This window comes from Aotus nancymaae, unplaced genomic scaffold (assembly GCF_030222135.1).
Source record: "Aotus nancymaae isolate 86718 unplaced genomic scaffold, 86718_ANA_hifiasm-v0.15.2.pri h1tg000076l, whole genome shotgun sequence".
NCBI classification, from domain to species: Eukaryota; Metazoa; Chordata; class Mammalia; order Primates; family Aotidae; genus Aotus; species Aotus nancymaae.
Window position 1 is genome coordinate 23,821,671 of NW_026988491.1, and position 122,619 is coordinate 23,944,289.

Genomic DNA, 122,619 nt, shown 5'->3' on the forward strand with positions numbered 1-122,619 from the left:
CACTTTGGTGAAGGTCAGTAATTTGATTAGCCAATTCTTGATCAATCTGGGACTGGGAATTCCAGAGAGTAGTGGAATTCTTTTGCCAATGTTCAACAAAGTGAGCTGTTTGAATGGAGTTGTGTATGGCCACACCAGCAGTCACAGCTGAGGCCGTGACAGCAATCAGTCCAGTGACCGCTGCTATCAAGGTAAAAATAAAGCGACGGGCGGATGTAAAATGTCCTTGAGGATTTGAGTTACAATGTGCATAGAGCGAGAGGACTCCCATGGACGATGTAATACAACAGGAATCCAAACTCCCTCCCTAGCCCTGACCAGCAATACATTAGCGTTAACAGAAAAGGTAACATCTAGACAAGAAAACAATTTGCAGTTGTTACAGTTAATAGAGTTGGTGACAAAGGAAACAGAAAAGTTACCAACCAGTAACATATAAGGGGGCTTAACACAACCGCGAATGGGTATTATGTCTTTGGGAGCAAAGTGTAGACGGGGCAGAGTGGCACCAGAGCTGCGACCGTAAGAGTCCATGGAAACATTCCAAAAGTGGAGTCCACTGAGAGCAGCAGCCAGCTTCCACAGCTCAGGATGTTCCGGTCCGACAAGAGGGCGAATCATCTTTGGACGCAGAGCAACGATGCCAGCGTGAGGCCATCTGTAGCGGAATGGTGAGGTCCACAGGCGAGGAAAGTGACACAGAACTTGATGCAGTCCTGAGCGTGTCATGTCCTCCGTGAAGACGTGAGGATATTTCGGACAGTGTGGGTGTCATCCCATGCAATTATGCCAATAAAAACCTTTGGGAGCCCAGTCAACAATGACAGCATTATCAAGGGGGCCCAGTATGATCCCAAGAGGTGCATTGCAGTGGTCCCAGTGAACACTCAGAATATGGAGCGGGCCTTCCGTAGGATGTTGGGAGCAAGCAGGTAGCCCTTTTGTTTTGTTATGACGGATAACCAGAGGCGATGACCGGAGTGGGACTGATAGGTGAAGAGAAAATGACATAAATAAATAGTGCGTCTGGAAAGAAGCGTGACTGACCTCAGGTACAACCCACATCCATGCCTAGGGACCAATAGGGAGACAGCCGGGGGTGGGCCCAAGGCAAAGAGGAGGAAATTTAGATCCAATAGAGGCGTTGTAAGGGGTGCCCTCAGCTGGGCGCGGTGGCTCACGCCTATAATCCCAGCACTTTGGGAGGCCGAGGTGGATGGATCACGAGGTCAAGAGATCGAGACCATCCTGGTCAACACGGAGGTCAAGAGATCGAGACCATCCTGGTCAACATGGTGAAACCCCGTCTCTACTAAAAATACAAAAAATTAGCTGGGCATGGTGGCACACGCCTGTAGTCCCAGCTACTCGGGAGGCTGAGGCAGGAGAATTGCCTGAACCCAGGAGGCGGAGGTTGCGGTGAGCCAAGATCGCGCCATTGCACTCCAGCCTGGGTAACAAGAGCAAAACTCCATCTCAAAAAAAAAAAAAATAAGGGGTGCCTTCTTCGTTCTGATGAACAGGTAGGCAGTTGTCATTAGGGACAGGCAGGAAAGCACTACTGTTAGTGTAGATTTCTATGAAAGAGTCCATCAAAGAAACAGAGTGTACCAGGGGAGGGAAAGGTACAAATGCCCAGTAGGAGAAATTATCAGTCGGGAGATACAGAAGCAGTGGAACCCATCAGAGTGAAAAGGATAATAAGAGCAGCAGCGAGAGTGTGGCTGGGAGTGAGTGGAATAGTGCACCGTTCTGTAATATGACAAGCCATATTCACAAGTTGATCAATTTGGGTGAAAGCGGGTAGAGGCGAATGAAGCGGGCTTTCATTGGCAGGACGACGAGGAGGAGTGGGAGGAGGGGGAGGAAGGGGAGGAAAGTGTGGTGGTGGCGAGAGGCAGCATGGCGGCCAGAAGAGTTATGATTAGGGAGATGGACGATACGATCATTGAGAAGTTGGTCCATCGGATTTGAGGCTCGCCTGTGATTTCTGCGAGAGCGGTGGTGGGAGCTCATGTTGTTCCTCAGGGATAAGCTTAAGATGCCGTGATGGAATCCAAACAGGATCAGGAGCGTTATCTGTGGAAATACAAGCAAATCCTCTGCCCACGGTTGTAAGAGTACCTGACGTCCATTTTGCAGTACATGAGTCTCCACCACACTTGTCTCGCTTTATGGGGGTTATGCTGAATGGCTGTAAAATGTTGTTCCGCAGTTGTGTAGGGTTGAGACCTGCTAAGGTTAAGAAAGTTTAGAGTAAACAATGCTAGATACAATCTGGCCTGGGGAGTAAAACAATCACGGTCATCTGGTGTTTGTTTATTTAACTGTTCCTTGAGAGTCCTGTTAGCCCTTTCTACCAGGGCCTGTCCTTGTGAATTACAAGGAATGCCGGCGGCGTGTTGAATATTCCATTCCTCTAGAAAATGTTGAAATGACTTACTAGTATATCCTGGTCCGTTATCAGTTTTTTGTTTTGCAGGTATGCCCATCACAGCGAAGCATGAGACCATATGCCTTTTAATCTGGGCTGCTCATTCCCCTGTTTGGCAGGTAGCCCATATGAAATGGGAAAATGTGTCTACAGAGACATGAACAAAAGAAACTTTTCCAAAGGCAGGATAGTGGGTCACATCCATTTGCCATAAGGCATTGGGAGTGAGACCTCTGGGGTTGGTACCAGCTGGTTGTGAGGGAAGGGAGACAACTTGGCAGGAGGGACAATGGCGGACGATCCCCTTTGCCTGTTTCCACGTAATAGCGTAACGGTCCTTAAGACCTGAAGCATTAACATGAGTTAATTCATGAAAGTTGTGGGCTTCCTGTAGAGCAGTTGCTACAAGGGTGTCTGCTCGGGAATTAGCTGTGGTTAACAGGCCAGGCAAAGAGGTGTGGGCTCTAATGTGCGTAATATGAAAGGGGGAGGTCCTAGACCGTACAACTGTTTGTAAGCGTAGGAATAGTGAATGAAGGGAATCATCGGACAGAAATTTGACAAAGGCAGTTTCTATGTTACGGGTAACATGAATCGTGTAAGCAGAATCTGAAACAATGTTTAAAGGGCCTGGAAAATCTTCCACGGCTGCAATGACAGCAATTAGTTCCGCTCGCTGAACCGAAACAGCTGAGGTGTGAGAGACCCTTTCCTTGGGGCCAGCGTATGCAGCCTTGCCGTTAGAGGAAGCATCAGTAAAAACAGTCACCGCTCCCTCCAGGGGGGCTTTCTGGTGACTTTTGGCAATATCCAAGAAGTTAGGCGAAGAAATTGAAAAAGTTTAACGTTGGGGTAATGGTTGTCAATGCCACCGGGAATCCTGCCAGATTAACCTGCCAGGAGGTGGAGTGAACAAAAGCCTGGTGAACTTGTTCTTGTGAGAGGGGGACGACCAACCTGTGTGCTTCTAAGCCTGTCAGACATAACAGCCTATTACGAGCTAGCCCTATTAGGTAGAAAGTTGATCCAAATATACTGATAGTGTTCATGTAGCGGCATAAGGCAGAAAGCACCATTCAATAAGGCTGTCATTTTGTGTATCACCCCCGTAGTGGAATGAGGGGTAGCAAAAATCAAAATAGTGAAAGGCAAAGAAGGTTGGATCCTAAACACCTGAGCCTCTCAGATTCTTTGTTCTACAAAACGTAGTTCTTGTTCAGCTTCTGGAGAGAGGCTGCATTTGCTGTGGAGGTCAGGATCTCCTCTCAGGGTGGAGAAAACGTTAGAAAGAGCATAGGTAGGAATCCCTAATACTGGACAAATCCAATTTATATCTCCGAGGAGTTTTTGGAAGTCATTCAGAGTTTTTAACCTATCTCTCCGCAGTTCCACCAGCTGTGGCTTAATTGTGTGCTCCTCAAGCCGCATTCCTAAATACTGATAAGGAGTGGACAGCTGGATCTCTTCTGTGGAGATAGTCAGGCCAGCTGCTGTAATGAGCTCTCTGAGCATAGAGAATACTGAAACAAGACTCTCATGTGTAGGAGCCGCACACAGAATATCATCCATATAGTGGATCAAACAGCGTTGGGGAAACTGAGTTCTAACTGGGGCAGCAGTTTTCCCACATAGAACTGACAAATTGTGGGGCTGTTAATCATGCCTTGTGGCAAGACCTTCTTCCATTGGAATCTCGTAGCTGGGGCAACATTGTTTATGGAGGGCACCGTGAAAGCAAATTTATGACAGTCTTTGGAGGCCAAGGGGATGTCAAAGAAGCAATGCTTTAAGTCGATGATGAGCAAAGCCCAGGAGTCTGGTATCACAGAAGGGGAAGGGAGACCAGGCTGTGGTGTGCCCATGGGCTGAATGACCCTGTTGACCGCTCTAAGGTCAGTAAGTATCCGCCACTTCCCTGACTTTTTCTGTATTAGAAAAACAGGAGAATTCCAAGGGGAAAAAGAAGGTTCAATGTATCCTAGTGTTAGCTGTTTCTGTACTAAGGAGTGAAGAGCTTCCAGTTTTGAAGGAGATAAAGGCCACTGATTCACCCATACAGGGGATTCTGACAGCCAAGTAAGAGCCATGGGCCCTGGAAGCATTTCAGTGGCCACTCCTATAAAGGGTAACTGAGACCCCGAGTATTATGCTTTGGAGTGGGAACCAGGGGTTCCCTCATTCCCTGTTCCTGCTTGCCTAAGCCTCGACCTGGAAGATAGCCCATACGTGCCATGATATTGGAGCTTTGTTGGCTATAGGCAGTGTCAGGAAAGGAAAGACAAGCACCCCATTGTTGCAGCAGGTCACGTCCCCAAAGATTGACAGGAATGAGGGTAATTAAGGGGGGTATGGCAGCCGTCTGTCCCTCTGGGCCGACACATTGTAGGATTAGAGGACTTTGATACACTTCAGATGCCTGGCCTACACCCACCAGGGCAGTCGCAGTCTTTTCTTTAGGCCAGCTTCGGGGCCGTTGAGAACAGAGACATCTGCACCCGTGTCCACCATCCCTTGAAATTGTTTGCCCTGAATATGGATAGTGCACATGGGGGGTAGTCAGTAATAATACTAGCCCAGTAGGCAGCTTTACTCTGGGAATTATTGCTATCAGAACCATTTGTGCAAGAAACTGAGGACTGTGTGAAAGACAGATAAGGTAGCAGCAGTAATTGAGCAACACGATGTCCTGCAGCTGCAGACCAAGGAATAGATGCAGAGAGAAGAATGTAAATTTCACCCATATAATTAGAGTCCCCTCTATCAGTGTGTACCTGAACACCTTGTAAAATGACATCTGAGTGGCCGAGAATAAGTCCCATGGTGCCAGCTGTGGGGCGGGGGAGGGGCATGAATACCTGTAGGGACAGGCTGGGGGCTTTCCCCAGGCAATAGGGAGATATCCCTAGTGGAACGTGGTACTACTGCTGGCAATCCTGTGGGGGAGGGGGCAAGCATTGTAAGACAGTACAGAGGGCTTTTGTGGGACTGTTGCAGAGGGGCCGGGAACGGGGCGGGCTGTACCGGGGATCCCGAGATCCGAGGAGGCTGATGCAGAGAAGTTCCTTGAGGGGTCAGTGGTCCCCTCTGGGGGCCCTGAAAGGGCAGGGTTGTCCCATTTACAGGGGCCTGGGACTGGCCCCGTCTCCCATTTCCCTGCAAGGAGGGAAGACACCAGCCATCCCGGTCATGATAAGAGTGACAATGAGCTGCCCAATGGTATCCCTTTCTGCAACGGGGACAGATAGAAGCAGGCGCAGAGATTGGAGGAATTACAGAAGGAGTTTTAGAGGGATTTTGTAGTTTTCAGGTATTGCATGCATTAGAGCGATATGGACACACTTTACAGAAGTATCCAGGCTGTCCACAATTGTAGCAACAATGTGGACTTTTTTGTGGCTTCTGGATGCCAGCCATAGCTTGAGCCATGACCATAGCCGTGTGAGTAGTGCTGCCAACACTTTCACAGGCCTTGATACAGGCTGAAAGAACATCACTGCCAGGAGTGAGACTAGCTTTTACCGGGCAGATAGCCGCCTGGCAGTCAGTATTAGCCTGTTCATATGCCATGATTTCAACTATAACCTTTCGGCTGTTTGGGTCTGGAATGGCTTTCTCTGCTGCGTCTTGAAGATAGGCCAGGAAGTCAGGATAAGATTCATGCGAGCCTTGTCGGATGGCTGTAAAGGAAAGAATTCCTGTGCCGTCGTCCTGGATCTTATCCCAAGCAGCATTGACAGAGGTGTTCAATAGCCAGATCAGGTAAACTAGACCGAATGGCCAGGGGGGCCCACCGTCCCTCTCCCAGCAACTGGTCCGCTGTAACGGGAATAGGTGGGTTAGCGGCAGCATTGAGGCGGACTCTTAGTAACAGCTTCCCTCCACCATGCAAGGAATTGTAACTATTGGGCACGAGAGGGTGCCGACTGCATGAGTGCTTCCCAGTCATAAGGAATGAGTCTCTGCCCTTCTGCGATAGGCTTTATGGAAGCACGAACAAAAGGAGAATTTGTGTCATACTGTTTTACAGAGTCCTTAAAATCCTTGAGAAAAGGAAGCCTGAAACTTTGTCAATTAACTGAATGAACAAATAGTCGATTAGGGTTAAGAGGGTCAGGTCTAGTAATGGCCGCAACAGCTGGCGGCTACCGCTAGGGAACGACCTGTTGCCCTGCCCTCGGAGGCTGACGTGCGGCCTGGGGCTGCGACAGCTGCTGTGGCGGCTCTGCTTCATCTGTGGCTGCTGCACCAACATTAGGAGCTGGAGCTTGTTGTAACGGCGCTGCAGCGGGAGCCGGGGGATTAGCCTGATTATTAGCCATTGGCAATACCTGAGTCCCCTGAATAGCGGGGTGTACTATGACCGGGAATTGCCAAGTTTGTCCTGAGCCCAAGGAAGCTTGGGGCTTCATAGTTAAATTTTGGGTAAGAACTCTTGATCCTGTGTTAGAGGAGAGGTTGCCCACGATTAAAGGAGCCATGTTACTAACACCTGATACCATAGGAGAATTCCCCACTGTAGAAGGAGAAATACCTCCTGTATTCCCAGTCCCAGATGAGTTTACCTGGGCCATATGGGTAATGACGGGGTACAGGCTGTTGAATTATTCCCCACTATTGTGTTTCCCATGCATTTTGCGACTGTGTGGGTGCCTCGTTTCATGCCATTAGTATGAAGAGGACAGTTATGAGGGCTTTTTGAGGTGCATAGTTCCACACCGGCAGGTTGAAAAGAAGAGAATTCACGGAGGCGCTTAGTTCCACGCCGATAGGTTGAAAAATAGAGTTGTTCACGGCGGGGCCCATTTCCACGCCAGCAGATTGAAGAGTTCTTGGGGGCGCCTCTTTCTGCGCCGGTAGATTGAGAATTTATGGGGGCACATAGTTCCACACTGGTAGATTGAAAGATAGAGTTCATGGGGGCGCCTCTTTCCACGCCGGTAAATGAGCGGAAGGCAGGACAGGGTGGTGAGAAAGCATATAGTCACACCTTACTCCTTGGGAGAAGGCTTGAAGTGTTTTACAGTCTGAGGAAGCAGCAGGAGGGGGAGCAGCCCATTCAGGAGGGTGATGAAGTTGAGTGATCAAATCAGAAAAGGGAGGAGGTGGCTGGCTAATAGTGTCAGTAATAGTAGAATCAGGAGAAGGCGGCTGAGAAGCGGTTTGAGGTGGTGGTAATTCAGCTGAAAGGCAGCTTAAAACCTTCTCAACTTCTTCTGGAGAGAGGAAAGGAGAGTTGTCAAGGCCTGAGTCCTCAGCCTGCAACGTTTCAAGCATAGTGTGAATTGTGGCCCAGGTTGCAATGGCCGAGGGGGCCATCTCATTACCAATTTCATCCCAGTCCTGCAAGTCAAGCTTGTCTGAGGAGACTGAAACACCCCCCTGCCTTAATAGGGTTCTAATAAAGGAAATAAAGGAGTCATACTTAGAGTTTGTTTGTCCAATTTTAACCCTGAGATTACTGTGAGCGTTACAAAAAGTCAGTCCAACTTTTCTTACCAAATGCCCAGGAATCCAGCACTGACTTCTCCGCAGTAGTAGCTCTGACAGCTACGCTAAGCACAGCAATACGGAATCCACAAGTTGGGCAACAGATGTAGGGCTGAGGGCCCACAGGGTCGTGGGGTAAGCCTTATGCTGTGCTGAGGCGCAGGATCCGAGAAATAAAGAGACAGGACACAGAAGTACAAAGAAAACGCAGCTGGGCTGAGGGGGCCACACCACCTATAAGCGGAGTCAGGCAAGGCCCCGAATGTCCAGAAGCGTGAGTATTTATTGTGTATAGGTTAAGGGGCAGGGCAGTGAGTAAAATCATCTTTAAGGATAGTGATAGGGTCGTGAGCAATAAAACATGGGATCCACCCCCATTAGGTCACCTAGGCTAGGAGGTGAACAGTGAGCAGCAAAGGGCCCATTCCCAGGAAGGCAAGGGCCGTGTGCAGTAAGGGGTCCACCCCCATTAGGTCACCGAGGCTTGAAGGTGGGCCATGTGCAGTGAAGAGGGTGCAGTGTGCAATATTTCTATCTATGGGCAAACTACTTCTAAGAAGATTTATAGGAGGATGCTTTAAGTCACACAGCAGTGACAGAGCTGTCAAGGTTACCACCACCTTCTGGCAGCTTCCAATGAGTTCTATAGGAAGATGCTTTTCAAACAGCACAGTAGCAAGAGCTGATAAAGTTCACAGTCATTAAGGTGGATTGCCGGTCTGAGGGCAGCCTTCCACAAGAACTGGAGCAAGGTCCTACAACTCCTTTATCAGGAGGAGTGGCTCTTGCCCCAAGCCTGCCATACAGCAGGTATCTTTACAATACTGAATGCTGCCGCCTGGGCCATGGATTCTTGTCCTGGTATAACTGTTTTCCCTTAAATCATGCTCTGCACTGTGTCTGCTCTAGGCATTCCTCAGATTATAAGCTGCTTATTCCTTAATTCATGCTCTGTACTGTGTCCATTCTAGGCATTCCTCCAATTATGAACTAAGATATAATTATAGGTATATATACAGGGAAATATTCTTTAGGCACTCATACTATCAACTATTATATGATTATATATAGAGGATTATATAAAGGGATTCTTCAAGCCCTATTTCTATAAACTAATACATGATTATGTAAAAGATTATATAAAAGGAAATAGCTGAGTAGTAACACTATAAAGTGAGATATTCCTCAAGCCCTAACTGTGCCAGGGTTCTGCTTAGCTCTCATTCCTCGGTGCCTATATGGGGGGTTACCCACAAGCAGCTTATAATTGGAGGAATGCTTAAAGCAGACACAGTGCAGAGCATGATTTAAGGGAAAACAGTTATAAGAGGACAAGAATCCATGGCCTGGGCAGCAGCGTTCAGTATCGTAAAGATACCCACTGTATGGCAGGCTTGGGGCAAGAGCCACTCCTCCTGATAAAGGAGTTGTAGGACCTTGCTCCAGTTCTTGTGGAAGGCTGCCCTCAGACCAGCAATCCACCTTAGTGACTGTAAACTTTATCAGCTCTTGTTACTGTGCTGCTTAAAAAACATCTTCCCATAGAACCCATTAAAAGCTGCCAGAAGGTGACGGTAACCTTGACAGCTCTGTCACTGCTGTGTGACTTAAAGCATCCCCCCATAAATCTTCTTAGAAGTAGTTTGCCCATAGATAGAAGTATTGCACACTGCACCCTCTTCACGGCGCACAGCCCACCTTCAAGCCTCGGTGACCTAATGAGGGTAGACCCCTTACTGCACACGACCCTTGCCTTCATGGGAATGGGCCCCTTGCTGCTCACTGTCCAACTCCTGGCCTAGGTGACCTAATGGGAGTGGACTCCATGTTTTATTGCTCATTACCCTATCACAATCCTTAAAGATGATTTCACTCACTGCCCTGCCCCGTAACCTATACACAATAAATACTCACACTTCTGGACATTCAGGGCCTCCTCTAACTCCGCTTATAGGTGGTGTGGCCCCCCAAGCCCAGCTGTGTTTTCTTTGTACTTCTGTGTCCTGTCTCTTTATTTCTCGGATCCTGCGCCTCAGCACAGCACAAGGCTCACCCCACGACCCTGTGGGGCCTCAGCCCTACACTTTGCAGCTTTTTCTTTTTTCTATTCTGACTGTGTATTTTCAAACAGCCTGTCTTTGAGCTCTGATCCTTTCCTCTGCTAGTTCCATTCTGCTGTTGAGAGCTTCTGTTTTACAGTTCAGCAGATGTTTTTCTCAGTTCCAATATTTCTGTTTGATTTGTTAATTTCAGTATCTTTGTTAAAAATCTTTGATAAGTTTCTGAATTGATTTTCTGTGTTATCTTGGAGATCACTGAGTTTCCCTACGTCCACTATTTTGGATTCTTGATCAGAGAGCTCACATGTTGCCATCTTATTAGGGACAGTCACAATAGAAAAAAGGTTCCTTGCTTTGTCCATTTGAGCAGTTCACAGTTCCCTGTTTGCTTGTTTCTTTTGAAAGTACATCTATATCTTTGCATTGAAGGATTAATTATCTAGTCTTCTCTGTCTGGCTTGTTTTGGTTTTTACTGAACATGTTTGCTTGGAGATTCTTTGCAATGTACCTGTGGAATTTTTTTCTGCTAGGTTGCTGCTTCCTTCTTTGGCACTAGATGGCACCATAAGCCCAGGTTTTCCTCAGCTCCAACAAAGGGATCAGCCTGCTTGCCCTGTCAAATGGGGGAGGTCCCACAGGGGAAATCCTGGCAGTGTGGGAAGAGTGGCAGGGGGTCCATGCCCAGGGAACCTATGGACCGTACCTCCTACCATGTAGCACTACTGAACAGCCACTCTGATATGGTGCCTCCTTTCATTGTATGACAGGACAGTTTTTAGGGCTAGAGAACCGCCTCTTCCCCGTGTCTCTGGCTGGTCGCAGGGATATTTCTCCTTTAAGCATTCGGAATGCTTCCCTTGGGTTGAAGCAGAACAAGTCTCCTGCCAGGGAGCCAAGATACTAGGGAAGCTGGTAGTCCACCGTGAGCTCACGTTTTCCAGTGCAGAAGCCGTGAGCGAGGGAAACTTCCCCACGCTGGGTGTTGAGTAAACTGGGAGACATCATGGAAACAATTCCAGTTATCTGCTAGCTCAGCATTTATTCACTTCTCTGAAGCCCTGGGAACAATCTCATCCTCATATGTGAGTTCTGGAATGCTGCTAGAGGTCATCTTGGTGCTGAGTATTTGGTTTTGATTTTCCGTGGCAGAGAGTGATGCCAGCTTGCTTCTGTGCTGCCATCGTGGAACTGGCCATCTTCTCCATGTTTTTTTCATTTGCTTTTAATTCTGGGTGACAACAACTGAACTTCATAAACCATCCTGCTCCACATGTGGGTCAAATTCGCCACAGACTGATCCTCCAAGGTTGGGGGTTGACCAACCCGCCCTGGGCTCTGCTCCCCATCCCCTGATCTGGCTGTCCCGTGAGGGTGGCATGGGAGGCAGATTGCTGAGCCCCAGAACCCGGCTATCCTTACCTGTAAACAGGATGGGGTGGGGAGTCAGAGGAGGCCCTGGAGAGTCTCGGTGCTTCAGGTGGGAGTCCCCACAGCTGGGCTGATGTTGAAACTCTCGGCCGAGGAACCAGCAAGAGATGTGTTTCATTTGCAACAGGAGAAACACTGTCATGAGATAAGGCAGGGCCGCATTAAGAGTCGGTGAGCAGGACACTGTACGTGAATCATAATTTCATGAAATCTCCGTACAGGAGGAGTCCTAGCTCAGCAGAGCCGCTGTCAGCCTGGTCATGGGCCAAGCTCACGAGCAGGCTCCTTCCCGGAAGTCTGGGCTTCTGAGTACGTCGCTGAGTCTGGCTGCCCCAGCCTCAGGGCTCCCAGAAGTCCCCACTCACAGGGGAGTACACACCCCATGTTCCTTGGAGTGGAGACTTTGAGAGAGTGGGGGGTGGACACACTGTCACTTTGGACACTGATTATACCGAAATATGCATAGAATTTGGCTGTAATCTGCTTTCCATGAGAAAAATGTGATTTCTGTAAACTAGCAGAGGCCTTCTCTCTTGCTTATCGTGTGGGGGTCATTTTGGGGATCCTCAGCCTTTGCACATTGCTCCCAGCCCCTGCTCCCCGGCATCAACAGGCCCTCGAAGCTCAGCGAGATGGAACAGCTGTGCCGCCAGGGCCTGGCCTTCCGCCCAGCCGAGCCTTACTGCCCTGAAGTGAGCCCAGCAGAGAGAATAGACGGCAGCCTCCAGCTCCGGCCAGACGCTGCCTGACCCGCTCCCATCTCCAGGTGGACAGGAAGAGACTCTGAGTCCCTCTCTGGACTATCCCTCAAGAGGGGAGCATGGGGGGGCAGGGGTGAGGAGGCCCCTGAGGGTGATGGTTATAGCCCCCCAACCTCCCTTCCTCTAGACGCTCACAGGACTCAGTGCCACAGGCAGCCTGGGGGTGAGAGCTCAGCCATCAGGTGGGGCCCCCCACCCCTCGCTCCTCCCCACAATTTCTTCAGTGCAGTGGGCGCCCAGAGGACAGGGCCTGTGAGGTCAGGGGTCACCGTCCACAAGACCGCAGGGCTGGACCTAGCCTCCATGGGGAAGGGGAGGTTGCTGGTGCTCAGAGGAGGCTCAGAGACAGCACCAGCCAGGTGTGGGGACAGGTGGGGGGTCATGGACGAGGCTGAGGGACCCCCACGCTGAGAGGGCCTCAGGGGAGGGTCCATCTGCTGGAGGGGGCTGCAGGGCCTCCCACCCACCCCCTGTGGTCGCAGTCCAAGCACAACCTGGGTGCTCAGAGCCTGGGCCAAAGGATTTGGAGCCCGTGGAGTCCCGAGGGGTGGAGCCAACGGTGCACATGTGGGCTGGGCCTCCTCAGGGTCCCATTGAGGGTCCTCGCTCCACACCTGCTGCTGTCCCGGTTCCCATAACCCCCACAGCTGCCCACCCTGAGGCACTCCTCCGGGGCTGAAAGGGCCCAGGGTCCTAGCGAGGTGGGGAGGCCCCCGCCAGTTCCCCAAGTCTGTGCCGGGGAGTCTGTGGGGTGTGGGCGGTGTGGGCATCTCCCCACAGCCGGCTCAGTACCGGCGACATTGGGCCAGTGCTCACGAGGTGGGCGACGTTGGGCAGATGCTCAGTACCGGCGACATTGGGCAGATGCTCACGAGGTGGGCGCCAGCCCCCTGGGTTCAGGGAGATGTCTCAGGTTCTGGCTTTGGTGGAAAAGGCAGGGACCTCTTGCTCCCTCCTCTTCCTGAGAAGCCAAGACACACCAACTCCCCGGACCTACAGGCCCACCCTCCCCACGCTCAAGCCGAGCACACCGCCTTGGAGGACGGGGACCCGGAAAGGGCGCGCCACGGGAGAAAGAACCCTGGAGAGCGCACAACCGGACGGCGGGCAAGGCAAGGATCTGCGTCTGAGCTGCGAGGAACCCGAGCCCCGCCACGGAGCCGAGGAAGGGCCGCCCAGCGCGGTGAGTGCCGTCTACACAGCACGCTTCCTCTTTTCTCGTTAGCCCCGCGGAACCAGCCTCTGGTTCTGCACCTCGCGCTCTGGGCGCAGCGCCCGGCTTTGGCGAGTGCTCCCCCGGGACGGCCCAGCCTCTGCCCCGCGAAGCCCCGAGTGTCCAACTCAAGGCCCGGGCCCCGCGGCAGCGCTAGAGCGGGGCGCGAACGCCAGTCCTCCGAGCAGGAGCTCATCGCAGTTTTGGAGAAAGCAAGCGGACCCCACGCCCTCGTTCCTGGGCCTTTGGGCAGTCCCGCCGGCTCCTCGGCCCCTCCCGCCTCCCCGCCCCCACCCCAACAGCCGCCTCCCCGGGGACCTCCCCCCAGGCTGCGCTTTCAGCCCAAACACAGGGAGGTCTTCCAGGAGCCCGCCCAGTCCCCAAGGCAGCCCAGAGACCCCCACTCCCACCTGTACCTGCCAAGCCCTCAGAGAGGGCGCCTGGACACTCCCCGCACAGGAGGACCCCCCACAGGAGGAGCCCGCACGGGAGGAGCCCCGCTTCAGCACCCCTGTAAGCCGCGGCAACCTAGAAAACTCGTTTGAGATGCTCTGAGCAGCCCAGAAAGTGTGTGGAAGGCAGGCACAGCTCACCCCTCTGTACGACCAGGGATGGCGGGGGAGGGACCTGCCAACCCCGTGAAAGCAGAGGACGCCGCTCCAAGCCAGGTACGCCCAGCAGGTGCCGGTCTTATTTCTCACTTTTATGTTTACAGTATCTTACTTTGCATTTCATGTCTAATAATATGCAGCTGGCCAGGTACAAGGTCTCAAGCCTGTAATACCAGCACTTTGGGAGGTCAAGACAGGTGGATCACTTGAGGTCAGGAGTTCAGGACCAGCCTGGGCAACATAGCAAAACCCCATCTTTACTAAAAACACAAAAATTAGCTGGGCGTGGAAGCATGCACCTGCAGTCCCAGCTACTCCTGAGGTGAGGAAGGAGAACCACTTGAACCTGGGAGGCAGAGGTTGCAGTGAGCTATCACGCCATTGCACTCCAGCCTGGGCAACAGAGCAAGACTCTGTATCAAAATAAAAAAAAAAAAAAATGCAGCTGAGCATAATTATGCGCTCAACCCCAGGCAGGACCCCCTCAGCCCTCTGTCCCCTACAGCTCCAGGCACCCCCCAGCCTCTCCCCTGAACAAGACATGATGCCCAGAGGGTGAAAATCCCCCACAGGTGGTTAACCCAGAAACAAAAATCTCAAAGCTTCGGCATCTCCCTCTGCTCAGACCCACTTACAGCAGATTCCTGTCATCAACAGCACCATCAGGCTGTGGGTGAGAAAGAGAAGGGGAGCAAACTGCACCCACCCTTAGCCAGGCTTCTCGGCACCCCACTGCTCAGGAAACCCCGAGTGCCCCACAGCCTGGACCCTTCTGTGCGGTGAGTGGGTGATCCTGGGGGCCACCAGCTGCTGGTGGTGGGAGGGGCCTGCCAGGCAGGGCTGGCTGCGGGAGGGGAGCCACAGCAGATGGGAAGCGCCTGCTGAACACAGGACAAACTAGCAAAGGGAGACTATTTCCAAGTTTCTGTGGAGACCTTACAGTGTAGGCTTGACATTTTTATGTAACAACTAAAGTTTTAGAATAAAAATATGATCAGGTAAAGAAATAAATAATGCCATCCCATGACAACTTTTAAGATAAAGGCATGTCCCTGCCCCTCGCAACCAGCACCCCCACCCGTCCTTGGGGGCTCACCCAGACATCTAGTGCTACAGAAATAAAATGGCCACACTGTCCAAATCTTAACTTTATTTTTAATATAAAAAATGCAAATTTGGAAACCCACCCTACTTTCCCCCTAACATAATGCTTTACCTCTTAAAAATAAAAATAAAGTACTAATTCTATATACATCACATGTACCATACAAAAATGTATCCAAAGTTTCTATTGCTACCAAAGTGTTCTAAATTAAAACAAGTTACAGAAAGCCCCTCATTGTAAACAAAAGATTACAAGTTATAAAATCAAAGTACACAGGCCAGAGTCATTTATACAACCCAATGCAGTCTGCTCCCAAGCCAAGTTGAATTTTTATATGCCTGTATAAAAATGCATATCAATATACCTTTGCAAATGTATTTTTCATTATAAAGCAAATGAATACACTTTCTACAATAAATAATCCGCTGGGAGGCACACCTGCGGGGTTTGAGGTGGGCAGGATGAAGGGAGTGGGGATGCGCCCACGGGAGGTCGCAGGGATGGGAGCAGGGACACGCCCGCCGGCGGTCACGGGCAGCGGAGTGTTTTTGGTGATCTGCAAGTGATGTACACAGCATAACTTTATTCTCCCCTCTTTCCACAAAGTACCATTCAAAATAATGTCATTTTCTTTCTTAAAATACACATTTGTCATTGTAAATTTACATCCTGTCTTATTAAATAAGTGGTACTCTGTGTAAAGAGCATGATTTACAAAATTATTAAACATTCAAAAGTCTTTAAGAAAAAGCTACATATCAAAGAAAGTGACGCCAGCAGCACGGCCTAGGGACGTGCGACAGACGCACTGCGCTGCCCGGACGCGCCCACCCCACCCAGACGGAGATGGGTTCCTAGAAAACTTGGAAATAAAACCTCCCCCCTCCCTGGGGAAAAAGAATTAAAGAACTATGACTAAAAATCAGAATAAGTTAAGTTTTGAACAATATACAAATATGTACAGCTTATCAACACTATGGACAAGGAAGACCGCGCTGGGGGCGGGCCGTCAGTCAATGTCACTGAGGTCGCTGGTCGGCTCCCCGTGGACGCGGCTCAGGTGGTTCATGGCACGGTCAAATGCAATGCGCACGGCCTTCCGGATGCTGGAGTTCCTCCCTTCCATCATCTTCAACTTGTCTATAGTTTCGTCAATACCAAGGGGAACCATTTTGGACTTAGGAAGCCACTGCCTTTTTAAAAAGAAAAACGTGGGAAAAAGTCATTGCTTGCACGTGGTACTGCAGCACGCTCCATGTGATCATCTAACAAATTCACTGCCCTCTGATACAAAGGGGCCCTGCTCAGCACCCTCAAGACAGCTGGGCCCCATGCAGGGATAGGCCCGGGGCCAGGGGTGCACTCTCCCCCTCCCCTCCCCGGCTTGGGAACGTGGGGAGCTAAGGCATAAAAACCGTCACCTCCTCCATCTCCAAAACGTTTCCCAGTGCCTGCTGAGTGACAAGACACACACACACCAAGCCCAGAGCCAGGGTGGGCCCGGAGCAGGGGCCAATAGTAGGGAAGACCCCAATAAAGGGGCCTCAGATGGACAAGGCGCAGGCCTCGCTCAGAGCCTGACAAGGAGCAGTGGCCACATGCCTAAGAGGCAGAGGTGGGCGCAAGGAAGAGAAAGACGGTAGGGGGTGCCCGTGCTGCCAGTCCTGCTCTAGGCACCACAGGCAGGTGGCCCCAAGCCCCTGCGCCACGTCCCAAGAGCAGCCGGCTCCAGGGGGAAACAGGAGGCACCTGCACAGGGCATAGCCGAGGCCACAGCTCCTCCCAGAGGCCCGGGCTGCCAGTGTGTCCTACAGAAAGGGGTCTTGGGGTCTGAACTCTGGCACATCACGGTCTGAGGCACTCGGGGGAAAAAGCCCAGGGCACAGGGGGAGCCTCCTGTGATGGGATGGACATCGTCTGAGCAGACCTGGGTGACGCCAGGACGGAAGGCTCTAAGCACAGGGCCAGAGGCCAGGCCTGGACAGGGGCAAGTCTGCAGCACAGGGGCCTGGGAGCCCAGCGGAGGGACCCCCAGCACTACAGCGGACACGGGTAAAGAATGCGGAGAGCCGGGGCCAGCAGGGCTCAGGTGAGAGGGAGAGGAAGCCATCGGAGCAGAGACAGACGCTGTACTCACAGCCTGTCCCACAGTCCCAGCAGGGTTGCTGGGCAGTGCCCTTCACCAGGCCCACAGCAGAGCACCCACCTCTGACTTTGTGCCAGGGCCCAGCAGACAAACAGGCTGCTTGCCACAGGGACACTCAAGCCACCCAGCAGCCGTGTGGCTGCAGCTCCTCCACACTCCCCACGGCCCCAGCTGCCCGCAAAGTCCAAGGCCTCTTGACTCACCAACTTCTCTTATTATCAAAAAAGAGAACGAGGAACAGCCTCTCGTCGGACTTGGTCTGCATATGCTCCCCGATCTTCAGCACATCCAGGGGTGGGGCCGGGATGGTGACGCCATTGTGGTGGCCGGGCACTCGCGGCATCTTGGGGTCAATGATCTGCACGGGAAGGACCCGCTGTGATCGCCATGAGGCTCACACCCACAGACGACCACCCCCGCCCCCCAGCTGTGTGAGCCTCCTCGGGACACACAGGTGCTAGGGCCCTGGGAGCCACACTCACCAGCGCCGGGTAGGAGGGGTAGCCACTGCACTTGGCCCACACCACCTTCAGGGGCTCCAGCACCGAGGCGGCAGCGTCAGTGGAGATCCACATGCTGTTCTGACCGACTTCTGTAGAGAAAGGTGCCGGGTCAGGACAGGGGGCGCACCCCACCCCCACCCACAAGGCGGGGTCTCCCGGCAGAGTGCAGCTCCCAGGCCTTTCCCACCACCCCAGGCGGCCCCACTGCCTCTCCCAGCGGAGTCCAGGCCCATGCATCCCCAGTGTCCCTGCAGCCCACCTGGGGGCCCACCACCAGCCCCTCTCAGACCCAGAAAATCTCACGCCCTCCAGGCTGTAAGGCTGACTCCAGGTGCCCAGCACAGCCCCTTCTGAGCCCTTCTTGCCTCAAGGATGGGGCTTCCAGCATGCTCCTGCCTCATCTAGGCAACTGGCATCCCAAATCCAAAGTCCTGGCTCCCCATCCACCAGACCAGCTCCCTGCTGTCCCTCCCACCTGGGGGGTTCTGACAGCATGGCTGCCTTCCACAGTGACAGCCGTGCTGACCCAAAACTCTGGGTCCCCCCTCACCCCCCTGCAGTCCCCTGTGCAGCTGCAGACCACCAAGGAAGCCCAGACAGCCTCTGCAGTGCCTGGCGACCAGGAGCCACACAGAGCTGGGCGCTCCACAGGACTGAAGGCAGGATGGAGTAGGCGCCACAGACGCCCCAGCAGGGCTGCAGCCCACAGCCCCTCTGTGTGCCGAACCCCTGCCAGGGAGGTCAGCCCGCAGTGGGCAGTCGCCAGGGGTTCTGCGCAGGGCACCGTGCTCCCTGAGCCGGAGCACAGTTCCCAGCAGGCGATCCCTAAGACGCTAACCAGGAGGGCAAAGAGCAAGCAGGCAAGTCCGGGGGACTCACCAGCTGCGATCCTGGCCGCCTTGGCGTAGTTCCCATTCTCGATGCAGGAGATCAGCTCACTGCGGTCCTCCAGCGTGTGCCTTCGCACAAGGGCCGGCTTGCCCCGCCCACACTTGGGCACACTAAAGCTTCAGGAGGAAGAGCAGAGGGAGTCAGGTGGCCCGCATGCCCCTGGCTTCAGCCTCACGCGAGCTGCCCGCCACCAAGCTGACCACGAATCCTGCCTGACACCCCCTCGGCCAGGCGGGCCCATGGGTGCACAGGTCTGGAGGGAATGTGCCTGTGTGGCAGGGAGGGCTCAGGGGGCCATGCCTCACCCAGGTGCCAAAGTGGCCTTCACAGGGCAGACAGGTGGCACTGTGCTCACTGCCAGATTCTGGGAGGAAAAGATCAAATGTAAACTGAACTGCAGATTCTAAAATTGTGTTTGTATTTCATGTAGTGTTTTTCCTACTTCTGCTTGAATTATATAAAGCAGATTGATATGCAGCATGGGAAACTGCCCACAAGGCCCAAACATACATGAATCCCAGGACACGATTTTTCAGAGGGCACTAGGATGGGAGGCAGAGTGTCCAGGTTTCCAGGACAGCCAGGCAGGGTGGGCAGCGCTGGGGGCTGCGTGGCGGGAAGCAAGGGGCCGCGGTGCCCACCTCGAGTCGCAGAGCGGGCTGTTGCTGGAGGAGATACTGGACTCAGAGGCACAGCGTCGTCGGGGTGCGGCTTTCCTCCCCAGGCCGCTGCCCGGCTCCTGCTCGCTCCTCGCACCCCCAAAGCCGTTGGTGAGACCTGGAACACAGGCAGGCAGGCCCTGAGCTCAGCGCAACCAGCACACGCTCAAGCACGACTCAGCTCCACTACACTTGAGCACATCTTACAAAGAATGCTCCACAGAAGATTAAGCATCTTCATTTTCACTCCCGGGTCCCAGAGTATAGTCCTTACTAAGTAAACTCCAAACTCACTTATTTAATGAAATGAACGGGGCCAGCTGCAGTCAGTTCCCATCCTAGCAGTTTGTGGGGCACCGTGAAGATGCTCCTCTTGACAAGCTCGGGTCTCTAACGGGCTCTGTGAGCGCAAAGAAAGGCTGCCGAGCCTGCGCACGGGAACAGACGTGCAAGTCTGTCCACACGGGCACATGTCGCGTTGGATGGCCCCTTCACCAGGCCAGAGGGCCAGCAATGACACAAAAAAGTGTTCACAGCAGCAGAGCTCCAGGGAATAGGAAATCAGGTTCGAAAAAGAAAAAAACTCTTGGTTCAAAAGACAAGTATCGACATGAACTCCAAAATGCCGATGGAACACTCTAAGAAAATCCGGGGTCGTCCCCCGTGTCTGAGCGGTGTCTGGCCTCACCCACACGAAGCTGCAAGTCACTGGCCTCCAAGTGTCCTAAACAGCTAAACAAAACACGATGCACAACTCCATCTGCTCAATGTTTGAGAAGTATTTCATCAAGGCAAATCTCAACACTTTCCTCCTAAAAACGCCTGACTTAGTCAACGGGAAGCAACACATCTGCCTGAGGCCCCTCCACCAAGTCCCCCATGGGAGTCACAGTGGGGGGAGGATGTCCTGGCCAGGGCGCCCTCTGGGTGTGAGGCTGAAGGGGTGTGTGAAATTTTTTTATCCAAAAAGAACCCCATTTTCCTGCCTACCTCATCCTTGAACATTTTTTAAATCTATTTACAATGGAAAACGTGTAAATTTGTAAACAGAGCATTTCTTTAGAAATTTTTTTGGAAACCATGTCTTGCTGTCACCCAGGACGGAGTGCAGCCTCGACCTCCTGAGCTCAAGTGATCCTCCTGCCTCAGCCTCCTGAGTAGCTGGGAGACCAGTGTGGAAGGGAACGGCTGCACTGCGGGGTATCCCCCTGCTTCATACACTTCCCGTCTTCTCTCAAGGAGCGTGACTTTTACAAAGAGGGGCCGAATCAACCTTGGTTGACAGTCCAGAAGGGAAAGCGCCCTGCTGCCCTCCACAGACTCAAGTCAGACACCGGCTCCGTCTCTGCTGGACGGAAACATACCATGAGCTCCAAGGGAAGCTCTGTGTTTCTCATTTTAACCTCAGTCATTTTAAGGCCAGTGGGGGTGTCATACTCATTTCTGGCAAGGGAACAAATTTAAGAACCTCCAGGGGAAGGCCTTGAGCCACACGCTGAGCTGCCCCTGGGGCTCCACATCCTGCCCACACTCATCACAGAGTGGGCTCAGACCCTGCACACTCAGGCCCTGAAGGTGTCTCAGGGACTCCACCCAGCTCGCACTAGCAGTGGACAGACGGAGCCCAGTGCCCCTGCTAACATTCAGCCGTACAGGCCCAGGGAGGGGTCTGCCATACCAGCCTGGCGACCCACAACCCACAGCCAGGGCTGCAGCGCACTCCAGACTCCAGGTGCAGGGTGGGCCTGCTCCAGGCTGAGCAGATGCAGGTCAGGGCCTGGGTGGGGAGGCTTTTAGCAGAGTTACTGGTCGGTCTCCACACTTGTGCCAGGCCCAGGGGCCGAGCGGTGGCCACCTGGGGGAAGACGACAACCCGTGCAGGCGGCCTTCACAAGAGCGCCTGGTGATGCCAGCCTGAGGGCCCCAGCTCCAGGAGCACCTGCAGCTGTACCAGCACCCATGGCCCCAACACAGCCAAGCCATGCAGGGGCCACTCACCAGCCTTAATGGCATGGAGTGGGGCCAGGCAGGGGATTAGAGCACAAGGCAAGTCCTCAATTCTCAGAAAGAAGAGAATGACAAAATGTCCCCTCCTGAGTTTCCTAAACATTCAGTGGGTGCGCAGGTGGTGCCCAGGCGGCAAGCTAGGTGCACACAGAGGTTCCACATGTTACCGTGAGTATGTGACCGTACCCAGGAAGATGTGGGCAGCACAGACAAACCCAGCCCAACCGAGACGCCGCCCAGCAGAAGGCCTGGTGGGGGCAGGACGGCAGGGTGGCCGCAGAGCCTGCTGACAGGCAGTCCAGGGGCTGTGGCAGTACAGTCACCCAAGAGGCCAGACCAGGCCACTGACACGGCCCAGGACACTCTGCAGCCACCGCCTGGAGTCCCCAGAGCCTCAGGGGAGCTGTGAGGTGGCCTGTGCAGACCAGACCCTCCCGGTCTCCACCTGGGCCACCAAAAAACAATCTATGACAGCCATGGTTCTGAGATCTCTCCATCTCAGCCCTGCCAGCTCCCACCCTGTGAGGCTCTTCCTGCCAGCTGGGAGGTGACCACCATGACCAGCACCCTCAGCACCCCTGCAAGGACCTCAGCCTGGAACATTCTGAAGCCCAGACTAGCCTCGAGGTGGGGCCCAACGTGAGGAGCCTGGGGCTTGAGGTCTGCAAAGATGGGTGCCCGGTCCATGAGGCATCTGGAAACAGCAGGCACTCACGCTGGCCCCAAGGCTCTAAATCATGTATATAGCAGGCAGCAACTTTCAGCAACTATTTCAGCAGGAGGTATATTTTTAATGCTGAATGTAAAGCTGCTGGCTGTGATAAACACATTGAAAGAGGCGGCGGCCGCCAGGAAAGAGCCACTGCCCCAACACAGGAGCTGCATGGAATTCCCATGGCAGCCAGGGTCCGCCCCACCTGAGGGGCCTTCCCAGTGACCTCCTAGGAGCCCAAAGACAGACCAAACACAGAAATGTTCCTCTCTACCCTAAAAGGAGATGGCACAAAGGTGTACCACAGCCCAGCCACACGTGATCCGTGGAAGCCTGCCTGTCACCAGGTGCGTCCACGGCACACCTCAACTGTCCCAGGAGGTCCCCAAAGGGTCTTCTGAGAGACTGCAGGCAACGGCAGCTGGGACACTGCCCCTCCCTAGAGGGGAGAGAAGCCCCAGGGTCCAGCTGGGGTGGCGGAGGCCTGCAGGTCTGACTGGTGGGTGGTAGTCCCCTCTGGCCTCAGGCCTCCAGCCCTCAAACCCATGTGGACACCACAAATCCTCTGAGCCACGGGTGCAAGAACACTGGACCCCGATCAGTGGCTGCAGCGACGCCTGAGAGCAGGGACCCATGGGAACACATCCATGTGGCACGGGATACAAGCCAGCCCCTGCCAGGCCCTGCCCGTCCCTGCCACCAGCACCCACACTGCTGCCTCGGCTTCTCCGGTTCATGGGAAGCTTGGCCATGTGAAGCAGGTGCGCTGAGCCTGCACCCTGAAGACCAGAGCCCTGAGGGCCCCGTGCAGGCAAAGGCTCCAGCATCTGTGCTGCCCCAGAGGTGGAGAGCCCATCATCTTCAGCTTCCAGTTCACTTTTACTATAGATAAAAGAGCATTTTTCAACCTCTCAATAAAAACGCACACTGAAGAAGATTCCACCTCCACCTGTTCTTGCTGGGACCAGCTCCGTGACAATGCGGCTGGGGATGGTCACAGACAGACCCGAGGCCCAGGCTAGATGCCAGCACAAGATCCCAGCTGCAGATGCCCCACCCCACGAGCAGGACTTCTCAGGTGCCGCAGGAGCACTCAACGTGGTGACCCCCAAGAGACGAACGTCAGCGCTGCTCAAGAATCCACTGGGGATTGTGGGGAGAAAACAGAGGAAAGGGAAGGGGAGAGGAAACCCAGAAATACAGAAGACGCTAGCGAGTGAGTGAGCACACACTGTGCATGCCACATAACGGCGCCGAGCCAAGCTCCTCCACACCCCACAGCACCGACACAGCACAACGCGCGTGGGCACAGCCGCTGCACCCGCACCACCGGTCACTACAGACAGCTCCGCACGTGCTCAAAACGGGCCTGGAACGCTGTCCAACTGCGTCGTCAGCTGCGGCGGGCTCTCCTCTGCGTCCTTCGTGACTGTCCAGAGGGAAGGCTGAGGCACCGCGACATCCCGCCAGCTCCAGGCGTGTACCGGGCGCCAGCACCATTCCCACTGCCGGGCTCTGACTTACAGAGGGGTGGGCTGGGTGGGGGCAGGGAGCTCCTCCAAGGGCTGCTGTTTGTGTTTTTGTTTAGAGGATGTTTGAACTGATGATTCCAATGTGATCCACAAGAATTAAGTGAAAGGCAAGACGCAGTGATCTTTGTGCATTCCAAAACGGCCGCTTAGCAGAACTCCAGTCCAAGTTGAGGTAAGAGAAAATGATTAGGATCCAAAGAGTGAACTACCCAGCACATTAGTGGTTAAAGTGAGAACCTGGAAAACAGTGAAAAAGCCATTTAGTCTGAATGAAAGGGCAAAACAGCTCAGCCTCCTCCCTGAACAGCCGAAGGACACCAAAGACCCTCTGTTCTCACGCCCCGGCACATGCACAAGGAGACTCTCGAGGCAGGGAACGGCAGCGAGCGGCAAACCGCTTCAGGCCGGAAGGTTCTCGGACAGTGAGCGCACAGTCGCGAGGAAGGAAGCCAGCCAGGGCCAGCCTCTGGGGCTGGGCCATCGTGGGAGGCAGAGGCCTGGTGCACAGCACAGCCGGCAGGCGGCCCCCAGCAAGTGCGTCGCCTCAGGACCAGTGACCCTGTTCAGCCTAACTCGGAATCGTGCAGTGCTGGAGAAATGTCAGAGCGCTCCCTGAAGTTCAGAGCACACAGATGAATGTTTGGAAAACGTCAGAAGGTTCCAAATAATTTCTGTCCTAAGACTGTGAAGAACTGCAGCACGGAGCAAGAAATCCCCCACGTGCAGAGCACCAGAAGCCTCCGGAGAAGCCCAAGAGAGGACGGATGGCGGAACTGGCACCATTCAGAGCACGCCCAGCCCTCCCTGGGCGCCTCGGCCGCAGCGGTGGAACGCCTCACGTTCCCGAGGGCCTCATCTTAACACTGCTGAGGCTCCCAGCTGCTCAGGAGAGAGCTCAGGAACTCGCCAGCCTCCACAGATATCCACTGCCACTCAGGAATGAGAGAGAACTCTCCACTTCAGTCAGGATCAGAGGGCACAATGGTTCTCAAAATCCACATGAGCTATGCTCAGGGAAGGTCTGCTCTATGCCCGCTGTCACCACGGGAACCGGCAAAGCACAGCACTCCAATGTGGGACAGTGCCACAGAGGGCACACATGGTCTTCTACAAGAGACATCTCAAGAGCAAGCCTGAGAGGCTGCTGAGGACGTGGCTGCCAGCCAGAAAAACTCTGTCCATGCTGGGAGCCCATGGCTCAGGCAGGGCCCAGTCAGGTGGGGCCGCCTGGTGGAAGCCACCACACAAGCCTCCTGAGTGAGGAGGGGAGCTGCCTTGAACCCCAGCCCCACGACCAATGGGGCCTCCATGCACAAAGCCCCACAACTCTGCCGCCAACAGACATGAAAGCCCGAGGAAGTGGAGTGTCAGATAAGCCCCAAGTTCTGCGTGGAGGGGATGCCCGTGACTGCACCCAACCACCCTCTAGTACCCTGTGCCAGCGCACCTGCTTGCTGGCAAGGGAGGGAAGCACCTGGTCTCTGGTCTCCTCCCCAACAGACACTGCAGGCCAGAGAGCCGCAGAGCAAGCAGGGACGCGGAGTGAGGGAGTGGCCTGGTGGAGGGACAAGGAAAGAGGGAGTGGCCTGGCAGAGGGACGCGGAATGAGGGAGTGGCCTGGTGGGCCTCGCCCACCACAGTCTTCCATTTTGCACCTGGCCCGCAAAGCTCCATGACACAGGACTCACTCACAGCCTGCCCCACACTCTCACCGCCAAAGTGCATGAGAAACCACCACACACCAGCACCGCCAGAAGAAAACGCACTTCTCCTTATCTAGGTGTAACGGACAGGAACCGAATGACTCGGGACAAAAACCACAAGGACGGACAGGCTCCAAACACGCTTCCAGAAAGGCCACACTGGAGAGCTGCCCAGCACCTCCCAGAGCACAGCCGGTTCTCAACCAGCAAACCCATGACAGTCACTCCTCTTTAAAGGACATACAACACTCCTCGGCTTCCTCTGAGGGGCACAGTAGCCTCCTCGAAGTGCTCTCGGCACAGCACACACGCAGGAACGCCCTCGCCGAGTAATTCCACAGAGTGCGGTTACAAAAGTACAGCAAGAGATGAGAAGCCCCGCGTGCTCTTTCGGAGGCCCTAACGCCTCATCCATGTGTGGCCAGCAGGGCTGCAAATCAACTGCAAAGTGCTGCATTTACTGTGAGCACTGATCCTCTCAGAGGCCCAGGGAAGGGCCAGGCTCAACCCCGAGGTCCGAGGTCTGCGGTCTGTGGGGCAGCAGGACCTGACTGAGGGCTGCAGAGTGGAGTTCCCACGTGTGCCAGGAGTGGCCACTCACCAGCTTACCCAGATGTGCAAAGTCAAGATGACCAACTAAAACTACACCTGAAGTCATTCTCACTACTTTTTTAAATATCAGAAGAAGCCAGGTGCAGTGGCTCACACATCCAATCCCAACACTTCGGGAGTCAGAGGCGAGGAGTTCAAAGCCAGCCGGGACAACATAAGGAGACGCCATCTCTACCAAAACTTTTAAAATTAGCCAGGCATGGTGATGTGCACCTGTAGTCCCAGCTACACAGGAGGTTGAGGCAGGAGGATCACTTGAGCCCAGGAATTGGAGGCTGCAGTGAGCCACTCACTTCAGCCTGGGTGACAGGGCAAGACCCCGTGTCTTAAAAAAAAAAAAAAAATCAGCGAGGAAGTACATGGTAGAAGAGAGGACCCAGGACCATGGACCCCCAACCCAGGGCAGGCCAGCAAGGCGGCACAACCTCTCATGGCAAACAGGCCCCCCATGAGGGCACCGGCCTCAGACCCGCAATTCAAGGCTCCTGAAAGAAAAAACTGCACTGTTGTCTTCTCTGGAAATAAAGAGAACGCTGCAAAAACAAGCTCAGCAACCCCCACGTCACACCAAGGATCCTGGAGGACGGATGCTCCCGGCACCGGTGGGCAAGGGGCCTCTCAGGGCCGCCCGCGGCATTTACCTGCGTCCAGGCGCTTTCCCGGGGACTCCTCCTCCACCTCGGAGTCTCCGCATGTGCTCCGCGACCTTTTCCTTGGCTGCAGAAGAGTCTCCAACCTCGGAAGGACTACAGACAAAAAGGTTTTGGTCCCTAGCTGAGGAGAAGTTGGCTGGGTTTCAGTGTTCTTGGCAGACTTTGGGGGGCTTACACTTTTCGATTTGCAGAAGAGAACAGAAGTGCGTCTGTTTACATCGCTTGCTGGCTCCGCCACCGCGGAGGCCGCCGCCGCCGGCACATCGCCACTACTGGCGCGGGTGGGCTCTGGAGGGCGTCCGCTTACCAGTGCGCTCTGAGTGCAAGTGCTATGTGATTCATTATCAAATGTGACTCTTTTGAAAAGTTTACTCTGCTCTGGGTTGAGTTCTACTGGTTTGAGGGTTGGTGGTTCTGAATTAGTCTCCGAGTTTGAAGGAAGAGGTAATGCATCTGATGGTTCAAGTTTAGGGGGAGATTTATCTCCTGAAAAAATTATAAATAAAGTGATTTTTGAAAACTGAAGATTATAAAATCTATTATAAAACTTACTATAAATGTGAAGTCCACCAAAACACTAATTCAGTTAAGGAAATAACGCATCGCCCGTGCTGTCTGCGCGCAGCGTGGGCCCGTGGGCTCAGGCCACACTGTGTGCGCTTCCCTAACGCCAAAGGCTGCGGCCCCGGTGCAGTGCCCAGGTGCACACTGACTCTCTGAAAACAACTGTGAAAGATTATTTCACATGCGCCCACAGTAAACACATCATTCGGGTTCACGACAGTTTCTGCAATCAACAATTCACTTACCTTGAGGAGGAAAAGGGTCTCACATAACTAAAGGGGCCTGAACGTGGCGTTCCCACAGAGCGCTACTGGCCACAAGGTTAGCAAGTAAAAGGAAACAGACATTAAATCTCATCTCTGGTCAGGGTCTTCCAAATCAAAAATGCAAAAAACAAAACAAACCAACCAAAAAAACGGAGTCGTGAGTGACCGTGAATGATTCTCAAGAAAAGCAGGGAAAAAAATCCCCACTCACCTCAGCACACAGAAGTCCGTGCCATGTTCCCAAATACTGTGATGGGAGCTTTTAAAAAAAAAAGATCTGACTTTTAAAAACAAAAAAAGTCTTTGGAAAAAGGCTACTTTAACACTCTTTTTAAAGTCTTTTTGAAATTATAAAAACAAGAAGTCTGAAACGGTATGGCGCCGAGGTCGGGGGACGGCCTGGGGCTGGGATGAGGGGCTCTGTGCACTGCCCCGAGTCCCGGGGGCTGGACAGGCTCTGGTACGAGGCTGACGGGGCGGCGAGGCGATGCCGCACCAGGCCCAGCCACTGAGGCTTCTTTCCAAGCGGGACCGGTGCTGATAACAGGAAGCGTGACATAAAACCAAGAGCGACACTTTAATCCTTAGCATACATTATCACTGGGTACAGTTTTCAGTTCATTTACGCAAACTTTCCTAAAACCATCTGAAGTATGTATGGTTAATACCGTCATCCAAAAAGTCATTTTGAAAATAAAAAACTGCACAACTTAACAAGACTCAGAGCAAAGTTTTGAGACTGGTAGAAAAAAGTTTTCCCCAAGACCAGGCCCGTGACTCCGGGCAGCAGTTCTTTTGGCTGTGAGGTGCCTCTGATTCCAAACACACCCAGTGCCTTAGAGCACCTCACAGCCGATTCAAACACAGGGGGAAAGCCTACCAAGCGGCCGGGGCGGGAGCGCAGCCTTGGGAACGCTGGGGCCCAAAACTCCTCCCCTTCCTGTCAATGTGGCTTGAGAAAATGACTGTAAACTCCTGGGAACGCTGGCCGAGGGGACTGGGCCATGCAGAGAGGGCTGTGGAGGGGCTTCCTGTTCATGAGCATGTGCTGCTCCAGCATCCCTGGTGCCTGTGCAGCAGGAGGAGGGGCTTCGGCACTGAGCCTGGGCGTCCTGGTGTGGCTGCTATCTGGCGGTCCTGGTGCAGCAGGTGTCTGGGGGCACAGGGCCTGGCACCTCACCTCACTTCCTGCCTCCTCTTCCACCTCCTGGTGGAGCGCCCTGATCATGACATTCAACTGTTTGCTGCAAGCGGCCAAGGCCAGCAGTCAACCCCAGTCTTGGCCTCTGTGGGTGCAACAGCACCAGGCCAGCAGATGGAGCCTGAAGGAGCCTCCTCCCAGCACCTCTGAGGTGCCCCCTTCTCCCCCATCTCCCCCATCTCCAGCCCACGGCCTCCACAGCTATCTAAGGGGCACTGTAGACGCCCATCTCCTGCTTCCGGCACAACCATCAGAACCACCACTCGTGGCCGGCAGCATCCCCACGACGTCCCTGCCTTGCAGTGGGCCCTCCCCCACCATGGTCCACACCCCCTCACCTCCAGCTCTCGGCCCAGCTAGGACGAGTGCCCCGTGTGGGACGCATAACCATCTCCAGGCCGCAGGGCCCTCACCATCCAGTGGCCTATCCCAAAGCGGGCCCCCATGGCCCTGCCTCCGCCATGCATACGCCACCCCGTCCTCACTGCGGCCGCTCCACGTGCGGGCCAGGCTCCAGCCGCCAGCACAGGGTGGTATAGTTTGTGCTCCCGCAGCACTGACCAGAGGTACAGAGGAGTCCGTGGCAAGAAACAGAGGCTGCTGATGTCTGGATGCACCGCCACCTCCCCCAGCCGGGCCCCACAGGCCCCTGAACCGCTCAGTGCATTAGTTTCCTCATCCATAAAATGAGAAAAAAACAGGACCTGAGCCCCCAGACTCCACTGGCAGAACAGGCAAGCCCAACCCATCCCTCGAGTGGAAATCTGACTGGAAGTTAACATACAAGAGTGAAAACTCTGAAAGCTCGCTGGCTGCTCTCCATCTCGGGCTGTCACTTAACTGCATGTGAGAAAAGCTCAGAACACGCCCAATACCACTCAGGCATGAGACTCGCAGACCTTGTCAATGTATCAGGATCCTAGAATTCCAGTCCCTGGAACTTGTCCATATTCTAAACAGCAAAATGGCTATCTAATCTAAACCAGCTACTTTAAGACACTCAAAGACCTAGTTAAGTCTGCAAGAGCAATTCTGCAATATTTTGCCCACCTGGCCACCCACCCTGTCAATCAAAGGCTTCTGTATCGAAGCCACAAGACGCTTTGGAAAATCACAGCGTAACACATGCAGACATTAGCTCACGAGCACCAACCACACTGTTCCTCCACCAACCCTGCCTCGAACCTCCATCCTTGGCAATCCTGAAGGGACAAAGCCGCATACACTGCACCTTCTACCCTGAGGGACACGCATCCCTTCCTGAGCACCACACGCTCCACATGCTCAGCGACCGTGCGCAGCAGGAGGACCTCCACGTGTGCACATCAAGGCCCACAGCTGCCCTGGACTAAAGGGGACGCCCGGAGCCTCTGGCAAGGGCATTACCATGACTGGAAATCCCAAGGACTTAAAATGCTCCTCCCACAGCCAGCCACCTGCACTGCCCTGCCTCACTATGTCAGCAGACACCCACCTGAGCCAGGGTGACGAGCCCCTGCGAGCTGCGCAGGTCCATCCCCCAGGTTTATCAGACACTCAAATCCCAGCTGTGACGTGGCCTCCACCCAGCTGACACAAAGCCCCAGGAAGTCAGCCCTGGCAGAGCTGGCTCACAGCAACAGCCCGAACCTCTGCACCCAGCATACTGAGTCACGGCCACAGCGGAGCCTACGGGAGGGCTTGTGCAAGGGGACAGACCAGGGTCAACCTTGCAGCCCAGGAGGCGTCTCCCTCCTTCAGACACAAGAGTCACAGGGGCCTGGTACCCAACGGCTACAGCCTTGTCCAAGTGGCTTCAAACGGAGGCAATATAAACGTTACATATGTATTATTAAACTACGATTTAAGTGAGACTGCATATTTGCCAGTGAGGAATTACTATCTTTTTCAAGTATTAAAATATTGTGGATATATCTAAGAAAAATGACGGAGAGGCTTTACTGATTAGAACATGCTGGATGTTTAAATGTCTGATTCCTGGTTTTCGTCCTATTCCAAGTACCATGAGTTCACGTTTCTATACCAACTAACGAGCAAGCTTTTGGCTGTCTTCCCTACATCTGTATGACTTCCCCGTTCCAGTCTGGCGCTCAGCTCCCCCAGAGACCCCCATCTTCTGAGGAGCAGGACCCCACCTGCCGCGCCACACCTCGCCTTGAAGTGGACTTTCAGGCTGCCTGCTCTTGCCCACCCACCTCTCCCATCAGCTCCCAGGAAACACTCTTTTCATGAATTTCATCACTGTAAACATCAGGTCTAACAGGTGATTCCAGGCCACCTGTGTCTCAGTCACATTGTGTGTGTTTTCTTTACATCAGAAAAAAAAAATTAAAATAAAATTACCCCAGACCTAGAATGTAACAAAAATGGTCTCCAAAGGCTCCTGCTAAGCATTGGGGGGTGTGAGGAGCCATTCTCACCGCAGGGGAGGGCCAAGAAGCTCCAACTGTGCAGGGTCCTCAGCCGTGCGACCCAGTGGCAGTGGAGGAAGCCATTAATAAAAAACTAAAAAGGTAACGTACTGCTTCACAGTGGAAATGGTACTCTTCCGTGTGGGAAGAGAAGCGCCGGAAGCTATTCTGAGAATGGTAAGTGCACCAACTGGCAACTTCCCTGAGGTTGAGTCATGAGACTCAGTCCTTGGGGCACAGAAGACAAGGACAGAAGGGCAGTCCACCCAGAGGGAGGCCCACATGGCCAGAGGACGCCTCAGTGGGCTGCATGAAAGCAAAGGCCAGGGGACCAGGCAATGGCACCAGCCTGGACTCCTCAGCACAACGGGGCAGCCCAGGGCCCGGACAGGTGTGGCTGCCAGAGGGTCCTATGGGCAAATGTTCCCCAGAGAAAACACGAGGCCCCCTAAGCAGAAGAGGGATCATGTGCTAACACTAACAGCCTTTGAGAGAACAGAAAAGCGAGTGCTCACCTTGCGACAGAAAAGACTTTATTCTATGGACCTAACGTAACGGACACCAGCCCCAAAAGAGACATTCGGAGTCTGGGTACTACACTGTAGTGAACAAAACAGAAGAACCCTAAAACAGAAAGAAAAACAGGCAGAGAATGAGGACCAGGATGTGTAAGAAATTCTCAGCTGTGTGCACAGGAGTAAGCTTCTAAGAGAAAGAAAACTCAATGGCTCTCATCCAAGCTGCCCAACGCAAAGCAGAGGACAGAAGGGGCGAAGCTCTGCAGACGGGGAGCCACATGAAGCTCAGGGGATGAAAAGGGCCCTGAGACCATGGGATCCCGCTGACCTGTGTGGCATCCAACGTGAAGACACTGCATCACTCAGCACAGACGTCATAAGAGATGAACGTCTTTGTTTCAGAAAAAGAAAGAAAGAAAACTGTAGAACGATTCTCTTACTTCAATTGTTTGCTATTCTTACTTGGATGTGCAGGGGAAAGGCAGGAAGGCCACGAACCAGCCGCTAACACTGTGGCGAGAGGGTCTGACCTACTGTCTGCTCTGTGTAACAGAAGCATGGTAAGGGCAACTACAGAAACAGGGCAAAACACAGTGGCAGTGACTTTCTACCAACGTCTCCAAAACCAATTTGTTTCAAAATTCCCCTTTCACCAAATATGAGACACGCGAGCTCTACCTCCTCACCCTGCCAACATAGATGTAACACACCATCGCTCGCAACTCCCTCCTCACCACCCCAAGCCTACATTTGCCCCGGGTTTTGCCAGTTCTCCTACTGGATAGACAGCATTCCCAATCATAAAAACATCTTTGCTGCCTGGACCTTTCCCCCAGACGTTCACAGCAGGCTGCCACCTCCCAACTGCTGCAAAGGAGCTAGCCTGGGACCCTCAGGGTAGATGAGGCCTCTGCATGGCCCTCAGCTACTGTCTCACCCTTCACAAAATCAGGGAGGAGCGTTTCGGTGATAATCATCCAAAACAGCCCTTTCAAAATGCTGCTGTTGATGACCCAGCGCATAATTAAATGGCTCTCTGTCAATTTACAAAATACAACAAAAACATTTCTTACTCTTTCATTCAAGCTACCTTCACTTTTCAACACAGTATAAGATCTAAACCATTCTTTCCAAATAGTTGTTCAGGCCCCAGTTAAGAGAAAAATTTTACTCTGTGCCTTAAATTTTATCAACTAATTTATGTGAAAAAACAGACGGCACAAATTATAAAGTCTCTTGAGAAGGAAACAACCGTTCGAGGTGGCTCACGCCTGTACCCAGCACTTTGGGAGGCCGAGGCGGGCAGATCACGAGGTCAGGAGATCAAGACCATCCTGGCCAACATGGTGAAACCCTGCCTCTACTAAAAATACAAAACATTAGCTGGGCATGGTGGCGCACACCTGTAATCCCAGCTACTTTGGGAGGCTGAGGCAGGGGAATCACTGGAACCCAGGAGGTAGAGGTTGCAGTGAGCTGAGATGACACTACTGCACTCCAGCCTGGCAACAGAGCAAGACTCTGTCTCAAAACTAAAAAACAAAAACAAAAACGAAATCACCACCCTGTGGAAATATCAAGTGTTCAAGGCTTTGTGAATTTTGTGGAACTGGCGCAAACCCGAGCCTCCGTCACGCCGATGCTGCTGCCTCTGCCTGTGCCTGTGCCTGTGCCTGTGCCCGGGCCTGACGGCAGGAAAGCAGGGCAGCCCTCACCACGGCTTACCTTCCTCGCCCGCCTCCAGCCCCAGTGGAGCTCCATCCTCTTCAAGGCCCTCAGAGCCTGGCCCCGCGGGCGGGGGCTGGCTGTGCTGCTGGCTCAGCTTGTTTCGGAGAAGGGCAATTTCCTTTTTGAGCAGCTTTGCCCGCTTGCTCCGGGAGCCGCTGGACTTCATAGCACAGGTGAGGTCGAGCGTGTCCAGCAGCTCTCTCAGCTGCTCCTCCAGGCCCAGGTGGGCTCTGTTGGCGGGGTCCAGCAACCTGTCCACTGAACCAAAGGACACACGCTGTCAGTCACCAGATCCCACACACCTTCTGGGAATACATCACCGGTCCCGTCTTTCAGATAACCTTCGGCCAAGGCCCCGAGAGTGGCTGTTGGCAACGAGGCCCTCCCCTGCGCTCTGAACCCACGATGGCACTGCTGCTACAGAACACATCAGGATGCTCCTGACAGAGAACTTCCAGTCCCATGACATGTCGCCACAGAAGGGGCCACGTCTAGGTAACATTGCAACCTCTCCTGGACCAGGACCCACTGACACTCCCTGGGCAGATGGCCCGACTGCCTGAGCCCAGGCACAGTACATGGACCCCACAGAGAGGCGCACGCTCCACCAACCCAGCACAACGCGGTGGGACCTGCGCTGATTCTGCAGACAGAGGCGACGACTAGCAAATGTAGCTGACTGAGGGCCACTGCACATCCTGAGTGGTGTCTTAGCTGAAGTCTTCAGACGTTGATCATTGTGTGGTTTTATTAAATGGGTTGTAAAATTCACAGATCATTCCAAATTTCAGACATATTTACTACAAAGTCCCTAGAAACGTCACTTTCAGAAACACCAAAATTTATAAAGCACAAATTACCTTAAATAAGAGATGGCCAAGAAAAGAAACTGCTCCTCAGAGCTATCTGAAGGTAAACCAGAGCGAAGAGGAGGAGAGAAGACAGAGAACAAAGTGAGGCCATCCAAAACCACACGGATTCCTTGTCTAGAAACAGGTGTTTTACTGAAAGCATATCTTTTTGACTGAATAAATAAAGCAACAGTAGACAGAAACAAAACACCTAAATCAAAATAGTCTCCATCAAGACTTGTATCCATAACATCATTCTGAACAAATGTCACAGAGAGCATTCAAAAACGTTCATACAAAAACATCACGTCCTTTGAAACCCCAAGAAGAAAGCCTCGAAACCTCTGCTTCTTTATAAACAGAGACCCACAGCCTCCAGGTCTGTGGCTCGGGCTCCAGGCAATGGGAGGTGTCAGCTATGCTGACAGGAGCAGCAGGTGTACCCTCAAGGAACACTGTGGCCACTGGCTCAGCTGTGCACTCCCAGATACTGAGAAAGAAACTAGCACTTCTCATCCTTAAATTTTTCCTTAACAAGAAACCCCGAAGTGTAGAAATTCACTTAATGAACATGGTTTGAAAGGCGCCGACACTCAGAGGCCTCCACACCCACTCCGTTGGGAGCACGATGTGGAGCAGGGAGTACCATACAGGAGAGCACAGGAGCAGAGCCCTCTGGGCAAAGGACACTCCAGGCTGCTCAGGCAACAGGGAGCCCAGATGTGATGCATCTTCCTGCCTTTAAGGGCAAGCAACCAGCCTGCACCCTGAGCAGCCAGCGCCAGGCACCAGGTGGGCATCTGAGAGCTGATGCGGGCAAGGCGTCTAGGAGAGTGAAGACTGTGGGGGTGGGGGAAGCTTTCCCGCAGTCACCAGAGGCTAGAGAAGGACATTCCAAGACAGGCATGAGCCCATGGAGCCCTGGGCTCACTATGAGGCGGCTTAGCCCCAGCTCCTCTCAGATCTGCAAGGGAATGTTTTGGAAAAGGAGAGCTGATCTGACAGGCTTGGAGAGCACAGCTTCGGGGAGGGGTTAAAGCCCCGCCCGGGTTCACCAAGCTCGTATTTTCCAAATTTCTCCAGGAAAAACGTGTTATTCTTAAAATCAGAAAATTGGAGACAAAAAATAAAAATATATTCCCATTCTTTTTTCTTTTGTCTTGGAGACAGGGTCTCACTCTTGTCGCCCAGGCTGGAGTGCAGTGGCACAATTTCTGCTCACTGCAGCCTCCACCTTCCAGGTTCAAGTGATTCTCCTGCCTCAGCCTCCCAAGTAGCTGGGATTACAGACATGCGCCACCACGCCTGGCTAATTTTTTTTATTTGTAGTAGAGACGGGGTTTCCCCAAGTTGGCCAGGCTGGTCTCGATCTCCCAACCTTAAGTGATCCACCCACCTTGGCCTCCCAAAGCGTTGGGATTACAGGCGTGAGCCACCACACCTGCCCCATTCCCATTCTTCAAAGGAGAGTACCGCCCATCTCCAACCCCATGGGAAACACGGAGCCCAGTGCTACTGCCATGAGGGGAACAGAGGGCAACATGATGATGGACCAGCTTGGCTGAACTCCACGATGGTGGGAACGTGGAGGAGAGGAAGTGGGCCAGGCCTCACCACAGAAGAACCAACCTGGTGCAGGTCAGTGATTCATCTGGAGAAAGCATAGGGCAAGAAGTCAGGGATATGGGACCTTCAGATAAATGAGCCAAACACTCCGTGATTTCTGCTCAGTTTGTGGTTCAGAGCTGGAGCTCTGAGGTGCTCCAGCAACCCCTCTGGGCAGGACACACCCTTCAGTAGACAATCCCGGAGGTGTAACAAGCAGGGTGCCGGGGACAGCCCTGGTTCCCAAGGACCGGTCTAGAGAAGGGTGCAGGTGACTGCTCACAGCTGTAGCACGTGCCTGGGCAACCAAGAAGCGCTGGCCCAGGCTGGAGTCCAGGCAGGCCGCACACACGCTCCCAGAGCCCTTTCTGCAACACGCGCAAACCACGAAGCCAAAGGGTCGGAGGCAAAGCCAGAGCTCCTCCAGCTCCACGCCACCCTCGGAAGCTGCCTGAGGCCTACTCTGGATGCACACCCGCAACTAAGCTGCTTTCTGGATCTGCATCACTGAGGCCGAGCCGTAGGGAGCCGGAGCCACAGCCACAGGGGTCCTCTTGGTGGACACCCAAAATGCAGCCGGTCTGAAGTAAGAGGTGCTGGGTATAAAATACACATCAGATGGCAAAGAGAGTGAAAATCTTATATATCCTCAGTCATGTTCACACTGACTCCATGTTGAAACCAATTCTTCCATATACTAAAATAAACTCCACCTGCTTTTCCATTTTTCAGTGAGGCTACTAGAAAACACAAATGATGTACGTGGTTGCACGCTGCTCCTCCTGGGCCATGCTGATGCGGAGCTGGCAACACAAGGCAGGGAGAGTCTGCTAGGAAGAGTGACTTCCAGCTCCTCCGGACACGGCGCCAGTTCTTACCGTCTTCCCAGGAGAAAGGCCGCCGGGACACCGCGGCAGGCCGCTCAGGCAGGTGCATCCCCGAGGCCTCTTCCAAGCCGATGCTGTCCACCTCACGCCGGGCCTGCCTCAGAACAACACCTCCCTGATCGCGCAGCCTCACCGCGGCTCTATAGAACACGGTGTCCCTGGCATTGTACTTCATGCAGTTATCTATAATGAGATCAAAATCCTCCTCAAACTCATGGAGGTTTTTATACCCTTGAGCTTCTAACCGTTTTCTCATTGTGGCAAAGTCCATGGGATGTTTAATGTGATCCAAATAATCTGGTACCTAATTTTAGGGAGGAAAAAGAATCATTTACAAACTAAAACAGGATATTAGTTTATTCTATATTTATTATTCCACGTAACCCACAAACCCATCCTATCTGAGAGCCACACACACATATGCTCATGGTACAGACACAAGACCCAAGTCCTGCAGGGACCTTCCTGACCCAGCTCCTTTAGCTACAGCACACAGGAGGGTGCCAGCTGGGTGCCACCACAGCTCAGGGGACTGTCTGCGTGGGGCCTCTCACTCACTGCACTACCAATATTTTACAATGAAATGCACCACTTTTAAAATTTAAAAATATCTTTGTGTATTTTTTTGCAAGTAAAAAAATAAAAAAGAAAAGCGTAAGTTAAATAAAACAAGAATTAAGAATGTGAGGGGGATACTCTAGCCAGTCACACGTTTACCAGTCACACAGCAGCACAAATCCACAGTCCCACGTGCCATAGGACACACAAGCGCCGCAGACACCCACCTCCTTCAGACTCACGGGCTGCGCGAAGATCCTGGCGGGGTCCTTGTCCTGCAGCTGGTCCAGCACCGAGCGCAGCAGCACCGTCAGCGGGGTCAGCCGCAGCTCCATGGCCACCTGCTCCACCTTCACCTGGGGGGCCCAGCAGAGCCTCAGCTTTAGGGAGCCCCACAATCTCAGACCACCACGCACCCCACAGCTGCAAGCAGTTCCCACAGGCCCCCTGACTTCTGTCAAGAAACAGGTCAATGCGGCCTCCACTTAGGCCCCTGCACCACGGCATGCAGGCACCCGACCGGGGCTGAGCGAGGGGCTGCCGTGGGCCAGAACCTACAGGGTGCAGCCCACCCTCTGCAGCAGCTGCTAGCATCGCCCACCCCACATGGCCAGCAGTGCGCTCCACACGGGACGGGGCAGGGCCCCACCTGCTCACGCTTGAGCTTCTCCCGCTTGCGCAGCAGCTCGATCAGCAGGCGGGCTCGCTCCAGGTCGTGCCGCAGCCGCTGCCAGTACTTCAGCTTCTCTTTGGCAGCCTTCATCTCCTCGTCGTTTTCTCTCTGAGAACAGTGAACGCTTCTGTCAGTCAAACCCAGAGGCTCCTCCTGCAAAATGCCTCAGATATCGCGCAGGTTAAAACCCAGGCATCCACAGCACAGGTCCTGCAGGCCCATCCTGGGGAGGACAACAGATCCACCTTCACTAGAGAGCCCCTGAGACAGCACTAGGACAGAGGGGACGGAGGGGACGGCCAGGCCACAGTGAGCAGGGAGCTGGCTCCAGTGCACAGGTTCTGCCCTCCAGAGGACAGAGGTCTCCACAAGCTGGCAGGGAGGGGCCTTCCCAGAACCAGAAAGGCCCACAGAGGTGGGACCAGGATCGAACGGGGGTCCTCGAGGACTCACCTCCAGGACAGCTGGGAACGGAGGGAGCAGCTAGGAGGAAACCAGGTGCACAGAAAACAACATGCTGGGCCCATCCTGCCTTGGACAGAGCATGACAGGCGCCTGGTACACGGCCGACCTGCTGCCCTGCCCTGCACAGTGCCTCCATCCTGACACACATCCCCCCACAGCCGTCCCCCACATCGACAGCACCTGCTCCTTTCTCAGTGGACAGAAAGGTATGCCAGACAGCACAGGCTGCCAGCCTCACCCCCAGCCCACATCCACACCAGGGTGATCGGAAGAAAACCAGAGCCCTGCAAAGGCCACAACATAGGCGGGCGCAGGAGAGGAGGCTGCCTGCCTGGGTCTGCCCTCAGCCCTGTCCTCACCGTGCCCCAGGCCTGGCCACATGGGGCCTGCTCATCACAGTGCCAGGGGCACCCTGACCCTACCTCAAAGTGGAGAGGAAGTAACAAGTGAGTGGGCCTGAGCGGGCCCCCGATGCAGCTGTAGGACACACATGCCCGACAGCCTCAGGCCAGCCGTGGCCGTCAGTTTCAGGCACATGCTAGCCCTGAGACCCTCCTCTCTCCCCACACCTCTATCCCCGGGTTCCCACCTGCCCACCTCAGGGTGCCATCACAGCTTTTTAAAGGACTGAGGGTGTGAAGGCAAAGACTGGTAGACTCCAAAGTGCTCGCAAAGAGAAGCTCAAGGAGGGAGGCCGGGCCTCTCCATGGCAAGGGGGAGCGGAGCTGGTATCCCCCACAGTGAGGCGCTCTGGGTTTTCCTCAGTGTTGCTGAACACCCTCAGGCACGAAGTCGAGGCTAACAATAACAAGGTCCACATCAACTCAAGCAAAGGCCGGAAAACTTAGCTCCCCGGAGCCTCTGAACGTCGCCTGTCCCTCAACTTGCAACCGACACATCCAAGCACTTCAGCCACAAGGACATTTGGCCTGGGAATCTATCATGAAGCAGGAGAAATCTAATCACCAGCAAGCCCTGTGTCACACACTGGCTGCTAAGCAAACTTACTATCTGCTCCCCAGCCTGGTTTAATAAGAAACGCCATTGGAAGGCAGGGGCCTCCAACAGCACCTGGGCCCTGAGCCCGGCTGGCCTCCTGCATAAAACGACTTGGCCAGAAAAGGTCCCATAACACACACAGCCTCATCCGCTCAGAAGGACCAAGGTTCCTTACTCAGCTCTGAAGTGGTCGGTACTTCCCATGTAAAAATCAACATCGGAAGGCTCCATGAGGCAGGACAGGAGTGAAGAAGAACTGAGGCCTCCCCACTGTCAGCAAGAAGCGCCAAGAGCCTCCGAGTCCATTCTAGACACATGGGGAGACAAAGGCAGGGCTGGGGACGGTGAGGACCGGCCGGGCCAGGTTACAAGCCCCTCTGCGGGGAGGCACGGGCCAGCGGCCAGGCCAGGTTAGAAGCCCCTCTGAGGGGAGGCACAGGCCGGCGGCCGGGTCAGGTTAGAAGCCCCTCTGCGGGGAGGCACGGGCCGGCGGCCGGGTCAGGTTAGAAGCCCCTCTGAGGGGAGGCACAGGCCGGCTGCCAGGTCAGGTTAGAAGCCCCTCTGCGGGGAGGCACGGGCCGGCGGCCGGGCCAGGTTAGAAGCCCCTCTGCGGGGAGGCACGGGCCGGCGGTCGGGCCAGGTTAGAAGCCCCTCTGCAGGGAGGCACGGGCCAGCGGCTGGGTGAGGTTAGAAGCCCCTCCTCTTCGGGGAGGCACGGGCGGCGGCTGGGTCAGGTTAGAAGCCCCTCTGCAGGGAGGCACAGGCCGGCGGCCGGGTCAGGTTAGAAGCCCCTCTGCGGGGAGGCATGGGCCTGCGGCCGGGTGAGGTTAGAAGCCCCTCCTCTGCGGGGAGACACGGGTGGCAGCTGGGTCAGGTTAGAAGCCCCTCTGCGGGGAGGCACGGGCCAACAGCTGGGTGAGGTCAGAAGTCCCTCCTCTGTGGGGAGGCACGGGCCGGCAGCTGGGTCAGGTCAGAAGCCCCTCCTCTGCGGGGAGGCACGGGCCGGCAGCTGGGTCAGGTTAGAAGCCCCTCTGTGGGGAGGCACAGGCCTGCTCCTTTGTGGGATGAGGGCTCACGTTAGAGTGGCTGATCTCAGCCTCACCGGCCCCAGGCCTCCTAGCAACAGCGCCTGGCTCCCGCCACTGAGCCCAACCACACCAGCAGGGGCATGGGACTGGCAGAGGCCGCGCACGCAGCACAGCAGGGACAATGTGGCCAGCAGCGCCCAGCCTGCCCTAGGACAGACACTCGGAAAGCTGGAGGATGTGCTCCCAGGACAGGAAAGATGGGCCACGGGAGCAGGAGCGATGCCACCATCATACGCACAAACTGCCCTCGTGCTCCCTTCGGCCTTCAGCAGCTGCCATACAGACCAGCATGAAACCCAGGGCCCTGCGTGCGCAGCCAGCACAGACCAGCCATGGCGGCAGCAGCCTCGGCTCTGCCTGCTGGCCTCTCAGAGACCGCGTCCAGTTCAGCCACCTGCCCCTACCACAAAGTCCTCTCCCAGGGCCAGGCTGGGACAGGCGTATAGAGACACATGGGAATCAAACACATCAGGTACTTCCACAGCTTCAGAACATGAAGCCATACCAAGCCGTGGCCAGCACTGGCCAGAAGAAGGTGGAAGCACAGTCTCTCCTGACAGCCCATCCACAGAGAGGCAGGTTTCCTGGCTCTCCATGCCAACTGCTATGCTGAGGCTCAAGTCCAGCCAGCTCCTTCTGCTCCTTCCCAGATGTCCTCAGAAGCCAGTCCCTCTGCCAGGAGAAATGCTTCTGGCTGTGCTGTGGGGATGTTCTCTCCTTACAAACATTCTACCCACAGTGGGGCGTGCGGCCCAACAGGCAGCAGTGCAGCAGCAAAGGCAGGGTTCCCAGGCCTCAGTGGTCACCTCTTCCCTGCAACCCTCCCCCTCTCCCTTGCCTGGCTCCACCACGCCCCAGGCCACCCCCAGCTGCCCAGGTCCCGTGGGTCCTGCCCACTGGCCCACATGTCCTGCCACTGCAGGGATCCTGGCCCTCATGTCCTAGCTCCTGACAGTAGAAGTGATGAGTCCCACAGCTGGACATTCCCCCATCTGGCCACATCCACACCCACTTTCCATGGAATCCAGCCTTCACAGCTCCTCGGTGGCTAATCTGCAGTCCTGTCCAGCCCCAAGATGAGACGCGAGATCCAAATCCTCAGTTTCCTCCCAACAAAGCCTCTCTTCCATGCCCCAACATCACGGGGTCAAGACCAACGCCTCTAGCCCCTGGAGCACAGAGCTTCCCACGCTTGGCAGCTTCCTGATTCTGCTTCTTAGAGCCATCCTTCCCCACCAAGCTCACCTCCAGGGAACCCCTCAGGGGCCACGAGGTGAGGGCAGAGGATTGATGGAAAGCAACATCACATCACAGAACAGAAGATGCAGTTAATTCATTCAATAGCCAAAAAACTTTCACTGAGGCCTCAGCTCTGTGGCCATGTGAGGATCTCACTTGGAGAGGGGCTGGCTCGCAGATCTGCCCGGGGAGCCCCAGGACCCCTGGACAGACACACGGCAGGGCAACCCAGGTGGACAGCATGGGAGGCCCGAAACACTCCACAGGCGAGAAGCACCAAGGCCCCGTCAGAAAACCTTGGACCCCACCACCAAATCACACCCCCAAACCACAACCTGCCAGACCAGAGCACCAGACTCCAGAGTTCCCTGGAGCACGAGGCAGCCACGGTAGTTGACTGAACGGGGCTGACACTGCAGGGGCACAGTCTGCCAGGCAGAGACAGCCCAGCTGCCACATGGGGACCCGACCGTGAACCCTGCAGACTTCCCGTGAGCGAGTCGCCACCTCATAGCAAGCAGGACGGTTCCGCTTCGTGCCCAGGATGGCAGCGAAAAGCACCATGAGGAAATTCCATGAGGCTCTCAGGCCAGATGCCGGCCATCAACCAGCTCTTCCTAAAACCCAGCGGCTCCTCACTAGGCAGTGTGAGCAGAGGGCGCCCACTGCAGGTCCTGGGCCGTGTGCAGGGCCACTTGTGTTTCAGTTTACTTCTGTGCATCTCACAGAAGCTACTTCACTCTGCAAACCCATTTCTTTCAGAACTGTTTCACAACATCAGCTGAGTCTATAACTCAAACCTACTACTAAAATGTAAGAGTTCGGTTAGTTCTTTTAAAAGGAGAAGCCTGGTCTTCCCTCCCACTCTCTCAGCTCTCTCGAGCCCTGCCCACCCCACCACAGTCCAAGCTCAACCAGCTTTCAGGGCAAGGCCCTTAAATCACTCCTTGCATATTTCCAAAACCCACACTCCAGGCCCAGCACACAGACCCCACCCACATGGCCCAGGGCTCACTGGGTCCCACTCCTGCTGTCCCCAGCCTGGAGGGCCATGCAGCCACAGCAATAACACACCCCTAGGCATCCCCAGTCCCCAGAGCTGGCCACTGCCTGTCAGCAGGTGTGCAGGCAGGGCGGGGAAGGGCATGGGGAGCACAGCTGAAAATAGAAGAAACACCCAGTGACAGGCAGGGATGAGAGTCACCCCCACAGTCGTGGATCCAGAGCCTAGGGCACACCTAATTCCCCCTACAGCTCCAGGGCTGAAAGAGACTGAGGCTTCCCAATGGGGAACCTGGGCCCAGGGGCCAGCGCCACATCCAGCCTGCACCAGGTGCCCTCTCCTGGAGGGCGAGGACAAGAGAGGTGGAGAGACTGCGGGGGCTGCGAGCCACGTACCTGCTGTGAGCTTCGCTGAGACTGCAGGCTGGACTGGAGCCGCCGCAGCAGGGGGGCGCCGTTCCTGGACAGCCGCTTCAGCAGCCAGTAGCTGTGGGCTCGCTCCACAAACTGCTTCTTCCGCTGAATGGCCACCTGATTCGCAATCCTATTTAACCTAAAACAGACGCTCGGAGTTTACCTTTGAAGCAGTGCGTTAAAATGTTTCATCACAGAAGCTAGAAATGGCAGTGTTACTGCTAATAAAACCATGAGTTCATACTTTTTCTCCCTAAGCCATGACAGGTGCAATTTCTACTATCCCTACTGCTGCTACAACAAAGTTCATGATCTCCAACTATTTGAAGAATTCATCCACCTTTTAGGTGGGGTGCAGTGGCTCATGCCTATAATCCCAGCACTTTGGGAGGTGGAGGTGGGAGGATCACTTAAGGCTGAGAGTTTGAGATCAGCCTGGCCAACATAGCGAAATCCCGTCTCTACCAAAACTGCAAAAAAATTAGCTGGGTGTGGTGGTGCACACATGTAATCCCAGCCACCTGGGAGGCTGAGACACGAGAATCACTTAAACCTGGGAGGCAGAAGTTGAAGTGAGCCGAAATTGCACCACTGCACTCCAGCCTGGGCAAAAGAACAAGACTTTGACTCCAAAAAAAAAAAAAAAAAAGATTTTTCATTTACTACAACATTTATCAGATTAAACATCCAAAAAGAAAACATGCTAAGCAAAGCCTTCGATAGTTTTCATTGTTTCTACGTGACGCCACCTGCACACAAGCTGACTTTAACCGCATCTATGTCAGTGGGCCCCAGACCCTCAACCCCCCATCCACTGGGACGCCATGGGAGAGGTTGCCACTGGTCCCCCACATCACCTCCAAGAGGAGACAGCTCAAGACATTAAGCCACTGATGGGCGTTGTTTTACTGCGCTCACTAAAATGACATCAGGCATCTTCAAGTCTCCCAAGAAATGCCAAGTGCTGCCCTTGGGGGCACATGGAGCCCTCCAGGAGCCATCAAGACCCTCAGGTGCCTCTCACAACACCACCTCTTCTGGCAGGGCCTGGCGCAAGTGTGGGGCCTGCAGAACACCCACCAGACCCAGAACTGATTGTGAAGTACCTCCCTCACATGGAACCCACCGGGGAACTTTGCCAGATCAGCCCATTACCAAGAGCTCACGTGCAGATGTGGAGCCCAGGCTAAAACAATCCTGCCCACCACTCCAAGGGCAGTCCGTATGCTCAGGACACCACGTGCCTGCCCTGAAACACATTCCTGCCAAGGACAGCCGATGGAAGAAAGCCAGAGGTAGGGGAGGCTGTCAGCAATTGCACTGAGATGCTGGGCTCTGACCACAACCCCAGCAGGCTCCTCTTCTACAGGCTGGGCTGGGCTGGACCTGGTCACCTCATGGGCTGCTGTTTTGAGAGCAGTTTGTTTTTGTCACTTTGGACTGAGGCAAACTGTGCAGTAAATAGCACAACGCTTAACTCTTCTGGTTCAGTGAGTCTTTTTTTTCCTTTGAGACAAAGTCTCACTCTGTCGCCCAGGCTGGAGTGCAGTGGCTCGATCTTGGCTCACTGAAACCTCCGCCTCCCAGGTGCAAGCGATCCTCCTGCCTCAGTCTCCCAAGTAGCTGGGACTACAGGTACCCGCCACCACACTAGGCTAATTTTTGTATTTTCAGCAGAGACTGGGTTTCACCATGTTGGCCAGGCTGGTCTGAAACTCCTGACCTCAGGTGATCTGTTGCCTCGGCCTCCCAAAGTGCTGGAATTACAAGCGTGAGTCACCTGGCCCAGCCTCAGTGAGTCCTACAGGAATGCAGATGTTTCAACACATACATACACCCTCAGGGTATTTTAATGACCAACTGAGGCAATATAGACATAAGTACTTTTTAACAATTTGAAGATCCAAAGAAATGCTGTTTGGCAATACGCTCATAAAGAAAAGAGGCCACGCCAGGTGCAGTGGTGAAACCCCGTCTCTACTAAAAATACAAAAATTAGCCAGGTGTAGTGGAGGGTGCCTGTAGTCCCAGCTACTCGGGAGGCTGAGGCAGGAGAGAATAGCTTGAACCCGGGAGATGGAGGTTGCAGTGAACCAAGATCGTGCCACTGCACTCCAGCCTGGGCAACAGAGCGAGACGCTGTCTCAAAAAAAAAAAAAAAAGAAAAAGAAAGAATGAGGCCCGGCACAGTGGCTCCCACCTGTAATCCCAGCACTCTGAGAGGCCGAGGCAGGAGGATCACTTGAGCCCAAAAGTTTGAGACCAGCCTGGGCAAGGTGGTGAGACCCCTATCTCTACAAATGAAATTGTTTTTAATTAGCCAGGCACAGTGGAACGTGCCTGTAGTCCCAGCTACTCACAGGCTAAGGCAGAAGGATCCCTTAGGGATCTGCTGGATCCCTGGGAGTTCGGGACGGCAGTGAGTCGACATTGCACCACTGCACTCCAGCCTGGGCAACAGAACAAGGCCTTTTTTTTTTTTTTTTTTTTTTTTGAGATGGATTCTCACTGTCTCCCAGGCTGGAGTGCAGTGGCTTGATCTTGGCTCACTACGACCTCTGCCTCCCAAGTTCAAGTGATTCTCTTGCCTCAGCCTCCCAGGTGGCTGGGATTACATGTGTGCACCACCACACCCAGCAGCTAATTTTTGTATTTTTGGTAGAGATGGGGTTTCTCCATGTTGGCCAGGCTGGTCTCGAACTCCTGGCCTCTCAAAGTGCTGGGATTACAGGCCTGAGTCACCACGCCCAGCCAGCCCTATCTCTTAAAAAAAAAAAAAAAAAGATGCTGTTTGTTTTTATTCTTCTGACCCATGAGATGTGAGAAAAGATTCTGACCTCATAAATAAGCCACCATCTTCTCTAGAGTCAGGGCTTCTTGAAATGTGAACAGCCCACAAGTTGTGAGCAAGGATTTGATGAAAATGCTTTAAATACTTAGAGCCAGGTGTGGGGGTGTGCCTCTGTGATCCCAGCTACTTGGGAGGCTGAGGGAGCTCATGTGAGTAAGAGGCTGAAAAACCCAAAATCAGAGTGAGGAAGAGTAGCTTCCCAGCTAAGATGATGAGCCCCTATCTCAACTCAGACAAAGAGTTAAGGGGAAACAGACCTCAGATGAGAAAACTAAGCAAAGACATACATATGACAACTACAGAAAGTGGTTCCTGGTGGCTGGCTGGACTGAGATGCTGGCACAGCGGGCGAGATGAGGGCCCGGCACAGCAGCCACAATGTCCACTTCAGGGAGGACTGCAGACAGGTCAGAACTCACACCAGGGAAAAGAACCCCAGAAACGATGGGAGGTCAGGAGAGTCCCAACATCAAACATTCCTTGGATTTTTGTTAAGCCAAGTGTACATGCTGACACACAAAATACTTTACCATGGGATCCACTAAATGCACTACGGAATATATGGATAGGAAGACCAATATTGTTAAGATGTCAATACCACCCAAAGTGATCTACGGATTCGATGCAATTCCTATTAAAATACCAATGTCGTCTTTTGCAGAAATAGGAAAACCCATCCTAAAATTCATATGAACTCAAGGCACCCCGAAAACCCAAAACCACCTTGACAAAGAACAAAGCTGGAAAAGTCATGCTTCCTGACTTCAGAACTTACCACAAAGCTAGTCATCAAAACAGCGTGGTGCTGATGAAAGGACAGACACACAGACCAAGGGGACAGCAGAGAGCCCTGAAGCAAATCCTCCCGTATCCAGCACAGACTGCTGACAAGTCTATGCTGAATTCCTGGCCTCACCCACCTCAGCCTCTCAAAGTGTTGGGAGTACAGGCGTGAGCCACCACGCCCAGCCAGCCCTATGTCTTACAAAAAAAAGATTTTGTTTGTTTTCATTCTTCAGACCCAAGAGATGTGAGAAAAGATTCTGACCTCATAAACAAGCCACCATCTTCTCCAGAGTCAGAATCAGAGTCAGGGCTTCTTGTTGTGAGCTGTGAGTTGTGAATGCCAAGGCCATTCAGTGGGGAAAAGGCTGTCTTTTCAGCAGATGGCACCAAGAAAAGTGGATATGGCCACGCAAAAGAATGTCAAGTTGGACCTTGCCACATTCCACACACAAAAATTAACTCAAAATCAAAGACCTAAACGTAAGATCTAAAACCATAAACCTCATTAAACAGAGGGCAAAAGCTTCATGACATTGGATTTGGCAATAATTTCTTAAATAAGACACCAAAGGTACAGGGAACAAAAGAAAAAACTGGACTTGAAGAATTTCAACATGTGTGCATTCAAAGACACACGGCAGAGTGAATGGAAGCAAATGTTTTCAAATCATGGATCTGGTAACAGATTAATATCCAGAAACTCCTCAAACTCAACAAAAAATAACCCAATTCAAAACTGGGCAAAACACTCAAATCGACAATTCTTCAAAAGTACAAATGTTCAATAAATACATGAAAAGATGCTCAACATCAATAATTAGAGAAATGCAAACCCAAACTATGATGTCACCCTCACACTCATTAGAATGGCTATCAAAAAATACTAACAAAAAAACAAGAAAACGGCCGGGCGCGGTGGCTCAAGCCTGTAATCCCAGCACTTTGGGAGGCTGAGGCGGGTGGATCACGAGGTCAAGAGATCGAGACCATCCTGGTCAACATGGTGAAACCCTGTCTCTACTAATACAAAAAAAAATTAGCTGGGCATGGTGGCGCGTGCCTGTAATCCCAGCTACTCAGGAGGCTGAGGCAGGAGAATTGCCTGAACCCAGGAGGTGGAGGTTGCGGTGAGCCGAGATCGCGCCATTGCACTCCAGCCTGGGTAACAAGCAAAACTCCATCTCAAAAAAAAAAAAAAAAAAAAAAAACAAGAAAACAACATTGGCAAGGATGTGGAAACGCAGAACCCTCGCGCACTGCCCACGGCCACTGCAGAAAACAGTGCCGTGGCTGCTCAAAATGTTGAAAATGGAAATGCTATCTGATCCAGCAATCCCACTTCTGGGTATACACCCAAAGGAACTGAAAACAGGGACTCAGACCCTCATCACTCATGTTCTTCACGGCATTATTCACAAGAGGGACGACTTGGAAGCAACCCAAGTGCCCATCAAGGGATGAACAGGTAAGCAAAAGTTTCTCTCCACATACAATCAACGGGTAAGCAAAAGTTCTTCTCTACATACAGAGGATCATTCAGCCTTAAAAGGCAAGGAAGTTCCGGCCCATCGTAGTGGCTCAGGCCTGTAATCTCAGCACTTCACGAGGTTGAGGCAGACAGATCACAAGGTCAGGAGTTCAAGACCATCCTGGCTAACATGGTGAAACCCTATCTCTACTAAAATTACAAAAAAATTAGCCGAGCATGGTGGTGTGTGCCTGCAGTCCCAGCTACTCAAGAGGCTGAGGCAGAAGAACTGCTTGAACCCAGGAGGTGGAGGCTGCAGTGACCCGAGTGGAGATGGCACGACTTACTGCACTCCGGCCTGGGCAAAAGAGCGAGACTCCCGGCATCCACACATCAGTGCCCCTGCCATCCCTCCCAGTCCACCCACAGCAGCCAACTCATGCACCCGCACTGCCCTCCTGGCGTCCACACAGGGCTTCCCCAGAGAAGCCAGCATCTCCTGCTTCACCAATCCATGCCAGATACAAACTTTGATACAACAAAATTAACACCCAGAAACATGGAGGAAAAAAAGACTTAAAAACACAAGCCAGAGGGGGCCAGGTGTGGTGGCTCATACCTGCATCCCTAGCACTTTGGGAGGCTGAGGACCACTTCCGCCCAGGAGTTCAAGGCTGCAATGAGCTGTGATGAGCCACTTCACTCCAGCCTGGGCAACACAGCAAGACCCCAACTCAGTTAAAAAAAAAAAACAAAAAAAAACAAACCTCTGCAGGTACTTGCTAGGTGACAGCTGGGATCCTCACAGACTCAACAACCCCAAGACAAAACACAGCGTCCCCCACCCTCTGAGGACGGCTGTGCAGCTCAGCAGCCCGGGGCTGCGGCAAGTGCCCAAGGGAGACGACGCCTTCCAGCAGTGACCCCAGAGAAAGCTCCAGAATAGTGACATCTTTACTGCAGAGTCAACATACTACCCTTCAGCATTAAACGGAAGAGAGACTACGGCCGGGGCTGGGCGAGGTGGCTCAGGCCTGTAATCCCAACACTTTGGGAGGCCTAGGCAGGATCATCGCTTGAGCCCAGCAATTCAAGATCAGCCTGGGCAACACTGTGAGACCCCGTCTCTATAAAATAAAAAGTAGACTAGGGCCAGGTGGCCTCCAACAGCGTGGGAAGCGAGTCAGGATAGGAAGGAAGTCCCAGCAGCCTTCCCCAGTCCGGCCCCGGATGCCTACCCTGCAGGGAATGGCAGACAGGCACTCTCTGACTGTGGGGGCCTTAGCAGCCAGCACACACTGTCTGTGGGTGACCATGCCTGCCCGGGACTTCGCTATCCATCCACCAGGACCTGCGGAGAGAGAACTAGTGGACCCTGTTCCCTCCCCTTCTGCCCCCATTTCAGACATCCCACTGGGACTAACTCTGGGGGTTCCCACTGACTTCCACCAAGTCCATAAGCCACTCTATGACCCCAGCTTGGGCGGCCACACTGTCCTTGCCATGGTAACCCTTTCCCACGACCTCACAGTGCCTCAAGCTCCAGGAATGGCTCAGAAGGGGTGCAGAGCCAGTGGCGACGGCACGCTGGGTCAAGGAGCCTTCCCTGGAGGCGATTTGTCTGGCAGAGGCCTTGGGGAGATCAAAAGGATGGCACTGGGGGTGCATGACTGTTCATGAAGCCAAAAAGAAATTAAAAGAGGCACCAGAAAGAACATTCTGGATGGGAGATAGTTCAAGTTCAGACTACCTGCTAACAACAGCTGTTAGGACATCGGCTGGACCAACTAATCTGCCTATCAGATACCAAGACAGGAAATCCAGACAAACTCTGTCACACACATCAAGTCCAAGCTCAAACAATCAGCTGGTGCAGCTTGTCTGCTGGACAACTGTGCTGTGATGGGCTAGGACAAGCAGGCAGCCCAGGAGCCCCAGACAGCTCTGTTCACCTCCATCCAACCACAGCGCCCTGCACGCCAGGCACCACCGCTATAGGCCCACCACTAATTAAGGGACTGGTACCATCTGAGGACTGCCATTACCAACAAGACTAAAAGGTTTCTCGGAAGAATATCAATTCCAGGGGTCAGTCTTTCTCTTTCTCTAAACATGCCTCACACAGAGATCTCCAGATGCAGCTGTGTTGAAGAGAAACAAAACTCAAAAGACTGCTCTGGGTAACTACGCAAAACCCTTTAGACGTTGGGCGCGGTGGCTCACGCCTGTAATCCCAGCACTTTGGGAGGCTGAGGCAGGCAGATCACCTGAGGTCAGTAAAACCTCGTCTCTACTAAAAATACAAAAATTAGCCAGGCATGGTGGTGGGTGCCTGTAATCCCAGCTACTCAGCAGGCTGAGGGAGGAGAATCACTTGAACCCAGGAATTGGAGGTTGCAGTGAGCCGAGATCATACCACTGCACTGAAGCCTGGGCGAGATAGTGAGACTCCATCTCCAAAAAAAAAAAAACCCTTTAGAGACAGGGTCTCACTCTGTCACTGTCACCCAGACTGGAGTACAAAGTGTGATCACAACTCACTGAGCCCTCCTGGGCTCAGGAGATCCACCTGCCTCAGCTTTCCAGTGTTAGGATTACTAGCATGAGCCACTGCACCCGGGGACCCTTCCTAATGGCTGAAGTCAATCTAATTTAAATGCATGAAGGGAAGTAACTAGGTATTTAAAGTTCACCACATATTTCCACCTGACTGATGCTTCCCTTCCTAAGGCTGACCAAGACCAGTTGATCCCTTTAAACTAAAAATATAATGTCTGGTCAGGCACAGTGGCTCATGACTGTAATTCCAGCACTTTAGGAAGCCAGGAGATGGAGATCATCCTGGCTAACACGGGGAAATCCCATCTCTACTAAAAATACAAAGTATTACCTGGGCATGGTGGCAAGCACCTGTAGTCACAGCCACCTGGGAGGCTGAAGCAGGAGAATCGCTTGAACCTGGGAGGCGGAGGTTGCAGTGAGCCAAGATCAAGCCACTGCACTCCAACGTGGGCAACAGAACGAGACTCTGTCTCAAAAAACAAGCCTCGTGTGGTGGCTCACAACTGTAATCCCAGCACTTTGGGAGGCCAAGGCAGGCGGATCACAAGGTCAGGAGTTCGAGACCAGCCTGACCAACATGGTGAAACCCCATCTCTACTAAAATACAAAAAATTAGCTGGGCGTGGTGGCACATGCCTGTAATCCCAGCTACTCAGGAGGCTAAGGCAAGAGAATTGCTTGAACCCATGAGGCGGAGGTTGCAGTGAGCCGACATCACAACACTGCACTCCAATCTGGGCAACAGAGCGAGATACCTTTTCAAAAAATAATAAAGTGTCCCCAGTGAAGGTGGGAGGAGCACCTCATCCGAGTGAAGGCAGGAGGATCGCCCACCAGAATGCCTTGCCTATCTGAGGTTCCTGTCCATGAGGTCAAAAGTCCAAGCTCTGGTAGTAAAGGAGCTCCCCCTAGAAGATCTGAAGAAGTCAAAGGAACCAAACTGACACAGGTGTAACTGTCTATGCCTGCTGATCACAGTCCCTTTTAAGACACTTTGTATTTTGCATTCTGATGCAGCTAGGAGTTTTGTTAAACAGGTTACGCATGTGAGTATTTACCCCTCATTTCGTGCAATGAGCCAAACAGTGACCATGAAACGCTGTCTTTCACTACGCGGATCAACTCCCACATGAATGAGTGCTGCACTGATCCATGTTAAGGGAGCCCTAATTTCAAACAGGTGCAAACGAAAAAGATTTTCTAAGACTAAAGACAAAATGTCATCCTATACCAGTGCAACTCAATGCCCGTTAACAAAAACTGACACCTGCTGAAGAGAGGCAATGAAAAGAAAAAATAGGGCCGGACGCGGTGGCCCACACCCGTAATCCCAGCACTTCGGGGAGGCCAAGGCAGGCAGATCGCTTGAGCCCAGGAGTTCAAGATCAACCTGGATAACACAGTGGAACCCCATCTCACCATAAAATAAAAACATTAGCAGGGTGTGGTGGCACATGCCTGTGGTCCCAGCTACTCAGGAAGCAGAGGTGGGGGAGTCGCTTGAACCCAGGAGGCCAAGGCTGTAGTGAGCCATGATCATGCCACTGCACTCCAGTCTGAGCAACAGAGCAGGTCTCTGTCTCAAGAAAAACAGAAGTAAATGTAGACATTTTACCCTTTGGAGCAGCTGTGTCCCAACCAGTTACCACTGATTTATTGGAAATGGCTTTAGAAATTTCCAAGTTGTCCTTAAACTGTCTAACTAAAGGCATCAGCAGTTATCTCCCTTCTACCATGTAAAATACTTTAACTTAATTTTCTTCCAGTTACAGAGTATACCTACCTGATTTTCTTTTTTTTTTTTTTTTGAGACAGAGTCTCACTCTGTCGCCTAGGCCAGAGTGCAGTAACGCAATCTCAGCTCAGCTCACTGCAACCTCCACCTCCCAGGTTCAAGCAATTCTTCTGCCTCAGCCTCCCAAGTAGCTGTACAGGCACGCGCCAATACACCCAGCTAATTTTTCTATTTTTCTTTTTCAGTAGAGATGGGGTTTCACATAGTGGCCAGGCCGGTCTCGAACTGCTGACCTCGTGATCCACCGGCCTTGGCCTCCCAAAGTGCTGGGATTATAGGCGTGAACCACTGCACCCTGATCTTTTTTTTTTTTTTTTTTTTTCAAAGATAGCATCTCCCTCTTGTCACCCAGGCTAGAGTGCAGTGGCACAACCTCGGTTCACTGCAAGGTCCGCCTCCCAGGTTCAAGCAATTCTCCTGCCTCAGCCTCCGGAGTAGCTGGGATTATAGCATGCGCTACCACACCCAGCTAATATTTGTATTTTAGTAGAGACGGGTTTTCGCCATGTTGGCCAGGCTGGTCTCAAACTCCTGACCTCAGGTGATCTCCCCACCTTGGCCTCCCAAAGTGCTGGGATTACTGGCAGGGCCAGGTATGTGGCTCACATACCTGGCCCTATTTTTCAAAGTGTTTATTTACTGCTATTATTTGATTGTATTATATTAAACTCAGAAAAGAAAAAATAACTTTAGATCTTTTTTAGCCAGGTGCAGTGGCTCACGACTATAATCCCAACACTTTGGGAGTTTGAGGCGGGTGGATCACCACCTGAGGTTAGGAGTTCAACGAAACCAGCCTGGCCAATATGATGAAACCCCATCTCTACTAAAGATACAAAAATCAGCTGGTGTAGTGGCGGATGCCTGTAATCCCAGCTACTAAGGCTGAGGCAGGAGAATCGCTTGAACCTCTGAGGCGTAAGCTGCAGTGAGCCGAGATCACACCCCTGCACTCCAGTCTGGGCAACAGATCAAGGCTCTGTCTCAAAAAAAAAAAAAAAAGCCATCTTTTTTACTGGAAATTTTATTTTTTTAAACCACTAGAATTATAAAAGCCATCAGTCCCTGAAAGCAGATTCTGTTCCGTCTGCAGGGAATAAGGAAGATTCTCTTTCTCTAAAAATCTCCAAAACACTGCTCAGATGGGCCCACATCCCTCTTCCAGTGTGACTGGCTGGCCTGAAGCATCACATCCTCAGACACTCTAAACGGGTCCTACACCAGAGCCACGGGTCACTGCACACCCTAAACAACTGGACTCAGCATCCCCGCCAACAGCTGCACATCAAGAAGTTTCATCATGGGCCAAGCACAGTGGCTCGTGCCTACAGTCCCAGCACTTTAGGAGGCTGAGGCGGGAGGATCACTTGAGCCTAAGAGTCGGAGACTACAGTGAGCCATGATCATGCCACTGCACTCCAGCCTGGGTAACAGAGCAAGACCCTGTCTCTAAACACAAAATCAAGAAGCAGCTTCACCCTCATCTACACACAATTCAGATGCACAGCTGAGGCTTCCTACTTGCACCCAGGGGTGGTGCCCACGGTGTAAGAACAGGGCTGCCAGATCAGCTGCCTCTCAGGCCACAGCAAGGCTGCAAACCCAGTTTCAGGCAGCAGTCAGTACTCAGTACTGTGCTGGGGGCCTGCCCCTCACAACCACCCCTGAGGTGGGTCCAGCACCATGGTGCCAACAGGTCAGGAGCACGGCAAGCACTGGTGGCAAGGTGGCCTGAAGCACGAGCATCCCCTGGAGACTGGAAAACCACAGACTGCGGCCAAGAACACTTGTCCAGGTTTGTCTGTCTCTCTAAAGGTGAAATAACAGTTTATTCCTAAGTTAGGAAAAGACAGAACGAATATGAACCACACCATACCTTTAATACCTGCTGAGTTTTCTTCTCAATCGGCCCTGGATCGGGCCCCAGCACCTCTGTATGCAAACACTTCCTCCAGCAAATAGTCCTGCCCACCCAACACCAGAAGCCACAGAAGGAGGCATGTAGACCCACCAGGCCCTGCCTCTCCCAGAGCAGGTCATCATCTGGTGCTGGCCAGGGAAGGGATCACTTCAGACTTCTGACTCTCCATTTTGTTAGATTGTATCTTGTTTATTTTGCTTCAATTTCAGTAAAGCTGAAATTGTTAGACCTCTTACACAGAAGCTCTTAATACAAAGCCTAGACTTTTTGACTCATAGGTAGAAATCCAAGCAAAACCATCTCTTTAGTCAGAGTAATTTGCAAAGACAAACACCTTGGTTTCGACAAGGGGTTTCCCTGGATGGGAAGGATGAGTACTTTTGGTTCATTCTGTCTGAACTGACTAATTCTCTGAGTATTTACAGCTCTGTGAAAAGAAACTAGATTTCACTTTGGTAAAGTAGGGTAATATTAACAAAAATCACTTAAAACTTCTTGTGAGACAGAGTCTCACCCTGTCACCCAGGCTGGAGTACAGTAGCACAATCTCAGCTGACTGCAACCTCCCAGCCTCCGCCCAATGTAGCTCAGCATGCATGCGTCCCACCTGTCCTACCTTCCCTCCACAGGTGAGGCAGATCTGACACCTCAGAGGGCCCTGCTCATTGACCCCTGGCTGTCCTGGAGGGTCTGTGTGGTACTGGAGCTCCAGGCATCCCCCCAACCAGGCTGCAAGCTGGGCCCCAGGTTGGCTCTCCCCACCCCGCTGACGGGTAGGTCCATCTGTGCTCATACCTCCTCCCCTTGTTTGGCCACCCTGCCCTCAGGACATCTGCAGCAAGATTGGGGGCACAGCATGGGAAACGTGGCCAAGGCCACAGCAGCGGATGTCCCGATGCTGTAAGTCACTGGGAAGACCAGGCCAGAGCCCCTCGGGTTGAAAGTCATACAGAGCTCCTGCATGGGCTTCATACCTTCTTAAAGTTATGTCCCTGAAATTCTTAAAAATCCTTACCTGGACGGGTCCAGTGGCTCATGCCTGTAATCCCAGCACTTTGGGATTCGGAGGTGGACAGATTGCCTGAGCTTAGGAGTTCAAGACCACCCTGTGCAACATGGTGAAACCGCGCCACTACTAAAAATACAAAAATTAGCTGGGCATGGGATTACACCTGTAGTCCTAGCTACTCGGGAGGCTGAGGCACTAGAATTGCTGGAACCTGGCGGCAGAGGCTGCAGTGGGCCAAGATGGTACCACTGCACTCCAGCCTGGGCAAAAGAGCAAAACTCTTGTCGGGGAAAAAAAAAAGAGCCAGGTGAGGTGGCTCACACCTGTAATTCCACCACTTTGGGAAGCTGAGACGGGCAGATCACTTGAGGTCAGGCGTTCGAGACCAGCCTAGCCAACCTGGTAAAACCTCGTCTCTATTTAAAGGAAAAAAAAAACACAAAAATTAGCCTTAACCAGGTGTGATGGCAAACATCTGCAGTCCCAGCTACTCAACAGGCTGAGGCAGGAGAACTGCTTGAACCCAGGAGGTGGAGGTTGCAGTGAGCCAAGATCGCACCACCGCACTACAGCCTAGGCAACAGAGTGAAACTCCATCTCAAAAAAGAAAAAAAAAAAAAATCATTCACTATGACTCACGGGAAAAGTTAAAAAAATTAAAAAGAGGCCGGGCACAGTGGCTCATGCCTATAATCCCAACACTTTGGGAGGACGAGGCGGGCAGATCACAAGGAAGGGAGTTCAAGACCAGCCTGACCAATATGGTGAAACCCCGTCTCTACTAAAAATACAAAAATTAGCTGGGTGTGGTGGCTCACGCCTGTAATCCCAGCTACTCGGGAGGCTGAGGCAGAAGAATGGTTTGAATCCGGGAGGTGGAGATTGCGGTGAGCAGAGATCACGCCACTGCACTCCAGCCTGGGCAACAAGAGCAAAACTCGTCTCAAAAAAAAAAAAAAAAAAAACTAGAAAACTATAGCTCATTCCAAGCCCACCGACTAAAACCTTTTACATCTATTCCGCCAGAAGCCGGGGTAAACGAGCAGAACCACACTTCAGGGGAGTAAGGAAGCTGCGCCAACAGGAAACGCAAACGACCACCCAGCACAGGCTCTGCAGGCTGTGCCCGGTCCTCCCGGGGTCCCCCGCACCGCAGGCTCCTTGTGGACCCAATGCTCGGACGCGCTTACCTCTGTGGGGGAATATAAGGAGCGCACAGGGTCGGCAGGACTGCACAAGGCTCGGCCAGAGCTTTCTTAGCCTTTTTTGCTTTCTTCCTGACCTTGGATGTGGATCTGACCGTTTTGACCGAGCTCTCTTTTCGACAGACGCCGTTTTTCATTTCGACATCCCCGTAAATGTTCAGAGGCCTCCGGGTGCAGCCTGGAGGTGTGTGGACATCACAGTAAGCGGTCTTTCTGACGGAGAAGGTGGTGCCACCGCCACTCAGTTCCTTCACGGGCTCCATTTTCATGTATAGGCCAGCCTTCTGGGCACAGGTCACATGGAATGCTGTGTAGCAGTTTGCTTTGTGGCACTGGATGCAGGCACCCACGCCCTTCTGCTTACAGAGGTAGCACGTCAGTTTCCACCGGGCAGGGGGGATGTTCCGCACCCCGTCAATGGGCTCGATGAACACCGTGTTGGCAAAGCCGACCTCCGGGATCCACAGGGCACACACCACGTGGCCCCAGCGGTCGTCGTCTGTCTTTTTGAAGGCACCACCCTTGTTGGGGCACAGCACACAGTCGGCGGGCCGCGCCCGGGACTGCAAGCAGTGGCGGCAGAGCCACTGGCCCTCGGGGATGTAGGGCACCCCGTAGCACTCCTGGTGCACGGCCAGGTTGCACATGTCGCAGAAGAGGATCACGTTGCTGTTCTGGCACTCCCCGTCCATGCAAATGCAGCACACAGCATCCTCGTCGATCAGGGACTGCTGCTCGCCCTGCTTCTGGTTCTCACAGTGCGACTCCTTCTCGAAGCGGTCCATCAGGAACTCAAACATGCTCTGTGACACGGCGGGGACGCAGTCGCCCTTGCGCTTCTCGTTGACTATCTCCAGCCAGGCATAGTCCTCCTCATCCATGTCGTACTCCACCTCGTTGTCCAGCTCCTCGGCCGACTTCTCGATGAACTTGTAGTACGCTGGGGGCCGCCTGGGGGCGGACGGTGGGCTGTACTCCACGATGCGCACCTTGGGCTCCGGGAGGGCACTGGCCGAGGCCGGTGTGCCGTGGGCACTGGGGAGGGCTTCATTTTTCTTTTTGACTCTGTTGTTTTTGTGACGCTTAGTTCTTAGGCAGACAGGGGGCCGCTCGCTGTTTTCCTTATTGCTGTTGCATTCACTCATCTCTTGAGCAGTGAGGTCATCTTCTAATATGATCTCCAAGGGATCAAAGATACTGATCCTGTGCAAGCGCCCTTCAATCTCTATCTCCACCATCCTCTGAGCCTGAGCGTAGGTCAGTGTTTCTCGAGTGGGGGAGTGCTTAACACTGCACGGGGAGGAAGGATGCCTCGCTGCAGAGCCTCGATGGCATCGTCCTTTCCTCCTCATTTGGTAATGATTACCTAAAATAAAGGCAAAGGTAAAGTTAATTCTCCGCAGGGTGACAAAAGACTTGAGAAAGAAACGAAAGTACATTTGGGCAGAGCTAGCTCACCAACTCAAGGCCCAATCGAAACAAAACTCGGCTAACTTCTTCCTGAGGTTTCCAAAAAAAACCAAGCATCCAGGCCTGAACAACTCCCCAGGACCAGGGAGAGAGCAGGGGCAAACAGGCGGAGAGGTAGCCTGAGGAGCGCCCTCCAGCCCTCCTGAGCACCTGCATCCCTCCAGGGCACCCAGGTTCCCACCTCTCACCAGTCCCCTCTCAGACCACACCAACAGGCTGTGGACACCACAGCAACGCTCCCCACGAATAAGGGGTCCAGCCCAGAGCCCACAGCTGCAGGACTTCCCAGGCATGCAGTAAGTCCACACACAGGGCTGCCCCCACCCCCAGCACAGTGGCTACACCCACCAGACAGGTATGCTCAGTGGCTACCTGGTCCAATCAGATGCTCCTCCTAAACCACTCTTCCCCTCCCCATTGCTCCCAGGAGAGCACCCCCATGAACCCAAGGGCACCACAGTCCTTGCAGCGTTCTTGCTGGGGCCAGGGGTAGGAGCCAGACCATGACCTGTCCATCCTCCATAAACAGGCCCTCCACACGCACACCACAGCACAGGGGACCAAGAGGGGAGCCCTGTACTCGTCTGAAGGGACAGTCTTTGCCCCTAGGAGGCCCCAATCCCGCTTCTGCAGAGCCTTGACAGTGACAACCATGGAAACCCCCACAGGTCCAGCCAACCTGCCCCTTCCCCTCCAGGCTCTCCTCAAGGCCCAGCGAGACCATGGTGCTGGCCATGCCCTCCTCCTTTCCAAGCAAATCCAGGTACTTGCAACATGCCAAAGGCCATCTCTGCTCTCCCCGGCACACGTGGAGGCAGACGCTCTGCTCAGACTCCACAGCAACAGCCAACCCCCAGGACCCCATGCTACTTGCAGACCCCCACCAGGAGGGTCGCCATCGCTGGCTCAGGTGCCTGAAAACTTGGCCACAGGGGCCAAGGTGGGCAGATCCCTTGGGGTCAGGAGTTAGAGACCAGCCTGGTCAACATGATGAAACGCCATTTCTACTAAAAATACAAAAGTTAGCTGGGCATGGTGGCGGGTGCCTGTAATCTCAGCTACTCGGGAGGCTGAGGCAGGAGAATTGCCTGAACCCAGGAGGTGGAGGTTGTGGTGAGCAGAGATCGCGCCATTGCACTCCAGCCTGAGTAACAAGAGTGAAACTCCCTCTCAAAAAAAAAAAAAAAAAGAAAAGGAAAAAAAAAAAGATTTGGCCATGGAGACTTAGGGGAATGTGCTTTACCACAGGTGGGCAAAACCAGTGAGCTGCTACCCATACCTCCGGCTCCTTGTGGCAGAGGCCTCCGATGTCCAAACACCATGGACTGGGTCTATTCCCAGCTGTCCCTGGGGTGCATGATGTGTGCGAACCTCCTGTGAAGACCATCACCCAGCTGGCAGCACCTCCCTCCAAAGAGCCGCACTTCACCCACAGGAAGCAAAATGATTTTTCAGTGACTGACTCGCAAAACAAATCTCAGCTGAAGCCCAAGGCCCACTCTGCATGTAGCCCTGCCAGGTCAGGGACGATCGGCCTCAGGGGCGGGGTGGTGGGGGGCAGGGCACCGGCAGGGGCCTGGCTTCACATCTACCCGGCCTCAGGAAAAGCCCTCGGGGAGCAGGCTTCCCCCTGTAAGTCCCGAAAGGAAATCCCAGCAGACTTTCAAGAGCACTTCTTAAGACAGCCCCTCCAGCCAGAAATCCTCATTGTATGTTGAAACTAGGTTGCAATTACCTATAGAGAAAAGAGTGGTCAGTCAGCCAAACCTCAGCCCCACCGCATCCCCAGGGTCTCCAGGTGCGCACTCGGCCCTGGGTTCCTGCGGAGCTGTCAGCACAGCCTGCACTGAGCGACCCTAGTGCACCAGGCACGGGGGCAGAAGCAACAGGTGGTTCCTCACCAGATCAGAAACGAACTTGTCATTTTCCCCTCGACAGCAAAGTCCTGAGTCGCCCTGAAGACGGGCAGCCCTTGGCACTGTGTCCCCGGGAGCCGTGCAGCTCCTCACTCAAATCCTTTCTACACGGGAAGAACCGAACGGAAGGCTTAAAACCGCCCCAGCGGCTCTGCAACCCGAACGCGTGTCCGGGACCCGCGGAAAGCAGGCGCTTAGCGCGGGCCGACCCACGCCCTCCTCCGCTGCACCGGTTCGCGCCCGGGCCGGTTCCGTTCCTGCCCCTTCGGTGCCGGGACAAGCACGTCCACTGGGAGGGATCGCACGGAGCGTCTCAAGTACAGCCCTCGGAGCTCCGGGAGCCAAGAGCGGGAAAGGCTGCCCTGCCCTGGAGCCGGCCGCGTCCATCTTCCCGCCGCCCGCCCGGGGAGAAGCCGCGTACGCGCCAGGCCCCTCCGCGGCCGCTGAGTCGCGAGAAGTTGTGTTTAGCACACGGCACTCGGGGCGGCGCCGGCCAAACTCCACGGCACGCCCGGGCGGCCGCGCTTTCCGGGGGGACGGGGGCTCCCAGGAGCGCGCTGCCCGTGACCGACGCCTCCAGCGCGTCACTCCTCGGAAAGGCCCGCGGGAGCCTCGCGTCCGTCGCGCGGCATCTCCCCGCAAACGCCCGGGGAGGCCGTGGAGCCGGTTCCTAAGCCAGGCCGCGTCCCTGCTCACGGGGAGTTCCCGTCTCGGCAGAGCCCGGCGGGCCCGGCGGTTACATAAGGGGCGGCCCGGCCGGCGCGGCGTCTTCCCGAAGCCCGACCCGACTCGAGCGCGGACTCCGCGGCCCAGGCCGCCGAGACCCACAGCCCGACTCGGCCTCCCTCAGCCCCCCGGCCCGACCTCCCCGTCTCCCAGCCCGGCCTCCCCGTCTCCCAGGCCGCCCGGCCCGACCTCCCCGTCTCCCCAGCCGCCCGGCCCGACCTCCCCGTTTCCCCGCCCGGCCTCCCCGGCATCCCGGGCTGCCCGAACGCGGACAATGCGGAGCCGCCGCCGCCGCCGCCGCCAAACATGGCGTCGGCACCACAACCCCGAGAGGCCGGGCCGAGGCGGCGGCGGCAGAGGCCCGGGCGGCCGGAGAGGCGGCGGGAGGCCTCCCCGGCCCGGTCGCCGCCCACTCACCTTCGGGGCGCCGCGGCCGCGGGAGCCCGGCGGTCGGGCGGGCGGGCGCGGGGGCCGGCGCGGCCGAGGCGGCGCTAATGGCGCCCGCGGCTCCTCCGCCAACGGCCGCGCAGGCCGGGCCCCGCCGCCGCTCCTGGGCGCGGGCTCCTCTCGGCCGCGGCGGCTCCGGGCCCGGCAGCGGCGGCCGCGGGCTCTCGGGCGGCGGCTCGCGCGGCGCGGGTTCGGGGCCCGGCTGGAGGCCCGGCTCGGGGGGCCCGGCCGGCGGGCGCGGGCGGCGGGCGGCGGGCGCGGGGCGCTGGGCTGGCTCGGACGCCCGGGCCGGGTCGCTCGCTCGCTCCCCAGCGAAGCAAACAATGCGGCGAGCGCTCCGCCCGGCGCGCTGCGTGCTAGACGCGCCCCGCCCGCCGCCGCCATGACGCGCGGAGTCCGCCGCCTCGGCCGCGCGCGGGGGAGGGGGCGCCGCGGGGAGCGGGGGCGAAGTCGTGCCCCTGAGGCGGCGGGGACCGGACGGGGTGTGGGGGGCCTTGAGTCAGGGAGGACCGGGCCTGGAGTGAGGGGCCTTGAGGGGATCAGGAGGATGGAGGATGAGGGAACCTGGGGCCGGGGAGACCAGCCGGGAGTCGGGGGCCCTGAGGCAGGGGGTTTGGCCCAGAAGTGGGGGTCCCCGAGGCGCGGGGAACCCGCCGGGAGTGGGGGGCCCTGAGGTAGAAAGGCATTGACCCGGGAGTGGGGCCCTGAGGCGTGGGGGACTGGGCCGGGAGTTGGGGGGCCCTGAGGCGGGGTGGTGTTGGCCCGGGAGTGGGGTACCGTGAGGTGGAGGAGGGTTGGCCTGGGAGTGGGGGGCCCTGAGGCGGGGGGATTGGCCTCGGAGTGGGGGGCCCTGAGGCAGAGGGGGTTTGGCCCTGAAGTGGGAGCCCTGTGGCAGGGGTCTGGCCCTCGAGTGGGGGACCGTGAGGCAGAAGATACTGGCCCGGAAGTGAGGGGCCCTGAGGCATGGGGGGCATTAGCCGGAGAGTGTGGGACCTTGAGGCATGGAGAGGATTAACCCGGCAGTGGGGGACCCTGAGGCATGGGGAGCATTAACCTGGGAGTGGGGGTCCCTAAGGGCGGAGGGGGCACTGGGTGGGAGTGGAAGGGGCACTGGCCTGGGCACCCGACTAGGTAGAAAGGGGTAGTGCAGCCAGACTAAGGAGCCTCCCCAGTGGCGAGATCCTCAGGGTCCCGCCGAGGCCAGGGGTGAAGCAGATGCCATCTAAGGTTGCAAGAAAAGGCCCCTGCGGGCAGGAGTTTAGAGGCCTGAGTCTCTGCCTTCACATTGGCCTTTTGTGTAAACTCTGAAATTCAGAGGGTTCATAACAATTTTCACTCCAAGATTAAGTCCCAAGATGTTTAAGGTGAGGCAGGAGCTCCTTGGTTTCCTTGTGAATTTGTGACTGTGACTGTGGTGCTGCATGAGTCCCTGGGTGCCGGCAGCCCAGCCTGTGGCATCCAGGCAGGCACCTCAGGAAGAGCAGCTGTCCACCCTGGGACAGACCTCCCCACAGGGGCAGCGGGGTGGCCCTAGTGCTCAGGGCACTGCACCAAACACCTTATTGGGAGTGGGGTGGCCTTGTTCACCCAAGTGTCCCTGGTGGGGGCAGAGCCCCACAGGCCTTGTCCTGCCCAGTCCTCATGCCCGCAGCACCCAGTGCGAGGGTTGTGATGTGAAGACTTGAAGGCAGGCAGGACCCCAGCCAGGGTCTCCAGTGGTCAGTCCTGATCTAGGACTCCCTGCAGACACAACCTTGAGGTGTGGGGTGTACATGCCACTGGGGCCCTGACCTCATCTGCCCCAGACCCTGGAGTTTCGTGCCTCCATTCTACAGATGTCTGTTTACCTGCGGCCACACAAGCAAGCTGAGCCCGAACCCTTCTTTCTTCCACCTCAGGGAAGCCTGATGAAAACCAAGCTGGAGGTTCTCTACAACACAGAGCAAAAGTAAGACACAGTCTCATGAAAGAGAAGATGAAAAGACACGAAACCCTTCACACCAGGAGAGAGACGGGGACAGTGGCCTCTCAGACAATGGAGGTGATGCTCAGAGAAGTGAAGAACAAAGCCTCACAAGTAGGTGTCAGAGGGATACTCAGGAAGGCCTTCAGAGAGGAAGGATCTTTAGAGTTCGGACTGAGCCTACAGAGGAGGACTTGTCAAAATGCTAAGAGAATTGAACCATAATTCATATACAGTGAAACTAGCGTTCCAGTGAGACAGCAAAATAAAGGTGTCTTCACGGCCTGTAAACATCTGCATTTACCACACACAGTCTCTAAAAAAGTACGAGAAGAAGTAAGACGTGGATGCCAGCAAAGAAATCAGTCTGGTCTGTTAAAAGAAAATCAAATAACCTGAAAGAAATCCCAGATGAAAACATGACAAGGCAAGCCTGAGGGCACGGGAAGTGAAAGTGCGTGAAAGCTCTTGTATCGTTTGGTTTGAGGATTTTAGAATAGATAGAAAAAAAAAAAGGTAAACAATTTTAAACTATCAGAAAGTTTCCACAAGACAGGTGAAAAAAGAATTTACCACTTTCAAAACCGCTGAGGAAAAAGCGAAATGAAAAATGACAGCACCAACAAACAAATCAGGAATGAGAAAAAGATAAAAGCATGATAAATAAGGCACATAATATGAGTTGACAGGACTAATTTCAAACATTTGAGTAATCAGAGGATTGTGATTGGATTAAATTTATCTATTCAAAGACAGCCTCTCTGAATGGAATATAAATATGGTAAATATTGTTACAAGAAATTCACCTGAAAAATAACAGATGAAAAATAAAAGGATGGTGCTGGGTGCCATGGCCTGTAATCCCAACACTTTGGGAGGCCGAGGCAGGCACATCACCTGAGTTCAAGACCTGACCAACAAAGTGAAACCCCATCTCTACTAAATATACAAAAATTAGGCAGGCATGGAGGCGCATGCCTGTAATCCCAGCTACTCAGAAGAATCGCTTGAACCCAGGAGGCAGAAGTTGCAGTGAGCCGAGATTTCGCCACTGCACTCCAGCCTGGACGACAGAGCAAGACTTCATTTCACAAATAATAAAAGGATGGAAATTATCATATTTTTATTCCTCAAAAGGCACGATAAAGAGACTGAAGAATGAAAAACTAGAAGATATGTACACCTTGCAAATGATTAGTATTTAGAAAACAGAGAACCCCTTCAGATCTATTAGAAAGAGACACAAGCCAATAAAATGATGCATGAAACCCAAGTCAGCAAAGAAACCCGGCTTCTGGTAGAGAAGAACATGGAAAGGCCAATCATCTTACTAGTAACTTTGGAAATGCAAACTAAAACCACACCAAATAGGCACCAGCATTCATATGTGACAATACTCAGTAATGGCAAGATGGCAGAGCAGTACCCTGCTGGCCAGAATGCCTAGTGGGACAGTCATCTCAGGAAATACCATGGCCAAGTGGCATTACCCAGTGAAGATGGACATGTCTGTCAGTTACCTGTTGCTGCATAACAAATCACCACCAACACTTTGCGCTCAAAACAACAGTCATTTCTTTTGTTCACACATCTGCTATTTGGGCAGGATTCAGCAGGCACAGCTAGACTACTTCATGCATCCTCAGCTGGGGCACCTCCACTAGGGGCTGGAGGAGCTACTTCAAGATGGTGCACTCACATGGCTGGGACTTTGATCCAGGCTCTGGGCTGAGGGCCTTGGGAACATCCTCATGGAACAGTAGCCACTCTCCAGGAGCGACGCTCTCAAGACAACCAGATAGGACCTGTATCACTTTTCACATCCTAGCTTCTGAAGTCACATGGCGTCACTTCTGCCATAGTGATAATCCTGTCCAGATTCAAGAATTAGGGAAAATACAGACCCCACCTCTTGGGAGATGTGTCATAATCACATTTTAAGAGAAGCATGCTGTATGGCAGAAGTTGTTGTGGCCACTTTGAGAAGATGCAAGCTACCCCAGTGTGCATACCCATTCCCGGCTGTAGGTTAAGTCAATAGATATTCCTAGGTGCCTTCCGTGCCGGGACGTACTCCTGAGAGATGTGTACTTGTTCATCAGGAGGCATGTGCATAAATGTTCATAGCAATGCTGTTTTGGGGTTTTTTTAATTTTTTTGTTTTTTTAATTTTTCTTTTGTTTTATTTTAACACATTTTAATAGCAAATGCTAGGGGAAATCTTAAATGTCCAAGGACAGTAAATTGGATAAAGTGAGGTGTCTCCATGCGATAGAATAGCACATAGCAACAGAAATGAATGATTGCACCACCAACATGGCCAAGTCTCAAACACATAATTCTAAATGGAATAAAGAAATCTCAAAAGATTACAGAATATGATTCCATTTACACTCAGCAGACAGAGCTAGAAAGTATGTATGTTTGCGCACACACACACACACACACACACACACACAATCTTTTCTGATATCTCTTAGCAAAGAGTTCATACTGATACCTGTACCTCCAGTTACAACCTAGCATGGAGTCCATTCTACCCTTCCCTCTTTCTACGTAACTCTCTATGCCTTCACTCAGTAGCTCAGTTACCCATACATAACTGTCTCTGGGCTTATACAGAACAGAAACTTGGCCCCAGACACAACCACTGCACCCCATTTATGCACCAGCCAAAAACATGGTTCTGGGGGCATCACTACTCCCCAGAATGGTTATATCTGCTGGCTGAAAGCACAGCCCAAGAAAAGGCAAAGAGGAGGCTGGTCGTGTTGTTTCTAATGTTCTGTTTTTGGCAGGAATAAGGCAAAACCCTTTTTCTTTGATCTATCTCACCTTTAATTTATTTAATTTTTATTTTTACCTGGTGTCTACAACAATCACCTTTAATTTAGGAGACTGTCCTTTCACAAACAAATGAAACATTCTTTAAATGGTGTTTTTCTCACTTCAGAATTCAGGAAAAATAGTTTTACTGACATTTAATAAAAATCTTGTAATTTGCATTGTTGCAGTAGAAATCTGTCCTCCTTTTCACCAGGATATAATTAGAGAAATTGATTGTGTAGCCAAGGCCTTAACTGCGTGTCATATTTGAGAATAAACTTCATGAGATTCCACCACATGCCCAACATTAAAGAACAAGGGTTGTGGCGTATGTGCTGAACCGATGTCCACACAACCCTCAGACCCATACTGGCTGGACACCTGCGTTCTGGCACACAAGGCCTCAGCCTCACAAGTGGTAAGAAGGACACTTCCTGGCAGGCTGAGAGCTGCGGAGGACACTGGAGCCCTCCAGATAATCGAAACCTGCACATGCTCGGGTGCTGTAGGCACACCTGAGTGAGATCCACTTCATTCGGTTTCCTAGCCTAGGAAGAGAAGAACAACTAAGAGAAATTTAAAAAATATATATCCGGTGTAATGTAGGCTCAGTCCTACATTCCTTATGATGACACCTCCAGACAGAAGTTGACTTTCTGGCTTGGTCGTTGCGTAACGCCACATGGCTTAGATGTGTCAGCTAACAAGGACACTGGTATGTGTTAATTGCCATTTCTTGCAGCACCTGTGTAGATGAATTCGGTCAGAGCACAAGACTAGCTTTCTGTGGTCAAGAATAACCTTTGGAGGCTAGTCATCATTCCCAAGAGGAAGCTAAAAACATCCCCAGATTTAGGATTACACACCCCAAAACTCCTGTGTCCATTCAATGGCCGGCTGAGTGTTCCTGAGCAAGCCTGCCAGGCAGATTTCCAGATCCTCTGGAGTGTGCACCTGTTTAACTTGCTATTTACCATTGATTATGATGTTTTACAGCTCAGCAAGGGTAGACTTTAATTTGTTGAAGACAGATGGCTTAGTAAAATGATTCCTGTCTGACAGCAACACAAATAAATTTTGTCTGGTAGTGAGTAATAGAAATTATTTCTGCCCAGTTGAAAAGATTAGTTAGAAAAGGTTGCAGTTTGGCCTGCACGGTGGCTGACGCCTGTAATCCCAGCACTTTGGGAGGCTGAGGTGGGCGGATCACCTGAGGTCAGGAGTTCGAGACCAACCTGGCCAACATGATAAAACCTGTCTCTACTAAAAATGCAAAAATTAGCTGGGCGTGGTGGTGTGCACCTGTAATCCCAGCTACTCAGGAGGCTGAGGCAGGAGAATTACTTGAACCCGGGAGGCAGCGGTTGCAGAGGCAGAGCTGAGATCATGCCACTACACTGCAACTTGGTGACAGAGACTCTGTTTCAAAAAATAAAAAATGAAAGAAAGGTTGCAGTTTGTGGCCCTGTAGAATTTTTTTTTCTTTTTTTTTTTTTCTGCCGCCACCTCCTTACGGCCCTGTAGGATATTAACCAACTTCTGTTTTTTTTAATCTAAATCAGAATTACTCAAACTTTTTTTAAGTGACTACAAATACTTCCCTCTCTCCAATCTTTTGAACCAGCCTCACCATCGTGCTGGTTTCCTCATTAATGATTTAAATAAATCTTTGACACATCTTCACTTTAGAGTTGTATGAGTAACGTTTATAACTTTTTTAAAAGTATGCTTTGACAGCTGCAACATCTAGCTGCCTCCTCAGCCTCTCCTCCGGGGCGTCCTGTAGGCACCTCAACTTGATGTGTCTGGCACTCAGCTTTCAGCCTTCATCCCCGAGCTTCTCTGCTGTCTTCCTCCTTTGTTATGGTTTGAATTGTGTCCCCCAGAAAGATCTGGTGATGCCCTATGAAGCTATAGTACCTGTGATTGTGCCTGATTTGGAAATAGGATCTTTGCAGATATAATTAAGTTAGGATGAGGCTGAGCACGGCGGCTCTCGCCTGTAATCTCAGCACTTTGGGAGGCTGAGGCAGGCGGATCACCTGAGGTCAAGGCCAGCCTCACCAACATGGTGAAACCCCGTCTCTACTAAAAATACAAAAATTAGCTGGTCGTGGTGGTGCGCCCCTGTAATCCCAGCTACTCTTGAAGCTGAGGCAGGAGAATCGCTTGAATCTAGGAGGCGGAAGTTGCAATGAGCCAAGATCAAACCACTGCACTCCAGCCTGGGCAATAGAGTGAGACTCTGTCTCAAAAAAAAAAAATTTTTTTAATAATAATAGGAATAAAGTTAGAATGAGGTCCTTGAGTTGGCCCCTAAGCTAATGACTGGTATCCTTTTCTAAATTACGATCTGCTAATCTTCTCTGAATCATTCCAATTTTAGTATAGGTGCTACTGAAGCAAACACATGGTATCCCTGCAAGAAGAGAGAAATTGGGACACAGACACACAGAGTGAAGACAGCCACATGACAATGGAGACAGAGAGTGGAGTGAGGTGGCCACAAGCCAAGGAATGCCAAGTACTGACAGCCACCAGAAGCTGGAAGAGGCAGGAAGGACTCCTCTTGACAGGTTTCAGAGGGGGCACAGTCCCGCTTATGCCTGAACTTCAGGCTTCTGACCTCCAGAGCTGTGGGAGAAGGAGTTGCTGCCATTCTCAGCCCCCTAGGCTGTGGTTCTTTGTAATAGCAGCTATAGGATGTGAATCCACTTTCTCAGCTAAGGCAACTCCAGGCTTCCTAGGTGAGAGGCAGTCCCTCCCTGCTCACTTCTGACCCACTGGCAAAGCCTGTTGGCTTTTGACGCCCCTTTCAAAATATGTCCAGAGACAGTCCTGTGTCACCACTTCCTCTGTTCCCTCCCAGAGCGAGTGGCCAACACCTCTCACCTGGATTATCCCACTAGCTGACCCACACTTTCAGCTCCTTTCTCACTACAGCAGCCCAGGTAGCAGCGTCTTCAGTGCTTAACATCTTCCACCGGCTCCCACCTCCCTCAGAATAAAACCCACAGTCCTCAACTCCACAACAAAAAACATACAACCTGATTTTGTTTGAGATGGAGTTTTCCTGTGTCACACCCAGGCTGGAGTGCAGTGGCACGATCTCGGCTCACTGCAGCCTCCACCTCCTGGACTCAAGCGATTCTCCTGCCTCAGCCTCCCAAGTAGCTGGGACTACAGGCACAGACCATCACTGCCAGCTAATTTTTGTATTTTTAGTAGAAATGGGGTTTCGCCATGTTGGCCAGGCTTATCTTGAACCCCTGACTTCAGGTGATCTGCCCGCCTTGCCCTCCCAAAGTGCTGGGATGACAGGTGTGAGCCACTGCACCCAGCTAGAACCGGATTTTAAAATGGACAAAGGACTTAAATAGACAACTACAAATAGCCAATAAGCACATCAAAGATGATCATCATGAGCTCTCGGGAACTGCAAATCAAAACCACCATGACATCCCATTGCACACCCACCAGGATAGCTAGACCCAAAAAGTCAAACAGTGAGTGCTGAGCAGGATGTGGAGGTGCTGGATGCTCGCATGCCGCTGGTGGGAGTGTAAGATGAACAGCTGCTTTAGAAAATGGCAGGCAGTTCCTCCAAATGCTGATCGCAGAGCTGTCCCAGATCCCAGCAAGTCCACTCCAAGGCATATACCCAAGCAATGAACATATGTGTCCACACAGAAACTTCTATGTGAAGATTCATAGCAGTGGTATGTATTCCTAATAGCCAAAAAGTGAAAACAGGTAATGAATGGATAATATAGTATATACATAAATGGTATATTATTTGCCAGTAAAAACAAAGTCTTGACACGTGCCGCATCATGAATAACCCTTGAAAACATTGTGCACACACAAAAGATCACATATTGTCACAATTCCATCTACATGAAATGCCCAGAATAAGCAAATATGGCTGCCAAGGCTCTCGGGGAGGGGAAGGGAGTGACTGCCAATGGGTGTGAGGTTTCATTGGGGGAGTGATGAAAATGTTCTGAAATTGACTACTGTTAGGATCGCATGACCCTGAGAATACACTGAAAATGTTGGCCTCGGCTAGGATCGCATGACCCTGCAAATACACTGAAAACGTTGACCGAGGCTAGGATCACACAACACTGACTATACTGAAAACGTTGACCACGGCTAGGATCGCACGACCCTGAGAATATACTAAAAACATTTGATTCAACTTCTTTTTGAGGCAGGGACTCACTCTGTTATCTAGGCTGGAGTCAATCGCAACTAATGCAATCATAGCTCACTGCAACTTGAACTCCTGGGCTGAAGGGATCCTCCCACGTCAGCCTCCTGAGTAGCTGGGACTACAGATCCACACCACCACACATGGCTAAATTTTTTTTTTTGAGAGACAGTCTCTCTGTCACCCAGGCTGGATTGCAGTGGTGCGATCTCAGCTCATTGCAACCTCCGCCTTCCAGGTTCAAGTGATTCTCCTGCCTCAGTCTTCCAAGTAGCTGGTATTACAGGTGTCCACCACCATGCCTGACTAATTTTTTTTTTTAATTTTTAGTAGAGACAGAGTTTCACTATGTTGGCCAGGCTGGTCTCGAACTCCTGACCTCATGATCTGCCCACCTCAGCCTCCCAAAGTGCTGGGATTGCAGGCATGAGCCACCACCCCTGGCCTTTTTAAAATTTTTTGTAGAGACAGTGTCTCACTATTTTGCCCAGGCTGATCTCAAACTCCTGGACTCAAGCACTTCTCTCTCCTCAGCCTCCCAAAATGCTGAGATTATAAGCACGAGCCACTGCACCCAGCATGTCCATTTTAAATGTACAGTAAACAGTGTGGTATGTCTGTGAATTATATATCAATGAAGCTATTTTAAAATACATAGAATAAATAATTACATAAATAACAATTAAAAGTAAAACCAGAGACTTCTAGTTCAAGAGGAGATGGAACGGACTAATCTCTCTGTGCTCCTCCAGCTAAATACACCTTTCAGCACTGAGAACCAGCACAGCAGACAATGTCAGGACTCTGAGCGATGGGAAGAGGAAAGCAGGCCCGTGGGGACCATGGACTGCAAAAAGCCCGGCAGCCTGGAGCCTCCCATCCCCACCCAGCAATGGAAGGCAGTTCAGGCTCAGCATCTCCTGACCCCAAGTGGCAGAAGGGGTCCAGGCCTACTGCCTCCTCACCTTCCCTCTGCCTCCCCAGTAGCTGGGGGAAGCCCCACAGCCCTCCCAGAGGGGAATCAGCAGAGGCAGAGCCAGAACCTGCTGGCACCAGGTCTGCCAACTCCCTACCTAGCACCTGGAGAAGCCTGGAGAGGCACCTCTATCCCCACCGGCAGCACCAGCCTAACTATGTAGACACCTAAATAGCAGATCTAGTAGATAAACTAAATTATTGTAGGAACCACAACCCACAAAAGTAGGCCAGGATGTGCTGTACCTCCACAGGGTGACTGCCTGTGTTTAAGTAGGAGTCAGAGTTTGCTAATAACCAAACTGGATTACAATTAAACAATCACTAGTCACACCGAGAGCCAGGAGACCCATAACTTAAATAAGAAAAGACAAGCAACAGATGCCAACACTGAGGTAATCAGACACTGGGACCATCTGAAAACGACTGCAAAGCAGCCACGCAAAACTGCTTCAGCAAGCAACTGAAAAAAAGAGGAAAAAAAGTTGTTGTTGTTGTTGTTGTTGTTGTATGCAATCAGGGTGGGGGGTGGGGAGGGGTGGGGAGGAGCTGAGGCAAGAGGATCGCCTGAGGCCGGAGGCTGAGGCTGCAGTGAGTCATGATCCAACCGTGGCACTCCAGCCTGGGTGACAGTGAGAGACTGTCTCAAAAAGAAAAGCAAAGAACTAGATGGAAATTATAGAGTTGAAAAGTACAATAAGCCAAAATAAAAACTCACTAGAGGGGCTCAAGAGCAGAATGAACATGACGGAGGAAAGAATCCATGACCTGGAAGACAGAACAACAGAAGTGACACAATCTGAGCAAAAGATGAAAAAACCTTGATTGAGCATAGGCTCGGGGACCTGTGGGACTATTTAAAAAACCTAGGCTGGGTGCGATGGCTCATGCCTGTAATCCCAGCACTTTGGGAGGCCGAGGCGGGAGGATCACGAAGTCAGAAGATCGAGACCATCCTGGCCAACATGGTGAAACCCTGCCTCTACTAAAAAATATAAAAAAATAAGCCAGGCATGGTGGCACACACCTGTAGTCCCAGCTACTAGGGTGGCTGAGGCAGGGGACTCGCTTGAACCCGGGAGGCAGAGGTTGCAGTGAGGTTGTGCCACTGCACTCCAGTCTGGTGACAGAGCAATACTCCATCTCAAAAAAGGAAATCAAAATAGGGCTGGCATGGTGGCACACGGGTGTAGTTCCAACTATTTGGAAGGCTGAGGTAAGAGCATCAGCTGAGCCTGGGAGTTCAAGGCCAACCTGGGCAACGTAGTAAGACTATCTCAAAAAAAAAAAAAAAAAAAAGGCCAGGTGCTGTGCCTCATGCCTATAATTCCAACACTTTGGGAAGCTGAGGCAGAAGGATCACTTGAGTCCAGAGGTTTGAGACCAGTCTGGGCAACATGGCAAAACCCTGTGTCTACAAAAAATGCAAAAAACTTGCCAGGCATTGTGGTGGGTGCCTGTGGCCCCAGCTACTGGGGAGGTGGAGGTGGAGGTGGAAATTGCCTAAGCCCCGGAGGTGGAAATTGCAGTGAGCCGAGATCACGCCACTACACTCCAGCCTAGGAGACAAAGTGGGACCCTGTCTCAGAAAAAAAAAAAGAAAAAATATTGAACTAAATTGAAATTAAAATACAACACATCAAAAATTGTAGGACACAGCAAAAGCAGTACTGAGAGAGAAATCTATGGCACTAATTACATGTCTTAGAATAAGAGGAAAAACCTTGAGTGAATAATCTAAGGTCTCACCTGAAGAACCTAGAACAGGAGCAAAATGAATTCAAAGCAGAAGGAAGGAAAAATACAGGTAAGAGCAGATTTTAGTGAAATTGAAAACAGAAAAACAGTAGAGAAAATCAATGAAACAGAGTTCGTTCTTCAAATAGATCAATAAAAGTGACAACCTCAGGCAAGACTAACAAAGGAAAACCAAGAAGACAATGACCAATGTCAGGAATGAAACAGGAGAGACCTTCCAGGCACTACAGCTATCAATAGGCTAGTGAGGGAGCTGTGATGGTTAATTGCAGGCGTCAGCCTGAGTGGGTCACAGGCATTACTCTGGATGTTCCTGTGAAGGTGTTTTTTGATGAGACATTTAAGTCCTTAGACTTTGAGGAAAGCAGAGTGCTTTCATAATGTGGACAGGCCTCTTCTAATCAGTTAAAGGCCTGAATAAAACAAAGGCTGATAGCCTCTGAGCAAGAGAATTCTCCCTCATCAGGACCACCTTCTGATTTCTTCTGCAACATCAGCTCTTGCTGGTTCCACAGAAGACGGCCTTTGGACTACAACTTCAACCCTTTCCTGAGTCTCCAGCCTCCCACATCAGATTTAGGAGTAGCCGACCTGCATAGGCCAATTTCTTTTCTTTTCTTTTTTTTTTAAGACAGGGTCTCACTCTGTTGCCCAGGCTGGAGTACAGTGATATAATCTCAACTCACTGCAGGCTGGACCTCCAAGACTCAGGCGATCCTCCCACCTCAGTCTCCCAAGGAGCTGGGACTACAGGTGCATGCCACCACCCTTGGCTAATTTGTCATGTTTTTTGTAGAGACTGGGTTTTACTATGTTGCCCAGGCTGGTCTCAAACTGCTGAGCTCAAGCGGTCTGCCTGCCTGGGCCTCCCAATGTGCTGGGATTAACAGGCGTAAGCTACTGTGCCTGGCCCCCAATTGCGCAAAATCAATATTTTTCTCTCTCTGTCTCTGTGTGTCTCTCGATAATAGATGAGAGAGAGAGAGAGACAGAGAGAGAGAGAGAGAGAGAGAGAGAGAGAGAGAGAGATACACATAGAGAGAGCCAACAGGATGTATTATACATATATGTTCTGTTTCTCTGAAGAACCCTGACTAATACAAAGGAAAAGAATCAGAGAAAACAATAATCAATATCAGGAAAGAAACAGGGGATATGACCACAGACCCAACAGACATCAACAGGATAATAAGGGAACACTGAAAAACTCCACGGAAATTTGACAACTTAGATTAAATGAATCCCAGCCTTGGCAACATAGCAAAACCCCTATCTGTACCAAAAACAAAAACAAAAAATTAGCCAGTCATGGTGGTACATCTGTAGTCCTAGCTACTCAGGAGGCTGAGTTGGGAGGATAGCTTGAGCCCAGGAGTTCAGGGTTGCAGGCGACTATGGTCACGCTACTGCACTCCAGGTTGGGTCATAGAGTAAAACATTTTCTCAAAAGCAACCAGGCAAAAAGAATTATACACCATAATGAAGTGGGATTTATTCCAAGGCTTCAAGGCTGGTTCAATATTCAAAAATACATCAATGTAACCTACCATATTAACCATATTAAAGTAGAAAAACACGTGATCATACTGATCGATACAGAAAAGATATTTGACAAAATTCAACACCCATTCATGATTTTTTAAAACTCTTGGCTGGGCAAGGTGTCTCACATCTGTAATCCCAGCACTTTGAGAGTCTGACGCAGGTGGATCATAAGGTCAGGAGTTCGAGACCAGCCTGACCAACATGGAAAATCCCCATCTCTATTAAAAACACAAAAATTAGCCAGGTGTGGTGGCGCATTCCTGTAATCCCAGCTACTCAGGAGGCTGAGGCAGGAGAATCGCTTGAACCCGGGAGGCAGAGCTTGCAGTGAGCTAAGATCGTGCCATTGCACTCCAGCCTGGTCAACAAGAGCAAAAAAAACTGTCTCAAAAAAAAAAAAAAAAACCTCTCAAAAATAGGAATGAGAAAATTCTCAAAAAACAGGAATTAACTCTATGAAGAGGATCTAGAAATCACCTATAGCTAACGTTATATTCAATAGTAAAAGACTGAATGCTTTCCCTCTAAGATCAGGAACAAGGTAAGAATTTTACTCTTTACCACTGTTATTCACCATAGTTCTGGAAGTAGCAGCCAGCACAATAAGGCAAGACAAGAAAAAATAATCACTTTTCTTTGCAAAATGAAATAAAACTGTCTCTATTAGCAAATGACATGATTACCTACACAGAATAAACCAAGGTTTCTACCAAGAATACTCCTAGATCTAGTAAGTGAGTTCATCAAGGTCTCAGGATACAAGACAAACTTTTTTTTTTTTTTTTTTTTTGAGACAGAGTCTCACTCTGTTGCCCAGGTTGGAGTGCAGTGGCATGATCTTGGCTCACTGCAACCTCTGCCTCCCGGGTTCAAGCAATTCTCCTGCCTCAGCCTCCTGAGTAGCTGGGATTGCAGGCGTCTGCCACCACACCCAGCTAATTGTTGTATTTTTAGTAGAGATCGGGTTTCTTTTTTTTTTTTCTCTTAAATTTGTAGTTCTCAAGGAACTGTTTTTTTTTTCCTTAAATTTGTAGTTCGAGATGGGGTTTCACCATCTTGGTCAGGCCGGTCTCGAACACTTGACCTCAAGTGATCTGCCGCCTTGGCTCCCAAAGTGCTGGGATTACAGTTGTGAGCCACCACACCTGGCCAAGATAAACATTTTTTTTAAATTAATTATATGTCTACTCACTAGCAATGAACACAGAGACACTGAGATTAAAAATATAACACAATTTACAATGGCTTAAAATAAAATGCTAGGTGCAAATTTAAGAAAACATGTATAGAACATGCTACAAACTATGAATTGCTGATGAAAGAAATCAAAGATACAAATAAGTGGAGAGATAAACCATCTTCATGGACTGGAAGGCTCAAATTGTAAAAATGCCAGTTTCCCAGGTGTGGTGGCTCACATCTGTAATCCCAGCACTTTGGGAGGCAGAGGTGGGAGGATCGCTTGAGCTCAGGATTCGAGACCAGCCTGGGCAACATGACAAAACCCCATCTCTACTAAAAATACAAAATTAGCTGTGTGTGGTGGTGGGTGCCTGTAATTCCAGCTATTCAAGAGGCTGAGGCAGAAGAATCGCTTGAACCCAGAAGGCGGAGGTTGCAGTGAGCCAAGATCGTGCCACTGCACTCCAGCCTGGGTGATGGAGCAAGACACCATTGCAAAAAAAAAAAAAAAATTCACCCAGAATTGACCATGGATCTAAATGTGAAGCCATAAAACTTTTAGAAAAAACATAGGAGAAAATCTTTGTGATCTTGGGCTAGGCAAAATGTTCTTAGATTTGATACCAAAAGCATGAGCCATAAAATAAAATATTGATAAATGGAACCTCATTAAAACTAAAAACTTTTGCTCTGTGAAAGACCCTGTTAAGAGGATGAAAAGATAAGCTACAGACTGAGAAAAAGCATTTGCACACCCCATGTCTCACAAAGGACTGGCATATAGAATATTAAAAAGCTCTCAAAACTAACAGTAAAAAATTAAACATAAATAAGCCATCCAATAGAAAAATCAGCAAAAGGTATGAAGAGACATTTCCATGAAAGGAACATACAGAATAAAGACATGCAAAGACGTCCGGCATCCTTAGCCATTATGGAGATGCAAGCTAAAAGTGCCACAAGACATCACATCTATTCAAATGACTCACATGAAAAGCAGTACCACCACCAAATGCTGGCGAAGACCTGAGAAGCGGCTGAACCACTCATGCTTTGCTGGTGGGAATGTAAAATGGTACAGCCATTCTGGAAAACAGCCTGGTGGTTTCTTCAAAAACTAAACATGCAACTACCATGAGACCCAGCAGTTGTGCTCCTGGGCGTTCATCCCTGAGAAATAAAGACTTTTTTTTTTTTTTTTTGAGACAGAGTCTTGGAAGGTAGGATTTGTAGAAATCTTTCTTTTTTTAAAAAAACAAGAGAGAGTCTTGCTTTGTTGCCCAAGCTGTAGCACAATGGCGCGATTTTGGCTCACTGCAACCTCTGCCTCCTGGGTGCAAGCAATTTTCCTGCCTCAGCAGTCTCCCAAGTAGCTGGGATTACAGGTGCCCACCACCACACCTGGCTAATTTTTGTATTTTTAGTAGGGGCAGGGTTTCACCATGTTGCTCAGGCTGGTCTCAAACTCCTGACCTCGTGATCTGCCTGCCTTGGCCTCCCAAAGTGCTGGGATTACAGACGTGAACCATCATGCCTGAGAAATAAAGACTTTTGTTCACAGCAAAACTTGTGTACAAATGTTCATAGCAGCTATATTTGTAACAGACCAAAACTGAAATCAGCCCAGATGTCCCTGAGCAGGTGAATGGTAAATGCACCGCAGTACGTCCATTCCATGCAGCTCTACTCGGCATGGAAAAGGAGCAGGCTGTTGATACATGGAACACCTAGGGTGAAGCATTGCCAAGGAATTATACTGAGCAAAAATACCCAATCCCAAAATGTTACTATGTGATTTTTTTTTTCTGCTTTTTCACTTGGCATTCATGTGATTTCTTTTTTTTGAGATGGAGTTTCACTCTTGTCGCCCAGGCTGGAGTGCAATGGCACGATCTCAGTTCACTGCAACCTCTGCCTCCCAGGTTCAAGCAATTCTACTTCAGCCTCCCAAGTATTTTTAGTAGAGACGGGGTTTCACCATGCTAGCCAGGCTGGTCGCAAACTCCTGACCTCAGGTGATCCACCCACCTCAGCCTCCCAAAATGCTGGGATTACAGGTGTGAGCCACCGTGCCCAGGCTACTATCTGATTTTAAAATGACACAGTTTTAGAAAAGAACAGATTCATGTTTGCCAGTGATTCGTGTCAGGGTGGGGACAGGAGGGAGGAGGTGTGTGGCTATAAATGGATGATATGAGCAATCCTGTGGCTACTGGAGCACTCCAGCATCGTGACTGTGGGCGCAGAGGCCTTGCCTGGTGATAAAATCATGCAGAATTTAATATACACATACAAACGAGTAGACGTAAAACCAAGGGACTGAATAAGATCTGTGGACTGTCTTGACATCCACACCCTGGCTGCGATGTTCCACTCTAGTTTTGTAAAATGGTACCCTCGGGAAAAACTGAGCAAACCACACAAGAGATCTCTCTATACTATTATTTCTCACAACTGCATGTGAATCTACAATTATCTCAATACAATTCTGCACTGCAGCCAAGCACAGCGGCACACACTCGTAATCCCAGCAATCTGGGAGGCCAAGGTGAGGGGCTCACTTGAGCCGGGAGTGAAAGCTGCAGGGAGCGAGGATGGTGCCACCGCACCATCGACTATCATCGGAAGCTCCATCAACTATGGGGTGCAGTGGTTTGATGTTGGCTCACTACAACCTGACTCTCCTAGGCTCAAGGGCTCCTCCCACCTCAGCCTCTCAAGTGGCGTGAGCCTGGGCGACAGGGCAAAACTCTGTCTCACAAAAAAAGGAAGATTTGAACATTTAAAATAAATAAATATTTGAAGTTTCCCTGCGTCTCTGGTCCTTCTGATCAGGCAGGTGTGATTCAGGGATTCCTACAACCCCTTCTTTGGGTTGGATACTTTGCTATTAATAGAATGGCTCGGGGCCAGGCACGGTGGCCAACGCCTGTAATCCCAGCACTTTGGGAGGCCGAGGTGGGTGGATCACCTGAGGTCAGCAGTTGGAGACCAGCCTGACCAACATGGTGAAACCCCATCTCCACTAAAAATACAAAATTAGCCAGATGTAGTGTTGCATGCCTGTAATCCCAGCTACTTGGGAGGCTGAGGCAGGAGAATTGCTTAAACCCAGGAGACAGTGGTTGCAGTGAGCCAAGATTGATTGCTCCATTGCACTCCAACCTTGGCAACAAGAGTGAAACTCCATCTCAAAAAGAAAAAGAATGGCTCACAGAACTCAGAGAAACATGTTTATTATAAAAGATATGATAAAGGAGAGGCATGACTAGTCAGATGAAACCAGAATTTCAGTGGTTTTAGGAGCTCTGTGTTAGGAACCAGGGGCAGAGATAAAATATCTATTTCTTTTTCTTTTATTTTTTGAGACGGAGTTTCACTCCTGTTTTCCAGGCTGGAGTGCAGTGGCACAATCTTGGCTCACTGCAACCTCTGCCTCCTGGGTTCAAGCAAGTCTCCTGTCTCAGCCTCCTGAGTAGCTGGGATTACAGGCATGTGCCATCACCCCCGGCTAATTTTGTATTTTTAGTAGGATGGGGTTTCACCATGTTGGTCAGGCTGGTCTCGAACTCCCAGCCTCAGGTGATCCACCCACCTCGGCCTCCCAAAGTGCTGGGATTACAGGCGTGAGCCACCACACCTGGCTATTTCTTATTATGTCACAATCCCACAGGACGGTGTGTGTGAATGGGCTACACAGCGCCAGGCAGCCATTCAAAACAACCCAATGCTGTCACCATCAGGGGCATGCGAGACTCTTCGCTCAGTAAAAACAGCAGTTTATAAGAGAACACACATGGTGCAAAGCCCAGAGGTGCCATGTGGCTTCTTGAAGGGTCGCCATGAGCACACTGGCTCAGCAAATGGAGCTCCTGAAATGCCAGATGAGGTGGAAGACTGGTTTTGGGGTGTCTGCAGCTTTGCCACAGATAGGAAGGATTTCCAGAGGAGCCTGATCCTCCGTGTGGGATTCTTCTCTGTGGGAGTTTGGCTGGCCATGAACTTGAGTGACGTCCGTTGGCCTCATGGCACCTCAGGCACGGACATAGCCAAGGAGACAAGCAGAATCTTGTGCTGTACCTGAACCTTCCAGAAATGGAGTCTACAACCTGTGGCCACAAGATGTGCCACCATACAAGACGGCAGCTGAAGTCTGGCTCCGCCAGGCCTCTCCCCTCCCTGCCTGGTTTCCTTGCTCCTCAGTCCGCTCAGACAGAGCTCCACTCCCTGGTCAGCAGCCAGGGCTCAGCTGTGGCGTGGCCTCTGCTCTGTAAAGCTCTGTACGTAGTTCCCAAATTTCTGCAGGGGGTGATCTTTGCTTTTGTCCTGAAGAGTATCAACAGCATTTTAACAAGTATTTGAAATAAAGATGGCAAACATTTAGGCCAGGCACAGTGGTTGATGCCTGTAATCCCAGCTACTCGTGAGGCCGAGGTGGAAGGAGCCCTTGAGCCTGGAAGAGTCAGGCTGTAGTGAGCTGACATCAAACCACTGCACTCCAGAGACAGAGCAAGACTCTGTCTCTGAAACAAACTAATATATATATACATATATGCACACACATACACACTCTTATTTAGACAGATTCGCTTTTGTTGCCCAGCCTGAATGGCCCCATCTCAGCTCACTGCAACCTCCGGTTCCTGGATTCAAGTGATTCTCCTGCCTCAGCCTCCTGGGTAGCTGGGATTACAGGTGCGAACTACCACGCCTGGCTAACTTGGTATTTTTAGTAGAGATGGGGTTTCACCATATTGGCCAGGATGGTCTCGAACTCCTGACTTCAGGTAATCTGCCCACCTCAGCCTCCCAAAGTGCTGGGGATTACAGGCTTGAGCCACCGCGCCCGGCCAGTCCCATGCAATTTCGTATTTTTATCCACTAAATCTGGCAGTCCCAGCTATGATCACAAGTTCCAAATCCCTTTCCACCGTGGAACCTAAGACAGAATCAGGGCCGCCGCAGCGTGGAGCCGCTGCCGCCCCCACCCCTCCCAGCCCGCTCCCTTAGCGCTCTCGGGCTTCTGCTGCCCTGGCTCCAGCCGCTTCCTGACCCGAGCACCGGCGGGCTCCTGCTTGCTGTCCTGCACCCCATGAACCTGCCCCCTGTCCCGCAGCGCCTTCCCTTCCCCGCCACCTGAGATTTCCTCCCGCCTTTCCCGCCCCGGCCACAGACGCTACCCTGGGCCAGAAGCTCCACTTCCCCCGAGGCCCTCGCCCCTGCCAGGCAGCTCCGCTGCGGCGTCACCCACCCGGGATTCTCTCCCTGGACGCTCCCTCACTGCCTCCCCCGCAGCCCCGGTGGTCTTCTCCCCGCCCTCAGCCCCGTCCGCCACCCCCTAGGAAGGGGGTCAGACTCCAGCCCAGCGCCCAGCGCTTCCGGGTCTCGTCCTCCTGGGGCACCCTCCCGACCCTACCCTTTAAGGAAGTTGGCCTGCCGCGCGGTCCCAACCCGGGCCTCGCCTGGACGGAGGCGCGCAACCTGGAGGCCGCAGGCTCCGGCCGGGAGTGGGGGTGCCGCCGGCGTTCCGATTTCTCAGGATTGGGGAAACAGAGGCCCCGTGGATCCGGCAGCGGGGCTGGGCCTGGTCTGGGTGCTGACCTAGGACCCCACCCCGCCCCGTGCCCCTCCCGGGTCCGCCTTGCCCGAGCGGCTCCACATGGGCCCCGGGTTCGTCCACCCGACAGGAGCGGGTGGCTGCATCCACGAGCCCGAAGCGGGCGCACCCAGAGTCTAAGCGCACAGAGTCTCGGAGACACTTTCCCAAGGCGGGCGTCTAGCCGCGCTTCCTCCCCGCCGGGCTGTGGCCACTCTGGGCAGGACAGAGCCGAGATGCCCGCGTTGGGGGGCGATGTCCAGTGGAGGGTGGAAGCTGGGTGGGAGAGATGCCGGAGTGGGTGGCGAGGCAGCCGGGGAGATGCCTGGGGGGAGGGTGGGAAGGTGAAGGCTGGGCGGGTGATTCCTGGGGAGATGCCCGGAGGGAGGGTGGAAAGGTGAAAAAGCTGGGTGGGTGGGTGATTCCTGGGGAGATGCCCGGGGGGAGGGTGGGAAGGTGAAAAAGCTGGGTGGGTGGGTGATTCCTGGAGGAGATGCCTGGGGGGAGGGTGGGAAGGTGAAGGCTGGGGGGGTGATTCCTGGGGAGACGCCCGGAGGGAGGGTGGGAAGGTGAAAAAGCTGGGTGGGTGATTCCTGGGGAGATGCCCAGAGGGAGGGTGGGAAGATGAAAAAGCTGGGTGGGTGATTCCTGGGGAGATGCCCAGAGGGAGGGTGGGAAGATGAAAAAGCTGGGTGGGTGATTCCTGGGGAGATACCCAGGGGGAGGGTGGGAAGGTGAAAAAGCTGGGTGGGTGGGTGATTCCTGGAGGAGATGCCTGAGGGGAGGGTGGGAAGGTGAAAGCTTGACAGGTGATTCCTGGGGAAGATGCCTGGGGGGAGGGTGGGAAGGTGAAAGCTGGACAGGTGATTCTTGGGGAAGATGCCTGGGGGGAGGGTGGGAAGGTGAAAGCTGGACAGGTGATTCCTGGGGAAGATGGCTGGTAGGGGGTGCTTCTGGTTCTCCCAGGGTCAGTGGACATTTCCCCCCTCTCCCAGGGCGCCCGCTCTGCCCTTCCCACCGAGGTCCCCCGGGAGCGTCTGGGGCCCACGGCTTTGTAGGATTTCTCCGAGCCCTGGGCGCTGTTCTGGGGGAGCAGGGACCCGGGTCATCAAGGTTCGTGCAGACCCCGTGGGGCGTCCCGCGCGCGGGCTCGGGGATCCCAGCGCCCCGCTTCCCTCATGGGCGCCACACCTGGACCGCAGATGGAGACGAGGAAGGGCCCGGGGCGGGACTCAGCCGCAGGCAGCGGAGAGCGGAATCCTCGGGTCGCAGGCACGATGAGGGGCCTTCCTGGAGGCGGGGCGAGATCACGGCTCCTGCAGGGTGGGGTCCAGGTTGGAGGAACCGAGATGCACCGCCCTAGCCCCACCCAGGCCTGGTCACTGCACTGCCTCTGGGGAGAGGGAGGAAGGAAGGAAGGGGCCGGGCCTGCAGGCGTGGGGTCCCCAGCGTCGGGGCTCCTTCCGTCCGCTGCATCCCGCAACGCAAAGCCCAGGCGGGGTCTCGCTGCCCCCACCCCGTATGCAGCCGCCCCAGTGCCCGGCTCCTTTCCTCCCTCCCCAGCCCTGAATGCGGGGGTTCACGGAGCGCGGGAAACCTCTTCCCCTGCCCACTGAGCCTGCCCAACGCCCCTTCCACTGTCCAACTCCTGGCAACCATCCCTCAAAATGATCCGGCGGCCGGCAGGGCTGGGGTGGGCACAGGAGAGCCAGGGGTCCCGCCCTTATGCAAGGGTTTGGGGTCGGTGTGGCCAAATAAACATGGGGGTTGAGACGAGACTGTGGCGCCCCCTCTTTCCATCTCCTCCCGACCCGTCCTCAGAGGACAGTCGGAGAGGCAGGTGGCCGTGGATTCTGGACGGGCCTCCCTCTGGCCTGTGGCTTATCTTTATTTGGGCAGCGCCATGAGTCCACCCTTCACTTCCAGAAGCCACATCCAGAACCTTCTTCTGGGGCCACAGTGTGGGCTTCCGAGATACCGCATGGCCTCAGCTCTGCCCCATGGGGCTGCATGGCGAAGCCCTGGGGACCCTCTGCATGGGTGGGTGGGTGACGTGGGTGAGGGACAATGTGGTGAAGTGCCCGTCATGTCAAAGGGTGACCAGTAGGTGCCCAGGGACCGAGCCTCCCCCGTACCCAGAGCAACTATCCCTTCTGCAGCAACCGTGGCCTGCCCGCTCTGGAGTCTTCCCTGCCACCCTCCCCAGTGGGGTGCACAGCATTCTTGTTGCCCTGAAAGGCAGACGGAGGCACAGGAGGGCAGAGGGGGGCCAGGTCTGAGATTCCAGATGGAAGGGACCATGGGGCTCCACCCCACCCCCACTGTAGGCAGGGACTGGCAGGTATACATCCTCACCCCTGTGGCCAAGGAACACAGCTACCCTCCTTTCAGGCCCTGACCCTCAGGAACCTGCCACAGCGAAGTCTGTGCCTCCCCAGTGACCAGTGATCACCAGGGGATGGGGTGACCCAGCAGCTTCCACATGTGACACCATCGGATCCATGCCTTACCCCCACGCTGGGCTCATAATCTTAATTCACAGCTAAGAAATTCACCCTCCAGGTGACCCCTCCAAGGCTACCGTGATCCAAGCACGGAGGGCCCCCTGTCTTCCGAAGATGCCGCGGGTCCACCTGCAGCCTACGGACAGAAGACCAGGGCGCCAGCTGCTCGTCCTCCTCACTGCTGAGCACCGGACATGCACTGCCCTGTGCAGGTGCCACTCCTCCCTGCCTTCCTGGGGCTCAGAGTCTGTGCATGGAACTCAGATAAAACACCTGGCCCTGGGATGTCACACTTCAGTTCAGATGAATGAAAAAATAAGATACCTATTTTCTCAAGACACAAAAAGAAGAAGAAAAAAATGATACCGTATCTTGGGCATACAGAAAGTACCCGTCAAAGATTAAATGAATGGACTGCAGCTGATGGAGACCCGAGGTCCTGGCTTCCCGGAACAGTCCCAGGTGATGCTGGGTCCTGGCTTCATGATTCGTAGAGCGCCCTTCTGTGCTCCAGGGTGGCCCATTTGGCCACTGAGTTCAAGGGCCACCCAACATACAAACAGTATCTTCCTGTGAGGGGGCCGGAGAATAGGCCATACCTGGCTGCCCTGCACAATTTGGAAGGCACTAGGAGGGGTCTGTCAACTTGCACTCACCGAGAGTCACTCACTGGCGGGCCCCTCTGGGAAGAGCCATTGCTCGTTGGCCCCAGGAATCTTCTATTTCTGCCCCTAGCTGAGTGCCAGGCAATTGTGGGGCCCCATTAACCTGCTCCACAAAGCTTAGTGGTGGTTTGCTCTAGGCACTGGGCAAGCTTCCTCAGCACACACAACAAAGAAGTCCCTCCCCCACAACTGATTCTAGCAGGGGGCAGCATGACACAGCCATATACAGTATGTCAGAACCCACAGAGGGGATGAGGAGAAGCAAGTGTTACTTCCGAGAGCATGGCCCCAGACTGCCTCCCACTAGGCTAACATTTGGGCAGCAGTCTGAGAGCTCAACACTGGCAGATATCTGGGGACGAGCATCCCAGGCAGACAAAAGGTCAGTGCGAAGACCCCAAAGCAAGCATCAAGGAGGCTGGGGCCGCTGCAGAGCTGATCAGGACTGCAAGGGCAGAGTAGGCTTGAGAACACTGGCCTGGACTCTGAATGAAACAGGGAGCCCCAGGCCGGGATGAGCGAGGTGAGGCGGCCTGGCCGATATTTGTTTCTTTTCTTTTCTTTCTTTTTTTTTTTTTTGAGACAGAGTTTCTCTCTTGTTACCCAGGCTGGAGTGCAATGGCGCGATCTCGGCTCACCGCAACCTCCGCCTCCTGGGTTCAGGCAATTGTCCTGCCTCAGCCTCCTGAGTAGCTGGGATTACAGGCACGCGCCAGCATGCCCAGCTAATTTTTTATATTAGTAGAGACGGGGTTTCACCATGTTGACCAGGATGGTCTCGATTTCTTGACCTCGTGATCCATCCGCCTCGGCCTCCCAAAATATTTGAATTTCATATTTTTTTTCTTTTTTTTTGAGACGGAGTTTCGCTCTTGTTACCCAGGCTGGAGTGCAATGGCGCGATCTCGGCTCACTGCAACCTCCGTCTCCTGGGTTCAAGCAATTCTCCTGCCTCAGCCTCCCGAGTAGCTGGGACTACAGGCGTGCGCCACCACGCCCAGCTAATTTTTTGTATTTTTAGTAGAGACGGGGTTTCACCTTGTTGACCAGGATGGTCTCGATCTCTTGACCTCGTGATCCACCAGCCTCGGCCTCCCAAAGTGCTGGGATTACAGGCGTGAGCCACCGCGCCTGGCCCATATTTTTTCATATATTCCGAAATACTGTTTTAATTCTCCCCCAACCTCTTACGAGAAAAGCCTTCTTAGCTCAAGCACCATACAAAACCTGGCTGAGGGATGGAGGTGGACTTTGGAATAGTCAGCCTGCGGGTGGACGAGCACAGCCGCGGGGCAGGGGCGGCCGGTGACCGCGACGCGGGCTCGCTCGCTCTCACACTCAGGCCGAGAAAACGCCTAAACCCGTGTCACCAACGAAGGACCTCGCGGCCAGATTCAGCCTGCAGAATCTATCTGGTCTGCTCAGAAGTTCTCGTTAGGAGAAGTGCACATTTCCTCCCCACCCTGAGAGCGGCCATGCCCGTGCGCTCCTCGCCCGCAGCCCCGGCCCCGGCCCGCCCTCCTCCCGCCGACCCGGCTCGGGGCTTAGACGTTAATTCCGCCCCGCGGGACCGGGCCGCGGGGGAGCCCTAATCGCCTTAGGCTCAAGGGCTTAGGTTCCAGCCTGCGGGGCCCGACCGCGCCGCACAGAGCGGCCTCCGCGCCAGGTAAGGGGGCTCGGGGCAGGACGGGGACCTGCCCTGCCGGCTGTCCCGGAAACCCGCGGTGGGCCGTTGGGAGGGCGCCGAGCTGCCGCCAACGGCCAAGCCACGAGAAGAAACCGCGGTGGCCGCGCCACGCCCCGCCAGAGAGCCTCGGCCCAGCCAACCGCCCGCCGGCCCAGCCAACCGCCCGCCCGCGCCGGCGTGCGCACTGCGCCTGCGTAGTTTGCCCTCTCGAACCTGGGAGGCAGCGCCGGCGCGGGCACTGCGCCTGCGTCGTCAGCCCGGCCCTGCCCCAGCGGCGGCGCCTCCGCCGCTCTGTCCTCCCCGGCGGCTGGGGATGAGGCGGGGCGGGGACTCGGACACCGCGCCTGCGCGCGCAGGCCCCGCCCCTGACGGCCCCGCCCCCTGACGGCCCCGCCTCGCGCCGCGCGGGGCCCTGGGAGGGGCGCAGCGTCCGGCGGCGTCGCGGGCGGCGGGCGGCGGGGCCGCGGGAGGGGCGCGGGGGCAGACAAAGCCGCGGTAATGAATGGAGCGTCCGCCCGCGCCGCCGTCGTCCGCAGCGGGCCGGGAGCCGCCCCAGAGGCTGGGCCGAGGTGAGTGCGCGGGCGCCGCCGCCCCGCCGCCCGCCGCGAGCCCCGTCCGCCGCGGACCGCGCCGGGGCCGGGCCGGGCCGCGCCATTGTTTGCGCCGCGCCGGGGCCGGGGCCGGGGCCAGACGGACGGGGCGCGGCTCCGTGGCCTCGGGGTCCCCGCCCGGCGCCGCCCCGGACCCGCCCCCGTGCAGACCCGGGCCCTGACAGCTGGCGCGGGGGCGGCGCCGACAGAGCGGCCGGGTGCCCGGGGTCGGCCCGGCCTGGCCCACGTGCCCCGCGCCGCTGCTTCCGGGCGGACGGGACGAGACGGGGCAGACGGGACGGGGCTCGGGCTCTGGGCGCCGCCCGGGTCCGCCGGGAGCCCACTGTCCCGGCCATGTCGAGTTGCCCCGCGAACCCCGTCCTGGGACTTCTCTGGATGTGTCATTCCTGTCCCATCTCCAGGATGGGCCACCTGGGCCCTGCTTCAGGTCTCAGCCCAGACGGGTCCTTGCGACGCGCTCCTGAGGCTGGTTATTGTACGTGGTTCTGGGGATGACCGTTCCCATTTAATGAATAAAAACACAACTTGCCTTGCGAACCATAATTTCAAATGTTTTTCAGCTGCAGCTGTGTTCCTACACCCGAGCTAGCTCGCAGTCATTTTTGTTTCTTCTTTTGTCCGGTTGTATGACCCACATCGTCTTCATTGCTCAGAGAATTGCTACCCCTCGGCCTCCCTTCTGCGCCTTCGTATTCCAGGTGGGCCTGGTAGACCCGGGCACCTCTCTGGAAACACGTCCCGGCCAAGCTGAGCCGTCAGAAGCTTCTGTTGGTCTCCCGGTGTTGGTCAAAAGGGAAGTTATTTATTTTGAAATTAGAGCTGATTAGATTACGTGCATAGTTTTTAGAAATCCATTCAGACCTTATAATGAGGCCAGTTTGGTAAAGCAAGGGCATCCTGTAACTTTGTACGTAGAAATATTTTTTGTTTCTTCTGTGTATGTCATGGTGACAAAATTGAGACTAGGAAGGATTTGGTTGGGATTTTTGAAAAAAGTGCTATGAATAAGCCACATTTTGATTATGAATTAGTTTCAATTACTAAACAAAGTTATCTTGCCAGAGGAAAGTTGACAGGGGTTTGATTCCATACTCCAAGGGTTTCCATTGGGATGTCCATACAAGGATGCACACTTCCCGCAGTCCTTACACGGATTATCTGCTTGTGATGATTGGCTTTTTCTCAAGGAAAGATTTAGCACAAGAGAGATTCTGTATGAATCTTCAAAAAGTTTCAAAGGGCCGGTCTTTTAGGTAAGGACACAGTTAATCTATATGGAAAGAAACCAAATACTTCTAGTGCTCTTGGCAGGTGGTCACAGGGTCTCCCCCAACACGCAGCCTTGGTCCAGCTGATTCCTGAATAAAGGGGTTAATGTTTTTTGGACGTAAAACCTCTCCTCTTTAAGGTCTCCTCCTTCCTCCCACCCCCCCTTCCCCTCACACACACACAGTGAGTAACTCAGCCATGCAAAGTATGCCCATAACATCTTGGAGAAACACTGTAAGAAAATTTCTAGGGGAGCGGACTGATGTGTGTGTGCACGAAGGAGCTGAGAAGCAGTTTACTTAGTGAAAGTCTGTGTGTGTGTGTGTGTGTGTGTGTGTGTGTTTCGGGTCCCTAGTGGGAAGCCCTGGAAAAGGAACCCTGGGAGCGGGAGGAGCAGTAAGTGACCGTGGTAGGTACTGTCCTTCACTTTGTGTTGCATTTTGTTTGCCTGGTTTCAGCTTCTGGTCTGATTCTCTTTGGTTTGATGGTTGTCTTCTGAGAGGAGGTGAAACTGCTGGGCGTGGCTCTGCCCAGCCCTGGGGTAGAGGCCAAACTGGCCCTTCCTTACCGACTTACTTCCTTCACTGTTTAAATCTCAGGACCTGAGGATGTAGCTATAGGAATTGCTGTTACTCACATTTGGCCGTGTAATAAAGTCCGTGTGCCTTTAGCCCATGACACCCCTTAGCGTTTTTTGGTTTTGGCTTTCTGCTTTTGTGTCTGTGAATTCCAGCAGCTCTCCGGCTACAGCCCCCTCCAGGGCCTTGGCCCTTTCTGCATCTCACTCTTCCAGGCCCTGCTCCTGCTCCCCACTTTTCAGCACCTAGGTTTTTCTTCTGCAGTACCTCATATCACTTCCTTGCTGATCACTGGATATGTCCTTTTGGGAGTTCAAATTCTGGGAGGCGTTGTTAGGAATAAAATAAGCTCTTGGGTGTTTATGAGGTGGAGGGGAGCAGGAGAGACAGAGGTGCTTGCCTCTGTGCCTGCTGGGGCCATGGTGGTTTTAAAAGGTGCTGCTCTCAGGGAACATGGCAGCGGTGAGGAGCAGCAGCATAAACCAGAGAAAAAGGCCCAGTAAGTGCTTCAAGGAGAAACACCGGCAGGCGAGGGCGGGTGTGATCCCAGTTTCTCTTGGGGAAGTGTGCTCCGGACCTCATGGGGAGAGAAGGTTAGACTCCAGCCCTGAAGGGTGTGGGGGCAATGGCAGAAGCCCAGGAGAGCATCGTCCAGGAGGTGCAGGGGCAGCCTTGCAGCATCCCAGCACCAGCCTCCTGCCCAGCCTCAGGACCTGCTGCTGAAGCCACCTCCCAGCTCCCCCAGGTGTTTGGGGATTTGGGGACAAACAGCCTAAATGACCCACACTGGAATGCTGGCCAGCTTCCCATTTCTCATTCTACATAAAGGCTTTTCAGCAGCCATGGCCCAGGTCTTTCCCAGCAAAATCTGTGTGCAGTAGAAACAGCTGATGCTGGCCTGACCCTGTGGGTGGGGCTGGGACTGCTGCAGCCTCCTGCTCCCTGCTCAGTGTGGGGAGGACCTGGCCCCTGGCCCTTCCCACCTCACCAACTCCACAGACAAACCCTGAGGGGCTGACTTTCTCTAAAGCTCCACCTGTTTGCTGCGGAGAGCAGGGTCGGGAGCCTGTGCACTTGGGGAGAGCTCCGGTTACCCCATCACAGAAGCCATGTTCCACATCCTGTAAGTGAGAGGCTTCCAAGCAGCTTTCTGCCACAGCTGTGATGTCAAGCCTGTCACTAGTGGGACTGCCCGGACCCCCAGGTATGGATACACGGCGAGGGTGCTGGTGCTAAATACAGGGGACCCACAAAACAACCTAGCAGAATAATCCACATGGCCCTGTCATGCGACCCAGAACATTTCAGGGACGGAACAAAGACCAGCTGACCTTAGCATGGTGGCTGGCTGGCTTTGGAAGGTGCCCTGTTTTCAAGACGGCCTCACCTGGGTTCCTGAGCACGTCTGGCTCTGGGTTTCTGGAGCCAGACCCCTTGCCACTGTCTTTGACCGTTAGCTTTGGGTCCCCCTTCTCAATTTGTTTGTTTATTTTTGAGACAGCATCTCACTCTGTCGCCCAGGCTTGAGTGGAGTAGCGTGATCTTGGCTCACTGCAACCTGTCTCCCGGGTTCAGCTACTTCCGAAGTAGCTGAGACTACAGGCACCTGCCACCACGCCCGGCTAATTTTTGTACTTTTAGTAGAGATGGGGTTTCTGCATGTTGGCCAGGCTGGTCTCGAACTCCTGACCTCAAATGATCCTCCCGCCTCAGCCTCCCAAAGTGCTAAGATGACAGGTGTGAGCCACTGTGCCTGGCCCCCTTCTCAGTTTAGCTCAGACCTGGATGTTGGCTTCTGTGTGGGCAGCTTTTGTGAGCCCGTGGCTCCTGCTGGAATTTGTGGCAGGTGGTGCTACTGTGCACGCTCCGAACAGGTGAACGCTATCTCAGGTGGAGACCGGATGGTGATTTATGTCCTCAGGAGGAAAAACTGCCATCTCCCAGTCTCAACCAGGCCCAGTCTGTTCTGCAGCTCTTTGACTCCCTGGGTGTACTCGACAGCCTGTTGAGGGCATGTGTGCTCTGAGTTGAAAACTAATATACTTGTGCTGTTTGAAGGTTATTTGAAGTTTCTAACTTACAGCGTTGGCACTCCTGTGTGCCTTGCCCCCAGCTGGAGCTACTGTGACTGCCGCCCGCTGCCACCTGGCACTTGCTGGCACTTGAAGGAAATTGCAGATACCAGGATGCTTCTCTAAGCATTCTTTCTCCTAAGAAAGGAAAAAGGACATTGTACTGTCTGATGACAGTCAAGTCATCAATGACGTCCACGAATCGAGACAGTATCCCTTGGCGTCATCCAGTGCGTCTTCAGTACCTGTGTTTCCCAACCCAAATCGAGTCCAGGGCCACACGTCCCAGTGCTTTGATGTCTCTCTTGGTTCTGGTGCCCCCAGAGCACACCCTGTGATCCAGCAGTGGGGGGCTTGATTTGATGCAGGTGGCAGTTTGGGGCGCAGGTGATGCTGTGTGCTGACTGTGGGCGGACGCTGTCCCATGAGGTTGGATGCGACTTTGCTCCCTGGCTCTTTACCCTGCAGTTGACAAGTTAGATGTGGGGTGTCTGGGGCCGTGTGGGCACCCTGCTCCCATCACACTTACACCTGCTGTTTGGTGGTCTTCCCAGCACCCATGGGCGGCAACACTGACTTCTAATGCTGTCGTTCCTTCTTTATTTTCATCTGTTTCCCTTCTTTGTTACCTCTTATAAAGACAGAAATGCTAATTTCTTTCCCTTTATTACCAATTTTTAGCAGAAGATGGTCTAGCAGACACCTCCATGGGGGCAAATGTTTTTACTTCTCCTTTGTCTTCCTTGAGTATCAAGGTGGACTAGTGGACTTTCATTTATTGATGTGTCATCATCTATTAAAGCCTTTTGTTTTGTGATGCTCAAATGGCTGTAAGTGTGACCAGCTGGGAGCCTCTTCCAAGCTGGCCCCTGTGTCCTTTTCACTCAGCAAATGGTCCTGGGAGTGCATCCTTTCTGGCCCAGCGTCACAGGCTCACGGTGACTTCTTTCCCAGGCCTGCGTCAGCTGCTTCTCCAGAGCGCTTGGGTTTCTTTTAGTGCAGAAAGGCATCTGGACATCGAGGTCCGGGCCTTAGATGTGTCCGTTGTGTTTGTCTGTTACTGCTTAATGCCCTCTTTGTGGACACAGCTAGAAAGTACACATTTAAAGCATTGTTGAGTTCATACTGGTATTCTCAATATGTATTACAGTTAACATTAATTTTAGTTTTCATTAAAATCATGTAGTTTTGCTGGGTGCAGTGGCTCACACCTGTAATCCCAGCACTTTGGGAGGCTGAGGTGGGCAGACTACTTGAGCCCAGGAGTTCCAGATCAGTCTGGGCAACATGGCAAAACCCCTTCTTTACAAAAACAGAAAAATCAGCCAGACACGATGGTACGTGCCTGTAGTTGAGCTACTCAGGAGGCTGAGATGGGAGGATCACTTGAGTCTGGGAGGTTGAGGCTGTGGTAAGCCGAAATCTTGTCACTGCACTGCAGCCTGGGTGACAGAGTGAGACCCTATCTCAAAAAAACAAAAACAGAAACAATTTATGTAGTTTTACTTAATTTTTTTTTACCTAATTAAAAAAAATCTTTTTTTCTTGCTATGTTGCCCAGGCTGGAGTGCTGTGGCTGTTCACAGGCGCGATCCCACTACTGATCAGCACAGGAGTTTTAACCTGCTCTATTTCCGACCTGGGTCAGTTCACCCCTCCTTAGGCAACCTGGTGGTCCCCCACTCCTGGAGGTCACCATATTGATGCTGAACTTAGTGCAGACACCAGATCGGCATAGCGTACTACAGCCCAGAACTCCTGGGCTCAAGTGATCCTCCCACCTCAGCCTCCCAAGTAGCTGGGACTACAGGCACACGCCACTGTGCCCAGCGATTTTTTTTTTTTTTTTTAGCTCACTCTGTCGCCAGGCTGGAGTGTGGTGATGTGATGTTGGCTCACTGCAACCTCCGTCTCCTGGGTTCAAGCAGTTCTCCTGCCTCAGCCCCCCAAGTAGCTAGGACTATAGGCGCATGCCACCACACCCAGCTAGTTTTTGTAGTTTTAGTTGAGATGGGGTTTCACCATGTTGGCCAGAATGGTCTTGAACTCCTGACCTCAGGTGATCCGCCAGCCTCGGCCTCCCAGAGTGCTGAGATTACAGACATGAGCCACTGCACCTGGCCAATTTTTTTGATTCTTAAAATTTATATCTTATTCTGAAATATCTTAATACCATTGGCATAATTAATTGTTTTATGCTAAAATGTAAAATAGGGTGAAGAATTATAATACTACTGCTAATAAAACTGCCTAGTTATGTTTGTGTATTTTTGTCAAGTTCTTTTTGTCCTTACTTATCTTCCAGTTTGGTTGAATAAAGTGGTGTCTTTTAAAATTCCTTGACAAACACTCTTGTTTAATTATTTTATTTTTCCCAAGAAAGGAAAAAAAAATAAGACGAATATTCTTTTCTCTGCTTATGTTGCCGATTTGTTTGTTTCAGAGCATTTGTAGATGTAGAATTTTTTTCTTTTCTTTTTTTTTTTGAGACGGAGTTTTGCTCTTGTTACCCAGGCTGGAGTGCAATGGCACAATCTCGGCTCACCGCAACCTCCGCCTCCTGGGTTCAGGCAATTCTCCTGCCTCAGCCTCCTGAGTAGCTGGGATTACAGGCACGCGCCACCATGCCCAGCTAATTTTTTGTATTTTTAGTAGAGACGGGGTTTCACCATGTTGACCAGGATGGTCTTGATCTCTTGACCTCGTGATCCACCCACCTCAGCCTTCCAAAGTGCTGGGATTACAGGCTTGAGCCACCGCTCCCGGCCCGCCTTTTGTAGCTTTATACACGTGTTTTTAAACCTTTTTTATTTTAAAGTGTGGCACAGATACAGAAACTGAATGAAGTCTGTGTCTAGCATATTGAGTCACATGATGAGGTGAACACAGCTGTAACCAGTGCGTGGGTTAAGAGGTGCCTGCCAGCTTCCAGAGCCCCTGTGTGTGCCGCCCAGCCCCTCCTCCAAGCAGAAGATGCCTCCACCTTAGCTTACTGCAGTTACTTCCTTATTCTTTGTTGTTTTGGCTGAACTGAGTACCTTTAAATATTAGTTAAGTTTTTCCTTTTTTTTTTTTTTTGAGACTGAGTTTAGCTCTATTGCCCAGGCTGAAGTGCAGTGTCGTGATCTGGGCTCACTGCAACCTCTGCTTCCTGGGTTCAAGCGATTCTCCTGCCTCAGCCTCCTGAGTAGCTGGGATTACAGGCGCCTGCCACTACGCCTGGCTAATTTTTGTATTTTTAGTAGACAGGGTTTCACCACATTGGCCAATCTGGTCTCAAACTCCTGACCTCAAGTGATCCGCCCGCCTCAGCCTCCCAAAGTGCTGGGATTATAGGCGTGAGCCACCATGCCCAGCCAGTTTTTTCTATTTTTAAAAATGATATTTCAGTCTTTTTTTTTTTTTTTTTTGAGATGGAATTTTGCTCTTGTTATCCATGCTAGAGTGCAGTGGTGTGATCTTGGCTCACTACAGCCTCTGCCTCAGCCTCCTGAGTAGCTAGGATTACAGGCATGCGCCACCACACCCAGCTAATTTTGTATTTTTAGTAGAGACGGGGTTTCTCCATGTTGGTCAGGCTGGTCTCGAACTCCCAATCTTAAGGGATCCACCCTACTCAGCCTCCCGGAGTGCTGGGATTACAGGCACGAGCCACTGTGCCTGGCTGATCTACAGGTTGCATTATCCACTCCACCTCCCGTGGAAATTATTTGGTGGTTGGACTTGTGCGTCTCACACTCTAGAGTTTGCTGACTTTGTTCCTCTGTCCTTTGATTTCCTGTAGACTGTGTTTGTTTTGTTTGTTTTGAGGCACAGTGTCGCTTTGTGGCTCAGGCTGGAGTGCGGTGGCACGATCTCTGTTCACTATAGCCTTAAACTCCTAGGCTGAAGCGATTTTCCCACCTCAGCCTCCTTAATAACTGGGGACCACAGATGCACATCACCACACCCAGCTAATTTTTATAACATGTTTTGTAGAGATGGGTCTCACTATGTGGCCCAGCTGGGCTCAAGTGACCTCCCAAAGTGCTGGGGTTGCAGGCCTGGGCCACCATGCCCAGCCTCCTGTAAGCTGTTGGTTGGATCCGGAGGCTTGGTCAGATTCAGGTTTGACCTCTGGCAGGACTTCTTTTGGGGGTGTTATGTGCTTCCATTGGAAGGTACCAAGTGGTTGGCTGCGTCTCTTTTCTGAGGCTGGCAGCCACTGATGCAAAGAACTCTGTGGTTAATTCATAAAAAGTGACAAAAGTGTGATGTTATTGGCCAGGCGCCGTGGCTCACGCCTGTCATCCTAGCACTTTGGGAGGCCAAGGCGGGCAGATCACTTGAGGTCAGGAGTTGGAGACCAGCCTGGCCAACATGGTGAAATCCTGTCTCTACTAAAAATACAAAAAAAACTTAGCTAGGCCTGGTGGCGCGCGCCTGTAATCCCAGCTACTCAGGAGGCTGAGGCAGGAGAATTGCTTGAACCCAGGAGGCAGAGATTGCAGTGAGCTGAGATTGTGCCACTGCACTCCAGCCTGGGTAACAGAGCTGGACTCCGTCTTCAAAAAAAAAAAGTATGATCTGGCTGAGTTATTGCTTCTTTATGTAGTAGATGAACTATTAAAGAGAAACCTTTTCTTATCTACTCACTGGTATTATAGTTCATGGAGAAATTGATTCTCTTTTATCAGTTTTCACAATACTGAATCATTTTCCTGTTAGCCTCTGAAGGTGACCATTTAGGGATTTTATGTTGGTATTGATGAACTAATGAATTTAAACATGTTTGGGGTGTTAAATTGTGTCCTCTCTGGACAGTGGGAGCCTTTACAAGCTCACTCCTGGATCCTTTTGACGTCCTTTGTGTACTTTCTCAGAGGTTTCTTGCTGTTTGGTATATTCTAGGCTCATCTGTATTTTTCCTGCTCCGGACCTGAAATAAGCCATTTCTTCAGCTCTGGTTTCTTTTAATGGCTTGGAAGTGATGTTTTAAAACCACAGTCAGTTTGAGAGGTGCTCATTGCTATGGGGTTGACGGTGGGTTCTAGCCCCTGCAGTGGGCAGAACTAGAGTGTGTGGTCTGCTTTCTGCCAGGAGGGCCTTTGCCTGGCCGTGCTTCCATCTCACGTCTCTGTCCTCTTTTTCCACTGAGTCTTGCTTCTCAGGGACAATGGAGGTGAGAGAATTGGAATATCGCATAATGTCTCACGTGCTCTGTCTCTTGCTACAAACATCACAATCTCAAAATAACAACTGCGGTACAACTGCCACCTATATCATTACTGAAAACAGAGAAGATTTTTTGGCCTAAGTCTTCCCATTTGTGTAGTTACCCAGGGTCTGTGCTGCAGAGCATGGAGCCATTATCTACTATAGACGCTCCACAGCTCAGGATAGGGCCATGTCCGATAAGCCCATCAAAGTTGAAAATGCTCTGAACACCTGATTGGAGCCTGGGCGTGGTGCATGGTGGCTCACACCTGTAACCCCAGCATCACTTGTGGAGGTTGAAGTGGGAGGATCACTTGAGCCCAGGAGTTTGAGACCAGCCTCGGCAACATAGTGAGACCTCTTCTCTACAAAAAATGTTTTTAGATATTAGCCAGGTGTGGTGGCATCAGGTGTCCTTCCAACTACTCAGGAGGCTGAGGCGGGAGGATCACTTGGGCCCAGGAGATTGAGGCTACAGTGAGCTGAGATTGTGCACTGCACTGCAGCCTGAGTGACAGAGTGAGACCCTGTCTCAAGAAAAAAAAAACAGACAAAACCCTGATTAAACCATCATAAAGTTGAAAAATTGCAAGTCAAACCATCGTTAAATCCAGATGCTCCTGACCGACCTGGGAGTCCTGTTCCCATAAGCCCCCCATGAAGTCGGAAATCACAGAGTCCAGCCATCGTGCTGTGTTTTCCCCCGCAAACCCTTGTTCAGTCCTAGCTCTGGAAGTGATGGCAGCCCCAGCTCTCACTAAGGGCAGGGATGCGTTCTGAGAAATGTGTTAGTCAGTGATGATGTCGTGTGAACTTCGTGTAAGAGTGCGGGTTCACAAACCGAGATGGTGTATCCTGTCACTCTCAGCCTGTGCATCTGCACAGCAGTTACTGCACTGACTCCTGTAGGCATGTGTAATGTGATGTTAAGTATTTGTGCGTCCAAACAGAAAAGGCACAGTAAACAGATGGCATTCTATCTTATGGAGCCACTGTGGGGTGTACTGCTGTTTGCTGATTGAGGTGTCGCTGTGCGGCACATGACGGTGTGTGTTAAATGCTCACACTGGGGCTGGGCGCGGTGGCTCACGCCTCTAATCCCAGCATTTTGGGATGCTGAAGCAGGCGGATCACCTGAGCTCAGGAGTTTGAGCTGGGCAACATGGTGAAAATACAAAAAAATTAGCCAGGTGTGATGGTGCGCCTGTAATCCTAGCTACTCGGAGGCTGAGGCAGGAGAATCGCTTGAACCTGGGAGACGGAGTTGCAGTGAGCAGAGATCACGCCTGCACTCCAGCCTGGGCAACAGAGCGAGACTCTGTCTCTAAATATGAAAATAAGTGCTCACATTGGGTCCTCATGTTTCTCTTGTCTTTCAGTTGAGGCTTGTTCTCTCTACTCTGCTCTTCCTGGGTAGATCTCTCAGGAAGGATTCGTGGAATAAGACTTCCCGACTACCTGCATGTTGATGATAGTTTTTCCGCATTCATTGTGCTTGAAGGTCAGTTTGGCTTAGTACAAAGTCCTTGGTTTACATTTTCTTTTTTTTCCCCTTTATTTTTTCTCCTTAAATTTTTGTAGAGCTGGGATCTCGCTATATGGTCCAGGCTGGTCTCAAATTCCCAGCTTCAAGCAGTCCTCCCGCCTCCACCTCCCAGTGCTGGGATTATAGGCGTGAGCCACTGTGCCTGGCCAGTTCACTTTTTTTCCTTGAATATCTTAAATATGGTATTCTATGGTCTTCTAGAATAAAGCATTGCTGTCTAAATCATAACAATTTTTTCTTCCCAAGTGACTTTGTATTTTGCCTGAGAGCCCAAAGAATTTCTTTCAAGTCTAGTAATTTTGTTAGAAAATAAATTAGTGTTATTAGTTGAGGATGGGTTTTCTCAGTCCCTTTCACTATATGATTTGGCAATTTCTAATTCAGGAAAGGTTTTTAAGTGTTTAGTATTCTGTTCTCTTGCCCTGTCCCCTCCTGTTTCTGGGGTGGCTGTTCTGATTGTACGTATGTTGGATCTTCTTTACCTGTCTTTTAAATTGGTCTCTTTCTCTTGAGTCTTTTTTAATCCCTTCGTTTGTTTTTCATTAAAAAATTTTGTTTCCTCTTCATTTATCTTAAGCTGTCATCTGTGGAGTTTATTTATTCTCATGTTTCTTCTTTTTTTAGTCTTTATTCTTGAAGTCACATTTTACTTTTTTTTTTGAGATGGAGTCTTGCTCTGTTGCCAGGCTTGAGTGCAGTGGCGTGATCTCGGCTCACCGCAACCTCCGCCTCCTGGGTTTAAACACTTCTCCTGCCTCAGCCTCCCGAGTAGCTGGGACTACAGATGCATGCCACCATGCCCGGGCTAATTTTTTGTATTTTTTTTGTATTGTATGAGGTCAGTATCCTGACCTCATGATCCGCCCACCTCAGCCTCCCAAAATTCTGGGATTACAGGCGTAAACCACCTCTCCTGGCCTACTTTTATTTTTGATGTTTTTGTGGGATCTATAATCTCATATCAGAGTTTTCCTATCCTGATTTATGTTGTTTCTTTATATCATTTTCTTAATTCAGTTTCTTTGGAATAAGCAGTTACCGTTTTCATCTAATTTGAGGTCATGTTTTGCTGTGAGCATATTTCATTATCTGCAGTGATATTTTCCTGCTCTTTATTTTTTCTCATATTCTTTTGTGAGATTTGACTGCATCCTCTTCTGTTGCTTACTGTATGAGTTTTCCAGTGCTGCTTTAACATGTTACTACACACTTAGTGGCTTCACACAACAGAAATTAGGAGTCACAGATCTGATGTGGGTCTCACTGGGCTAAGTCAAGATGCTGGTGGGCCGGGCTGCCTTTGTGGCGGCTCTGTGGGAAATGCACGCTCTTACGGCTTGCGCCTTCGGGAGGTCACCTGCGTTCTGTGGCTTACATTGGTTTGGTTTGTGTTGTTTTCCCTTAGGTGAAAACCTTATTGACGTGAGGTCTTTTCTAATACAAGTATGTACAGCTTTAAGTTTCTCACTAAGCACCACTTTAGCTGCGTCTCATAAATTTGGTGGGTTGTATTTTTATTGTCATTCACTTGAAAATGCCTTCCAGTTTTCCCTCACAGTTTCTTTTTCACCCATGAGTTATTCAGAATTGTATTTTATTTCCAAATAATTGCCTATTTCCCAGATTTCTTTTTTTTGCTTTACAATTTAACTCCATTGTGTTTAGAGCACTTGTATAGTTTCAGTCCTTTTGAATTCCCTAACGTGTATTGAATGGGCTGGCATGTGGTCTATACTGTGAGATGTTCCACAAACACCTGAGGAAGCGTGTGTGCAGTGCCGCACTGGGTGCAGTGCTCTGGCGTGTGGGTCACATGCTCTGGCGTGTCTGCTGGGTGTTCCACAGGCACCTGAGGAAGCGTGTGTGCGGTGCAGCACTGGGTGCAGTGCTCCGGTGTGTGGGTCACATGCTCCAGCATGTGGGTGCAGTGCTCCGGCGTGCGGGTGCAGTGCTCTGGCGTGTGGGTGCAGTGCTCTGGCGTGTGGGTGCAGTGCTGCGGCGTGTGGATGCAGTGCTCCGGCGTGTGGATGCAGTGCTCCGGCGTGTAGGTGCAGTGCTCTGGCCTGTGGGTGCAGTGCTCTGGCGTGTGGGTGCAGTGCTCTGGCGTGTGGGTGCAGTGCTCTGGTGTGTGGGTCACATGCTCCAGTGTGTCTGCTGGGTGTTCCACAGGTACCTGAGGAAGCGTGTGTGCGGTGCAGCACTGGATGCAGTGCTCCGGTGTGTGGGTCACATGCTCTGGCGTGTGGGTGCAGTGCTGCGGCATGTCTGCTGGGTGTTCCACGGGCACCTGAGGAAGCGTGTGTGCGGTGCAGCACTGGGTGCAGTGCTCTGGCATGTGGATGCAGTGCTCTGGCATGTGGGTGCAGTGCTCTGGTGTGTGGGTCACATGCTCCAGTATGTCTGCTGGGTGTTCCACAGGCACCTGAGGAAGCGTGTGTGCGGTGCAGCACTGGGTGCAGTGCTCTGGCATGTGGGTGCAGTGCTCCGGCGTGTGGGTCATATGCTCCGGCATGTCTGCTGGGTGTTCCACGGGCACCTGAGGAAGCATGTGTGCGGTGTGGCACTGGGTGCAGTGCTCTGGTGTGTGGGTCACATGCTCCAGCGTGTGGGTGCAGTACTCTGGCGTGTGGGTCACATGCTCTGGCGTGTCTGCTGGGTGTTCCACGGGCACCTGAGGAAGCATGTGTGCTGTGTGGCGGTGGGTGCAGTGCTCCGGCGTGTCTGCTGGGTCAGTTGGTTGACAGTGTTGCTCAAGTCTTCTCTGTTTTGCCAACTTTCTGTCTAGTTCTGGATGGCCTGGTAGGGCCAGCAGATTCTTTTCATGTCAGTTTTTGCCCTGGAAAGAAGTGTCAGCTGTTTTGTTTTGCCCCATAACTGGCCTTGGACCCTGACTCTTCTCTGCTTTGCTGATGTGCAGAAAGTCACCCACGTTGGCAGCTTGGTTCTTGGGCCATCCAGTGAGACCTGTTGTCTACTTGGGGATTATCAGTGTGTTACACGCTCGGCGACTTCTTTTTTTCCAACAGTCCAGATCTGATAGCATATACGCCCTGATTACAGTGGGGCTGACATCTTGATATACTCATCATCAGTTAAAAATACCCTCAGTTGAAAAGAAGTTTAATACACCTAATCTGCTGAACATCATGGCTTAGCCTAGCCTCCCTTAAATGTGCTTAGAACACTTAACATTAGCCTACAGCTGGGCAAAATCACCTGACACAGAGCCCATTAGGTAATAAAACATTGAATGTACGAGTGTCACACCGTATGTTGCTAGCCTAGGAAAAGATCAAAATTCAGAATTCAAAGTACAGTTTCTGCTGAGTGCCTGAAGCTTTCACACCATTGTAAAGTTGCGGATTTGTAGGTTAGGGACCGACTCTACCTTATTCATGGTTTGTCCCTTCCACTTACATTTTGTGGTTAACGGAAAAACCTTGTCAGCCTTCTTTTGTTGTTGATAACGTCAGAGGATTGCGGTTTTACTGTTCTAGTTTTCTTTTTATTGAGAAATTTGAGGAAACCAAAAACAAAATCTAGGCAGTATTACAACAAATGAACCTACTGTATTTCAAATGAGTGAAAGAACTACACTTAAGGGAGAAAACTGGCCGAGGCGGGTGGATTGTTTGTGCTCAGGAGCTTGAGACCACCAGCCTGGGCAACATGGTGAAACCCTGCCTCCACAAAAAATGCAAAAACTTAACCGGGTGATGGTGCACATGTGTAGTCCCAGCTACTCAGGAGGCTGAGGTGGGAGGATTACTTGAGCCCATGATATGGAGGTTGCAGTGAACCAAGATTGCGCCACTGCATTCAGCCTGGGCAACAGAGCGAGACTGTCTCCTCCGACAAAAAAGAAGAATGAAAAGAAAATTGACCAAGGAAACTCTTGGACACAATGCTTTGATTATATACCTTCAAGTATAAAGATAAAAAATTATAAACTAATTGTCATCCCCAGTTAGAAGGCTTGTTGTCCTAGTGGTGTGGTTAGTCATTCTGTAGCTACTTCGTGTGTGTGTTGTAGAGTTGAGCAAATGAGTAAATCTGCAGGGGGAGTGGGAGCCCAGCCTCCCAGAGGTGGATGGGAAGGGAGGAGGCTCGGTCTTGTGATCTCAGAGCAGAGTTGGCGGCATCAGTGTGATCTCATGGCTTTTATTCACATACACGCATGCATGTCGGTGTGTCTGTATTTATGGCTTTTAGTTCTTCCGCTGGAGAGCCTAAAGGCAGAGGCGCCCGTAACAGTGAGTGCCCGGCTGCCCACCTCTTACCCGCATAGCGGTTTTCACCCTCGGGCCTTTTCGGCAGTGCTCTTGCTCCATACCAGATTCTTTGATCACTGCCTGGAGAACGCTCTTGCGTTGCCTTTAATACGGGTCACTTGGAGACATGCTTTGTGTCTGGTTTGTCTGACAGTGTTTTTAGCTCGTGTTTATTCCTGAGGGAATATTTGTGCTGCTGATCGAATTCTGGTTTGACTCTCATTTTTTCACAGCTTCAAAGGTGTCATTCCTTTGTCTCCTGGTTTACACTGTTTCTCTTGAAAAGTCAGCAGTATATCTAATTGGATTTTTCTTTAAAATAGCTCTCATGGAAATAATCTAATATACATAGAAGTGGGAAGAGTCACATGATGAACCCTCAGAATGCACACATCCTCAGCTCAGAAGCTGCCAGCTCACAGCTGTTCCCATTTCATCTGTGTCCTCCACTCACTTTAAAAAAAATTTATTTTTAAAAATAATTTTAACTTTTATTTTAGATTCATAGGGTACCTGTGCAGATTCATTACATACGTATGTTGTGTGATGCCGAGTTTGTGACAAGAATGACCCTGTCACCCTGATGTGAGCATGGTACTCAGTAGGTTGTTTTTCAGCCCTTGTCCCCCTCCTCCCTCCTCCCTCCCCTCCCTCCCCACTCTCATAGTCCCAGCACCTGTGGTTCTCATCTTTCTGCCCCTGTGTACCACGTTTAGCTCCCACTTATAAGTGAGAATATATGGTATTCGGTTTTCTGTTCCTGTGTTAATTCACTTAGGATGATGGTCTCCAGCTGCATCCATGTTGCTGCAAGGGACACAGTTTTGTTCTTTTCTATGGCTATATGATATTCCATGGTGTGTATATACCACATTTTCTCTATCTAGTCCACCACTGATAGGCACATAGGTTGATTCCATGTCTTTGCTATTGTTGACAGTGCCGTGACGAACACACGTTTTTTGTAGAATGATTTATTTCTTTGGGTACATACTCAGCAATGGCATCACTGGGTCAGATGGTAGCTGTTTTTAGTCTTTGAGAAAACTCCAAACTGCCCTCCGCAATGGCTGAACGAATTGACATTCCCACCAATGGTGTTTCCTTTTTCTCTGTAGCCTCTCCAGCTTCTGTTATTTTTTCCTTTTTGAATAAAAGCCACTCTGACAGGTGTGAGATGGTGGTTTTGATTGGCACTCCTCTGATGGCTGGTGATGTCAGGCATTTTTTTCACTTCCTTGTTGGCTGCTTGTCTGTCTCCTTTTGAGAAGTATCTTCATGTCCTTTGCTCGCTTTTTAATGGGGTTATTTTCTTTCTTGTTAAGCTTCTTATACATTCTGGATTTCAGACCTTTGTCAGATGCATAGCTTCAGGTATTAATACTTTCTCTCACTCAGTGGCTTGTCTGTTTCTCTCCTGCCGTGATAGTGTCAGCTGTGCAGAAGCTCTTAGTTCCCACTTGTCAGTTTTTGTTTGTTACAATCCACTCAGTTATTTTGAAGCAGATGCCCAAAATCATAATTCATGTAGGTACATTTTAGTAAGTAGTTTTAAAAGGTAGAATTATTTATTTTTTTTTTGAGATGGAGTCTCGCTCTGTCATCCAGGCTAGAGTGCAGTTCGGCTGACTGCAACCTCCGCCTCCAGAGTTCAAGTGATTCTCCTGCCTTAGCCTCTCAAGCAGCTGGATTTCAGGTGTGTGCCACATGCCTTGCTAATTTTTAGTAGAGACGGGGTTTCACCATGTTGGCCAGGATGGTCTCAAGCTCCTGGGCTCAAGCAGTCCTTCCGCCTCAACCTCCCAAAGTGCTAGGATTATAGGCGTGAGTCACCACACCTGGCTTAGAATTCTTTTAAAAGTTATATTTATGGCTGGGCGTGGTGGCTCATGCCTGTAATCCCAGCACTTTGGGAGGCCAAGGTGGGCAGATCACGAGGTCAAGAGATCGAGACCATCCTGGCCAACATGGCGAAACCCCGTCTCTTAAAACTTTTTTTTTTTTTTTTTTTTTGAGACGGAGTTTCGCTCTTGTTACCCAGACTGGAGTGTAATGGCGCGATCTCGGCTCACCGCAACCTCCGCCTCCTGGGTTCAGGCAATTCTCCTGCCTCAGCCTCCTGAGTAGCTGGGATTACAGGCACGCGCCACCATGCTCAGCTAATTTTTTGTATTTTTAGTAGAGACGGGGTTTCACCATGTTGACCAGGATGGTCTCGATCTCTTGACCTCATGATCCACCCGCCTCGGCCTCCCAAAGTGCTAGGATTACAGGCATGAACCACTGCGCCCAGCAAAAACTTAAAAAAAAAAAAAGTTATATTTATCAGCACTTTGGGAGGCTGAGGTGGGTCGATCATGAGGTCAGGAGTTCGAGACCAGCCTGGCCAATATGGTGAAACCCCATTTTTACTAAAAATACAAAAATTAGACAGGTGTGGTGGCACGCACCTGTAGTCCCAGCTGCTTGGGACGCTGAGGCAGAAGAATTGCTTGAACTCAGGAGGCAGAGGTTGCAGTAAGCTGAGATCACGCCACTGCACTCCAGCCTGGGTGACAGAGCAAGACTCCATCTCAAAAAATAAATAAATAAAATAAAAAAGTTCATAATACCTTTATTCCACCGTAAAATAAGCTAACAAAAATTGCTTAGTATCAAATAGTGTCCAGATTTCCCACATGTTCTAAAATGTTCTTATACAGTTTGCTATCTCAACTCAGTATTCAAGTATCATTTGTTGATTGAAAAAGCTAGTTTTTTTTGCCCTGCAGTATTTCCCACGGTCTGAATTTTGCTGACTCATCCCTCTGGTATTGTTGAACGTGTTCCTCTGTCCTTCGTAGCGATTGTCTCCATCTGCTTTGTCGCTCCTTTTCAGTGTTTTGATTTTTTAAAAATTCTGCTTGGGACTTGGAGGTGTTAAATCTCTGGTCCCAAGTCTCTTCCCAGGATTGGGAATTTTTTTTTTTTTTTTTTTTTTTTTGAGGCGAAGTTTCGCTCGTTACCCAGGCTGGAGTGCAATGGCGCGATCACGGCTCACCGCAACCTCCGCCTCCTGGGTTCAGGCAATTCTCCTGCCTCAGCCTCCTGAGTAGCTGGGATTACAGGCACGCGCCACCATGCCCAGCTAATTTTTTGTATTAGTAGAGACGGGGTTTCACCATGTTGACCAGAACGGTCTCGATCTCTTGACCTCGTGATCCACCCGTCTCGGCCTCCCAAAGTGCTGGGATTACAGGCTTGAGCCACCGCGCCCGGCCTGGGAATGTTTTAGCTGCTCCATCTCTACTTCCCCCACACTTGGGTCTTCTGTTCCCCTTCCGCATTCCCCGGGTCCACAAGTGCTCACTTCCAAATGTGAATACTTGCCTGTTTCTACCACTTCATACCTGTGTGCCCCGGACAAGTGTTTCACCCTCTCCGTACCTTGTGTGTGAAAGGAGAAAAGTCATACTAAACTTTTCTCCTAAGACTGCCATGCAGTTTAAAGGAGAGGACACAGGCCAAGTGCTTGAGAGATGGCCCTTGGAGGTATGAGGCCCTTGGAGGTATGAGGGGTTTGGTTCCAGACCACTGCACTCAAGCAATTTTCGCAATAATGTGAGTCACACACGTTTTTTTGTTTCTCAGTATTTATAAAAGTTACGTTTTCTGCGTATTGTAGTCTGTTAAGCGTGCGATAGCATGATGTCTAAAACATTGTACCTACCTTGATTTTTAAAAAGCTTATTGCTAAAAATGCTAAGTCATCTGAGCCTTCAGCAACTCATAATCTCTTTGCTGGTGGGCGATGTTGCCTTGGTGTGGACGGCTGCTGACCAATCAGAGCGCAGATTGCTGAAGGGTGGGTTGGCTGTGACAATTTCTTAAAATAAGACAATGAAGTTTTCACACCGATTAACTCTTTTATGAAAGAATGCTCCATAGTGTGCATTTTACCCACAGCAGAACTTCTTTCAAACCCTGTCCTTGCTTTACCAATGATGTTTATAAGATATTCTTAAATCTTGGTTGTCATGTTAACAGTGTTCATAACATCTTCACCAGTAGTGGATGCCATCTCAAGAAACTAGTGTCTTTGCTCATCCCTAAGAAGTTCAGTTTTGTTTTTTTTTTTTTGAGACAGAGTTTCGCTCTTGTTACGCAGGCTGTAGTGCAATGGCGCCGTCTCGGCTCAACGCAACCTCCGCCGCCTGGGTTCAAGCAATTCTCCTGCCTCCACCTCCCAAGTAGCTGGGATTACAGGCGCGCACCACCATGCTCAGCTAATGTTTTGTATGTTTAATAGAGACGGGGTTTCACCATGTTGACCAGGATGGTCTTGATCTCTTGACCTCGTGATCCACCCGCCTCGGCTTCCCAAAGTGCTGGGATTATAGGCGTGAGCCACCGCGCCCGGCCAGAAGTTCAGTTTTTAAATAAGAGGCAAATCAGCTTATTCTTGAGTTTTTATAGTTTGTGTCTTTCAAGTAACTTGTCCATTTCATCTGAGTTGCAGAATTTATTTTTCTTTTTCTTTCTTTTTTTTTTTTTTTTTGAGACAGAATCTTGCTCTGTCACCCAGGCTGGAGTGCAGTGGTGCGATCTTGGCTCACTGCAGCCTCCGCCTCCCAGCTTTCAGCAATTCTCCTGCCTCAGCCTCCTGAGTAGCTGGATTACAGGCGCCTGCCACCACGCCTGGCTAATTTTTGTATTTTTAGTAGAGATGGGGTTTCACCATGTTAGCCAGGCTGGTCTCGAACTGCTGACCTCAGGTGATCTGCACACCTCGGCCTCCTGAAGTGCTGGGATTATAGGCCTGAGCCACTGCCCCCAGCTTGTCCATTTCATTTGAGTTGCAGAATTTATTTTCATAAAGTTATTTATACAGTTCTTTATTATCCTTTTATATCTATAGGATCTGTAATGGCATCCCCTCTCTCATTCCTGGTGGTGGTAATTTCTGTCTTCTCCATTTTTTTCTCTAATCAGTATTTGTAGATTATCAATTTTATTGCTCTTTCCCAAGAACCAGTATTTGGTTTCATTGTTTTTCTTTTTCTTTTTTTGATTTCATTGATTTCACATCTTTACTGTTTTTTCTTTCTGCTTACTGTGAGATTAAATTTGCTTTCTCTTGTGATTTTTTTTCTTGATACTTGGCATAATATAAAAGTGTCATTTATTTTAAAATATTTCGGATTTTTTCAGATATTATTCTGTTGTTGAGTTTTTATTCAGTTCCCTTGTTAGAAACCATTCTTTGATTTTGGTTCTTTTAAATGTATTGAGGTTTGCTTTACTGTCCAGAGAAGAGTCTGTCTTGGGGAATGTTTTGTGTACACTTGTCAATCATAGGTATTCTGTTGCTGGTTGGACTGCTCAATAAATGTCCGTTAGCTCAACCTTGATGACAGTGTTGTTTGACTCTTCTGTATGGTGACTGATTTGGATGTATTGTCTGTTACGTGTGGAACAGTCATATTGAAATCTCCATCTCCTGTCTCCCTTTAGTTCTGTCAGCTTTGCTTCATGTATTTGGAAGGTCTCCTGGTAGATGTATGCACCTTTGGGAGTATGCGTTCTGGATGAATTGAACCCGTTGCAACTTTGTGACGTTCTCTATTAAATTTAGTATGTTATTCTGAAATCTGTACCTGGTACTAATATGGCCACTCCAGCTTTCTTTTCATGTGTGTTCACATGGTAAACCTTTTTCCAGCGTTTGTTTTTAACCCTTTTCCTGTTTGCCCCGAGAACACATGCCAGAGTGCCCACAGCTGCAGTGTTCACCCCAAGATGAGTTTGCCACGAAATATCTCGTTTTCATTGTTGCTTCTGCATTGCTCTAGTATATCAACTTTGGAAACAAAGACATCATTCTATTTATAGCATTCTGTTTTTAGTAGTGGTATTTCCATTTACGAAATACAGGAATTCTCAATTGCTGAAAATGTCAAATCCTAGAAAACACAGCATTCCTACACGTGGCATTAGCATAGTTCTCAAACAGTTGCTGGCCAAAGTTTCCTTTGATGAATCTGATTTTCCCAGATGATTCTGATGATTCATATGACTCTGATGTTAGTTCTGTTTAGAAATAACTCTGAGAACAGTTTTTATGTTTTATTTTAACATTGAAAATCAGTCAGATTTGCCTCAGCCTCCAAGAGGGTGTTTATGTGAAAGTAAATGAGCGCTGGCCGTGATGCAGTTTCTTTTTCCTAAACGAGAAAAGGATTAAGGTATTTGTGTCTTTATGTTTAAAGTGTGTTTCTTGTAGGCAGCATATAGGAAGTCTTGCTTTTTTATTCATTCTGACAATCCCTGCCTCTCTAAAAAAAACAGCTTTATTATTTATTTATTTATTTTGAGACAGAGTCTTGCTCTTTTGCCCAGGCTGGAGCCAGTGGCATGATCTCGGTTTACCGCAACCTCTGTCTCCCAGGTGCAAATGATTCTCCTGCCTCAACAACTTGAGTAGCTGGTATTACAGATGTGCACCACCACACCTGGCTAATTTTTGTATTTTTAGTAGATACGGGGTTTCACCGTGTTGGCCAGGCTGGTCTTGAACTCCTAACTTCATATGATCCCCCTGCCTTGGCCTCCCAAAGTGCTGAGATTACAGGCTTGAGCAACAGCTTTATGAGCCGGGCGCGGTGGCTCACGCCTGTAATCGTAGCACATTGGAAGGCCGAGGCGGGTGGATCACCTGAGGTGGGGAGTTCGAGACCAGCCTGACCAACATGGAGAAACCCCATCTCTACGAAAAATGCAAAATTAGCCAGGCATGGTGCATGCCTGTAATCCCAGCCACTCAAGAGGCTCTGGCAGGAGAATTGCTTGAATCCGGGAGGCAGAGATTGCGGTGAGCCAAGATCGTGCTGTTGCACTGCAGCCTGGGCAACAGAGTGAGACTCCTTTTCAAAAAAAAAAAAAAAAGCTTTATTTGGGTATAATTGATATACAATAAACTACACGTTTACACTGCATAATAGATAAATATATATCCACATTTATGTAGTATACATAACAGCTGCTACGAACGTTTGCATATGAATCTTCACATGGACATGCTTATTTATCCATAAAACCATCCTGCAGGCGGGGTGGACACAGCATTCCTCCTGACTGTGTCTTGTGCCCTTGGTGGCCCGTCCTGCGATCACGGATCTGCCCTTTCCCCTCTCACATGCTACAGGATCGTTTTGAGATTCATCCATGTTGCATGTATCCCTTTGTTCTTTGTTGCTGCTGCGTAGTGATCCACTGTAGGCCTATATCACAATTTGCCTTCTAGTTTTTAGATATTATGTATAAAGCTGCTGTGAATTGTATATATAAGTCTTCATACAGAGGCCAGGCTAGGTGGCTCACGCCTGTAATCCTAGCACTTTGGGAGGCCGAGGTGGGCAGATTACCTGAGGTCAGGAATTCAGGACCAGCCTGGCTAACATGGTGCAACCCCATCTCTACTAAAAATACAAAAATTAGCTGGGAATGGTGGTGGTGACATGTAATCCCAGCTACTCAGGAGGCTGAGGCAGGAGAATCCCTTAAACCTGGGAAGCAAAGGTTGCAGTGAGTTGAGATTGCAACACCACTCCAGCCTGGGTGACAGAGTGAGACTCCATCTCACAAAAAACAAGAAAAAAAGAGTCTTTATACAGAGCTAGGCTTTCATTTCTCTAGGAGTAATAATAACTAGGAGTGGAATGGCCGGATAGTAATAACTAGGAGTGGATGACCGGATAGTAATAACTAGGAGTGGAATGTCTGGACGGTAACAACTAGGAGCGGGGTGTCTGGACGGTAGTAACTAGGAGCGGGGTGTCTGGACGGTAGTAACTAGGAGCGGGGTGTCTGGACGGTAACAACTAGGAGCGGGGTGTCTGGACGGTAGTAACTAGGAGCGGGGTGTCTGGACGGTAGTAACTAGGAGCGGGGTGTCTGGACGGTAGTAACTAGGAGCGGGGTGTCTGGACGGTAGTAACTAGGAGCGGGGTGTCTGGACGGTAGTAACTAGGAGCGGGATGTCTGGATAGTGATAACTAGGAGCGGGATGTCTGGATAGTGATAACTAGGAGTGGGATGTCTGGATAGTAATAACTAGGAGTGGGTGGCCAGATAGTAATAACTAGGAATGGATGGCCATATAAACATAGAAGAAGAGATTGATGGAACAAATAGAGAATCCAGAAATAGATCCACACACATTTGAGCAACCAATTTTCAACAAAGTTATATGGGCACTTATTGGAGAAAGGATTGTCCTTTCAACAAATGGTGTTGGAGCAGTTAGCCATTGCAGAAAAAGGAACTTGAATCCTTCAAAGATTTAAATATAAAAGTATAAAACTTCTAAAGGACAACACAGAAGAAAATCTTTGGATTAAGGAAAGATTTCTTTGGTACAAGCCCAAAAGCACAATCCATAAAAAACAAATGAGTGAAGTGGACTTCAGCTCAAGTAAAAACTTACGCTCTTCAAAGTACACTATTAAGAGAATTGGAAGACAAGGAGGGCAGATCACCTGAGGTCAGGAGTTCGAGCCCAGCCTGGCCAACATGGAGAAACTCTGTCTTTACTAAAAATACAAAAAGAATTAGCCAGGTATCATGACACACACTTGTAATCCCAGCTGCTTGGGAGGCTGAGGCAGGAGAATCCCTTGAACCCAGGAAATGGAGGTTGCGGTAAGCTGAGATTGTGCCACCACACTGCATCCTGGGCAACAGAGTGATCTGTCTCAAAAGAAACAATTCATTTTCTGATTCATCTATAGAAATACGGTTGTTATTTTTTGAGACAGGATCTCACTGTGTTGGCCAGGCTGGAGTGCAGTGGCACAATCATAGCTCACCACAGCCTCAAACTAATCATCATGCCTCCTCAGCTTTCTAAGTGGCTGAGACATAGGCACACAGCACCACACCTGGCCTATGTTAATTTTTTATTTTTCTTTTTTATCCATCTGTACTTTGTAGAACTTCTTATGGGAATGCTTTTCAGAAATGACCTACATTTATTTCTAGTGGGAGCTAGCAGTTTTTATTAACCTTGGAACACTTTTTAGGGTGACCATACATCTTGCTTTGCCACAGATAGGTTTGGCTTAAGCCTGTTTCCCCGGCAGCGTTGTTAATAGCTCTCTTTCACGCTCAGAAATGCCCTGGTTTAGAAAATAAGTGATGTGGTGACTTTAGTTCTCAGTTCCTGCGTGGTGGAGGAATGTCGGGTTCAGCTCCTCCTTGTGGGGGTGGGCTGGGGATGGCACCCCTCCTACCCACTTGCCACTCCCTGTGTCCCTTGGAGAGTTCTCCCACTTTCTGACACCCCCAGAAATACCTTAAAAAGTAAGTTTGTGGCTGGCGCAGTGGCTCATGCCTGTAGTCCCAGCACTTTGGGAGGCTGAGTTGGGAGGATGGCTTATGCCTGGGAGGTCGAGGCTGCACTGAGCTGGGATCGTGCTGCTGCACTCCAGCATGGGTGACAGTGAAACTCTGTCTCTTCAAAAAAAAGTTGGTTAGAGGTTTTCTAGAGTCTGGTTATATTGTGGAGTATTTATGCTGCCACATTACTGAAAACGCCTTTCTGTTGCTACTTGTTTTTAGTTCCTTGTTAAACTTCTCGCCTCCTACCGCCGCGACTTCATTGTCATCCAGGCTTCAGCTCAGTTGCACCCTCACAGCTCTTGCCCTGTTCTCTCACATCTTCGTAACACCATGCTTCTTCACTTCCAGCATTCGCCATTGCTGGAATCTCATGGTTCTTGGCCGTCAGGTCCCACGACTGTCCTCTCCATCATTTTCCAGCACAGTGCAGTGTCACTCGGGGACAGGCCTTTGAATGGGTGACAGAAGGACTGGCTGGAAGGGGCATTACACCCACAGGACACCTTTCCTTTTTTTTTTTTTTTAATGAGATGGAGTTTCGCTTTTCTTGCCCAGGCTGGAGTGCAATGGTGCGATATCAGCTCACTGCATCCTCCACCTCCCAGGTTCAAGCGATTCTCCTGCATCAGCCTCCCAGATAGCTAGGATTACAGGCGTGTGCCACCAAGCCCGGCTGATTTTGTATTTTTAGTAGAGATGGCGTTTCTCCATATTGGTCAGGCTGGTTTCGAACTCCCAACGTCAGATGATAAGCCTGCCTCAGCCTCCCAAGTTCTGGGATGACAGGCATGAGCCACGGCAGTCTTTCCATTCTTAGATGCAGGAGCCACCATGGTCCTTTTTATATTCAGTTTTTAGTCTGGGTTGATTATGTCATATGTTAGCTATTTTGAAATGCGTATTTCATGTATTAGGTCTTCTAGCAAGGTAGGGTGAAGTGATTTCAAGGAATTCTGCAGCAGCTATGCGTACCTCTCAGGAACTGCTTGAAGGATGAGGGCATAAATTCTCGATGAAACAACTTCTTTCTACCATTCTAGGTGTTAATTCATGTTCCCCAATCCTTTATGAATAGGCTACTTGCATGTTATTTCATGTGTCTATTTTTTGCTTATTTTGCAATTTTAGGGTATTTTCGTTGTGTAAATGGATTGTAGGAAGTCAGGGAACACGTTTTTCTATTCCAGTTTTCCATTATAATTTTTTTCTATACATACTGAGGCTGATGTAGTCATGACGGTAGAGGTTAAAACGTGTGATGTGGTTCTGTGCTTAACTGGATTTCATCTCTTACAGGTAGCGCACGAGGGCCACGTGTGTGCCTCAGGATGACCAGGCAGATCCTGTCCTCAAGAGCAGAAGCTGGCCTCCACTGCCCACGTGGCTGTCTACATCATGAAGTGTTTAGTAGCTGGACTCCTGGAGAGCAGTGATCTATGCCCTAAGACAGTTACAGATTCTTTCTTTGAGTAATATTTATGATTAGCCATATTTATAGAAGCATCCTGAAAGATGGAAGTATGATGAGAAAGTGAAGGTAATCTACATTTGGGAGCAGAAGTGAGCACTTGGATCCGTTATTAACCTGAGATACACGGTGCAGCAGCGGGAGGAGTGATGGTCAGTCATGGAGGGTCACTCGCAAACTTGTCCCAGAGAGGACGGTGATTTCGTTTCTGATAAAATAAAGTTTAAGATAGAAGAGGAGGACGATGATGGAATTCCTCCTGATGGTTTGGAAAGAATGGACTGTAAACGCGAGCAGGGCACGAAGCAGACAGACGGCGGCGGGGAGCGCACAGGCCTCGGTGGGCCGGGCTGCGGCTGCAAGCCCCCGGGGAAGTGCTTGTCTGCAGAGAGCGAGGACGACTATGGCGCCCTGTTCTCCCAGTACAGCAGCACCCTCTATGACGTGGCCATGGAGGCTGTGACCCAGAGCCTTCTTTCCAGCCGGAACATGAGCTCCAGGAAGAAGTCTCCGGCCTGGAAGCATTTTTTTATCTCTCCCCGAGACAGCACTAAAGCAATTTGCATGTACTGTGTGAAGGAGTTCAGCAGAGGCAAAAACGAGAAAGACCTGAGTACCAGTTGTCTGATGAGGCACGTGAGGCGCGCACACCCGACAGTGCTCATTCAGGAAAACGGCAGCATGTCCGCCGTGTCGTCCTTCCCCTCTCCCTCGCTCCTGCTTCCCCCGCAGCCTGCAGATGCCGGCGACCTCAGCACCATCCTCTCCCCGCTCAAGCTTGTCCAGAAAGCGGCGTCTAAGATCCCGTCCCCCGACCGAATCACAGAGGAGTCTGTGTCTGCAGTTTCTTCCGAAGAAATCTCCGACGTGTCCATATCGGAGAAGTGCGGCAGAGAAGAAGCCCTGCTGGGGTCCTCCCCTCACCTCCCCGCGCTCCACTATGATGAACCTGCAGAGAATGTGGCAGAGAAGAGCCTTCCACTTCCGAGGAGCACGGCGGGGTCCAGGAGAAGGTCAGCCGTCTGGAAGCACTTCTACCTGTCGCCGCTGGACAGCTCCAAAGCCGTCTGCATTCACTGCATGAACGAGTTCAGCCGGGGGAAGAACGGGAAGGACCTGGGCACCAGCTGCCTCATCAGGCACATGTGGAGGGCGCACCGAGCCATCGTGCTGCAGGAGAACGGGGGCGCGGGCATCCCGCCGCTCTACTCCGCCCCTCCCACCCTGCTGCCTGCCCTGCTGCCGCCCGAGGGGGACCTCGGCTCTGTGTCCTCGTCTCCTGTCAAGCTGGTGAGAGAGTCCCCTTCGGCCTCCTCCTCCCCTGACAGGCTGGCTGAGGACCTGCAGCCTCACTTGAACCCTGGAGATGCGCTGACGGAAGATGCAGCAGCATTCTCGTCCTCCGACGACATGGGGGAGGCCTCGGCGTCCTCTCCCGAGAAGCAGCAGGCTGACGGGTTGGGTCCTAGATTGTTTGAATCTGGCGCCATCTTCCAGCAGAATAAAAAGGTCATGAAGAGGCTGAAGTCAGAAGTCTGGCATCACTTCTCCCTGGCCCCCACGGACAGCCTCAAGGCTGTGTGTCGGTACTGCGGCTGCGTCATCAGCCGGGGGAAGAAGGGCGACGTGGGCACCAGCTGCCTGATGAGGCATCTCTACAGGCGCCATCCGGAAGTTGTCGGGAGCCAGAAAGACTTTCTAGGTGTGAGTCTAGCAAATTCTCCGTATGCCACGTTGGCTTCTGCAGAAAGTTCTTCTTCCAAATTGACTGACTTGCCGACAGTGGTCCCAAAAAACAATCAAGTCATGTTTCCTGCTAATAGCAAAAAGACCTCAAAGCTGTGGAATCACTTTTCTATTTGCTCCGCAGACTCCACAAAAGTTGTGTGCTTGCACTGTGGCCGGACCATCAGCCGGGGGAAGAAGCCAACCAACCTGGGTACCAGCTGTCTCCTGAGACATTTACAGCGTTTCCATAGCAACGTCCTGAAAACCGACGCCTCGGAGACAGCTCGGGCCCCCTCTCCGGACATCCGGGTGCCGCTGGGCACAGAACTGTCAGGTGCTTCCTCCTTTGATGACACCAGTGAGAAGTTTTATGATTCCCACCCAGTTGCCAAAAAAGTCACCAGTCTCATAGCTGAAATGATTGCACTTGACCTCCAGCCATATTCTTTTGTAGACAATGTTGGCTTTAACAGGCTGCTCGAATACTTGAAACCTCAGTACTCCCTCCCCTCCCCTTCCTACTTCTCCAGGACAGCTATCCCAGGGATGTATGACAATGTGAAGCAGATCATCCTGTCCCACCTGAAGGGAGCTGAGAGCGGCGTGATCCACTTCACGTCTGGAATATGGATGAGCAACCAGACCCGGGAGTATCTGACCCTCACGGCCCACTGGGTCTCCTTCGAGTCATCGGTCCGGCCGCACTGCGAGGACCACCACTGCTCGGCGCTGCTGGACGTGTCCCAGGTGGACTGCGACTACAGTGGCAGCAGCATCCAGAAGCAGCTGGAGTGCTGCTGGGAAGCCTGGGTGACCTCCACCGGCCTTCAGGTGGGCATCACCGTCACCGACAACCCCAGCATCGGGAAGACGCTGAGCGAGGGGGAGCACTCGAGCGTGCAGTGCTTCAGCCACACGGTGAACCTCATCGTCAGTGAGGCCATCAAGAGCCAGAGGATGGTGCAGAACCTGCTGAGCATCGCCCGCAAGATCTGCGAGCGGGTGCACCGGTCGCCCAAAGCGAAGGAGAAGCTGGCGGAGTTGCAGAGGCAGTACGCGCTGCCACAGCACCACCTCCTCCAGGATGTCCCGTCCAGGTGGAGCACGTCCTTCCACATGCTGGAGCGGCTCATCGAGCAGAAAAGGGCCATTAACGAGATGTCTGTGGAGTGCAACTTCCGAGAGCTCATCAGCTGCGACCAGTGGGAGGTCATGCAGTCCGTGTGCCGTGCGCTGAAGCCCTTTGAGGCTGCCAGCCGGGAGATGAGCACACAGATGTCCACCCTCAGCCAGGTCATCCCCATGGTGCACATCCTCAACCGGAAGGTAGAGATGCTCTTCCAGGAGACCATGGGCATCGACACCATGCTGCGCGCTCTCAAGGAGGCCATGGTGAGCCGCCTGTCCGCCACCCTCCACGACCCGCGCTATGTCTTTGCCACACTGCTGGACCCTCGCTACAAGGCCTCCCTGTTTACGGAGGAGGAGGTGGAGCAGTACAAGCAGGATCTAATCAGGGAACTTGAACTCATGATTTCTACCTCAGAGGACGCGGCTGCCTCCCACGGGTGTGATACTGGCTCCCCGTCGCAAGACTCTGCCGCAGAGGAGAACCTGTGGTCACTGGTGGCCAAGGTAAAGAAAGACCCGAGAGGAACGCTGCCTGAAGACATGGTGCTCGCATATCTGGAGGAGGAAGTGCTTGAACACAGCTGTGACCCTCTCACCTACTGGAACCTGAAGAAGGCGTCATGGCCGGGGCTGTCCGCACTGGCCGTCAGATTCCTGGGCTGCCCCCCAAGCATTGTCCCTTCGGAAAAGCTATTCAACACGCCTACGGAGAATGGTAGCCTTGGCCAATCCAGGCTCATGATGGAACATTTTGAAAAACTTATCTTTTTGAAAGTGAATCTCCCCTTAATATACTTTCAGTATTGAAACTCACGACGGCACCTCCAGGCCAGAGGCGTGGCTGCCCCAGCGTGAGCAGCCTGCACCGGGGCTGCTGCTCGCTCTGCCCAGGGCCGTGTGGACGTCAGACCAGGCACTCTCAGGACCGCCCTCCAGCTCACCAGTGTCTCCACGTGCCTTACCCCTCCTCCTTCAGGCCAGGTTTTGCGGTGTGTTTTTTAAGACATCCACTAGAAATAGGTTGTCCTGTCAACTATGAAATATGATGACTAGATTTTAATTCATAACTGTAAAGTTTTTTTAAGTTTTGGGTTAGAATTTGTTTTACTAGAATGACAAGATGTAAACAATTTTATTCTGTAGGCTTTTTACTCAATTATGTACTACAAACCACAAATCAGGTACTGTATTTTAGTTAAACATTGCTTTAATTGCAGCAGAATAGCTTTTGTGGCTATCAAATGAAATCTGTAAATAGGAGGTGGAGGTCAAGCCATCCTGACTGAGCAGTTTCTAACTGCAGGTTCTAAAGTATATCGTGGAGTACAGATAATATTCTGGAAGGTAACTGTTTACTACGACAGAGACGTGGAATTTGGAAATGAAACTTAGATGTTTCATGGAGTTTATTTTGAGAACGTTCCCATTTCAGGTTTCTGCATTCAGGCTTTACATGGTCAGTTAACTCAGAGATACCCCGACTGTTTCTCATCAGCTCCTCTGAAATGTGATCCGTCTGTAACTGTGCTCATCACCTCGCCAGTGCGTTCAATGACACGCTGACGGCAGGTGTCCCTGCTGAGACCCCCACGCCTCCGCTTCAGCATCTCCACGCTCTGAAGCTGTCTTTCTAAATGTGTGCACTGACCCCTTGTTTGATCAAATTTGTGTAAAATTTTTTTAGAAGAGATGGCTTATTAACAGGGAAGAAGCTTGTTATATTACAGTTGTAAGAATAGCCTTAGGTATTTAGTTTTTTGTTTTTTGTTTTTTTTTTTAATGATAGGGAAGATTCAGCCATCGCTGGGATGTTTTAGAATCCCAAGGACATCAGAATGAAGTATCGGTTATCAGATTCTTTTAACAATTATGTCTTCAGAGAAAAAAGATTCATTTTCTCGTTTTAAACCAATTAAATATTCTGGGTTAGACAAATCACTCGTTTGCGTAAAACCTTTTAGGAAAGTTGTTGTTTTGTTGAAATACTGTACCTACGCTTAATCTAAATTTACATCCATTATGTTTTAGTGTATTTATAAATGGTGAACTCAGTTTATGAAATTAAACTTTTTATTTGCAATTTTCTAGTGCTGGCAGACACTGGCTTTTTATTTTTAGGCTAATAAAACAGGCATATTCTTTGTGGCCCATACTTGTGCAGCATTTGAAATTCCACTCTAACCCCAGACAGGGCTTGGGGGAAGTGGAGGTGTAATTGTTACAACAGCAGTTCCAAGCATGGTAACGGTGGTGACTTTCCAGGTCTCGTGTTGAGGTGCCAGAATGCAGGAGCCGGTGGCCAGCCCCAGGGGTTGTCTTGGCCGCAGGCTCTGCACGTCCTTCCTGATGCCCTCTCTCCTGTTTGCTGTGCACTCGTTCCCGTGAGTGCCCAGGAGTGCTAACTGGGGACAGTGCCTGTGAGTCTGCAGAGGAAGTGAGGTCCATGGCCCACCCATCTCACCCTCGCTAGCAGCTCTGGCCAGTGCCCTCCTGGTGTAGAAGGGGTTGTGCCCAGGATAGGAGGCAGCCACAGTTCTTTTTCAGCTGTGCCCACAGCCGGCTTGCAGTCCTGTGTTTCTTAAGATTGTATTTGGAGTGGTAATATCCTTAGAATTTTGGGATATTGAGCTTCATGGATTTTCTCTGTAAAACAAGCCAGCACAACTAACTGTAGCAGAATCACGTCCACTCAGTCATTCAACTGAGAGGAAGTGCCCTCCTTTCTGCAGGGCCTGGGCTAGTTCCTGGGTCGCAACAGAGATTTCCGTGGACAGTCTCTGGTCTCTCGGAGCAGATCGTCTAGTCCAGGATTGGCATGATGTAGCCATGGGCCAGTCTGGCCCTCTGCCTGTTTTTCTAAGTGAAATTTTCTTGGAATACAGTCACAGCCGTTTTTTAACATGTTGTCTTGGCTACTTTCAGGCTGTGACAGGAGAACTGAGTAGTGTGACAGAGACCACAGGCCCACTGAAAGGGCCAAACAGGGTTGAAAATACTGTTTGGCCCTTTCCAGAACAGCAAGTTTGGTGGTCCTTGAGCTAGCTGGCCTTTATGTTTGTTTGTTTTAAGCTTTCAGCCTCATGCTGCTGTATTTTTAGTTGAAGTGTTCTGAGTAACAGTGTATAAACGGGGATTGCAGATAAAATGAGGGCTTGCTTTACTCAACAGAAAATATGGCCCCTCTTGAGTGACACTGGGAGAGTCATACATTCCGCTCATTTGGTTGGTGGACATTTGTTGAAACGAGGCACTGAGGAAATGGTCAAACTGTGCCCTCCAGTTGCTGACAGTCCTGCGGGAAGATGGACGAGAGGCCCCGCGCTGACAGTCACATGACTCTCACTGTACTTGAATGAGGGGACTGTGGGTGCAACTAGAAACTATGTTTATCATTCTTAGCCATTCCCGCTTGCCTCTCCGTTCAAAACCCTAGCTGCGAGCTGTTTGTTTCCCTGCCTGGAAATTATGTTTTAGGCAGCTTCCTTACTTTCTCAGGTCTGTCTCAGATAATAAAAAGCCCTTTGTATGAGCCTCGGAACTGTCTCTTCAGTGAATGAAATTACTGGTCATTACATGAAGGGACTTTAGAAAGTGTGTGGAAATATTGAAGTAAAAGATAAAAGCAAAAAATAAAAATCTTATTTCTTGGCTGGGCACAGTGGCTTATGTTTGTAATCCCAGCACTTTGGCAGGCTGAGGTGGGAGGACTGCTTGAGGCCAGGAGTTCAAGAAATTACCCAGGTGTGGTGGTGCATGCCTGTAGTCCCTGCTACTTGGGAAGCAGAGGCAGGAGGATCACTTGAGCCCAGGAGTTGGAGGTCGCAGTGAGCTATGATCACACCACTGCACTCCAGCCTGGGCAACAGAGCGAGATCCTGTCTCTTAAAACCACTACCACTGCCACCAGCACCAACAGACGTTTGTATTTCTCAAATCAGCTCCATCAAGGTCAAGATACTTTTGTAAGCTATGACACCAGCCATTTAGTCCATCCCTAAAGAACTGAGGGTGCTGGGAATTTAACCATGGCAGTGCAGCCTTTTTAACATTAACTGAAGAGAAAGATGAGTGCCTTTAAGGATTTTTTTAAATGAGGAAGCAAGTCAGGAGTGAAATCGGACTGTAAGGTGGATGCCTAATGATTTCCCAACAAAACTATTGAAGAACTGCCGTTATTCGATGAGAAGAATGAGCCAGGAGCACTGTCATCGTGGAGAAAGACACTGGTGGGGTGTTCCTGGGTGTTTTTTTATTTTTTATTTTTTGCTAAAGCTTTGACTAACTTTCTCAAAACACTCTCATAATAAGATGTTATTGTTCTTTGGCCCTCCAGAAAGTCAACAAGCAAAATGCATTCAGCATCCCAAGAATGCTCATGTTGCCATGACCTTAGCTCCTGACTTGTCCACATTTGCCTTGATGGGGCCACTTCCGCCTCTTGGTAGCCATTGCTTTGATTGTGGTTTGTCTTCAGGATGGTACTGGTAAAGCCCCGTTCAATCTCCTGTTACAATTCAAGGAAATGCTTCAGGGTCTTGATGACACTTGTTTAAAATTTCCATTGAAAGAAAAAGCCCTGCTCTTGTGTGCAGCCGATCTGGGCACAACAGTTTTGGCACCCATCTAGTGGAAAGCTTGCTCAACTTCAGTTTTGAACCCGTTGAGGTGTCTGTGGGCTTGGCTATTTTTTTTTGTGCTGTTACTCATCAGTCCTCTTTAATCAAAGCATGAACAAGATGAATGTTTTCCTTGCAAACTGATGTAGATGCTCTGCCACTGTGGTCTTCATCTTCATCATTGTCCCTTCTTAAAACAAGGTATCTATGTATATACTGCTGATTTCTTTAGGGCATTGTCCTCATAAACTTTCGTAAAGCATCAGTGATTTTCACCATTCTTTCACCCAAGGTTCACTGCAGATTTGATGCTTTCTTTTCCTTCAGTTTTAGCAGAATTCATGTTCTGATAGGAGTTCTTTTCAAATTGATGTCTTATTGCCTCAAACCAGGTCTATTCAGACATGTTATAACAAGTTAGTATGAGTTTATTTTGGTGCAAAAGAAATTTGAAATCCATGAACTTTTTGAAGACCACTCCTGCAATAATCAAACATGGAACTTCATTTAAAGCTAAAATTCCTTTCCCTTCCACTTCTGACTATGAGGCAGCAACTGGTATTAAACCAAACCCTTCCCAAGAACTATCAAGGCCATGTAAAATCTATTTTTAAAAAGAGCTTTTTGAAGACATCAGAGAGCAATTAAGACAGCTAGGATTTGAGGAAACAAAATCCTAGTGAGCTGAGACTTGGATAAGTGTGAGTCCTGCATTTGCAACATTTTCTTGTATTGGGACATTTGCTGATGTCCTGCTCTAAGGCCTGAAAGAAGGTGGCAACCAGAGCCCATGTGGTGTCACTGGGCTGGGAGACTGGCAGCAACACACAAGGTGTTGTGTTGGCCAGGATGCCGGAGCCTTGGAGAAGGGTGTGAGTTCCCTGCAGGACACCAGTGCTTCAGAGAAGGGTGTGAGTTCCCTGCAGGACACTGGAGCCTCGGAGAAGGGTGTGAGTTCCCTGCAGGATGCTGGAGCCTCGGAGAAGGGTGTGAGTTCCCTGCAGGATACCGGAGCCTCAGAGAACTGTGTGTGCAGCTTACCCTGCAGCAGGTACCCATTCCTGGTGGCTGTTTGTGCTCAAGGCAGGAGGCTTAGAAACCCAAGGATAGGCCGGGTGCAGTGGCTCACGCCTGTAATCCAAGCACTTTGGAGGCCAAGGTGGGTGGGTTACCTGAGGTTGGGAGTTCAAGACCAGCCTGACCAACATGGTGAAACCCTGTCTTAAAAAAAAAACAAACCCAAAGATAGCAGCAAAAGCCTGGAAAGCTGAGACATCCTTGGGCAAGGGAGACAAAACGTAGGAATTCAATGCCTGCCATTGAGAAAATGCTGAGGTTTCCAGGTGAGACCCCTGAAGGGCAAACTGGAGAGGGCCCAGCCCTCACCAAGTCTGGACGTGGCTTGAGTCATCTCAGCCTTGACTGCATCAGGGTCATCTGCCCCATCTCACCTTTCTACCAGAGGAGAACTAAATTTTCTTTCAATGAAAAGATAGATCAGAGCTCCTATAACTTTACAGATAAACAGTTTGACTTTCATAAAAACTGATGAGACACACTGAAAAAAAAGGACCAAATGACTGAAAGGAAAGAATAAGAAGACAATAGAAATAGTCTCACACGTGATCCAAATACCGGGGTTTCAGACATGGACTTGATGATTTATACATTCAATATGAATGAGAAGGTGGAGAATGCCACCAGAGGGTAAGAATCTGTAAACATGCTGAAGCTGAAAAACACAATGAGGAATGAAGAGTTCCCTAGATGCAGTTAATATTGCATTAGACATAGAGATGAAAGGATTACTGAGTTGGAAGACAAGCCAGTAGAAAACATTAGATTACAGAGAGGTGAAAAGTGCCTGAAAGACACAGTGCAAGAGAAAGGCGCAGCACACAGCCAATGGGAGTCCCAGAAGAGGGAAGCAAAGTGGTGGAGCACCGTTTGGATGAGATCACAGCTGAAGACTTTCCACAACTGTTGGGACATCACCCACAGGTGTCAATATCTTTAAACCCCAAAGAGGATAAATTAAAAGTAACAAAAAACCTGCACCTAGGTACATCATGGCAAAGTGCTGAAACCCAAAGAGAAAGAGACAATCTCAAGCAGAGGAAGAAGAGACACTTTTAACTTCAGAGGAGCAATAAAGCTGGCAGCTGACTCTCTAAAAACAAATAGTTGGAACAGTGGAGTGGCTTCTTTAAAATGCTGAAAGGAAATAATTACCAACCTAGATTTTATACCCAGTGAGAATATTCTTCAAAAGTGAGGGTAAACTTAAGTTTTGGGGCAAAATAAAAAATTTAAAAATGTGTCACCAGTCAGCCAGGCCTAAAATATATCCTGGAGGGAATTCTCCAGGTGGACACTTGATGTGGGAAGGAAAGAGGAACACTCCTGAAAGGAATGGAAATGGGAAAGCTAAATAAATAGTGGACTGCCTAAAACTATCTCTTAGGGTTTAAAATACAGGTAGACTTATGATACATGGACAGTAAGCACAAAAGGTAGAAGGGAAATAAAGATTGCACTGTCCTGTAAGGAGTGAAAGTATGGATTTATGGATTTAAAGGAGATTCTGAGCCAGGCCCAGTGGTTTACACCTATAATCCCAACACTTTGAGAGGCTGAGGCAGGCAGATCACCTGAGGTCAGGAGTTCAAGACCAGCCTGGACAACATGGTGAAACCCT

The 122,619-nt window shown here is 51.5% G+C and overlaps 2 protein-coding genes and 1 long non-coding RNA gene across 9 annotated transcripts; 1 reads left to right on the forward strand and 2 right to left on the reverse strand.

Annotated features, from left to right (window-relative positions):
• Positions 1 to 15,130: 15,130 nt before the first annotated feature.
• Positions 15,131 to 61,141, reverse strand: BRD1 (bromodomain containing 1). 7 transcript variants are annotated; one of them, XM_021668701.2, is made up of 13 exons: positions 61,114 to 61,141; positions 56,570 to 57,950; positions 42,970 to 43,126; positions 37,757 to 37,888; positions 37,350 to 37,463; positions 36,541 to 36,853; positions 33,204 to 33,464; positions 26,507 to 26,611; positions 19,282 to 19,417; positions 18,629 to 18,756; positions 17,729 to 17,838; positions 17,450 to 17,604; positions 15,131 to 16,293 (listed from the first exon to the last, which is right to left on the reverse strand). In XM_021668701.2, the coding sequence occupies exons 2-13, from the start codon at positions 57,934 to 57,936 to the stop codon at positions 16,110 to 16,112; spliced, it is 3,162 nt and encodes a 1,053-aa protein (XP_021524376.1). In that variant the 5' UTR covers positions 57,937 to 57,950; positions 61,114 to 61,141; the 3' UTR covers positions 15,131 to 16,109. The 7 variants fall into 7 exon arrangements, 6 of the variants coding, with proteins under 6 accessions (XP_021524376.1, XP_021524374.1, XP_021524375.1 ...); XM_021668699.2 differs by having other exon boundaries at positions 26,507 to 27,004; XM_021668700.2 differs by having other exon boundaries at positions 37,335 to 37,463.
• A 20,317-nt stretch (positions 61,142 to 81,458) lies between these two features.
• Positions 81,459 to 85,542, reverse strand: LOC105704884 (uncharacterized). Its single transcript, XR_001104560.2, has 3 exons — positions 83,757 to 85,542; positions 82,393 to 82,517; positions 81,459 to 81,526 (listed from the first exon to the last, which is right to left on the reverse strand). It is a non-coding gene; the product is annotated as an uncharacterized LOC105704884 (long non-coding RNA).
• ZBED4 (zinc finger BED-type containing 4) lies at positions 84,624 to 118,839 on the forward strand. Its single transcript, XM_012434402.2, has 2 exons — positions 84,624 to 84,752; positions 112,275 to 118,839. Exon 2 carries the CDS (start codon positions 112,606 to 112,608, stop codon positions 116,110 to 116,112), a length of 3,507 nt encoding a protein of 1,168 aa, XP_012289825.2. The 5' UTR covers positions 84,624 to 84,752; positions 112,275 to 112,605; the 3' UTR covers positions 116,113 to 118,839.
• The last annotated feature ends 3,780 nt before the right edge of the window (positions 118,840 to 122,619 follow it).

Coding starts and splice junctions, on each gene's coding strand:
- BRD1 (XM_021668698.2), bottom strand. CDS start 57,936: ATGAGGAGGAAAGGACGATGCCATCGAGGCTCTGCAGCGAGGCATCCT. Junction 43,127..56,569: donor CCTTATATTCCCCCACAGAG/GTAAGCGCGTCC, acceptor CGTCTGTTTTAG/GTTAAATAGGATTGCGAATC. Junction 16,294..17,449: donor TTTGATAATAAGAGAAGTTG/GTGAGTCAAGAG, acceptor CTTTTTAAAAAG/GCAGTGGCTTCCTAAGTCCA.
- ZBED4 (XM_012434402.2), top strand. CDS start 112,606: ATGGAGGGTCACTCGCAAACTTGTCCCAGAGAGGACGGTGATTTCGTT.